Consider the following 144179-nt stretch of genomic DNA (forward strand, 5'->3'; position numbering starts at 1 on the left):
ATGTTTTAATGATTTGTGTGTTCTAAATGAATGAACGTGTGTTAAAAAAAAACAAAACAAAACTAGTAGGGGCATTAAACTAATGACAAAAAATCTTGTTTATACTGTACTTAGATTTACAGATATTTAGATATGACTGAGATGTACTGTACATGGCTGCCAAGTTCGCCGCCGCCCTCTGGTTATTATTTTTCTCTGTTTGTTTGTTTGTTTGTTTGTTTTTTAATCATTAAGTTATACGTTTATAACACATCTGTAATTTAACTTTTTGTAAGTGCCTTCTGTATTTAATGGTGTCCTTTAAAATGAAACACAGTGGCAAAAAATAAAGTGTATATTAATGTGGAAAAAAAGAACTGAGTAGCTTTTTATGAGCATTTAGTTTCTGAATTGAATTTTAAACTCGTCTGTCAGTTTATTGATATGCAGCGCCCTCTGGTGGATAGAGATGGAAATTACACCTAAATATGGTGCATAAAGTTGAAAAGTTCAATTACTTGGAAGTTGAGTAATATGAGCGGGCGGCAAGAAGGTTCTGGGTTTGAGCCCCGTGGCCGGCGAGGGCCTTTCTGTGTGGAGTTTGCATGTTCTCCCCGTGTCGGCGTGGGTTTCCTCCGGGTGCTCCGGTTTCCCCCACAGTCCAAAGACATGCAGGTTAGGTTAACTGGTGACTCTAAATTGACCGTGAATGTGAGTGTGAATGGTTGTCTGTGTCTATGTGTCAGCCCTGTGATGACCTGGCGACTTGTCCAGGGTGTACCCCGCCTTTCGCCCATAGTCAGCTGGGATAGGCTCCAGCTTGCCTGCGACCCTGTACAGGATAATTGGCTACAGATAATGGATGGATGGATTGAGTTATCTGACACCTGAAGCCATCAAAAGGTGGTCTGTTTATCGACTACTTTACTACTTAATCGACTTGATATTACCAGGTTTGCAAAAAAAAAAAAATTATGATGATGATGATTATTATTATTATTGATTTTCTCAGCTCTTTAGCTGGTATTTGTATTGGTATTCGGTTAGAGCCTCTAACCTGAGATATCCAATACTCTCCTCAGTATTCTTGCCGATCCTATAGTAAGGTAGAGAATTGTACTCTACTTCTTCTCGATGTCCAACTTTGTCAACTCTTCCTCCAGTTTTGCCACAGCACTTAGCGCTCCCACTACAGCCAGTATCACGTTCACTGAAGTGTTCCACAATCTTTGAATCTCTCTTGCCAAATCCACTTCTCCACTTTCTCCTTTTCCTTCCCTTCTACTCTTCCATCTCCAGGTATTGATATGTCTATGACCCAGGTGTGATTTAGATATTTGTCTTTCACTACGATGTCTGGTCTTTGTATATAACATGATCTGTTTGTATCGAGAAATCCAGGAGTATCTTTGCTTTACTATTTTCTGTCACTTTCTCTGCTGCATGGTCATCGCATCTCATCTCATTATCTCTAGCCGCTTTATCCTTCTACAGGGTCGCAGGCAAGCTGGAGCCTATCCCAGCTGACTATGGGCGAAAGGCGGGGTACACCCTGGACAAGTCGCCAGGTCATCACAGGGCTGACACATAGACACAGACAACCATTCACACTCACATTCACACCTACGGTCAATTTAGAGTCACCAGTTAACCTAACCTGCATGTCTTTGGACTGTGGGGGAAACCGGAGCACCCGGAGGAAACCCACACGGACACGGGGAGAACATGCAAACTCCACACAGAAAGGCCCTTGCCAGCCCCGGGTCTCGAACCCAGGACCTTCTTGCTGTGAGGCGACAGCGCTAACCACTACACCACCGTGCCGCCCCTGCATGGTCATACTATTATTATTATTATTATTATTATTCATTTCTCAATATTTTTGCTTGCAGCATTTCTCAATTTTGGAATATTAAGATCGAAAGCCGAAACAGTAAATAAAATGTTTAAGCCAAAAAAAGTTTGGGGTTTTTTTGTAATGATTCTGAACACCACTTTTGCATTTTTGTGAAGTATTTTTTAAATGCAGTCTTTGACAAACAAATTCTGTAATTTTAATTAAAAAAATATTTAAAAAATGTTCATCAAAAACATTTAAAATTTTATGATCCAAAACATTTTTTTTTATTTGTTTTAATGGCACAGTGGTAAATATTAAGTATAAAGATAAGAACGATATTATGCTCTTGTCTTAAGTACATAATATTTAATAATAAAATAATAAAACATTACTCTTTACACTGTGTAACTTAAATGACAAATAATAACAAGTGGAAATTATTTCCTCAGTAATTGCTTGAACAATAATGATGATTTAGTAATAAACTAAATAATATCAGGATGTAGATTCATCACTTGTTTATTTGGTCTGTTTCTGTTTTTCAAATATAGTATCTAATTAAATTTTTAATTTCGTTCACATATACGAGTAGATTTTTTTCCAGACATGTGTAAGAGAGAATCAGATTTGTTGCCGCAGCCTGTTTTTGTGGTGAAGATCAACTCGTTGTTGTTTGTGCTTTGTTTTTCCAACCCTGAATTGAAAAAGTTAGGACGGTATGTTGAAATTGAAATTAAAACTGAAAACAATGATTTGGAAACAATCTTTGAGCTGTATTGCACTCAAAACTATACAACAGCACATTATTTGATGTTTTACTTCATGAATTTTATTGCTTTTTTCAAAATAAACATCTCAATTTTGATTCTTGCAACACATTTCAAAAAAAGTTGGGACTGTCAAGGATTTACCACTTTATAATGTTTCCGTTCCTTCTCACAACACTGAGAAGATATTTCGAGACTGAAGACACTAAGTGATGAAGTGTTTCAGGTGTTATTTTGTCCCATCTCAGATGCCTCCGAGCCCAGAGAAGTTGCTGGAGCTTCTGGACACAGTTAATATCAGGCTTCCTTTTTGCACAGTAAAGTTTTAACTGGAATTTGTGGATGTCACTTTGTACTGTCATATTTGACAAAGGTTTGCCAAAGTAATCTGGAGCCCATGTGGTTCTATCAGCTATAGATGAATGACGGTTCTTGATGCAGTGCCGTCTAAGGGATCAGAGATCACGGGTGTTCAGCTTAGGCTTGAGCCCTTTCCCTTTATGCACCAAAATTCCTCCAGATTCCTTGAATCGTTTAATGATATTATGGACTATAGAGGGTGAAATATACAAATCCCTTCCTACCTTTCTTTGAGAAACATTGTTTTTAAACATTTCCATTATTTTATCATGCATTTGTTGACAAACTGGAGACCCTCAGCCCATCTTTAATCCTCAAAGACTCGGCCTTTCCTGGATCCTGATTTGTACCAAATCATGATTACAGTCACATGTTGACATCACCTGTTTCAAATCATGTCATTATTTAATTATTTTACCTCATTACTCGTTTTAAATTGCCCCTCTCCCAAATTTTTTGGAATGTGTTGCAGGTCTGAAACACCGGAATGGATGTATATTAACAAATGACATGAAGTTGACCAACAAAACATGAAATATCTTGGGTTCATACTGTCTGAAATGAAATACAAGTTAAAGTCAATTTAGAAATCACTGCTTGCTTTTTTTTTGCATTTTCCATACCATCACAAATGTTTCTGATTTGGGGTTGTAATGTTTCATCATCATAACTGAGTTTGAGGTTTATTTCTCACAGGCTCAGAAAGATAGAGGTCTCATACAGCACACTCAAATCTGACCTTTCATCTAAACATAGCTGCAGCTGAAAACATGCTTTTGCCAGAACAGAAGTTTCTTCGAGCACGAACCGATATGTCATTTTGTGAGTTGACAAAATCAAGTGGCGTCTTCCAGATCTCTGGTCTGGAAGCAGAGAGACATCAGTGAACATTCCCACGATCCACTGGTGTCCAGTGTGAAGCTTCTTCTATTTATAGCCTCCGTAACATGTGAACCTTCTTCTTCTGGATCCATGCAATGCAGCTAGTAATCATTCTGTCATTACAGAATAATGTCTAGTTAGAGATGACTTAAACGTAACTAAACTTAAGGTGCATTAGTTGATTTTTTTTTATTTCTTACTCACCAAAAACATGTAGAACATAATAACAAAAATAAATAAATAAATAAATAAATAAATAAAATATAAAAAAAATTAAAGTTTAAGCCATGGCTCCAGCTCAAGTATATTACTTGGTGGTGGGGAAAACCTGCTTGGAAAACTGTGTTATGGTCATTTTATAGACACGCCTCTTCACTCCACCCACATCTCAGCTTGAATTCGGCAAACACTCTGCACAGCCAAATAATTGTACTGTGAGTAAAAAAAAAATCATGCTGTTCTTTAAAAAAATGAACAAAAAAGACAGTAAAAGCAGTATAAACACTGGCAATGCTGTTCCATGATAATTTAGGGATGCAGAATTCACACTAATATTCCTTAACACAATCTGTATAAACTCTGAACTGTTTAAATCACCAATTTTCCATAACTAATCAAGTAGATACGCTTTTTTCCCTCATTAAAAAGAAAAAAGGACAGCAACTGCACTTGTGAGCATTCTCATAAATCAATATAAGCATGGTTATTGTGTTATGACTTGGCTTTCAAACAGCACAATGGTCTACTGTGTAGCATAAAATGCTGATGATGCTCATGCTGGACTATAAACTCATTACAAAGAAAAAAGGGACTGTAAACTCATGAACGTTGAATATTTATAGCATTATAGTTTGGCTTTCTAGCAACTGAATAGCTGAGTGGGTTCTGGGGGTGGATCTTTGTGTACATGGGTGGGAAAAGGAAGGCCTAATCTTGACAAATGCCTCACACATATCCATATTTCTGATGTATATAGAAAAGAAAGAAAAGCACAACTTTATTCATCACACACTTGTGAAATTCCTCCCTGCATTTAACCCATCTGAAGCAGTGAACACACACATGCGAGCAATGAGCACACACACATACCCAGAGCAGTGGGCAGCCATGCTAACAGTGCCCGGGGAGCAGTTGGGAGTTAGGTGCCTCGCTCAAGGGCACCTCAGCCCAAGCCCATCCCATATTAACCTAACCTGCATGTCTTTGGACTGTGGGGGAAAACGGAGCACCCAGAGGAAACCCACGCAGACACAGGGAGAACATGCAAATTCCACACAGAAAGGCCCCTGCCAGCCAGTGGGCTCGAACCCAGAACCTTCTTGCTGTGAGGTGACCGTGCTAACCACTTACACCAACGTGTCGCTGATTTTAAAGACAGACTTTTATTTTGTAACTTTGTTCTGAGTAAATTTGTGTGAAAGTCTTGAGTGCTTGGCACCCGTGACTTGCTTCTGTCTCCTGAAATCCTGGCTTACAACCAACTACACCACAACTCTGGAGCTACAACTCTAGTCTAAAATCAAGACAGGAGCCAGAATGTTTAAAGAACTCAGGAAAGCCTGTTGGTCTATTTTCACGTTCCTACATTAACCACACCATGAGTTGGCCGAGTGGTTAGCGTGTCCGCCTCTTGACCATGAGTTCTACTCATGGCAGGGGCAAACCAGGGGCCATCATATAAATGGCACCTTCTGGCGAGTCAAACCCTTGTGGTTATCACAGGACCAGCCCCCCCAATGTAACGTTAGCTATGTAATATAGAAATGAAGATTGGCAATGCCCAATGTGCCTTAAGGGCCTGGTTAGTATTTGGAAGTATGGGGTGGGAAGACCAGGGATGGGTTTCCCAAAAGCCTCTTAACCCTAAGAGCATCTTGACTAGGAGAGAGAGTGTTCATTGTGCTGCTTGCTCTACCATTTAAAGGTTATCTTTGTGCTATGATGATTTTGGGAAACTTGGCACAGGTCTTGGCATGGGAAGGACTTTGACATTAGCCACAGTGCTGTGTTTCATAGTGGTGATCTTGCCCAAAAGAGAATGATGCAGCAGCGCTTTAGTCCTTCATTCTGGCTACATCGCTCACGGCCTCATCTGCTAATATCACTGTCAATGCCATCGCGCTCATCAACTTCCATCCATCCATCCATCCATCCATCCATCCATCCATCCATCCATCCATCCATTATCTGTAGCCGCTTATCCTGTCCTACAGGGTCGCAGACAAACTGGAGCCTATCCCAGCTGACTATGGGTGAGAGGTGGGGTACACCCTGGACAAGTTGTCAGGTCATAGCAGGGCTGCACATAGAGACAAACAATCATTCACACTCACATTCACACCTACGGTCAATTTAGAGCTACCAATTAGCCTAACCTGCATGTCTTTGGAGTGTGGGGGAAACCAGAGCACCCAGAGGAAACCCACACAGACACGAGGAGAACATGCAAACTCCACACAGAAAGGCCCTCGCCGGCCACTGGGCTCGAACCCAGGACCTTCTTGCTGTGAGGCAACAGTGCTAACCACTACACCACCGTGCATCATCTTGTACATCACTAATCAACTGACCAAACTCTCTGTAACTCAGTGTTGTATGAGAGTACTTCAAAAAGTTCTCAGCCTCACTCAGAATACATCACAGGAGAAGGATTGTTCTTGCATTTTTTCCTTACATAGTCTCCTTTAACTTCAATGTACTTAGTCCTCTGATGTGTAAGCTTCAATATCCGTTCACGGAAGGTCATATCTTGAGCCTCCAGATTCTCCTCAACAGCATGGATGACTTCATTATCACTCTGAAAACGGCGACCACGCAAATGGGATTTCAGTTTAGGAAACAGAAGCCAGACGGTGCCAGGTCGGGTGAGCAAGGAGCATGGGGCAACAGTTCAAAGCCAAATTTGGCTGCTTCTGCCACTGCCACCTGTGCCGTGTGGACGGGTGCATTGTCCTGGAGCAACAGCATGCCAGCTCAAAGCTTTCCTCTTCTTCTTTCTTTGATTGCTTCATTCAGTTGAGTTTTTATGGACAGTGATATCAGGCTTTATAGTGTACAGTTATGCCTCAAAATTGGTATTATGCCCCTTGTTTCTGGGTGAGGCTGAGAACTTTTTGAAGTACCCTCATATTTCTGTGTTGCATTCTGGGTCTTTGTGTCCAATGTTTACACAAAATCTCCACTCCACTACTTCTATGTTATCCCTTATGTTTGAGATTGTAGTTTTCTTTCTTACTAAACATCATCACAATAACAATGACACAACCATTCACCTCTCATGGAAATAACAAAAATACAGCAGCAGCCAAGGAATTATCACCAGAATTGTGCTAAACAGTTCACTATAAATATCTTTAATGTGTTTCAGGATGGAGGATTGATTCACATCTGTACAGATGAAAATGGACCAAATCACAAATGTGAGCTCATTAATGTAACGGAGATAAACACAAACAAGTGTTTTCTTTTTCTGTCATGGAGGAATGAGTTCCCATGGACTGCATCACTTGTTTTCCTGGATAACTGGATGCTCAGAAGAACAACGTCAAAGGCAGTGACACGACTCTGATGTCTCTGCAGCTCCAGTCAGTCTGGCTTCTCTTCTCATTTTTTTTTTAGTGGAGAGATTTTACAATCTGGATGCAAATATTAACAGAAATGACTTTTTCTCCTGGCATCTACTGGTGTTTTTACTTTTTATTCCTTGGCATGAAGAGTAAGTGATCTTTTTTTTCCTGTTGGTGATTACCGATGAGAATGAGCTCTGTAATTTTTATTACATACTGGATACAAAACCTGTGCAGTGCACTTTGTTTATGTTTTAGCATAATCTGAGAAATAATCTTTGTCAAGGTTGTTGTTATATCTTTTTAGTGTATTTATTCAGGCTACATAGATCATTTTGACATCCATTGTCAATGCTACAGCTAATAATAAGCTATAAATGAATGAAAAAGGGGTTTAAATGATGGAAAGGAGGCTGAGCAGAGGGTTGAGGTGGTAGTCATGTATGGAGGGGTACAACAACATGAACTCAAGATTAACAAGTTAATTATCCAACTTACTAATGTAATATAGACCAATGACACACACACACAAACTCTTCCTTGCAAAATGGCGTGTAAATCTCAATCATGGATGTATTTGAACTCCCAATAATATTCATATCACTTTTTTAAGTGCGAAGAAAAAAAAATTTCAGTTTTACAATGAGAATAGAACTTGTTATTGAATTTCACATTTTAATTGAACTGGTTACAGGTTAAATAATGATACAATACAAAATACAATCCTACTGAAATAGACAGATTCATAATATTTCTTAAACATATGCATAGACAGGATTAGTGACTTCATGGATTTCTTGCAGCCTGAAACTCCCAAACTGAAATATGTTCCATTATTTCTGCCACGGAGTGTTTTCGGCGCACTTTGTTTGTCTGACTGTAAGCAGGATTGCTCAAAACCAACAAACCTGATTTCTGTGAAACTTGGTGGAATGGTGTAGCATGGGCCAAGGAAAAACCCGTTCAGTTTTGGAGTAGATCTCCATAGGGCAGATCCACACATTTATATTATATTGCAAAATTAAAATCCAGTATAAGGCAGAAAAGTTCAGGCATGAAAAAAAAAAACAACCCATAGCCAGTGTAGAAATACAATGTCCACACATCACAATCCACATCCATTGGCACCAGTCATCCTCTGAGATGCACATGTAGACACATAATTCTAATAGTTTTAGAAATGTATCCAGATATATAAAGTGGTTGTGGTTGCAGATTTTCATATCATAGAAGAGTCGAGTATTATCCATGGTCTGCATTCACTGTGCACTCTTCGAGTTTTTATTTCTATTTCTGTTTTCCATCCATGTGATCATTCTGAACACCACTACAACACACCATACCATTTCTTCATGCCTCAAACTTGACTTGACTCCCAAATTTGCTAGCTTGGTCCTGTCGAAGGATTCAAACATAAACTGTTCAAAGGTCATGAAATTTGGAACAATACACAAATTTTGACAAGTTATGAGTGTTTGGCAAATGACAATTTTCCTGTGTTGTGTTTAAGATCACGTTAAGGCCGTCCTGTCTGTCCTGCTGCTGCTGTTGGTGATGGTGCCAGTGTGTCTGAGCACCAGGTTCACCCTCCTCTTGGCCATGCCCAACATCTCTGTACCTTTCAGCGTGGGTCGAATCGGTGCTGCGGCTCTCATCGCCATCGATGCAGTGAACAACAGCACAGACATCCTTCCAGGTCAGGTCTGGGAGATTCGCACCCAAAACAGATTATACTAATGATTGTATTTGGACTTTAAGCTTCTGTCTAGTCTGAGAGTTAACTGACTGACATCTTTAGATCACCAGCTCGATTTTCAGTATGTGGATGATGAATGTGATGATCTGGTTGGTCCTGGGAAGATCGTCGCGATGCAGCACCAACACAATTTCAGCGCATTCATTGGCCCCTGCTGCTCAAATGTACACGATACTTAAGTATGCTAGAAATTAGCATTTTGACACACGGTCATGTAAGGCACAGGAAATAGATCTCAATATTGCTTTGGTCTTTCCCTTTAATATGTGCCGTTTCAGGTGTGCACAGTCACGGCTAAGCTAGCAGCTTACTGGAACATTGCTATGGTCAGTCCTGTTTGCGCAGATGAAAAGTTTATCGATAAAAAGGTAAATCTTTTACACATACAATATAAAAGCTACAGGACATAATTTTCATGCTTAGAAATGATTTATGAGATCTATCATTTGTAGTATTTAAAGCATTAATCTCATGCTAATTTGTCATTTTGTGCTTCCTTTACTCTTGTGTGTGACTGAGCGTAGAAGTTTCCCACCCTGACACGAGTGTTTGGACCTTTCACCAAGTTGGGAACCTTCTTTGTAGAGATCTGTAAGCAGTTTGGATGGCGGCGTATTAGCATTGTTTATAACAGTGAACCCATGTGGAAAACTCCGGCAGAGGGGATTCGGTAAGTGGAGTCAAGCTTTAAGCTCTTATTGAAGTAAAAATGAAAAAATGTAGCGGAGTTAATAATTTAATAAAACGAAAACAAAAATCATGTTCTGATTAAATAAAGTCAGAATTAAAATGACAAATGTGGTCAGTGCAAAAAAACTAAAATTAAAATAAAACTTTGACATATTTACAAGATTCTCTTGTTCAGTCTGGGAACTCAGTAGGGGTTGAAAAATATGATCAACATATTCAACTAAACCAAAACAATTAAAAAGACGCATGTTAACATTTGTGAGATTCACTTTTTTATTTAAAAATGAATGAAAAATATAATTTTATTTTAAATAAACACAATATTAATGTGTGTATAAATTCATGAGTTATTTCATTTTTATTCATATCCATTATTATCCATTTTATCTTGCAACAGAATGTTCACTTTTTTATTTTTATTCTTTTATCTAGAAATATAAAGAAAGCTTTTAAGAGAACACAAAAAATATATTTATAACTAAAACTGAAGCTGAAACATACATAAAAGGAAAACAAAATAACTTCATAATAATAACTAACCAAAACAATAGTAATGTTTTTTTTAATTAAAAATTATTTCGTATCTAAAACAATTACACATACAGTATACACACAACAATATATCAACAAACCTGTCAGTCTGTCCCGAAAATTTATTTTAATTGCACTAAAATTAATAAAATCTAACCCAACACTAATACTAAATACTGAGTTTGAACTGAAATTGAAAATAAGGTAATATTATGTATTAGGATAACATGGTCCAAAATGGGCCTCATTAACTAATGAGATCAAACTGCTAGCAAGTTTGAGGTTTTTAGCTTTCTCCTGAAATGTTTTATTTTATTTTGTCTTCCTCAGGGTAGTAAAACTCGCTTTCGCTGTGAACACTGTCATTATCACTATCCATGCTGTAAAATTAATGCTATTCTCCTGAGAAATAATATATTTATTTTTTTCTTTACCAAATTCTAATAGAAAATGAGAGCGCCTGATAGGGAAAACCAAGCCAAGCCGCCATTCTGAATCCTCATTCACGGCTATAAATGGAAATTATTTCAAGTAACAAAACCAGAGTAATAAAAAACCAGCACTTAAAATAATTACATTTTAAAACAGCATTAAAAAAAAGAAAGAAAATTGTCACACAGTCTGTTTTCTAGAAATAAAAGATTAAGATTTCAAGATTGCTTTATTGTCATTGTGTTCTCAACCATTTCTGCTTCGAGGCCCACCTATTCATAGCTGTAATGAGTTGGGGGCCATTAAAAAAGATCCCCAACTATTTTGGCTCATCTATTTGAATCTAATAATCTATTGTAACGTGTATTAATGGGATGTGACGTCACTCCCTGTTACAGATGGGAGTCCAGGAATTAAATAAATATAATAAACACAAACTGTTTTGAATTGTAGTATTGTCTTTAAAACTGTATGGATGTGCCAGAAGCCAACATAAAACCCTGCACACAGGGCATTCTCCATCAAAAGGGATTAATGATCCAAAAGTGGAGTCTGGTCCATTAACACAAGAACTTATTGCCATGTTTGTGTTCAGCAAACAAGCAAGTTATTAAAACCAAGAAGTCCATTCAAAAGAAGTGGATATAGAAACCACTCAGTGGGATTAGATCCTGACATGCTAACAAAGAAGGATTTTTCCTATGAAAGAAAAATTTATGAGCTAAATTTGACATTAGTAGAATAAATTTTGATCCTATTGTAGCCGGAACTAAATACAAAGACAATAGTTATGCATGCTATTAATTAACTTAATGTGAAGATAATTAACAGATAATCAACATATTTTAAGTGTTTTTTTAAAAGATTGTGCATATTTTCAGTCTTTTGTATTTGTAATTATTTGTATCTGTACATGCACAACCCCACCAGCTCTGCTGATCAACTTATCGTGTTTAAATAAAGTTATTCATTCATTCATTATGAGTTGGAAAATTATCCATCCATTGAGTTCCCCGACATCTCAAACTACCTGGTGCTGCAGACATCGTTCTACACGAACAAACAGATGAAAACCTGGAAGAGCATGGAGGAGTACAACTTTTTATATGTGGCTGTGTTAAAGATCTGGGGATCAGGACACTACAAGATAAATCCTGTATCGTTTTTGCCTGGGGAAGGAAGAATTTCTGGGCTTTGTATGCATATTTGCGATGGTTGCTAGAATGCTACAAGTTTTAGTATTGGGTGTAAACAAACCACAGCCACTCGATTCTCAATCCTCCTGCTCTTCTCTTCCAGCAGATCCATATAATTTATCCACAAATGTATTTATTTATTCTGTTCGCTGCGCTTGCACACTGTGCATGGGTGTGTGTGTGTGCATGCGCGCAGGAAGGGGTTAAATGCAAAGGAGGGACGTGGCAATAATAAAGCCTTGTTCTTCTTAATTTACCCACAAATGTTTTTATTTGGCGGCACGGTGATGTAGTGGTTAGCGCTGTCGCCTCATAGCAAGAAGGTCCGGGTTCGAGTCCCGTGGCCGGCGAGAGCCTTTCTGTCCGGAGTTTGCATGTTCTCCCCGTGTCCGCGTGGGTTTCCTCCGGGTGCTCCGGTTTCCCCCACAGTCCAAAGACATGCAGGTTAGGTTAACTGGTGACTCTAAATTGACCGTAGGTGTGAATGTGAGTGTGAATGGTTGTCTGTGTCTATGTGTCAGCCCTGTGATGACCTGGAGACTTGTCCAGGGTGTACCCTGCCTTTCGCCCATAGTCAGCTGGGATAGGCTCCAGCTTGCCTGTGACCCTGTAGAACAGGATAAAGCGACTAGAGATAATGAAATGAGATGTTTTTATTCCACTTGAAAGGTTTACCTCAAAGCAGCTACTGGAGTTGGGACACTACGACATCCTGAACTAATTAGTATTTGTCTTCAAACTTGAAAAAAAATCATGGCCCACTAGATGATGCTTCGCAGCCCACTAATGGGCCACAGCCCAGTGGTTGACAAACACTGGTGTAAGATACACAACGAAATTCAGTGCACTGCCTTATGAAACTGACCTCAATACATACATAAAAGAGTGTAACATTCCCTACGTGTGGGTGGAGCACAGAGGACGGCAGGACAGAGATCAGGGGTCAATAAGAGCTTTATTGTCGCACTTTTCAGCCTGACAACTTTCAAGGACAGAGACACACACACTCTCTGTAGTGTTCTCATCTGGGAAAAAGCTCCCCTCCACTCTCACTCTCCCTCCTTAAATAGGGCGCGGTCACTGGGAAGACACATACAAACACAGGTTAATTGTCGTCAGGTGTAGTGATTCTGCCACTTACCTTCCCTGACTCCGCCCTCCTGTCACAGACCGGCGCTTGACCATGCCCCCGCTGCCACATACCCCCACCGCCCGACTCAGGCCGGGCGGCTGTCCGGCCTGCAGCCGACTCCCCCACCCCCCCTTGACGGGAGAGGAAGTCCGTCACAACTATCTGCACCCCCGGCCTGTGGACCACCTTAAAATTGAAGGGTTGGAGTGCCAGATACCAACGGGTGATCCGCGCGTTGGCATCCTTCATGCAGTGGAGCCACTGGAGGGGCGCATGGTCCGAACAGAGGGTGAAAGGGCGCCCCAGCAGGTAGTAGCGGAGAGCGAGGACCGCCCACTTGATCGCCAGACACTCTTTCTCGATAGTGCTGTAGCGCCCCTCACGCACTGACAGCTTCCTGCTAATGTACAGGATGGGGCGGTCCTCCCCCTCCACCTCCTGGGACAAAACCGCCCCCAGCCCTCTGTCCGACGCATCAGTCTGCAACATAAAAGGGAGAGAAAAGTCAGGGGAGTGTAATAGTGGCCCCCCACACAGTGCAGCCTTTACCTCAGAGAAAGCCCGCTGGCATTGCTCCGTCCACTGGACCGGATCTGGTGCCCCCTTTTTAGTGAGATCAGTCAGCGGGCTGGTGATGTCCGAATAATTAGGTATAAACCTACGATAGTAGCCAGCCAGCCCCAGGAACTGTCTCACCCCCTTTTTGGTCTTGGGCCTCGGGCAGGCCGCAATTGCTGCTGTCTTGTTAATTTGGGGACGCACCTGCCCATTGCCCAAGTGGAAGCCCAGATACCATACCGCCCAATCGCACACTTCTTTGGGTTGGCTGTGAGACCCGCTCGCCTCAGCGACTTAAGGACAGCCCTCAGGTGTTGTAAGTGCCACTGCCAGTCATTACTATAAATGATTATAACGTCGAGGTATGCGGCTGCATAGGTGGCGTGGGGGCGGAGGACCCTGTCCATCAGCCACTGAAACGTAGCAGGCGCCCCAAACAGCCCAAACAGAAGTGTGACGAATTGGTGCAAGCCGAACGGTGTGGAAAAGGCCGTTTTTTCCCGGGATAATGGAGTCAAGGGGATCTGCCAATAACCCTTTGTTAAATCCAGCGTCGAGTAAAAACGAGCCGTGCCTAGCCGATCGAGCAACTCATCAATACGAGGCATTGGGTACGCATCGAATTTAGACACCGCGTTGACTTTTCTATAGTCCACACAGAACCGGACCGACCCGTCGGCCTTGGGTACCAAGACCACCAGGCTGCTCCAGTCACTGTGGGACTCCTCGACGATGCCCATTTCGAGCATGGCCTCGAGTTCTTCCCGAACCACTTTTTTTTTGTGCTCGGGTAACCTGTAAGGGCGGCTACGCACTACTACCCCTGGGGGCGTCTCAATGTGGTGCTCTATGAGGTTGGTGCGGCCGGGCATGGGCGAGAACACATCCGAAAACTCGGTCTGAAACTGGGCAACCTCCGCGAGTTGGGTTGGGGAGAGGTGGTCTCCACAGGGGACCGGAGAGGTACGCAATGCCAATGTTCCCTTTTGACCCTCCGGCCCCAGCTCCGCCTTCTCCGGAACCACCGACACCAACACCACGGGGACCTCCTCATTCCAGAGTTTGAGTAGGTTGAGGTGGTAAATCTGTAGCGCCCCGCCCCTATCCGTTCGCCTCACCTCATAGTCAACGTCCCCGACTCGCCGTGTGACCTCAAAGGGCCCTTGCCACTTGGTGACTAATTTGGAGCTCGATGTGGGCAACAGTATGAGTACTTTCTCTCCCGGTGCGAATTCCCTAAGGCGCGTACCCTTGTCGTACAGGCGGGCTTGCCGTTCTTGGGCCTGCCACAAATTCTCCTGAGTTAAGTGCGTGAGCGTGTGGAGTTTTGCGCGCAGGTCAATAACGTATTGGATCTCGTTTTTACTTGGTGAAGGTCCCTCCTCCCAATTTTCCTGCAGCACATCCAGGATGCCGCGCGGCTTACGCCTGTATAACAATTCAAATGGGGAGAACCCCGTGGAGGCTTGGGGGACCTCTCGCACTGCAAAGAGCAAGGGTTCGAGCCATCTATCCCAATTACGTGCGTCCTCACTTACGAATTTTTTAATTACGTTCTTGAGGGTGCGGTTGAACCGTTCAACTAAACCGTCCGTTTGTGGGTTATACACGCTGGTGCGGATCGGCTTAATACCCAATAACCCATACAGTTCGTTCAGTGTACGTGACATAAACGAGGTGCCTTGGTCAGTCAGAATCTCTTTCGGGATTCCAACTCGGGAGATAACGCGGAAGAGTGCCTCCGCAATACTGCGTGCTGAGATATTGCGAAGAGGCACTGCTTCCGGGTATCGCATTGCATAGTCCACTAGAACTAATATAAAGTGGTACCCTCGTGTTGACCGATCTAATGGCCCGACGAGATCCATCCCAATTCTTTCGAACGGGGTCTCGATTAATGGCAGAGGGCGCAAAGGCGCTTTTGGAATGGCTGCTGGATTTACTAACTGGCATTCGTGGCACACCGTACACCACCTACAGACATCGCCGCAAATCCCTGGCCAATAGAATCGGTCCATTATTCAGGCTAGTGTTTTGTCCTGCCCTAAGTGTCCAGGCATGTGGATTAAAGTGAGCCGCCTGGAATAACAATTCCCGGCGGCTCTTCGGAATTAAAAGCTGCATGACTCGCTCTTTAGTTTGAGTGTCCTGCATCACTCGGTATAACCTATCCTTCATAATCGCGAAGTAAGGGAAGGACGGGGTGGCGTTTGGCTGGAGCGTTTGATCATCGATTACTCTCACTTGCTCAAACACATGTCGCAGAGTCTCATCTCGTGATTGTTCTAATGGGAAATCCGCGAGGGATTCCCCAATAGAGAGAGGAGGAGCCGGCGGCTCCTCACTCTCACGCGGAGATGACGTAGACGGCTCTGTGACAGCTGCTCCTGCCAAAGCGACCCCGGGACCTCCCCCTGTCAAATGGCAGGACCCACTCTTTACTAAGCGTGTCATTAACCCCCGAAATCCCGGCCAATCAGTCCCCAGAATCAAAGAGTGGGTAAGGCGAGGATTAACCGCCGCCTTCACTATAAATTTTTCCCCTCTGAAGAAAATGTGGACCGACACCAAAGAGTAGCTGTGAACATCCCCGTGCACACACAACACCTTCACCCCCTGTGCTCCCCCCAATGCCTCGTTTTGAACCAGGCTTTGGCAAATTGAGGTCTGATTACAACCAGAATCCACCAACGCCTGATATGTAGCCCCTTGGATACTCACCGGTATGCGATACGCTCCGGCCCGATCAAGGGCGGCCTCTGGCGCTTCAGGGATCCGAACCACCGCGCTCACTTCCATTGCCGTGCACTGCTGTTGAAGGTGGCCCGGCTCCCCGCAGCGCCAGCAAACCGGCCTGGGCTTTCCCTCTGCACCGGTGTTCTGGGGCTCACTCACCTGAGGCGGGGGGAGAGACAGACACAGAAGGGAGAAATGGGAGGGCACCACGGGTGCGGCGGGCCGGCTGGGGTGTAGCCGGCCCCTGTCTCCTCGGTGGGGGAATGGGGCGAGGATGGGACACAGAAGGAGGGGGAGAGAGAGAGAAGAGGAGAGAAGGGTCGACGTCGTCTGCTGTCCTGCAGCCGGAACAGCCATCAAATGATCCTCCGTCAGCTTGACTGCCTGATCCAGCGATGCCGGGTGGTGGCACTGGACCCACTCCGCGGTTCCTGCTGGTAAACGGGCGATGAATTGTTCCAGCACCACCTGGTCGATGATCCCCTCAGCGTCATGGTCGTTGGCCCTCAACCACCACCAGCAGGCGTCCCGGAGCTGCTGGCCGAACGCGAACGGCCGGCTGACTTCCTCCAATCACAGAGCGCAGAAGCGCTGGGACTGTTGCTCTGGCGTGCGCCCCACGCGCTGGAGGATGGCCCGGCGGAGGTCCGCGTAGGCCAGCCGGCAGTCGGCGGGGAGCTGTAGCGCGGCCAGCTGTGCCTCTCCCGTTAGGAGGGGGAGGAGGCGCGCCATGTCCTGCTCCATCGGCCACCCCGAGGCTTCTGCGACCTGTTCAAATAACGTGATGAACGCCTCGGGGTCGTCCTGTGGGCCCATCTTGGTGACAGTGAGGGGAGCCGGGCCCGCGGCCGGAGCGCTGGTGGACCCCGCCGACGCGAGGAGGTGCCGGAACGCCTCGCGGTCTTCCTGCTGGGCCAGCACCAGGGCTTCGAAGCGCCGCTCTTGTTCCTTCTGGAGTGTGACGAGCGCCTGGTGCTGGCTTTGCTGGGCCGTGGCGAGGGCGTGGACCAGGTCGGCAAACGGGGAGGATTCCATGGGGCTGCTTGGTTGGTGCTCCACCGTCCCGGGTTTTGGCACCACTGTAATGTTCCCTACGTGTGGGTGGAGCACAGAGGACGGCAGGACAGAGATCAGGGGTCAATAAGAGCTTTATTGTCGCACTTTTCAGCCTGACAACTTTCAAGGACAGAGACACACAAACTCTCTGTAGTGTTCTCGTCTGGGAAAAAGCTCCCCTCCGCTCTCACCCTCCCTCCTTAAATAGGGCGCGGTCACTGGGAAGACACACACAAACACAGGTTAATTGTCGTCAGGTGTAGTGATTCTGCCACTTACCTTCCCTGACTCCACCCTCCTGTCACAGACCGGTGCTTGACCACGCCCCTGCTGCCACAAAGAGATTTACATAAAAGATGCAAGATTTACAAATGAGAAGATGTATAGACATACGTAAGGGTTTACAAATTTACAAGGTATGGACAAAATTTACAAACAGGAAAGATATACAATCTACAGACATTCACATAACATCCACTGAGCATTTGGTCATCAGCATTGCACTGGTAATAGGAATTGTGGTAATAGATATTGCATAATGGAGTATAATGCACTTGATAATACATAGGTAAATAACCATAAGAATAAATATTGCACAAGATGTGGGTAGACTGACATTACTGATTGTGGTGTGTGTGTGACTTCAGAGCGGAGTTCAGTGTGATGATAGATTTGGGACAGAAACTGTTTTTGAATCTTGTGGTACATGCTTTGATTGTTCTGTAAATGTTTGCCTGAGGGCAGACATTCGAACAGATGATGGGTGAGGTGGGATGAGTCCTTTAGGATGCAGTGTGTTTTCTACAGGCAGTGGGATGTGTATATGCCTTCAAGAGCAGGCAGCTGCTTGTTGATTATTTTTTCTGCAGTCCTGCAGTAAAAATATAAAAATTTAAATTAATAATATCTAAACTAACTTAAATCAAAGTATATACAAAAATGTAAAAACATCTATATTATTATAAGTTAATAAGACATAATTATTTTTTTCACGGTCCGGTTTCCATCAAATCCTGCACTCTGATTGGTTGGTGAGTGGGTCCGTATCCTACGATACGGACCCCAGTTACGGGCCTCTGGCGACTCGCTCGATCACAACAACAACAACAAACATAGTAGCAATTTGTGTCAACATTTATCTTTTTTTATAAGATTTATTTATAAGATTATCAAAAATCTTATAAATTTTTGCCAGCATTTCTCAGGTGAATAGCATTAATTTTACAGCATGGATAGCGATAACGGCAGTGTTCACAGCAAAAGCAAGTTTTACTACCCTGAGGAAGAAGAAATAAAAGAAAACATTTAAGGAGAAAGCTAAAAACCTGTAACTGTTGCTAACGCCGAGCAAAAACATGGCTGAATCCTGAATGACTCAATTTTGTATAAATAGGGGACTACATAGGCGGCAAAATGTAGTTTTTTTTTCCTGCCATGGAAGTGCACTTGTATACCGAGGAGGAAGCCATTTGCATTACAGCTGTGAATGAGGATTCAAAATAGCATTAATTTTACAGCATGGATAGTGTTCGGTTTTCTGTGGTTTTGTCCCCACCGAAGAGGGCGCTAGAAGAGCGAGACTTGGGTATAACTCAGTGTCCAAAATGTTTTGTTTATTTTTCTCTCTTTACTTGTGACACGGCAGCAGGTTATAAACCTGTGAAAAACACCGAAGTTGTGCTATGCATTAGATGCCATAATTATATAAATAACAAATAGAAAGTCATTGTAATATAAATGAGCAATCCATATAAATACACACAAATACATCCTTAAAGCATCAGCAAATTACTGTATAAATATCTGCAGCTTGTATAAATAATTAAAGCATTACCAACAAGATCCATAAACATCAACATTAGAATGCACAACAGCTAATTTGTATAACAAACAACAGACATTACACTTAATCCATTTCGTTACATACACAACACCAGAGCCATTACTACAATTATCACGTTCAAAGTAGCAGAGACAAGAACCCATTTACAAAGCCGAGTAAGTGAACCACATCTCCCATCATGCACTACTGGAAATAACTACGACTACAGCCCCCAGAATGCAACGCGAATCAGGAAGCAAAGTGCAATAGCGCTTCCATTCAAAAGTTTGTCCCGTCATCTCAGACAAGTAAACTTAAGCATTAATCGGAGGATTAAAACAACGCACTAGCCAAGCGACCATAGTGACAAAGTCATTAACTTCTGACCAGTTGAAAAACAGCAGCTGACGATCAAGCAGTTAACAACAAACCAGCGAGAGAATATTAAACCCAGCACCTTACCGGTGATGTGCGTCGCTCTTCCAGCATGCAATTGGATTTTGTCTCTGTACGTGCTCGCTCCCGTTTATCAACACATTTCACGGAATATTACCAGCCAACGGCAAGCCAAAACACCAAACCAGGTGAGTGTCCCCACCCACCTAATCAGCTGAGCAACATTACTTGTGATCACCCATGTGTTGACGTTTTCTACCCTCCACCAAATGACAGTGCGCAAAACACCTCCCACTTGACTGAATGATCGCAAGATCCAATGAAGTCACAATTTCTACTAATTTCTCCCTTTCAGAGTCCTTTTTTTTTTTTTTTTCCAGTGCATGATGCAGATTTGCAGTTCTTCATAATGTGCATGAGTATGTACGTGCATGTATGCATGTGTGTGCATGTGCTGAACATAGTGGCAGCGTTCGGCATACACCACTATGTCAGATTAAGGCAGAGGACCTTGATCCTCCACCGGAAGAAGGACCACGAGCCTTCTTACATCCCTCTTTATCACAGTGGTAGACAAAGGAGAGCTGCTCTTCTTGCAGCTGCTCGACTGTGATGCGGGAATGCCAGTGCAAATTGTGATGTCGGCATCTCGGACGATCCCCTTGTTGTCAGGGAAGACGGAGAGAATTCTGCCCAGGCGGAACTGACCTCTCAGGGCATTTGGGTCAGCTACCCAGACAAGGTCGCCGACTCTAACGTTTCTCTCTGACTGATGCCATTTCTGCCGAACGAAGAGATTTGGGCCAGCAAGCTCCCTCCATTTTGCCCAGAAGCGATCCACCCCAATTTGGATAGCCCGCAACCGGCGCCAGGAATGGGTCTCCAGGTCAAGGCCAGTCGTGTCTCCAACCATCGTTGCCCGACCCAAGATGAGGGAGTTTGGTGTCAGGTACTCGATGGAGTTCTCCTGCTCTTGAGCCCTGGCATCGATTGGCCGTTCGTTGGTTAAGTTGGCAGCCTGGTAAAGGAGTGTCTGTAGCTCTCCCCATGTGAAGGACCCTGTGGTCCCACCGAGGTTCGTGAGAGCCCTTTTCAGAAGCTTCACAGCAGCCTCTGCAGCTCCATTCCTATGTGGTGCATCTGCCGGGTGAAACTCCCACTTCCACTCGGTTCCATGTCTTGCAGCCACATTTTCCATGGATAAGGTCTGCAGGCAATCCAGATGCTTGTAGAACTGCTGTAGAGCTGGTTTGGTGCCGATGAAGTTCGTCCCCCGGTCGGACCACAGTTTCTTTGGATGCCCCCTCAGGGCGACAAAACGGGTGTAAGCCAGGAGGAAGCTTTCTGCTGACTGGTCATCAGTGAGGTCCGCATGGACTGCTCTGGAGGCCATACAGCAGAATATGATCCCCCACACCTTCTTTGACGTCCTTTTTTTCACACTATCCTTGACCTCAAAGGGGCCAAAGAGGTCAAGGGTGGTGAATTCGAAAGGGCAAGCTCTTTGGGTGCGTTCAGGGGGCAGGTCGCTCATGACTTGCTGGCACATTTTTGCTCTACGCTTTGTGCAGGTGATGCATTTACTCTGCACCTTTTTGACGAGTCTTCGTCCCTGCACTATCCAAGCCTTTTTCCGTGCTCGCAGAAGAGTTGCAGCGATGCCCTCATGATTTTCTTCATGAGCTTCGTTGACCAGAAGAGCTGCGAGCCATGACTGGTATGGGATCAGTGGTACAGTCACTTTATCCTCATCCAACGACTGGACTCTTCCTCCACAGACAAGTAGACCCGTGGTGGGATGTTTTTGAACGACCAGGCGATCAAGTGTTGAGTCTTGGAACTTGACGTTGTGTTGGGCCTCGAGGGCCAAGAAGTTGAAGGCGGTAGCTCTTTCATCAGTTGAGAGGCATGTTTTTGCCTCCCACTTTAGGGCTCCTGAGGTCTGGGTGCGTTTGCTCAGCCAGATGTCAACTGCTCTCTTCAGCCAGCCAAGAGCTCCACACAGACGTGTCAGAGAGCTGAATCTTTTTGGTTCAACTAGTTTCACGAGAGCGATAATGTTTTGGGCGGGCCATTTCAAGGGCTGAGCTGTGGCGGACAAGACTGTTGCTGAAAATGCCTTCCTTTGAAGCGCTGAAACATCTCCAGTGACTGAGGAGATAACTTCTCCAGCTGTTTTCACAGGCCATTCTTCAAAGGGGAGTTTTAGGAATCCAGGGCCTTCCTGCCATGCAGATCCTTCTGCAAGGTCCTCAGGGGTTGCACCCCTTGTGATGAGGTCAGCAATATTTGCCTTCCCTTCAACCCATCTCCAGCTGTCGACGGGCCCGGCTTTTTGGATTTCCCCTACTCGATTTGCAAAGAAGGATTGATAGCCATAGCTATCCTTCTGGATGGCTCCAAGAATGGTCTGGCTATCGACTATGTGGACCCACTTGTCGACTTGGATGTAGCAGTGCTTTTCGAAGTAGGACCTCAGGCGAGTTGCGAAGACAGCCCCACACAGCTCTGCTTTGATGGCATCACCCTTTTGGTCTAGAGGAGTTAGTTTGGCCTTTGACTCGACTAACCTGACAATGATTCCATCAGCGGTCTCCCAGCGGAGGTATAGAACGGCTCCATATGAAGCTTCACTGCCGTCAGAGAAAGTGATGCCCATGGGGCGGCCCATGGCTCCAGGGGGAGTGAGGCTTCTAGTGAACCTCACCTTGCCGAGTCTTACGCACTGCTCGAAGAGGGTTATTGCAGCCTCCCTGAGATGCGGTGAGAGGGGTTCATCCCAGGTGTCTTTGACAGGACGGTCTTTCCCGGCCTCCTGAAAGGACTCCCTCACCAGCATCACACCCCTTTGCTTGATGGGTGAGGCTAAGCCAATAGGGTCGTAAAACCCAGCGACTTGGCTTAGCAGTACTCGGCGGGTGAGGGGGTCAGGGGTGTTAGCACGAACCTCTTCCTCTTGTAAGTCCAGCCCTGTTCTCATTTTTCCTCTTCGTTTTGAAAAATTTACAGAGGTGAGCAGGCGGAGCTTGTCGGAGTCTGGCTCGTAACCTAGACCGAGTGCCTTACTTTCCTCGTCTCGCATCTGATTGGGGAGTACCAGGGTCTTGGGCTCTGTTGCTCTGGGACAGTCAGGTTCTTCCCCCCTCCCACTTCGGCCAGTGAGGACCCACGGCTTGAGTGAGAAGCCACCCGCTTTGAGTATCTCCTCGACTCCCTCAGTCATCTTGGTAAGAGCTTGGAGGTCATTATAAGACGTTAAGATATCATCAACGTAGCAGTCCTCTGTCAGGATGCGGCGCTCTGGGATCATGGATTCAAACTGGGGCAGGTTGGCGGTCTCTCTCATGGCTACCTGGGCGATACAACCAGCAGGTTTGTCACCAATATTAACTCTTACCACTGCAAAATCGCCAATCTCTTCCTTGGGGTCATCTCTCCAGAGGAATCGGTGGAGGTGTACCTCCTGATCTTTCAGCCACACCGAGTTGTACATTTTTCTGACGTCGCCGAGGGCTGCGTAGAGACCACTCCTAAATCTCAACAGGACTCCTCGGATGGGATTAAGAACATCAGGGCCTTTATGGAGTAGGTTGTTCAAACTCATCCCTTTGAACTCCTGGCTGCTGTTCCAGACTATCCTCACTGGCGTGGAGCTGGAGTGGGGATTGGGCGCGACCAGGTGGCTGATGTACCACACTGGCCCGTTCCAAGCTTTGATCTGTTCCGTGGTGAGTTTGACAGCGGCTCCTCTTGCCACCATGTCATTGATTTGGTCTCCATATGCAGCTTTCCACAGTGGTTCTTTAGCTAGCCGGGCCTCAGCGTTTCTGAACGTTGCTTCCACAGCTTGGCGGTTATTTGGCAGACTTGCAGGGTTGACCTTCCACGGGTAAGCTGCGTCCCAGTGAGGAGTATCACTGTGCTTATCAGTCAATACATACGAGAGACAGCCTTTGATCTTCTCAAGTTCCCTTTCTTCTCCAAGGGTCATTTCTTGGCCACCCGGAGAGCACTTGCCGCACTTGCAGCTCCCGCACTTTGGGCTGCATGCTGCCCCGATGCTGTCCCACTTGAACCATTCGAACACTTTTGTTCGTGGCAGCGGTGTTGCTGAAAGCAGTCGGTGGAAGCTCTTCGGCTGGGACAAGAATCTCTTGGTAAAGCCTTGACGAGGTCCTCATTGTTCGTGCGAAGTGGGTCTCGGACTGATGGAGTGTTAAGTCCACGGACTCGAAAAGGTCGGGGTGAGTGCCACCAACTGTTTTGCCGAGTGGCCCATCCCAAAGGACAAGATCACCCTCCCTCTTTAACGGTTGAGGAACCAGACGACCCTCCCTGTGGCTGATTAGGAGGTCAATGGTCTCAGGCCGAGCAAGATCTGCCGCAGCAACACCAGGGAAGATTTTCTGGAGTTGTGCTGGGGTGACTGGGTGGCTAACCTCGGCAATGCTCTCTAGCCCATAACAGAGTAGCCTGTGTTCAGCTACTGTGCCTTTAGCAGTCTTCACTCGCAGCCGAAGGGAATATCTGCTGGTTTTGACCGTTTTGGTCATGCCTCCGACACCATGCACTATTAGGCGAATGCTCTCACCACTCAACCCAAGCCTTTGGGCGGCACAATGAGTGATATAGTTGGTGTCGGAGGCAAGATCTAGCAATGCCCCGATAAGCTGACCGGAGTTGGTCGTGACTTCCAGGAGCATCATCACCACTGGATGCTCTAAAGGCGCTTTCCCAGCAGAGCAGGTTATGGCAGAGGTAGTCTTATTTGAGAAGGCCTTCCGGAATTCCTCCCTGAGCTCAGGGGTAACTTTTGCCAATAGCTCCTCCTGGTGGCTGGTCAGGCCAAGGCCTTTGCCATTTGATTTTTTCCTGGCACTTTCCAGGGGCACTGATCTGGAGCACAACAGATAATGGTGGGGCTCTTCAGCTCTGCAGTCTGCCTTTGTGCAGACAAATTTTTTGTTGCCGCAGACAGGTTGAGAGTGGGGTCCAAGACACTGAGAGCACAGCTTGTTTGCATTAAGATGGCTTTTCTTGCTCGGCAGATCCATTTCTCGGAACGCGGTGCATGCAAAGAGCCTACCTGCGTGGGATGAATCAGAGCAGGCCGTGCACGCTTGCGGCTGGTACCCCTTCTGGCCAGAGGTGGCTTTGGAGAAAGCCTTTTTGGCAGATTTGTCCACATATGATTTTGCCGGGGGGGTTCCTTCTCTCAGGCTCTCATCAAGCTGGTCGAGCTCCTCCAGTACCGCCTCCTGTTTCTGGAGGTACAGCAGCAGACAGTCAAAGTGAGTTTGGGGGGTGAATCCATGCAAGGGCTCCGCCTTATACTCGATCCACTTTTCTTTGAGTGAGCTGGGTAGCTTCCGTTCCAGTGACTGCGCGACAAGCCTGTTCTTCAAGATGTCCTCCTCTCCAAGTATGACCAGGTTGCTCAAGGCCCTCTCCACGGCCTGGATCAGTTCAATCGCCTTCCGGGGATCATTTCCCTTCACGGGGGGTAGGCTTTCAATATCCTCAGCAATTTTAAGGACAATTCTTGCCTTATTTCCGAAACGATTGTCAAGGCGCTTGAACATCTCTTCAGGGCTTGAACAGCTGGACAGAACCAAGTCCTTTTTGACTCTTTCACTCAGACTTGCCAGCAGGTGGAACCGTGTTACTCCAGCCGTTCTCATTGGATTTCCTAGCTGTTCCAGCTCTGCCCACTCGGCCTTCCAACGATAATAATCCGTCATATCTCCTGAGAAGACAGGCAGCCGGGTTCGTTCGAGGCTGATTTGTGGCTTGGAGATGGTCGGCATGCTAGGCGATGGCGGGGGCTCTGATTTGGGCTTGCGGCTAAGTTTTTTCCAATTCAGCTCCCACTCCCGTGCTCTGCTTTTGAGTTTGAAGATTGTCTGCTTGTGGGGAGTCACTTTGTCAGAGACGAGCCGTTCCCAGGTTAGGACTTTCTGCTCCAATTCATGGATTCCTTCGAGAAGGCCATCACGCAGGGCGTCAAATTCATGCTCTAGCATCTCTGCAATATTAGCATGTTCCACTTCTTTGCATGTCTCCTCGGTTCCTTCTATGTGGAGTTGAATTTCGGACTTTGCAAACTTGTCGTACAAGATATCCCTGGCCAGCTGCATTGAGTCACCATAGACAGAGACACACTGCTCAACTTTTGTTTTTGTCCTCCTCGCCTCCTCTTCACTGCCCTCCACATCTTCCACGGCCTCCAAGAAAGCTAGTGCAGTGTCGTGCATCCTGTTGAAATCAGCACTGAGTGCACGCATCTCATCAATAATTGCTCCCTTTTCCATGATGGTCGCAGTGAGAGAAAGCTTATTAGCGCGTCTGGTGAATGCTGCTTGAGCAGAGGATCGTTTCCCTTTTAGTTCTGTTATTTCAGCGGAATCCATTTTCCTTTTGTTTGATGATTTTAATGTTTGTTGAGGTGAAGTTTATTTAGAGGGATATTTGACTTTTTGTCTTCCTCTTCTTTCTTTACGGCACCTCGGTTTATAACTGTTCGGTTTTCTGTGGTTTTGTCCCCACCGAAGAGGGCGCTAGAAGAGCGAGACTTGGGTATAACTCAGTGTCCAAAATGTTTTGTTTATTTTTCTCTCTTTACTTGTGACACGGCAGCAGGTTATAAACCTGTGAAAAACACCGAAGTTGTGCTATGCATTAGATGCCATAATTATATAAATAACAAATAGAAAGTCATTGTAATATAAATGAGCAATCCATATAAATACACACAAATACATCCTTAAAGCATCAGCAAATTACTGTATAAATATCTGCAGCTTGTATAAATAATTAATCTTTAAAGCATTACCAACAAGATCCATAAACATCAACATTAGAATGCACAACAGCTAATTTGTATAACAAACAACAGACATTACACTTAATCCATTTCGTTACATACACAACACCAGAGCCATTACTACAATTATCACGTTCAAAGTAGCAGAGACAAGAACCCATTTACAAAGCCGAGTAAGTGAACCACATCTCCCATCATGCACTACTGGAAATAACTACGACTACAGCCCCCAGAATGCAACGCGAATCAGGAAGCAAAGTGCAATAGCGCTTCCATTCAAAAGTTTGTCCCGTCATCTCAGACAAGTAAACTTAAGCATTAATCGGAGGATTAAAACAACGCACTAGCCAAGCGACCATAGTGACAAAGTCATTAACTTCTGACCAGTTGAAAAACAGCAGCTGACGATCAAGCAGTTAACAACAAACCAGCGAGAGAATATTAAACCCAGCACCTTACCGGTGATGTGCGTCGCTCTTCCAGCATGCAATTGGATTTTGTCTCTGTACGTGCTCGCTCCCGTTTATCAACACATTTCACGGAATATTACCAGCCAACGGCAAGCCAAAACACCAAACCAGGTGAGTGTCCCCACCCACCTAATCAGCTGAGCAACATTACTTGTGATCACCCATGTGTTGACGTTTTCTACCCTCCACCAAATGACAGTGCGCAAAACAGATAGCGATAATGACAGTGTTCACAGCGAAAGCGAGTTTTACTACCCTAAGGAAGACAAAATAAAAAAAAACATTTCAGGAGAAAGCTAAAAACCTCTAACTGCTGCCAATGTCAAGCAAAAACATGGCTGGATCCTGATTGACTCAATTTTGTATAAATAGGGGACTACATAGGCGGCAAAATGTAGTTTTTTTTTTCCTGCCATGGAAGTGCACTTGTATACCGAGGAGGAAGCCATTTGCATACAGCCGTGAATGAGGATTCAAAATGGCGGCTTGGCTTGGTTTTCCCTTTCGGGCGCTCTCGTTTTCTGTTAGAATTTGGTAAAAAAAAAAAAAATTATATATATATATATATATATATATATATATATATATATATATATATATATATAATTTACCAGCTTAAGGTCGGTCCATATGGTGAAATACCGTGACCTCGGCCTTGAATACTGACCTCGGCCCAGAGGGCCTCGCTCAGTACTTTCAAGACCTCGGTCATGGTATTTCACGATACAGACCTCCCAGCTGGTAAATAACACATATTATTAACATTCATTTCAAAAATAATAAAAAGATAAGAAAAACAATAAATAAATTAATATTCATTATATACATTTATAAATATGAATCATTTTTAATGCTTGACTTGAGGTCTTTCATTCTGACTCTGCTTTTATTCTTTTTATTATTGATTTTTGTAAAGATACCAAGCAGAGAAGGATCAGATCACAGTGGTGAAGTATCTAGAAATCGACAGTCCTCCTACCCATAATTCCACTGTGCTTCACTTGAGCATTCTGAATGAGATCTCCAGCTCGTCTCGCAGTAAGTGAAGCACTGTGGGTTTTTTTTTAATGAATGACAAAAATGAATATAGATTTAAGTTTATTGATTTAAGTTTCAACTCAATGCTGTTTGCAATTATTCTGAAGATTAGTTTTGTGTCTGTAACATGAAACTTGTAGCTGCTCACTTTTAGAGCCCAATTTAAGAAGAACCTCAGAGATATGAACTTTCAAAGCCCCAATTTAAGGAGAAATCTGTAGCCATTAACTTTAAGAGCCATACTGTAAGAAAGAAATCAAACTATGAACTTTTAGAGGCACAACTTAAGAAGAAACTCAGAACTATGACATTTGAGAGCCACAATTTAACAAGAAACTTGTAGCTATGAACCTTTAAACTGATGGTTTTAAAGAAGAAACTCCAACCTATGAACTTTTTGAGCCACAATTTTCAAAAGAAACTCACAACAATAAACCTATAAACCTTTAGAGTCATAATTTAAGAATATACTCATTGCTATGAACTTTGAGATTTAAGAAGAAACCTGTAACTTTGAGTCTTAATGTAGGAAGAAACTCATAGCTAAGAACTTTTAGAATCACAATTTAAAAAGAAATTGGAGCTATGAACTTTTAGACTGATGGTTTAAGAAGAACCTAAGACCTAGGAAATTTTAGAGGCACAATTTAAGAATAAAGTTGTAGCTATGAACTTTTAGAGCCCAGATTTAAGAAGAAACCTGCAACTTTGAGTCATAATATATGAAGAAACTCATAGCTAAGAACTTTCAGAATCAGAATTTGAGAAGAAACTTGTAGCTATGAACTTTGAGACTGATTGTGTCAGAAGAAACCCATAGCTACAATCCTTTTGAGCCAGAATTGAAGAAACTCAGAGCTATTAACTTTTAGACCAACAATTTAAGAAGAAATTGGAGCTATGAACTTTTAGACTGATGGTTTAAGAAGAACCTAACAGCTATGGAATTTTAGAGGCACAATTTAAGAATAAACTTTTAGCTATGAACTTTTAGACTGATGGTTTAAGAAGAAACTCATAGCTATGAACCTATAGAAAAACAATTTAAGAAGAAACTTGTCACCATGAACTTTAAGAGCTCAGATTTAAGAACATACCTGTAACTTTGAGTCACAATATTAGAACAGTCTCACAGCTATGAACTTTTAGAGTAATGGTTTAAGAAGAAACTCATAGTTATGAACTCTGAGTCACTTTTTGTGGTAGAATAAGTTTTTTTTAGTGTTTGTGGATTTAAGTTTCACCTTGCTGCCTTTTAATGTTTCTTTTGTGGTGTAGTTGTCGTGATCTCAGCTCATGGTGAGGTGGTGCGCAGTTTAATGATCTCAGCTCATGGTCAAGGTCTGACCCATGGAGAATTTGTTTTCTTCTGTTTCATGCCCTTCAATCAGGATGAAATGTTTGGGAGTTTCGAATGGGAACAAGGTGCCTTACTCAAACATTAATATTAATCTCGCTTGATGAAAAAGTACCAAGTTGTTTAACATTGAGGATTTTTTTATATTTAGGAGATAAGTATGACTCGGTGACAAAGCAGGCCTATCAGGCACTTTTTATCGTGTCTATGTACAAGCCTGACGATGAGCGTTACAGAGGTTTCGCTGAAGACGTCATTGAGAGGTCAAAGCAGGATTTTGGATACACATATGAACCTCATGAGAAGGTTAGTTCAGTGGTGAAATATTCTGTACAATGATATAATCTAGTAGAACAGACCAGTCCTGGGCCTATTTCAAACAAACAAAACAAACAAACAAACAAACAAACAAACAAACATGTAGTTAACACCACAACATATGTGATTTTTTAAAAACTATTTTTAAATTAAATAAAGTTGTTTAATAAAATATTAGATGCATTTATTTGTTTTTATTATAAAATTTCTTGACTGTCACAAGCTATAAATAACATAAATATACGATATTGTCATTATATCGTCATATACAATAAACTAAACCATAAACCTTCATCTTGATTTTTGAAATAAATGTTTTTAGTTTTATTACTTAAAGCTTCAGGGCTCTTTAAAAGGAAGCGAGTGATTTAAATACAAATTGAGCTGAACCTGATTATCTTCATCCTTGCAGGAGAAACTAAAGCACTCACCGAGATAACTCATGTCTCAGAATAACTATATTTTTTTTTGCGGTCCGGTTTCCATCAAATCCTGCGCTCTGACTGGCTGGTGAGTGGGTCCGTATCCTATGGTACAGACCATAGTTACGGACCTCTGGTGACTCGCTCGTTCACAAAAACAACAAAAATAGTAGCATTTTTGTCAACATTTATCTTTTTTTTATAAGATTTATTTATAAGATTATCAAAAATCTTATAAATTTTTGCCAGCATTTCTCAGGAGAATCGCATTAATTTTACAGCATGGATAGCGATAACGACAGTCTTCACAGCGAAAACAAGTTTGACTACCCTGAGGAAGAAGAAATAAAATAACACATTTCAGGAGAAAGCTAAAAATCTGTAATTTGCTAACACCGAGCAAAAACATGGCTGAATCCTGAATGACTCAATTTTGTATAAATAGGGGACTACGTAGGCGGCAAAATGTAGTTTTTTTTCCTGCCATGGAAGTGCACTTGAATACCGAGGAGGAAGCCATTTGCATTACAGCTGTGAATGAGGATTCAAAATGGCGGCTTGGCTCGGTTTTCCCTTTCGGGTGCTCTCGTTTTCTGTTAGAATTTGGTAAAGAAAAAAATAAATATATTATTTACCAGCTTAAGGTCAGTCCGTATGGTGAAATACCGTGACCTCAGCCTTGAATACTGACCTCGGCCCAGAGGGCCTCGCTCAATACTTTCAAGACCTCGGTCATGGTATTTCACGATACGGACCTCCCAGCTGGTAAATAACACACACACATATACATACATACATATATATATATATATATATATATATATATATATATATATATATATATATACACATATATATATATACACACATATATCATCCTTTTATCTTTAACTCTTTACTCCTTAAAGCAGTTGCTACAGCAACCCTTGTATATGTATATACTGTTCATCTTTAGAACATATTTACAAGAAAAAAAGTCTAAAGACAAGGTTTTGACAAGGTTTTAGACAAGGTGTCATATGTCGTCATTATGGGATATATACGGGGTCATCATATGTCATCATTAAGGGGTAAAGAGTTAAAGCAAAGTTTATAAAATAAATGCTTCACTAGTGCTCATTGGCATAAAAACTAAATGTTAATTAATGCAGTCTGTTTGAACACAACAACTGGGACTAATTGCAACTACATTAAACTATATTATTAAAATTAACTGTATGAAAAGTACAACCCCGATTCCAAAAAAGTTGGGACAAAGTACAAATTGTAAATAAAAATGGAATGCAATAATTTACAAATCTCAAAACCTGATATTGTATTCACAATAGAACATAGACAACATATCAAATTTCGAAAGTGAGACATTTTGAAATTTCATGCCAAATATTGGCTCATTTGAAATTTCATGACAGCAACACATCTCAAAAAAGTTGGGACAGGGGCAATAAGAGTCTGGAAAAGTTAAAGGTACAAAAAAGGAACAGCTGGAGGACCAAACTGCAACTCATTAGGTCAATTGGCAATAGGTCATTAACATGACTGGGTATAAAAAGAGCATCTTGGAGTGGCAGCGGCTCTCAGAAGTAAAGATGGGAAGAGGATCACCAATCCCCCTAATTCTGCGCCGACAAATAGTGGAGCAATATCAGAAAGGAGTTCGACAGTGTAAAATTGCAAAGAGTTTGAATATATCATCATCTACAGTGCATAATATCATCAAAAGATTCAGAGAATCTGGAAGAATCTCTGTGCGTAAGGGTCAAGGCCGGAAAACCATACTGGGTGCCCGTGATCTTCGGGCCCTTAGACGGCACTGCATCACATACAGGCATGCTTCTGTATTGGAAATCACAAAATAGGCTCAGGAATATTTCCAGAGAACATTATCTGTGAACACAATTCACCGTGCCATCCGCCGTTGCCAGCTAAAACTCTATAGTTCAAAGAAGAAGCCGTATCTAAACATGATCCAGAAGCGCAGACGTCTTCTCTGGGCCAAGGCTCATTTAAAATGGACTGTGGCAAAGTGGAAAACTGTTCTGTGGTCAGACGAATCAAAATTTGGAGTTCTTTATGGAAATCAGGGACGCCGTGTCATTCGGACTAAAGAGGAGAAGGACAACCCAAGTTGTTATCAGCGCTCAGTTCAGAAGCCTGCATCTCTGATGGTATGGGGTTGCATTAGTGTGTGTGGCATGGACAGCTTACACATCTGGAAAGACACCATCAATACTGAAAGGTATATCCAGGTTCTAGAGCAACATATGCTCCCATCCAGACGACGTCTCTTTCAGGGAAGACCTTGCATTTTTCAACATGACAATGCCAAACCACGTACTGCATCAATTACAGCATCATGGCTGCGTAGAAGAAGGGTCCGGGTACTGAACTGGCCAGCCTGCAGTCCAGATCTTTCACCCATAGAAGACATTTGGCGCATCATAAAACGGAAGATACGACAAAAAAGACCTAAGACAGTTGAGCAACTAGAATCCTACATTAGACAAGAATGGGTTAACATTCCTATCCCTAAACTTGAGCAACTTGTCTCCTCAGTCCCCAGATGTTTACAGACTGTTGTAAAGAGAAAAGGGGATGCCTCACAGTGGTAAACATGGCCTTGTCCCAACTTTTTTGAGATGTGTTGTTGTCATGAAATTTAAAATCACCTAATTTTTCTCTTTAAATGATACATTTTCTCTGTTTAGGCGGCACGGTGGTGTAGTGGTTAGCGCTGTCGCCTCACAGCAAGAAGGTCCTGGGTTCGAGCCCCGGGGTCGGCGAGGGCCTTTCTGTGTGGAGTTTGCATGTTCTCCCCGTGTCCGCGTGGGTTTCCTCCGGGTGCTCCGGTTTCCCCCACAGTCCAAAGACATGCAGGTTAGGTTAACTGGTCACTCTAAATTGACCGTAGGTGTGAATGTGAGTGTGAATGGTTGTCTGTGTCTATGTGTCAGCCCTGTGATGACCTGGCGACTTGTCCAGGGTGTACCCCGCCTTTCGCCCGTAGTCAGCTGGGATAGGCTCCAGCTTGCCTGCGACCCTGTAGAAGGATAAAGCGGCTAGAGATAATGAGATGAGATGAGATTTTCTCTGTTTAAACATTTGATATGTCATCTATGTTCTATTCTGAATAAAATATGGAATTTTGAAACTTCCACATCATTGCATTCCGTTTTTATTTACAATTTGTACTTTGTTCCAAATTTTTTGGAATCGGGGTTGTATAAAAGTAGTAGCATTTAGTTTTTTTTTTTGCATAAATAGACATTAAATAAATAAATAGAATTTTAGGACCACAATATGCACTGAGATCTCATTGATGACTATTGTTCTCTCATTATGTCTTTCCTGATGTCCTCTCACAGGTATCAGTTTTGGCAGCGATTGCTCATGACAGCGTCTGGATTTATGCTCAGGCTTTGCATGAAACATTGATTGAGAACTCTGACCCGTTTAACGGTTCTGAGGTCACACAGCGGATGTGGAACAGAACCATCATGGGTTAATCAAAACATCTGACATGTCTAATCTGAATTTTTGTGCCATAAAGTGATTTATTTTTCCAGAGAGGACTGACTTTAAAGTAGTAGATATATTTCAGTTCAGAGAATATTATTATGGGATGTTTTTTTGTGGCCTTTCCACCAGGTATCCAAGGAGACGTGATGATTGATGCTAGCGGGGACCGTGAGTCAGCTTATATGCTGAAACACATGCAGGGCAGTGACAGCCAGTGTCAGGTCTCTCTATCTCTCGCTGTCTCTCTCTCTCTCACACACACACACACACACACACACACACACACACACACACACACACACACTATCCATCAGGATTCAGTACTTGTGAACACACACAACATTATGCAAATCCTCTTCCTTGTTGTAGGTCATTGCTAACTACTTTGGGACCCGTAAAGTGTATGAAGCAGTGGAAGGAATTCACATCAGCTGGCCTGGAGGAAGGCAGAGTCCCCCTAAAGATTCCCCTCCATGTGGATTTAAAGGAGAACTCTGCACCAGCACAGGTACCGGTTCTGTTCAGTGTCACCATAAACAGATAGTACAGGGTCCAATGTGACAGCAATAAAAAGTTATTGAAACTCATGTTTAACAAATTACTATAGCATGTGAGGAACTACAGGACATGCTAAACATCAGGTGGAGACAGTAACACCGGATCATCACACCACTCCATCGTTGAATATTTTCCGAAAACAGCAAAACAGTGTTTTATTATTTAATAAATGAAATTGTGAACACTAGCAACAAATATTTACCACAACACTCAGGGCAATTAATTTATACCTACAGTATCAGTCAAAAGTTTGTACACCCCTACTTTACTCATTCATACAGTAGTTTTTTTCGTGTATTTTGTATTTTTTACCTTGTAGAACAAAACTGAAGACATCCACACTATAAAATAACATCTGGAACATATGGAATTATGTGGTAAACAAAAGTGTTAAAAAACAAAATGTTTGATATTTTCGATTCTTCAAAGTAGCCAGCGTTTACCTTGATGACACTTTGTACACTATTGGGATTCTCTTAACCAGCTTCATGAGGTCGTCACCTGGAATGCTTTTCAATTAACAGGTGTGCCTTGTCAAAAAAAAAACCCGACATCTTTATCTGTGTGTGTGTGTGTAATTTATATTTTACACTTTACAAGTCTTCAACACAAAGTAACATCGTTATAAATAAAAACATCTACATCTCATCTGATTTCACACACTAAGACAATTTTTCTAATTGTTTTCCCTTTTCCTGTAAAAAAAAAAAGTCTGATTTTACACTCAAATATAAAAGAACAATTAGCAAATGTATTAAGTTTTGGGCGGGAAAAAAATCCCAAATTGATGTTTTTTTCTCCTTTCTACAAGTAATTAGGAAGTATCTGACTAAAGACCTAACTCTTTTTTGAGTGCTTAAATTCACAATTTGATAGATAGATAGACAGACAGACAGACAGACAGACAGACAGACAGACAGACAGACAGACAGATAGATAGATAGATAGATAGATAGATAGATAGATAGATAGATAGATAGATTCTTGTGTCATCTCTGTGTTTTTATTCTATCTCACCTCTCTGTAGAATTTTTAGATTGATAGTACTCCAGTCCGTGGCCTTGTGAACATCCGGTGCAAGGATATATTTATTAATAGAGACCTAAAAGCACTTCTGTAAGTCTCTCTGGATCAGAGCATCTGCCAAATTCCATAAATATGAATGCAAACATAAATCTGTCCTGCTCTGGAGTTGTTGCAGTTGAACATTTCAGATCAACAGGGGGCACTAGTGATCCAGATTTGGCCCGTACCCTGAGCTTTGGGGTCAGATCATGCGCTTGAACTTCTTTCCACTTCACCAAATGAGAGCTTCATGACCTCTGCTCTTCTGATTTGATTAAAAATGATGAAGAATGGTGAGAAAAATATAGAAATTGTCCTGAATTATTCACTCCTGCCTTCCAGATCTGAAACTCCATCTTATTGGAATATAGATCTGACTTTCTTTTTAAATTATTATATTATATAGCATATTTTTTGAAGCAATGTACTGCCTTCTGTCCAGCCTTCAGCAGATAGTTGGAAGTAATAAGTGTGACAATGCTTATGCAACAAGGGTTTCTCCAGGCGAGCCTTCAATTTCTAGTTGAAGTTTTTGAAAGATGAAAGATGCCCATTGTATGTCTCTGTTTTGTGTGTTTCAGAGAGCAGATTTTCAATTGCGGTGGGTCTTATTGTGGGATTGATTGTTGCAGGAACTGTTTCAGTCGGTATTCTATACAGGTAATGTCTGCTTGAATACAACCCCGATTCCAAAAAAGTTGGGACAAAGTACAAATTGTAAATAAAAACAGAATGCTATAATTTACAAATCTCAAAAACTGATATTGTATTCACAATAGAACATAGACAACATATCAAATGTCGAAAGTGAGACATTTTGAAATTTCATGCCAAATATTGGCTCATTTGAAATTTCATGACAGCAACACATCTCAAAAAAGTTGGGACAGGGGCAATAAGAGTCTGGAAAAGTTAAAGGTACAAGAAAGGAACAGCTGGAGGACCAAATTGCAACTCATTAGGTCAATTGGCAATAGGTCATAGCAATATACTCTCCCAGCCACATGCATACACACACACACACACACACACAAGTCATCTGGTGCGGGAGAGAGCTCACTTCCTCTGCTCTCTCTCTCCTTATATAGGGCGTGGTTGCTGGGAAGACACACAAACACAGGTTAATTGCTCTCAGGTGAAGTGATTCTGCCACTTACCTTCCCTGACTCCGCCCTCCTGTCACAGACCGGCGCTTGACCACGCCCCCGCTGCCACAGTCATTAACATGACTGGGTATAAAAAGAGCATCTTGGAGTGGCAGCGGCTCTCAGAAGTAAAGATGGGAAGAGGATCACCAATCCCCCTAATTCTGCACCGACAAATAGTGGAGCAATATCAGAAAGGAGTTCGACAGTGTAAAATTGCAAAGAGTTTGAACATATCATCATCTACAGTGCATAATATCATCAAAAGATTCAGAGAATCTGGAAGAATCTCTGTGCATAAGGGTCAAGGCCAGAAAACCATACTGGGTGCCCGTGATCTTCGGGCCCTTAGACGGCACTGCATCACATACAGGCATGCTTCTGTATTGGAAATCACAAAATGGGCTCAGAAATATTTCCAGAGAACGTTATCTTTGAACACAATTTACCGTGCCATCCGCCGTTGCCAGCTAAAACTCTATAGTTCAAAGAAGAAGCCGTATCTAAACATGATCCAGAAGCGCAGGCGTCTTCTCTGGGCCAAGGCTCATTTAAAATGAACTGTGGCAAAGTGGAAAACTGTTCTGTGGTCAGACGAATCAAAATTTTAAGTTCTTTATGGAAATCAGGGACGCCGTGTCATTTGGACTAAAGAGGAGAAGGACGACCCAAGTTGTTATCAGCGCTCAGTTCAGAAGCCTGCATCTCTGATGGTATGGGGTTGCATTAGTGCGTGTGGCATGGGCAGCTTACACATTTGGAAAGACACCATCAATGCTGAAAGGTATATCCAGGTTCTAGAGCAGCATATGCTTCCATCCAGACGACGTCTCTTTCAGGGAAGACCTTGCATTTTCCAACATGACAATGCCAAACCACATACTGCATCAATTACAGCATCATGGCTGCGTAGAAGAAGGGTCCGGGTACTGAACTGGCCAGCCTGCAGTTCAGATCTTTCACCCATAGAAACATTTGGCACATCATAAAACGGAAGATACGACAAAAAAGACCTAAGACAGTTGAGCAACTAGAATCCTACATTAGACAAGAATGGGTTAACATTCCTATCCCTAAACTTGAGCAACTTGTCTCCTCAGTCCCCAGACGTTTACAGACTGTTGTAAAGAGAAAAGGGGATGTCTCACAGTAGTAAACATGGACTTGTCCCAACTTTTTTGAGATGTGGTGTTGTCATGAAATTTAAAATCACCTAATTTTTCTCTTTAAATGATACATTTTCTCAGTTTAAACATCTGATATGTCATCTATGTTCTAATCTGAATAAAATATGGAATTTTGAAACTTCCACATCATTGCATTCCATTTTTATTTACAATTTGTACTTTGTCCCAACTTTTTTGGAATCGGGGTTGTAAATATATGTCTATTAACCCTTTAAGGCACAAGTTTGGTGTTGAATTTTTTTTCTTTTCTAAAAATCACTTATTAGAAAAAAAGTAACCAAAGTTATCATGCATAAAATAAATCTAAAAAGAAATCTCTCTCTCTCACACACACACACACACACACACACACACACACCCTTCAAGATACAAAATGATAGAACAGATATTTATATCTATATCATTAAAAAAAAAATTCACATTGCAAAACATCTGAATATAGTCAGATTGATTATTTCCTCATAAAAGATTCCAATAACCCAAATATACATATATGATTATTACTAAACCTTTCTAGACATTTCTATTCATTTTCTCAATGTGTCTAATATCAACGATCCTATATGTATTTGGAACTGGAAAATATTTCAGGCATGTTCAGATCCCAAATCTACCCTCTGACTAATTCAAGTTTGTTTCCAATATTTAGCTGGGCATGGATATAAGCAGTGATGGAAAAGATTAATGCACCTTAACCCGCTTACGTAAGAGTAAACGAGGCATAAAGCTATTTTTAGATTATGTTTTTCGTTTCAGAGACTGAATATTAGTAAATGAAGCTTCGGCTGGAATGTAAACATGACTTGGCGTGACTAGTAATGAACTTACATAAGAATAAACGAAGCAATAAAAGTGCTTTCAGATGTGGAGACAGTGTGGTGATCGTGGATTTATGGAACACTCTGTAGGCTGCATCCTGCTCCATCTTCAAGGGAAAAACTTTTAGTGCTGGATTTCAATCAATCAATCAATCAATCAATCAATCAATCAATCAATCAATCAATCAATCAATTGTGTAAACATAACTTTTTCTTACATTTTGTTAGATTCATGATTTAGGAACCTGCTCATTCATTCAATTATCCAATTGACCAATCATGTGTCAGAAGTTCAATGCATAACCTCTTGTAGATGCAAGTGAGGAGCTTCAGTTGTTCAGATCAAACTTCAGAATGGGGAAAAGTGTGATCTCAGGCTACCGTGGGAACAATTTCACCTCAACTGGATGGTTGAATATTGGAAAAGCATCACTTGGTCTTTATCCAGTCCTCAACTGTCCAGTTTTGGTGTCCACTGAAGCCTCAGATTGAAGTTCCTGGCTGACAGGAGTGTTACCCCATGTGGTCTTCTGTGGTTGTAGCCTATCTTCCTCAAGGCTCAATATGTTGTACATTCTGGCATGCTCTTCTGCTCACCATGTTTATCAAGTGTGGTTATTTCAGTTACTGTAGTCTTCCTGCTGTCTCAAACCAGTCTGGGCTTTTTCTCCTCTGTTCTCAATCAAATCAGATGTTTGATGAGAACTGAAGCCCTTGACCTGTATCTGCTTGATTCTCCTCTGGAGATTCTCCACTATGCATTGTGGATAACTGCATGAATAAGCCAGGGTATAGGTGAACCGAGAGTCTAGCTTGCACCTTCTCTTAGATGGTTGAAGAACCATCAAAGAAAGCTTGGAAGAAGAACTGAGAATTGTGAATCTTGTTAACAGGAAGTACAAACTGCAGCAGAAGGCCTCCATGATGTTGTGGAAGATCGATGCCAATGATGTCATTATGATGGAGTCTCGCTGCTCTGCAGTTGCAGACAAGGTGAGAGGTTGATAAACAGAGATTGTGGATAATCTTACACACTAAGCTGATATCTTCTTCAGATCCTTGTGGCTTTTGGCAACCATTTTAATCATTGTTAAAGGACTTTTTTTTTGTGTGTAGAAAGTCCAGTATCATCTGAAGCAGCTGCAAAACACAGGTTTACATGAACATTAGTGAGCAGAGGAACTTGTTTTACGGATATTCAACATCATTACATTCGACTATAAATGGGTTAAAAAGTATGATGTGTTCTATCATAAACTTTTAAAAATGATAGTGTTGAATATTTGCTGTGGTATAATCACCACATGACAACATGACACTGAGCGTCTTATTCCATTGAAATTTTAAACACTTAATAACTGCATGATAAATTGCTCTGTGTTGCACTGCATGTCGTTCTCTTTATGTCATTAATTGTGGTTTTACATCTGGTCATAATGATAGGCCTTTCACTACACTTATTCCATGCTCATGCGGTTGCATCAGTGCCATTCAGCAAGCTGACATTTTGCACGCACTCTAAATAAGTAATTTTGGTAGCTCACTTTTAAGGTAGTTAGATTTTCCATTTACACTGTCTCTTGCTCCAACCAGACCCAGCTACTGGGATGCAAATCCATACAGGCCTCACTCGAGTCCATCATATGCAGCATGCAGGACAAACCCTCAGCCCAGCGAACCGCTGTTTATAATGTGAGTATGCGAGGCCTTGACTTTTCTTGATCCCTGCAGAGGGGTAATCATGTTTGTGCATCAGTTAACCTTCGAGCATTTGGACATGTTGACCTCGTGTATAATTAACCTCAGAAATGATTTTATCAAACCACTCAAAAAGCCATGTAGTTAAATGTTGCACAAGTCTAGCGTGTCCCAATTCTGTTCTGCTCTCTCACTGTGCTTGGTGTAAAGGGGACTGTTTGCTGTGTTCGCTTCCTGAGTGTGAGAAGTGTGCATCTGAGCAATGACCTGCTGACCGAGCTAAAACGGGTGAGAATTTAAAGGAATATTGCTGAAAAAATCCCTGACATTTTAGGATGCCATTTGTCATATTATGTATTATTCTGTGGCAAACTTTTTAATCCCATATGTGATTTTTATGAGTAACGAGTTGTTTGTTTGATTTGAAGTCAAATCCTGAGTCTCAATCATTAACACAAGGAGAGTCCAGAGTCATACCAGAAGCCCCCTTTTCCACAGCCTGTTCAAGGCGGGAATCTTACGCCTTTATTAAACTTCACATTCTGTGTAACGACTTCCTCTGAGGCAGAATGATTGACAGTAACAGAAGCGGGATTGATGTCTGTGTAAAAGGGACAGCCGGAATGGCGGAACAGGGGTGTGCTATTTTTAACACTGACATTCTTCTTTCCAAGACCAGTGTGATTTTAAACGTCTCTGGCTACGGCATCTAAGCTCTGCAGGCCTTTCTGCCTCAAATCATTTTCTCCTCCAACATATTTCTGGTCATACAGCAACTCTGCTGGCATTTGAAGAGTGGTGCAAATGTGCACAGCTAACAAAAGCATCTCAACACCCAGTTCACCCACCGTTATTGTTTTGAAAGCAACGTCGGTATACTCGGGTATTTGTATTTTTGAATCATAGTATGTGTATATGTAGCAATTCCGGATGTGGGTGGAGCACAGAAGCATGGCAGGTGAGAGTTGTTGGTCACACACAAACACTTTATTTTTCTTATTTCAGCTTTTCAGCATTCACTCACTCACTCAAGACGCACACATGCATTGTGGTCGGAAGGGAGCCCCTTTTCTCTGCTCTCTGAGGCTTTTATGCTCCATCCCTGTAACAAACACACACACACACACACACACACTAATTGACAGCAGGTGGAATGACTTAGCCACTTACCTTCCCCGACCCCGCCCTCCATTCACAGACTGCTGCTTGGCCACGCCCCCGCTGCCACAGTATATTATACATCACACTAGTTGCTGAAGCTCTGTTGTGTCACACATCAAGCTTCTGGTTCCAGAACACTGGCACGCTATGTAAAAATACACACGGGTGCAGTTTTATGCCAGCTTTATTTGGTTCACTGTAAACAACCAGAGCTGGAATATTGAGGAATCTTCTTTTACAGCAATATTGCAGGATCTCTGTGTAAAAAGGGTTATAGAGTCCAGGATAAGTGCAAACATCCTAGCTCTAGATTTAGAGTTGAGTCAAGGGTCAATGTTGCATCTGAGAGCACCAAGTTGTGGATTCCAGAGGCCTAAGTTGTAGAGTCCAGGTCGACTCCTAAGGCTGAAGCTGTAGAGTCCAGGTCAAATCTCAAGTCCCAATCTGTACAGTCCAGAGTCAAAAGCTGTACAGACCAGGTCGAGTCCAGAGTTTGAAGTTGTAGAGTCCAAGTCAACTCCAAAGTCCCAAGCTGTGGAGTCCAGGTCAAGTTCAGAGTCCCAATCTGTAGAGTCAAGCATTCCAAGTTGTACAGACCAAGTCGAGTCCAGAGTCTGAAGTTGTAGAGTCCAGATCAAGTCCAGAATTCCAAGCTGAAGAGTTCATATCAAGTCCAGGTCAAGCCCAGAGTCCCAAGCCTCAGTGTCCAGGTTGATTCCAGAGTTCCAAGCTGTCAAGTCCAGGTCAAGTCCAGAGTCCGCAGCAATAAAATACGGGTCAAGTCCAGAGCTGCAATCCATGGAGTCCATGTCAGGTCCATAGTCCCAAGAATTAGAATTCATTTTGAGTCCAGCGTCCCAACTTATAGAGTCCATCTGGGACTGTAATCTCATTTCTGTTGTGTTGTACTGCATCTCTTGACCTTAGCATTTTGACTTCTCATCTCATCTCATTATCTCTAGCCGCTTTATCCTTCTACAGGGTTGCAGGCAAGCTGGAGCCTATCCCAGCTGACTACGGGCGAAAGGCAGGGTACACCCTGGACAAGTCGCCAGGTCATCACAGGGCTGACACATAGACACAGACAACCATTCACACTCACATTCACACCTACGGTCAATTTAGAGTCACCAGTTAACCTAACCTGCATGTCTTTGGACTGTGGGGGAAACCGGAGCACCCGGAGGAAACCCACGCGGACACGGGGAGAACATGCAAACTCCACACAGAAAGGCCCTCGCCGGCCCCGGGGCTCGAACCCAGGACCTTCTTGCTGTGAGGCGACAGCGCTAACCACTACACCACCGTGCCGCCGCATTTTGCCTTAATTCACAGTTTTGGATAGTTATTGTGTAGCCTTTATGAAACCACTGGGAATTCCCAAACAACACTGACCACTTCTATCTTGAAGACATACAGGCTAAGACCTGTGTCAGTGCTGCTCGCTTTAGTAGCTTCAGTCAAAATAGTCATGATATCACAAAATATCCACCCCAGATTTGTCCAAATCCTAATAAATATTATTCCATCTTTAAAATGTATCATTAGAAAAGGATTTTCCATGATTTTACTGGATGTCTTGCTCTAGACTACAACACAAGTGTATTTAGCATTTTCATTAAATGGTTAGATTTCTGATTTTGTTTACAGTGTCAATTTTAGTGGTGAAATATTTGATAATCATGAAAATAATCAAGAACCACTGTATCTCATTTCCTTATCTTTATACCAGTGCAGAGATATGAGCCACCAGAACATCTGTAAGTTTGTTGGAGCTTGCCTGGACTCACGGCAACCAGTTATTCTGACTGAATACTGCCCTAAAGGAAGTCTCCAGGTTTTCACACACCATTGACTAATTTTTGCAAAGACTAACCAGCACCAACAGTACCAGTCAAAAGTTTGTACACCCCTACTCTACTCATTCATAGGTATTTCTGTATTTAGACTTTTCTAAATTGTAGAACAAAACTGAAGACATCAGAACTATGAAATAACATCTGGAAAATATAAATATATGTTATTTACCAGCTGGGAGGTCCGTATCATGAAGTACCATGACCGAGGTCTTGAAAGTACTGAGCGAGGTCCTCTGGGCCGAGGTCACGGTATTTCACCATATGGACCGACCTTAAGCTGGTAAATAATATATTTATTTTTTTCTTTACCAAATTCTAACAGAAAACGAGAGCACCCGAAAGGGAAAACCGAGCCGAGCCACCATTTTGAATCCTCATTCACAGCTGTAATGCAAATTGCTTCCTCCTTTGTATACAAGTGCACTTCCATGGCAGGAAAAAAAAACTACATTTTACCACCTATGTAGTCCCCTATTTATACAAATAGGAGTCATTCAGGATTCAGCCATGTTTTTGCTCAGTGTTTTTGCTCGACCAAATTTATACATTATTATGACCTTGATATTGCATAAATAAAGCCATTTGTTGAAACTTTGAAGAGATTGTACTGGTTTAAAGTTTTTACCTAACATAATATTATGTATTAGGATAACATGGTCCAAAATGGGCCTCAGTAATTAATGAAATCAAACTGTTAGCAAGTTACAGGTTTTTAGCTTTCTCCTGAAATGTTTTATTTTATTTTGTCTTCCTCAGGGTAGTAAAACTCGCTTTTGCTGTGAACACTGTCGTTATCACTATCCATGATGTAACATTAATGCTATTCTCCTGAGAAATAATATATTTATTTTTTTCTTTACCAAATTCTAACAGAAAACGAGAGCGCCCGAAAGGGAAAACCGAGCCGAGCCGCCATTTTGAATCCTCATTCACAGCTGTAATGCAAATTGCTTTCTCCTCAGTATACAAGTGCACTTCCATGGCAGGAAAAATACTACATTTTGCTGCCTATGTAGTCCCCTATTTATACAAATAGGAGTCATTCAGGATTCAGCCATGTTTGTGCTCGGTGTTAGCAAATTACAGGTTTTTAGCTTTCTCCTGAAATGTTTTCTTTTATTTCTTCTTCCTCAGGGTAGTAAAACTCGCTTTCGCTGTGAAGACTGTCATTATCGCTATCCATGATGTAAAATTAATGCTATTCTCCTGAGCAATGCGGGCAAAAATTTATAAGATTTTTGATAATCTTATAAATAAATCTTATAAAAAAAGATAAATGTTGACAAAAAATCTACTATGTTTGTTGTTGGTGTGAACGAGCGAGTCGCCAGAGGTCCATAACCGGGGTCCGTATCGTAGGATACGGACCCGCTCGCCAGCCAATCAGAGCGCAGGATTTGGACCGCGAAAAAAATAAATGGAATTATGTGGTAAACAAAACTTTTTAAAACAAAATATGTTTGATATTTTCAATTCCTCAAAGTAGCCAACATTTACCTTGATGACACTTTGCACACTATTGGTATTATCTTAACCAACTTCATGAGGTAGTCACCTGGAATGCGTTTCAATTAACAGGTGCCTTGTCAAAAGTTAATTAGTGAATGAGTTTCTTGCCTTCTTAATGTGTTAGAGATCAAATAGTAAATAGTAAACAATAAAAATACAGTAAATAGCCCTATTCCACACCACAACTGTAGTAATCCATACATGTTATGTCAAGAACTGAACAACTAAGTAAAGAGAAATGACATCCATCATTACTTTAAGACATGAAGTGACTTCATTTAAAAAAATAAAGAAAAGCTATTGAATTTGAAGGGGTGTCCAAACTTTTGACTGGTACTCTGTATAGTTCCCACACTTTAAGGGTAACACATTTCCAGAACAACTGGGTACAGCCTGCATAATACACTTTCCTCATGTACATATTGACATAACTTTTGAACACAGGTCACTGACTTTAAATATTGCACTTATGTAATATCACCTGTACGATATTCTGGCGATTTTGACTAAAGATAACAAAGCAGGGGTTTTTGAGTTGTGGTTTAATGATGAAGTGCAGTTCTGTGAAAATGTGTGTTATAAAACTATCTGTAAAATAAGTATAAAATGTCTAGCATGTGACGTAACACATTGTCTTTAAATTGTCAGGACATTTTAAAGAATGACTCCATTAAGCTGGATTGGAGCTTCAAATGTTCCCTCATGCTGGATATTGTTAAGGTACATCACTAATAGTGCAGTGTGTGTGTGTGTGTGTGTGTGTGAGATTAATCTCCAATGACCCATTCTCCGTGGAACTGAAATTTCCCAGTGACTATCAAATAGCCTTCGAGGAATGCACATGCTTGACACTAAGGAAAATTCTGACCTCGTTCTCAGAAAATAAAAGCTTAAGGTTGAAATTTATTTTTATATTAATTTTTAATTTAGAAATTTATGTTTAAAGAATACGGTATATGCAAAGCTGGGGTCAGAGCTAATTAAATTTCCTGAAAGAAAAAAAAATAACCAATTAAGCTCCTTAAAGAGGAGTATGTGAATTACAGTTGCAATCAATAAAACTGTGGATGTCTCATGAGCTAATTTTTACAGAAAAGATGCAAGGATGTGCAGCCATTCACCAAGGTGGTGGAGCTCATTTCCAGGCCAGAAAAATGCAAACAGACGCTTTAACTGTTTAGAATAACCAGATCATATAAGCATTAAAATGAAAAGACTAGATTTTGACTTGCAGAAGCATGCCAACCTCTGGATAAATGTTTGTATTGGATATATAATGGATGTTTTGTCCACTACCTCACTAATAAACAGTAAGGGAAGACATGTGACCCCTGGTTTAGGGCATGGACTACCTTCACTGCAGCCCTCTACATTCCCACGGCCGCTTGTCCTCCTCCAACTGTGTGGTGGACAGTCGCTTCGTCCTCAAGGTCACTGACTTCGGCCTGAGTGAGCTGAGACACGCCGGCACAGTGGACCACTGGAGCTGTGAGTGAATGTCTGGGGATTAAAAAAAAACAAACACATATTTGAATTTTTCAAACAATTATTAAAGGAACAGTATGCGATTTTACAGCCCTTGGCTGCCGGAGAGGTGAATTGCCCTCTGAGGGCAGAGCTAATTTCCAGGCCAGAAAAATGCAAATGGTGGTTTAATTGTTTAAACTCCCTTGAGAATATTATTATTCCAGTTTCAACTACATGTCGAGAAACATCTTTCTGATCATTTACATTTATTTGTGAGTAAACTTCAAACTTATATTCAACTCTTGAGACAGAGTTTGAAGAAGTGTGTTTCAATGTGTGTTCATCTTCTCAGCGCTGTTGTGGAGAGCTCCTGAGATCCTGAGGCAGAACGTGACTGCTAATGGCACTCAGAAAGGAGACGTGTACAGTTTTGGCATCATCGCTCAGGAAGTGGTGTACCGCAGAGGACCTTTCTACATCCCTAACAGCTCCCTGAAGGCCAGAGGTGCGTCTGAGCCTCCGCATTCAACTGCTTTTAAATGCATTAGGCTTTTACAGAGAATCCTTCTGAGTTGCCATGGAGATGATGCGGAGCTGTTCTCAGGAGGTTTCGACAAACTTGAAAGTTTGGACACTGTATTTTTCATTCTTTTAAAGGCATTTATTTCAAAGACAAATTTAAATAGTGATTTTTGTTAGTATAAATTTATTTTGGAAATAAATGTATTTTTTAATAAGTACTTTTTCTGTGTGTCAGATCAGCATTGGTGTTGGTCATGATCTCCACATGTCATAGAGATCGCCACAGCTTCACAAAATTGTCAGGATGCAAGCACTTATGGATGTATGTGCAGGGGAGAATGGAGAACGCAGACTGGCAAACAAATCCAAAACGCTAGACGAAATCGAAGTCGAGGGACAGACAGGGGTCGATCGATCGGCAGACAAAGTAATAAGGGCTAGACTAAAGAGTAACAACAAAGAGACAATAACGAGGGTCGAGAACACAATAAGGCAGGCAAAATAAAAAGGCTTGATATGCCAGGTAAGACACTGAACAATACTTCACATCGAGTGAGTGTGGGAGAGATGTTTATATAGCGTGGGCTGATTAACCAGGAAATGAGTGACAGGTGTAATTAATAGACAGGCGATAGAGGGCGATGTGGTTCTTGGGTGTTGTAGTTCAGATCGGCCATGTTTGTAGTCTGGCTGGAAATGGTGCTCTCGATTACGTTACTGACAAAAAGGACCAAAATTATATTACAAATCTCAAAATGTTCATAATTCATGGATTTATTTTAGATTTTATACTGAAAATGACAAAAAATGTGCAATAACATGGTCTTTTCAGGAGAAATGAATAATGCTTCAACAACATACTTAATAAATCCAATAAAACAAAACATTCTTAACAGTCTTGAATGTCAGTAGATGGGATTTAGATGATCCTATGAATTAAGGTATTCACAGCATCATCCAAAGAATTGATTTTTGTTTTTTATTAAGTATGCAAATGTGTGCATACTTAATTTGATGAAGTCTCATTCGCATACAAAAAAACAAATTCTTTGAAAACTTCCCAAAAAAAAGTATATGTGTACTTGCAAGAAAAAACAAATATGCAAAGGTCAATTGTGATATGAATTGTTAAAAAAATACTCCTTTATTTATTTATTCATAATTTATAACAATGATTATATGTATTCATTTACATAGAATGTAATATTAATTTCACCAGTTTTTTTTCCCCCTCCAATGTTTTTCTTTTTCTCTCCCTCAGAGATAGTGGAGCTGGTGAAGGAGGGCGGTTGCAGGCCATTGCGGCCGCATGTGGACCCCTCGGAGTGCGAGGATGGTGTGGAAGCTCTTTTACTAAGCTGTTGGAGAGAAAGAGCATCAGAGAGGCCGGATTTCTCCTGGCTCAGAACCACCGTCAAGAAAATGTGCCCCAGTGGGTCAGTACTGACGCAACATTTTAAATTTGGCATAAAAGTACAGGTATATAAAATAATGTTATGTTATCTATCACAGATATTATGTAGAGATAATTAATAAGTGATATTAATGATCTTGATCTATAATGGAGATCAGTGAACTTTTCCCCAGAACAGGATGTTTTCTCAAGTAAATGTTCTTGGACTTTTGTTTCAAATTGCATATCATGGGTAAATTCAGGAGCAAGATCAATGTAATTCTCCTATTTTATATTAAACTTTGGTCAAATATCTGTAACATTCTGCATTCTCTGCAATTTTTTTTACCTTGCGCAACACCAGAAAAATTCAGTTGAATTCAAACCATTTGAGGCGAGTTGGTCCACCTCTGAAAAAACTTGGCATTTGGATTTCCCGGCAAACATTGATTTTCATGACATTGCATGCGGGACGCCTCCCTCTGAATCTTACGTCAGCATTGGCTTGTTTATGAGAAAACAACCTGGTGGTTTTCTGCAAATTTCTTCAACGTTATCACGTAATTATTAAAATGCTTAACAGATGTATTGTAGGAGGGTGTAGCAACACCAATCTTGATGGGATTAGTACTCATCGTTTTCCAAAAGACTGGACAAGGAGAGAGAAATGGGAGCGCTTCGTCTACACAGGCTGTGCACTGAAACTGTGCAAAGCTCGTGCAGCCTGCTGGCGCTTCCGCAGGTAACGACATGAATCTGACTCCAGACTCCCTTGGGATTTTTCCAGACACGCTTTATTTTATTTTTTTCTGCTGTAGACAGATGGCCTTGTGCAAAATTACCCTTCTGGAGTGTGTAAAGGGACATACTTTCATATAAAAAAATACGAAATTGGTCCAGAATATGCACTTTAAAGTGTTGCCCCACTTGTGTGGTCATAGTGATGTCATTAAATAAGACATTTCGGGCTGGGTAAAATTCAGTGCTCTTGTGTATATGAATAATTCTTCACTTTCAGATGTCAAGTTGCTGAGGGTATGGCCTGTCCAGTGCTCCAATATGAAACTGTAGTGTATATAAAATCCACAAAGATGGCGCCGCGGACGGTTGCCTTGGTACTTCGCTCTCTCGTACTTTCTACGTTTTTGTGTATTTGTTGTGTTTCTTGTGCTTCTTCTCTGGTCACATACTCCAGAGAAGAACTCATAAACATTGGAATAACCACCAGTAAAGTTTTTCATTGGTTTTCATCGATCCGGAAAGTTTTCCAGAGTTACTTGTTGGAGGAGCAGCAGCTCTCTATGGTCTCTGCCGAGAACGCCGGAGACACCGGGGGAAGCGAGCCAGCGTGCTCGTCAGGCTGAGGCAGCGGGGGGTTTCACACTGCGCTCCCATCTATTCACCTAGCTAACGTCCGCTCTCTGGCCAACAAGATGGACAAACTGCTGCTCCTCAACACAATCAACATGGATTTTAACAGATCTGCTGCCTTGTGATTCACCGAAACCTGGCTCGGTGAGCACATCCCGGACACTTCTCTCCACCTGCCTGGATTTCACCTGCACCGAGCGGACCGCGAAACGGAGCTCACGGGGAAAACGAGGGGAGGTGGAGTCTGCTTTTACATTAACGAAGGTTGATGTACTGATGTCATGGTTCTAAACAAATAATGCAGTCCTCATCTGGAGACATTATTCATAAACTGCAAACTGTTTTATGCTCCGCGAGAGTTTTCCTCATTTATTCTGGTTGGAGTCTACATCCCTCCTCAGGCTTGTGTTACTGAGGCGTTACAACACCTGGCTGACCAGATAAACAACATGGAGAAAAAAACCACCCAGACTCTTTGCTCATTGTTTTGGGGGACTTTAACAGAGCAAACCTCAGCCACGAACTGCCAAGATATAAACAGCACATTAAGTGTACCACCAGGGACACTAACACTATGGACCATTGTTACACTGTTTTAAAGGACTCATACCACTCAGTCCCCCATGCAGCCTTGGGACTATCTGATCACTATATTGTGCATCTTATCCCGACCTACAGGCAGAAGCTGAAATCTGCTAAGCCTGTAGTCAAGATGGTGAGGAGTTGGTCTGATGAGGCCAAAGTGGAACTACAAGCCTGCTTTGACTGCACTGATTGGAGTGTTTTTGAGGCTGCAGCTTCAGACCTGCATGAACTGACTGATACCGTGACATCTTACATCAGTTTTTGTGAGGATATGTGTGTGCCCAACAAGACCTTCCACACATACAACAACAAAAACCCTGGTTCACCGCAAAACTCAGGCAGCTTCGCCAGGCCAAGGAGGAGGCCTACAGAAGTGGGGACAGAGTCTTGTACAAACAGGCCAGAAACACGGAGAGGCCTGAAGAATATCACCAGCTACAGGAGACCATCCCCCAACACTGCAATGAACCATCAACTGGCTGACGAGTTGAATGTGTTCTACTGCAGATTTGACACATTCACACCTCTCCCCCCCTCAGACATTAAAGACCCATTTACACCCCCTGCTATTCTGCCTCCTCTCGCCTCTGACCCCACACCAGCACTCAAGATCTGTGAAGAGGAAGAGGATGTTTGTCAGCTTTGTCGCAGACAGAAGATCAGGAAGGCACCTGGCCCAGACGGTGTGTCACCTTCCTGTCTGAAGGTCTGTGCTGATCAACTGGCCCCCATCTTCACCCAGATCTTCAATAGATCCCTGGAGCTGTGTGACGTCCCCTCATGCTTCAAACGCTCCACAATAATCCCGGTTCCCAAGAAAACCACCATCACAGGACTGAATGACTACAGGCCTGTAGCCTTCACAGCTGTAGTCATGAAGTCCTTCGAGAGACTGGTGTTGTCACACCTGAAGGACATCACAGACCCCCTGCTGGACCCCTTGCAGTTTGCCTACCGGGCAAACAGGTCAGCGGATGATGCAATCAATATGGGACTGGACTACATTCTGCAACACCTTGACTCTGCAGGGACGTATGCCAGGATTCTGTTCGTGGACTCCAGTTCGGCGTTCAACACCATCGTTCCAGACATCCTCCACACCAAGCTCACCTAGCTCACTGTGCCCTCCTCCACCTGTCAGTGGATTATAAACTTCCTGACTGACAGGAAGCAGCAGGTGAGGCTGGGGAGCATCACTTCCAGCACCCGGACTATCAGCACTGGCGCCCCCCAGGGGTGTGTGCTCTCCCCACTGCTATTTTCCCTTTACACCAGTGACTGCACCTCAAGAGACCCATCTGCTAAACTCCTGAAATTTGCAGACGACACAATGGTCATCGGCCTCATCCGAGACGGTGACGAGTCTGCATACAGACGGGAGGTTGAACAGCTGGTCTGTTGGTGCGGTCAGAACAATCTGGAGCTGAACATGCTCAAAACTGTGGAGATGACAGTGGACTTTAGGAGGAGCCCCCCCCCACCCTGCCACCCATCACCATCAACACTGTGACTGCTGTTGAAACCTTCAGGTTTCTGGGCTCCACAATCTCCCGGGACCTGAAGTGGGAGACCAACATAGTCACCATTATCAAAAAGGCCCAGTAGAGGTTGTACTTTCTGCGCCAGCTCAGGAAGCTCAACCTGTCTAAGGAGCTGCTGACACAATTCTACACTGCCATCATTCAGTCTGTTCTCTGCTCTTCCATCACTATTTGGTTTGGATCGGTCACCAAGCAGGACAAGAACAGACTGCAACGGACAATAAGGTCTGCAGAGAAAATTATTGGTGTCAGCCTGCCCTCCATCCAAGACCTGTACCTGTCCAGAGTCAGGAAACGAGCAGGTAACATCTCTGCAGACCAATCACACCCTGGTCACAAATTGTTTAAACTTCTCCCCTCTGGGAGACGCTACAGAACATCTCATCTCATCTCATCTCATCTCATCTCATTATCTCTAGCCGCTTTATCCTGTTCTACAGGGTCACAGGCAAGCTGGAGCCTATCCCAGCTGACTACGGGCGAAAGGCGGGGTACACCCTGGACAAGTCGCCAGGTCATCACAGGGCTGACACATAGACACAGACAACCATTCACACTCACATTCACACCTACGGTCAATTTAGAGTCACCAGTTAACCTAACCTGCATGTCTTTGGACTGTGGGGGAAACCAGAGCACCCGGAGGAAACCCACGCGGACACGGGGAGAACATGCAAACTCCGCACAGAAAGGCCCTCGCCGGCCACGGGGCTCGAACCCAGACCTTCTTGCTGTGAGGCGACAGCGCTAACCACTACACCACCGTGCCGCCCCGCTACAGAACACTGTACGCAAAAACAATCAGACACAAGAACAGTTTTTTCCCTCAGGCTGTCTCTGTGATGAACAGCTAAAACCGGACTCAAATATCAGTAACATCACCTGTGAAATATCTGCACACTCATACCGTCATTCTGTGCACAATGTATATTTATATTTACTAAGTCATCGTTGCACTATGCACCATTTTGCACCAAAAGATTCTATATGTACATAGCTTTTTGTTTTGTTTTTTTGTCTATGCTTTTTTTTATCTGTTTGTACTAAGAGAGCTAAGTGAAACCGGAGTCAAATTCCTCATGTGTGTTCACATACCTGGCAATAAAAGTCTCATCTCATCTCATTATCTCTAGCTGCTTTATCCTGTTCTACAGGGTCGCAGGCAAGCTGGAGCCTACGCCCTGGACAAGTCGCCAGGTCATCACAGGGCTAACACAGAGACAGACAACCATTCACACTCACATTCACACCTACGGTCAATTTAGAGTCACCAATTAACCTAACCTGCATGTCTTTGGACTGTGGGGGAAACCGGAGCACCCGGAGGAAACCCACGCGGACACGGGGAGAACATGCAAACTCCGGACAGAAAGGCCCTCGCCGGCCACGGGGCTCGAACCTGGACCTTCTTGCTGTGAGGTGACAGTGCTAACCACTATATATATATATATATATATATATATTCTAAAACTAACTTAACACAACTGAAATAAATAACACTAATCAGTGAGAAAATTATTTGTTTGATTTACGTTACAAACTCATTTGCAGATTAGCAAAGTAAGCCAACTCAACTAGCTCCATACATTAAAGTTGTGAGTGGGGAACTTCAGAAACGTTGTATGATTGGTCTGAGGAATCATTCGTATCATTCGAGCCACTTCGAGACTTTTGTCTTTTAAATTTTTTTTGTCTTTATATTTCAGTTCATTTGTTGAAATGCATACCAGGAATTTATATTTTTCTATAAAGCTGCTTTATGATTTTGTCTGTGATTAAAATCACGAAACATATCAAACTGAATTGATAACACTGTGATAACATTGATAACACAAACTAACAAGGTCAAAGAGCTCAGTTTCGTTTTCTATTTGCGATACACTCTTAGGTCCTGTAGATCCTTTTACCATTCCGTCTTTATGTAACTCGTGTTCGTGTTTGATTTCGTGTCATGTCTGTTTTTCCCAGTTTACTGAGTCAAGATGCGAGATTTTCTCAGAAAAAGCAAGAGGGCAAGAAGCAGGGGCACTTTCTTATGAGTCATGTATTGATGTGCACTGAGTCAGTGCTTTGCCACTGGGTCTTGACTAAAAACTACGTATCGAAAACACTACGCGGCAGTCCTGATCCGTGCAGTAATAAATGGATCCATGTGATGCTGAACCTCCCTGTTCTTGACCTCTGAGATCCTCGTAGAGACGGAGGGGTTCTTCCAGGGATGAGAACAAGCAGTTAGTGCAAGAGCACCGAATATTTTACACAGAGCTGGCTTGTAGCTTATACACTTAAATCACTCACTCACTTATGTTTAGCAGGATGTGTATCCTATGCAAGGGGTGCCATTACTTATGAGCACCATAAATGTTCATAAGGAGGAAATGAACGTATTTGATGTGAACGTATTCAACATGTATATTTTCACTCATGTATATGATGTTTAAGTAACACACACACACACACACACACACACACACACACTATGTACGGAATAAAAAAACACTCCATGTTGTGCTGTTAGAGATAATCAATCAACAATAGGGTGGTGTGATGATGCGAAGTTAGCTGAGAGCTGTTTGTCAAATAAAGGCGGAAAAAGGCTTTGGACTAAAATATAAACAATTCTCTTCAGTCTCTCTCTGTCTCTCTCCTCTTTTCTTTCCTCCCCAGTGGTTACAGGAAGTTTCTTCTTTTCGTTCTGCTTGTCCTCAGGATGTGTAAGTGAGAATCGTTGTGCTGTGGATTTCACTGTTAATAAAAAGGAGCAGAAGCGAGACACAGATGATCATTAATAACACTTTGTGCTGACGGCACTTAATGAGCTACACAAACACACGGCATGATGGGACGCCTCTGGGGACCAATGACATGCAACGAGGAAGACACGACGTCCCCCAGGAACAAAGCTGTCACTGTGCAGCATGCAAAGTGTTCTTCCTGCTCTCAGAGATAAAGGAGGGTGGGAAAGAGAGAAAGAGTCAGAGAAGTGAGAGACAGACTGAAAGAGAGATAGACAGAAAAACTGATAGAGAAACAGATAGAGAAAGACATAAGAGAGATAGGAGAGATAGAAAAACTGGGAGGTAGAGAGAAACTGGTAGAGAGAGAGAGAGAAACAGAGAGAGTCAGAGAAGTGAGAGATAAACCAAAAGAGAGATAAACAGAAAGACTGATAGAGAACCAGACAGACAGATAGAGAAAGACATAAGATAGATAGATAGATAGATAGATAGATAGATAGATAGATAGATAGATAGATAGATAGATAGATAGATAGAAAAACTGGGAGAGAGAAAATGGTTTATATACAAATACAAGAAATGGACAGACTAACAGATAAGATAGACAGATAAAGTAGAGAGAGACCCACAGGGAGACAGATAGATAAAGAACATAGTAGCAAGACAGAGAGAGACAGAAACAGAAAATGGTAGAGAGACAAACATTTGGCATTGTTTCAGTAAAAAAAAAAACACATGGAGGTGAAAAGTTTTGCACTCAACTGTAATCCAGATTAAATGTTGTTGTTATGATGTTCTCTGTTTCAAAGATGCATCTAAAAATACACAGTTTTTCTCTTTCTAATATTATATTTGTTTCAGTTCTAATAATGTGTATTTGATTTGAACTGCCCTTTATCTCAGACAGCACTGCTCCATCTGATAGCCACGACACAACCTAAATGCTGTTTATCGCTCGCTAAGTGTCTCTCTCCAGGGTGTGTGAGTCATAACGTCCTGGCTCATTGACGAGTACATAAATCCTCAGAATTTTATCAATATGCACTAATGGTGCATTAAAAGATGCCCTTGGGATTCATGGATTAGTTGTGGAATCAGTTTTAGAGTGTGTAAAATTCATCCAAATCTAAGTGTGTGTGTGTTTGTGTGTGTGTGCGTGTGTGTGTGGCAGTGGTAGTGAGAAGATCCTGGACAATCTGTTGTCACGTCTGGAGCAGTATGCGTGTTATCTAGAGGAAGTGGTAAGCGACCGAACGGCTCAACTGCAGGAGGAGAAGAAGAAAGCCGAGGCTCTCCTGACACAGATGTTGCCACGGTAACCTCTTCACTTCCCATCAGTGACACATATACACTCTTGGGAATATTTGAAGATGAGATGCTCCTGCTGGTTCTCATTACTTAAGCCTGAAGCACAACAGCCACCTTTATGTCTAGATATCTCATCTATTTTAGCAGATATAGTGATATCATAAATTTGCCAAATCCACATTCGCACCTGTCCTGACACCTGACCTGAGAACCTCATGACACTGTTAAAGAACCTCTTCAAATCCACTTGACTTGCCTGTGTATTTTTAGATCTGTAGCCGCACAGCTCATAGCCGGGAGGACGGTACGAGCTGAGACCTACGACTGCGTCACTGTGTATTTCAGTGACATTGAAGGCTTTACGGCGATATCCGCCTCCCTCACACCGATGCAGGTGATGGCTCTGACACAGGACATAGAAGGGTTTTGGGAATAACAAGCATTGAAGATGAAACAGAAAATAAAATGCACCCTGGCCTAGAATGAAATGGTTTCATTAGTTTGGCATTTGAGTGTATCTGGACCCCAAAATTAAAAAAAATATATATTCAAGGGAAACTGTTGTGAACAGTGATTGGACAATCAAAATAATAACTCAGGGCCTCAGATTGGTCAGAACTGAAGGTTTGAGCTAAGATAGTCAGGTAAGCTAGCAAAGGCGATGATGCTAACCGAGTGAGAATAGCTAATAGAGACTATAAAATTTGTGCTGTGCAATCAGTGTCCTCAGTTATGCAGTTAAGATTGCATTTCTTCCATGACCCTGTTGTGTTTTATTCCTTACTTACATCTCCACATCATGGATCTCATGTAACTGTGGTGACTGAAGAGCATCACTATTTCATCAGGACAGAATCATTGTCATTTCTTTGACATGTGTGAAAGCATGTGAGCTTGTGTGCACAGCCTAAAGCTATAACAAAAGCAGTTGTTTTCTTTTTCTGAAAGGTGGTGAACATGCTCAATGACTTGTACACGCATTTTGACAACATCATTGACAACCATGACGTGTATAAGGTTGGTGTATCATATGAAAGCATGACGAGTGTCATTAATCAATAAAAAACAAAACTGATGAAAAAGTTTTTCACAGGTTTGCAAATCTGGTTCCTCTTGTTTCCTCAGGTAGAAACAATCGGCGATGCCTACATGGTGGTGTCAGGCCTTCCAATAAGAAATGGAGATGAGCATGCCAGAGAGGTAGCTAGAATGTCCTTAGCCACAGTGCAGGGCATGGAACACTTCCAGAGCGAACACGTTCCTCAACAGCGACTGAAGGTCCGCATTGGAATTCATTCAGGTTAGACCAAGAGACTCAGTAGAACATTCATAAACATGAAGGTACTCTGGGGGATCAGACTAGGGGATCTGGGAATCTTTCGAGAATCAGGATGTAGGATCTAGACATGGTTTCAGTTGAAGACCTGATTACTTGTTGTTTCAGCTTGGTAGCCAAAAGAGAGTTCGGGTTCTGGGTACCAGCAAATGAGAGCATGTTTGATACGGATAAACCAAATTCTAAATGGCTCCCAAAACTTCCAAATCCTCACTCCTAGATGTGACACCAACTAAGGGAAAATCTGTGGAGAATCTGGAAGTCAGACATTCCAGAATCTTTCCTGTGGTGCTTCCATGATGTCCTGAAACACCACAAACATTGTTATTATTGGTTGTATGTTGTGGTGATTCATGGAGCATATGTCTTATCTGGAGATGAATAAAGAGTCTGACTTGAGAGATAAGGCAATATAATATCAGTATCACAATATATCTCCTTTTGTTGTCAAACCTTGTTCAAGGCTGTCAAGGGTTCTTCCATTGGGTTCAATCTTTCTCAATGGGTGCATGGTTCTTCTAAGGGATCTAGTTTTCCAAGTGGGTTTGTTAAGGGTGTTTCATGCCAGTTTGAGCTTTCCGAAGATGTTCATCAGTGTTTCTTTGCAAGGGATTCCATGAGGGTTCTTTGGATAGAAAACACTTACAGTAGATAGTTTTTGAAGAGCTTGCTTGTTTGTTAAGGGTTCTTTGCATGGCTACCAGCTCAATAAAGGGATTCCATGAGGGTTCTTTGGATATTTCTACCTTTCAAAGCTTGTTTGTTTGTTTGTTTGTTTGTTAATGATGGGTTGTAGCTGATGTTCTTCAGAAAGGTCTACCTTTGAAAGAGGTTCACCAATGGAGTCTAGTGTTCCAAAGATGTTCAGTTATGGTTCCAGGTTCCTTAAGGGTTGTTAGGAAGGGTTTTAGCTTTCTGAAGGCCTTTTCAGATGGGTTGTCGCAAGGGTTCTTTGGCTATGGCTTTTGAAAGAAAGAGCTAGACCGAGTCTTCTTTGAATGTTTAATGATTCTCGAGATGGTTAAAAGAGGATTATACCTGGAACTGTTTATGAACAGGAAAACCCCTTGTACCAAGGGTTTCTTAAGAATCCTCATCTCTCATCTCATTATCTCTAGCCGCTTTATCCTGTTCTACAGGGTCGCAGGCAAGCTGGAGCCTATCCCAGCTGACTACAGGCGAAAGGTGGGGTACACCCTGGACAAGTCGCCAGGTCATCACAGGGCTTCTTAAGAATCCTTAATGGGTTAAAGGTTCTAGATTTGAGCTTTTTTTTTAGCAGAATGTACTCGCTAGCATTGTTGAAATCAGCTACTTGTACACAGTAACACTTTTTAAATGATGTGTAGGTAGGTTGGAGATGAAATTAGAATTAATTGATTGACAAATTCTGTAAATTCTGGTCAATAGTGTCACCCAATCTGGTGCTATGAACCTCATACCTCACATTCAGTATACTTGTAGCCAGGGTTTTTTCTAGAAAAATTTAGTATGAGGGCGCTCACCATGGCGAGGGAGCGGAGCGGGGGGGGGGGGGGGGATGGTGCCGGTTGTCCCCCCCCCTGCCGTGCAAAGCCTTTGAAAAATGCTCCAATGGGACATTCTGAGGCTATCTGAGAGGGAAATTGTAACAGATTGTCTGTCAACAATGAAAAAGAAAGAAGTAAGGCCCAAAAAAAAAAAAATAGTGTGTTTCCGGTAACATGAAATACTAAAATAAGGTCGGTAGGTAGGAAAGTTTTTTTTTTTTCTTAATTTTTTTTTATTTTGTTCGAAAAAATTAACACAAGTAAACATCTTACAGAATAGCATTTTGGCACAGAATCCTTTATACCACACATCATAATAAAATAAGTGTTTTAAATCTTTAAACGAATAAAAAAAATATCGCGAGAGTTCGAGTTATGATCTACGGAAGCGATATTTCATGATATTTTCATGTAATAACGTGAAAACACCTTATCAAGAAATAACGTGAAAATAACGTCCTAGGCTAGGCTACTTCCATTAAAAGCAGACGGCCTAGCCTACTGTAGAACTTGGGTCGAGCAAAAACATGGCTGAATCCTGAATGACTCCTATTTGTATAAATAGGGGACTACATAGGCGGCAAAATGTAGTGTTTTTCCCTGCCATGGAAGTGCACTTGTATACTGAAAAGGAAGCAATTTGCATTACAGCCTTGAATGAGGATTCAAAATGGCGGCTCGGCTCAGTTTATGCAGGAGGGCTGATAGCAGTGGCAAACATTTTACATTTTTATCGTTTCTTTCACAACTTGAATGCGTTGAAACAAAAAATTATGACAAACTAACGCCGCTTACACTAAAATATCGAGGGAAATTTGTAATAAAAACTTTACGGTCGGCAATTTCGACACGGAAATTCTCGATCGGTCGGGTTACCGGAAACACACTATTTTTTTAATTTGGCCTAATCTTCTTCTGCCCCGGACAGTCTTTGGCTTTCTTCCGCTTCGTGCCGCGGGATGACATCTTTAAATGCCCAAGTGTCAACAAAAACAACTCGCGAACTACTTCTGTCAAAAGCTCCCGCGCCGGTGGGTGAAAGGTCATTCAGTCTCGAGAAATCTTGCGCTACAAGTCAGCTGACCTTGTATGTAACCCATGTCAAATCTCGCGAGAGCAGCCGCGACAAGTAAACAACTAAACAACATGGCGGCTCAGTCTGGAAAACGCCAATTCGGATTGTTTTTGCACCATCTGGCGGTGTATCTACTATGATTGGAATATTTTTGGAGCAATTATAACGTATTTGATGATCAGACACATTGTCACGTAGTGTTGCTGGGATGTTTTCACGGAGTCGGTAAGGGGGCGCACGCCGAGAGTAAGAGGGCGCAGCGCCCCTGTTCCCCCGTTTAGACGAAAGCCTGCTTGTAGCCATATGAGTGGTCTATTTATTGAAGAAAAACAGGTAATTTTTTTTTTTGCCTCTTACTGCTGCTTACTAGAGCAACAGCTACAATTATTGACACCTTAAAGGAGATACGCAGAACCGTGGCCTCACTTTCGTTTATAAATGCCTTGAGACCTCAAGAATAGCACAGGAATACAACCCCGATTCCAAAAAAGTTGGGACAAAGTACAAATTGTAAATAAAAACGGAATGCAATTATGTGGAAGTTTCAAAATTCCATATTTTATTCAGAATAGAACATAGATGACATATCAAATGTTTAAACTGAGAAAATGTATCATTTAAAGAGAAAAATTAGATGATTTTAAATTTCATGACAACAACACATCTCAAAAAAGTTGGGACAAGGCCATGTTTACCACTGTGAGACATCCCCTTTTCTCTTTACAACAGTCTGTAAACATCTGGGGACTGAGGAGACAAGTTCATCTCATCTCATTATCTCTAGCCGCTTTATCCTTCTACAGGGTCGCAGGCAAGCTGGAGCCTATCCCAGCTGACTACGGGTGAAAGGCGGGGTACACCCTGGACAAGTCGCCAGGTCATCGCAGGGCTGACACAGAGACACAGACAACCATTCACACTCACATTCACACCTACGGTCAATTTAGAGTCACCGGTTGACCTAACCTGCATGTCTTTGGACTGTGGGGGAAACCGGAGCACCCGGAGGAAACCCACGCGGACACGGGGAGAACATGCAAACTCCACACAGAAAGGCCCTCGCCGGCCCCGGGGCTCGAACCCAGGACCTTCTTGCTGTGAGGCGACAGCGCTAACCACTACACCACCGTGCCGCCCAGGAGACAAGTTGCTCAAGTTAAGGGATAGGAATGTTTACCCATTCTTGTCTAATGTAGGATTCTAGTTGCTCAACTGTCTTAGGTCTTTTTTGTCGTATCTTCCGTTTTATGATGCGCCAAATGTTTTCTATGGGTGAAAGATCTGGACTGCAGGCTCACCAGTTCAGTACCCGGACCCTTCTTCTATGCAGCCATGATGCTGTAATTGATGCAGTATGTGGTTTGGCATTGTCATGTTGGAAAATGCAAGGTCTTCCCTGAAAGAGATGTCATCTGGATGGGAGCATATGTTGCTCTAGAACCTGGATATACCTTTCAGCATTGATGGTGTCTTTCCAGATGTGTAAGCTGCCCATGCCACATGCACTAATGCAACCCCATACCATCAGAGATGCAGGCTTCTGAACTGAGCGCTGACAACAACTTGGGTCGTCCTTCTCCTCTTTAGTCCGAATGACACGGCGTCCCTGATTTCCATAAAGAACTTCAAATTTTGATTCGTCTGACCACAGAACAGTTTTCCACTTTGCCACAGTCCATTTTAAATGAGCCTTGGCCCAGAGAAGACGTCTGCGCTTCTGGATCATGTTTAGATACGGCTTCTTCTTTGAACTATAGAGTTTTAGCTGGCAATGGCGGATGGCACGGTAAATTGTGTTCACAGATAATGTTCTCTGGAAATATTCCTGAGCCCATTTTGTGATTTCCAATACAGAAGCATGCCTGTATGTGATGCAGTGCCGTCTAAGGGCCCGAAGATCACGGGCAGCCAGTATGGTTTTCCGGCGTTGACCCTTATGCACAGAGATTCTTCCAGATTCTCTGAATCTTTTGATGATATTATGCACTGTAGATAATGATATGTTCAAACTCTTTTCAGTTTTACACTGTCGAACTCCTTTCTGATATTGCTCCACTATTTATCGGCACAGAATTAAGGGGATTGGTGATCCTCTTCCCATCTTTACTTCTGAGAGCCACTGCCACTCCAAGATGCTCTTTTTATACCCAGTCATGTTAATGACCTATTGCCAATTGACCTAATGAGTTACAATTTGGTCCTCCAGCTGTTCCTTTTTTGTACCTTTAACTTTTCCAGCCTCTTATTGCCCCTGTCCCAACTTTTTTGAGATGTGTTGCTGTCATGAAATTTCAAATGAGCCAATATTTGGCATGAAATTTCAAAATGTCTCACTTTCGACATTTGATATGTTGTCTATGTTCTATTGTGAATACAATATCAGTTTTTGAGATTTGTAAATTATTGCATTCTGTTTTTATTTACAATTTGTACTTTGTCCCAACTTTTTTGGAATCGGGGTTGTAGTTTTAAGTGTTAACAATAAATCTAATATCGTAATTTTTATGTTTTAAAGTGATTCATATAGGTAGTGGTCTGAGTGAATGACCTTGGCATCTGTGACATCACAGCAGGAAGTCTATCGGTCTCGTCGCCATTTCTGCTATACTAAAACACAGAGCTGACTGCAACTCCGATCATCCATTTTGAGCTAATTTATCGCCATGCCACGTAAATGTGTTGCTGGCGGGTGCAGCAACATGACAGAAGGTGGATTTATGTTGCATTCATGGCCCAAAAATGTTCAAACTGCAAAGATTTGGACGTGTTTTGCGAGAAAGTCACGGATTGGGCGCCTATGAAGTGGTCTCTCCTCCGCTCTGCACATTTTATTGATGACTTATATGAAACCTCTGATCTGTTGAGGAGCGTTGGCTATAAGCCCGTATTGAAAGAGCGTGCAGTACCAACAATTAAACGAAAAGAAAACTACAAGAAAAGGAAAGTAAGTTTAGTTGCACCAGTTCTCCCGGAGTGTGAGACGAGCAGTAATGACGGAGTACTCAGTATGGAGAAAATGGAGAATGAATGGAGCAGTTGTCAGATATCGCCACTGGATATACTTTTTTTCCCCCCTGCTGGATATGCTTGCCTCAGCAGCAATATCTCGCCCTTACGTGGAAGAAGAGAATGAACGAAGAACTGAAAGTCAGATTGTTTCAAAACAATCGGCCACAAGATCGGCCTTCAAGAAGTGAGAACGCAGATGGGTAAGATGCGACTCTCATTTGGTTACGTAACCAAAAAACAACAACACTCATTGTTTAACTGCATTTAGATTAATACATGTAACTTGTATTGTGTGTTTAATTTACCGGTATAAGATTATTTAATTTGCTTCAGAATGTGATTGTCTCAGTTCATCTGATTATTTAATTAGCCTTTTACGTTTTATCAGTGAAAATGCATGCATGTACATGGATGTTGCATAAGTTATAACACCTATCCTGTTTTAATGACAGTCACATGAGACTGTCAGTTCAATTCCATCCAATTCTCTAGACGGCTTTGTTCTCTGGCTTTATTTCGTAAGGTGGGGGCCTCCATGGCCGACGTGTTACTATCGGATTCACTTTCCGATGGTTCAAACTGATATGGTTCTACGTGTATAGCAGTAGCATGTACACACACTCCAATTTCAGGACTATCACAGTCAGATGTATTACTGTCTGAGGAATCCAAAGAATCTCCAATAAATCCGAACAAAGAGGCCATTGCAACCACTCTTGCCTGCCGAGTCTGGCTTTGGTCTATAGCACCGGTTCCCACTGAGACGTCACGCACTCAGGGCTGGCTGGCTCAGCGGGGCAGCTCGAATGCCAACTTTGTGGTTGATTTTAACTCTTAAAAATATATATATTTTTTATTCCCAATTATGCAGAATACAAGAGTCAAGGATGGAGATACTATACACTCAGAAATGTATTTAAAAATAAAGATTCTGCGTATTTCCTTTAACGATCTTTTGGCCATTGCAAAAGTAGAAAAGACTTTCAATACATAAATTGTGCATGAATAATTACTCAAACTTTCACTGGGGAAAAAAAAAAACAGTTGATTCCCGATTACTTAGCATATCAGATCACGTGACACTGTTCCACAAGTATTGTCACCTTTGTCCACAGTTATTGACACCATTCCACAATTATCGACATCCAGATTATTTATAAAAAAAACCATCTGATATCGCAAGCCTGCAAGATGTGAGTGGCATTGGGCAGGAGACAGTAGAGAATTACTCCATTTGCAGCGCAAAATTCTGCTGTCGCAAGGGAGATGTGGGTTGAATGTCCATCAACAAAGAGAATGACAGGAAACTAAATGTGTTTCTCCTTCACAAACTTGACAAAATGCTTCAGAAATTCAAAGAACAAATCACTGTCCATCCAACCATTGTCAGTATGATCATAAATGGCTTCTAGGAAATCCAACAAATCTATATTCCTGAATCTCCAGCCAGGGAAGACAATTAAAGGAGGCAAGTCATCCCCTAAGGTGTTGAAGCATGCCATAACTGTGATTTGACAATTTGTGTAGGAAACAACTTAGTACACATGTTGTGAGGATACAGATGTTAATTACAGTAACACCCAATTACTTGTAACACAAAGGAGAAATCCACTCTCATCTGCGTTGAAAATGCACCTGGGATTGTTAATAAGATTCTGAAAATCTGGTACCTCCTTCTCCAAAAATGAATTAAGGCCCTTCTACCAACCCTGAAGCATTTCAAAACTGATAGAGGCTCGTTCTCTCCCAAGAAGTTGCAGAACCCATTCTGTTATCTCTGGAAGCCTCTTATGAAATAGGTAAAATCATCCTTTGCCTGGCAGATTGTTGGTGAATGGCGTTTTCCTCCCATTGATACATAACAGTTGTAAAGGTCTCTTAATTCCACAGGGTGTTGATAATGGTGGACACCGGTGAAAGTGATCACTATTATTGACACTTCACGTGACTTCTCAAACGCACATTTAGATACAAAATGGTGACTGTCAAATGAAAGAGTAAGAAACAAAGTAGGTTTCAACAGGGATATCATGAAATATCGGTGAATTTGATAAGTAAAACATGTCCATGATCTTTCCACCATGCTTACCTGTGATGGTAACATCTGGGTTTTCCTCAAATTGCTGATCGTGCTAAAAAAAATTCCATCTAAGGTAATGAGCTGTGTCATCAGACGACAAGATCAAAGGGCGGGGGGTCTTCCGGTTGATTAATTAACCAATAATAACTGTTGTAACTGAAACTCACCTTTGTAAAATTGTTTTTTATTGGTAAATCTGAAAAGGTGTCGATAATTATGGACTGTTGATAATTGTAGCCACCGCTCTAGTTCTATTTACACATACTGTTATTCCTATATTTCATAGTTTGAGTCAATATTTATGAAATGGATGCTGGGTTTGTTCCAGGGCCATGCGTTGCTGGTGTTGTGGGGCTAAAAATGCCGCGCTACTGTTTATTTGGAGACACTATCAACACTGCATCGAGGATGGAGTCATATGGTTTACGTAAGATAATCCTGAGAATGTTATGACAACAGTTTGATAAGGACAAACTTGAGTGTTTGTAAAGACTGTATACATTTAAGATAGCCATGGAATTAGACACATTTTATCTGCTAAACTTTAGACACAAGGTTTTGTTTGGAGTGTTTGTAAGTATAAACAATATCTTTCTGCTTCTTCAGCATTGAAGATCCATGTGAGCAGTTCTACTAAATCTCTACTAGACACTTTTATGACATTCCAGTGCGAGCTGAGAGGAGACATATACATTAAGGTACAACACACAAGTGTCAACTTCGGCATGCAATCACATCATTCAACTCCACAGGCTCCATTTGTTCCTGTTATGACATGTTGCTCATTGGGTTGGGAGTAAGCGTTTTCCTGTTCTTGCCGAGTTGCTATTTTGATTGTGGGACCTGAGAGTTGCAGGTAGAGTGGCATTTTACAAACCCACACTCTTACTCTATGAAGGAGGTTCATTCAGGACGATTCAGATAAGTTCTAGCTTCCTAAAGAGATTTGTTCAAATAGTCATAGCTTCTTAAAGGAGTTTATCAAACATTCTTCTAATTGGCTGAACCTTCTAAACAGGTTCATTAATGGGTTTTTGGATGCTAAAGGAGTTCATCAAGAGTTATTTGGATGAGTTCTCGCATGGGTACAAACTTCTTCAAAAGGTCTGTCTAGGGTTCCTCCTCTCTAAAGGAATTAATTAAACTTGATTAAAATGGATTTTAGCTTTCATAATTGATTTGTTAAGGGCATGCTGGATTGGTTCTAGCTTTCTAATGGGTATGTCTAGGGTTCCAGCTTTTGAAAGGAGCTTGTTAAGGGTGATTCATATGGTTACAGCTTTCTAAATATAGTATGCTTGACAAGCATTCTTAGGCCCTGTCCACACGGCAACAGATTCAGGTGACTCCGATACAATTGCTTATCGTTTAGGCCCGGCGTCCACACGGCACCGGCGTTTTGGGTGCCCAAAACGCAATCTTTTTGAGAACGGGTTCCAGAGTGGAAAGATCTGGCAACGTTGCCGTTGTGAAGTCGTCTGGATGAGTAGAACGGATTTGTTTACGATGACGTCACAACCACATGACTGTGAGTGCTTCACGCCGGGTAGAAGTGTAACGAATATCACCAGGAAAAAGCCTTACAGAGCACTAGTGAGAGTGAAACACGAGCTTGGATATTATTATTATTATTATTATTATTATTATTATTATTATTATTATTATTATGTTCAGTGTTAGTTCACAGTAGTAATGCAAGAAGCAGAATAGTGACAGTAATAGTGAAGCAAAAACATGCAATTGTACAAACACTGCAGCTCTACAGCAAAATATTCATTTATGAAATGGTCTGATTCTTAACACCAGTAGTGCCAATGATCTTCTCATTGCGATGCGAGTTGTCAACAAATCCTATAACTTGGTTCATGAAACGCGCTTACAAAATATTTTCACTGTGAATATTTATTGTGTAATGGTGTAATCCCGCCAGCAAAAATAGGGGAAAAAAGGAGCGATCTCACCTCTTCAGATGTTGATTTAAGTCCGACAATACATTCCTCAAAAAGGGCGTAGAGGAGCAAATTAATCCAATTTATTCTGGACCATTAAAGACGCCGCCTTCCACATAGAATCATACGTCATCCTCGCCACCATATTGGAGAGGTCAAAGCGGAGAATAAAGATTAGCTGCGTTTAACTGTACCAACAGGTTTACCGTCCAAACGAGATCATATGGGATTACCTTTCACAGGTGAGAAGCAACAAATTAATTCCATCAACGTGTATCATTCACTTTATTCCGGACCATTGAAGACGCCGCCTTCCGCATAGAATCATACGTCATCCTCGCCGCCATTTTGGAAAGGTCAAAGCGGAGAATAAAGATTAGCTGCGTTTAACTGTACCAACAGGTTTTCTGTCCAAACGAGATCACATGGGATTACCTTTCACAGGTGAGACTGGAAAAATACTTTTCATTGTATTTGGTCATTATAATGTAATTTTACAAACAGATTTTCCTGACTTTGTGGCTAATATGAAGTCTTGCGCATAATAGTTTATGCGCATGCGTTGTTACTTCTTCTATTGTTCTGGTGTCTCCGAAGGGACCGTCTTACAGCGCCCCTAGAGGTGTGGCATGTGTATTGCATCGTTTTCAGCAAGCGTTGCGTTGCCATATGGACCTGATATTTTACTGATTGTTGCCCATTTGGACGCGATATATTTTTAAATAACATCTCGTTGCCGTTGTCGTGTGGATGTAGCCGAATGACTTCTAATTAGCATTGCTTGAATACTCATAATTTACTAAAGGGGTTTATCAAGAGTTTCTCAAATAGCCACGACCCTCTCAACAGCTTTATTAAGGGCTTTTGGATGGATTTTAGCATTTAAAGGAGTTCATCAGGAGTTATTTGGATGGGTTTTAGCATGGTTTCAAACTTCCTAAATGGGTTGGTCTATGGTTGTTGCACTCGAAAGGACTCGATTAAGGTTAAATCGAATGGCTTTGATAAGGGCAAGTTAGATAGCTTCGTGCTTCCTAAAGAGGCATGTCTAGCTCTCAAAAGGAGTTTAGACTGGGTTCTAATTAGGGTTGTTTGGATACGTTTAGCTGATTCAATGGGTTTGTCAAATGGGCTCAAACCTCTTCTAAAAAGATTTGACCAACATTCTAACTTTCTAAACTTTTATGGCTGGGATTTATCTCTCTAAAAGGATCTGTTAAAGGTTCTAACTTGAATGTGTTCTAATTAGGCTTATTTAGCGATAGTTATAGCTTTTGTCAGGGGTTCTCAAATGCGCTTTTGCTTCTAAAAACCTTTATCTCGGGTTCTAGGTATCTAAAGTTCTTTGAAGGTTTAGATTGGGTTTTTAATTTTCTAATGGTGTTCAGCAAGGATTTTTGGGTGGGTTCTAGCTTCCTGAAGGGCTTTGTTAAGGAGTTCTTGGAATGGGTTCTGATTAATGGGTTGTTCAAATAGATAGAGCTTTTTAAAGAGGATTGTCAAGGGTTCTTCATATACACAGTAAAATCGCAAGAGTTAAAATGGCAGTGTCAAGTGTTATTTACTCTAATAGAGTTAAATCAACTACAGCTGGAGTAACAGTTACTCCTGTGCCTTTGTTAAATTACAGAGTTAAAATCATGAGAGTTAAATTAGTCCCACCCCCTTTTCTCGACAGTTGGGGTTCATTTTAGAAAATATCTCTGGAAAAACATATAACTTAGCTCTTATTTACACACTGCGGCCCATACTGTTTCCTTCAGGGAATAATCATTTTGCTCAAAATAATTTTAACTCTATATGGTGTTAAAGTTACTCTGAAAATTTTACTCTGGTCGCAGAGTTAAAGTGACACCCTGTGGAGTGGGACCATATGTTATCCAGACAGAGTTAAAAATTAACTCTATAACAGTTAATCCAACTCTGCCAAATTTACTGTGTATTCTTTAAGTTTTTTTTTTTTGGATGAGTTTTATCTTTCTAAAGAAGTTTAGTGAGGGTTTTTGGCATTTGTTTTTCGCATGCTAAAGGGTCTTGTATTGCACATTATCTCATTTTTGCACAGATGCACAACAAGAAACAGATTAAAAATGAATTGTACATTATTACAAAAATATCAGTGGACTAAACCTACAGAAACAAATGGAACTATTTGTTGGGCTATCACAGCAGTACATCAAACCACACTTCTGAGAATGAATTCAATCTAACCCCATGCCTTTTTACAATTACACCCCTTGTTGTGATAAAAATATGAAGAATATTCGCCTTATTTTAGCATTTGTATCAATGATAAAAACCAGAGAGGATCCCATTTTCTTCTCTATTATATCTTCAATTTAGAACACAGTCCTCCACATCATTCCTTTAGTTCTCCAGATGCATGTTAAGCTCCTGTTATCATCTTTCATTATGTAGACAAATAACACATTCATAAATCCAAACTCTGAAAATTCATCAGAGTTTACGTTCTTGTTTAGAGCCACTATGACACTATGATATCTCTGCGTTTTCTTACCCTGTGTAATCTTTTACAGGGAAAAGGTTTGGTAAGAACATACTGGCTTCTGGGAGAACAGTGCTAAACACAGTGGACTATTTCTCTCTTAACTTGTTTTGTGACCTGGAAAAGAAGGGTTACATGGTTTATAAGTTTTCTGTTTTGTAATATCACAGTTCATTGAGCAACTTTCCCATTAAATTGGTCTACACGTTGTATAATTTTCCCACAGCTCTGCTTTGACCTACTCCATTGAAAATGACATTTTAGATCTGTTCTTGATTAAGTGCTAATTTCACCCACTGTGTCCCAACAAGCATACGCGGAACGCAGGACCTCATTATGTTGTACACAAACAGAAGACATGAGAAGGAACACGAATGTTTGTTAATAACCATTTAGGGGAGAAACTGAGCAAAGGTTTCAAATGTAATTTAATGCAAAGACTCCAGTAAATATTTTAAGTCCAGAAAAAAAAAAAATCCTGTGCATTTGTCAGATAAAAGGTACAGGGAACATTTTTGTTCCTTAATGTACTATAATATTCCTTAAGAATAAAATAATATGAATAAAACAATAATAATGTTTCTCTGTCATGATGCAAAATATGTACCTTTGATGTGTCACTCTATACTGTAAAAATTTTGGTTATAAAGTGTTTTTACTGTCACAAATTTCACCACAGTTTAATAAAACCTTAAATTATGACCTGAGTGTTTTCTCTTCAATCTTCTCATCAGCTCTTTTCTCCATGGTAACATTTAAAATAAAATTGCAAAAAACAAACAAACAAACAAAAAAAACAACAACCCTGAAACTGGTACGTACTCACCGGCCACTTTATTAGGAACACCCCCACATCCAGCTGCTGTTTTCTGCAGTTCTCTAATCAGCCAATCCCTTGACAGCAGCACAATGCATAAAATCATGCAGAAACAAATCAAGAGCTTCAGTTAATGTTCACTTCAAACATCAGAATAGGAAAAATTGTGATCTCAAAGTGTGACTTTCTTTCACTGTGGTATGGGTGTTGGTTTGAGCCAGATGGACTGGTTTGAGTATTTCAGAAACTGCTGATCTCCTGGAGTTTTCACACACAACAGTCTCTAGAGTTTACACAGAATGGTGCAAAAAACAAACAAACATTGAGTGAGTGACAGTTCTGTGAGCGGATACAAACACCTTGTTGATAAGAGAGCTCAGAGGAAAATGGTCAGATTGGTTTGAGCTTTTTTGTCAGGAAGGATATAGTAACTCATATAATCACTCTTTACAACTGTGGTGAGCAGAAAAGTATCTCAGCATGCAACAGCAGAAGAACACATTGGGTTCCACTCCTGCAGCCAAGAACAGGGATCTTAGAATCAACAACAAGTTCCTGTTAAAGTGGCCGGTGAGTGTGTGTAAACTGGTACATATAAGTGCATATTTAGAGGCATGTAGTAATTTGTAGCATTTATTCTTACTTACTTTACTCTTAGTAAAACTTTATCTTGTTATGCTGGGCTACATTTTGGTTCTTTATTCATTCAGTGGATGCTCAGTAAATATTTTCTAAGTCACAATAAGGGTCAAAGTTTAAAAGCTTTCACAGGTTTACATGGACATAGCCTGTGCAAAGGATTTGTCATTGACGGTGGTGATGAGGGTGTACAGTCTTCGTCTGCACCGCTTCGCTCCACACCGGGGATCCAGGTGGCAAGCAAGGGAGCAGGACGACCAGGGCTGACAGGGGGCTGCGCCTCCAATGATGGTTGCTGGGAGGATGGGGGTACGTGTCTGCATTGGCCACAAGAATCGCCAGAGTATTTGGACCATCTGGCTTTCAGCTTGTGTTCACCCTTCCACCAGTGATTCCAGGAATCGCCCCCTTGCGGGCATTGAGGTCACAGGACTCCGAATTCAGAAGGTAAAATTCGTTCCCATAAAGCCCTATTCAGACAGGATTGACTTTTCATAGCAGACTGGAGCGATTACATCATTTTGCATCCAGCTTTTAACTCTTTTTGATCAACTACGGTACATAGTTATCTGATTGTTTTAATCTTATCCAGCTTGATATATTGATTTTATTATTCCACAAAGAAAATTACGGACCAAATTACTTTCTGATTTTCATGCAGCATTAGGAAAAAAAGTTTTTGACCTCTTTGTCACATTGCATGCATATCCATTTCCTGAATCATGAAGTAATGAATGGTTTGGAGAACAGCTATCATTTCATCTCAGGAGAAAGAAAATAAAATCAGAATAACAATCTTCCATGCTGATTAAGGTGCTGATTGTAACAGTTGCCTCAGACTGAAATGAGGGTTGGTGTTGTGAAAATATTTCTTGCATTAATCTTTTTCTTAGCTGTAGCGTAAATGTATAACCATATCTGTTATTTTGTCCTACCTTGAGAGAATGAATATCCTCCCAGCAAAAAATATATGTCTAACGCCAGCAAACCAGCCTTCAATTCATTCGATGGCAGCATTATTTACGGGTTGAAATAGTGAATGATCCGTTGTGTGCTTGTTAACTGGGGTCAAACATTTTCATAGGAAGGAAGAAATTGTAAAACACTAGTGTCTATTCACTTGTCCAGCGCCTGGTGTTTCATCTTCTGGACTCTGTTGCAAATGCAATAACCATGTTTGGAAAAAAATGGCCAATTTGTAGATGTAAAAAACTTGCAGAAACTCATCTCTCCTGTGTAAATTTAACTGCCATCCAGATTTGAGAGTTTTATCACAGAAGAGTTGTGTAAAAAAAAAAAAAAGTTGTTAAGGTTGCCTTGCCTTGCAGTGAAACTGATCCCATCCGAATAAGGCTAATGATGGAGTTCATTACATTCAGATTAAAATTCATGATTGAAATCAGTAAGTATAAGGAAGAAGAAAAACAGAGGTGATGTCTTTGTACCCTAAAAATGCAAACATGAGCTCTCAATCATTTATGATAATGCTAATCACTAATATTAGCTAGCAAATCAGAAAGGACTATTAACATTGTTAATGCGTATTGCTGTTCAAAAAGAAATATATTAATTTTTTATATTCATCATCATTGCATGTCTAAAGATACAGATCTCATCCGGTGTCAGGAATAATGTCTTCTTTTTTTTAAAAAAACTGTTCGGCAACTCAATCCACCTCTGTCCATGTTCCTTTAAATATAATTCATAATTAAACTAAATTCAATGTATTGCATTGTTTAAGTTTATTGTCCTTAGGAGATTCTTCTCTTCTATTCTCTCTATTAGATGAGGACTTCAGGCCATCTTGTGTCTTCATCTTCAGTTCTTCCGTTGTCTCAAAAGGACATCTTTCATATCACTAATAGCTTTTTTGCTGCATTTGTGAGCCCAAAGGAAAAGACACCAAATCAATCTTTGCTTTAAACCGTCTTATCTCACTGCTTTGTCAAGGCATCTGGGTTTGATAGAAAACTAAGATCTGTCTTATCACACTTTGCCAGAGCTCATCCCAATAGCAAATACTGTCTCAGTTTTAGTCCTCAGAGATCTATGCCTATTCGTGCATCTATAAAATGTTCTAGGTTAAAGGTTCTGAAAACCTTTGGGATTATATTGGTACAAAAACAAAGCAAAAGCACAGAACAAGAACTCAAAATGGTTGGATATTGTAGGGATGGATTGCCATGCCCATAGCCATAGTAACCATTTATGAACCATCTTCTCCTTTTCACTGTACAGCATTGAACACACCAGTCCCTGTACTCAACGCCATGTTCTATCTCTGCCCATTCTTCTGACTCCCTGTAATGGTATTGGACACAGAAATGATACTGGATACCAAATACAGTGATGTCACGACTGTGCTTAAAACCCGCAGCGAAATCAAAATTCTTTCTCTCTGGCGATGGATTCCATGCTGACGAGCTGTAAAAGTGAAAGGAACAAAACTGTCTTCTCCCTGGACCTGCGCTCCATGCTGTTTTCAGATAACAGAAGGCTCACTTTCAAGCAAGAGCGATCTCAAGTAAGGCTGGCATCTGGGCAATTGTTAGTCTTAGTTGTGGCTAGTTAATGTGAAGAGTGTTGTTTATTTGAATTCATTCATGGTTTAAATGTATGCATTTTGATTCACATGAAAGTCGGTCTTAGACCGCGTGTTATTTGATTTACTTTGTTTACTATCTGTATTTAGTTAGATCGTGCATGCATTCTCTCTCTCTCTCTCTCTCTCTCTCTTTTAACTCCCTCCATCATACTCCACTCCTCAACATTGGGATTTCAGGAGTAGCTAAGGGTTAAGCAGAAGCTGGGTTTAAGGCCTAGCCGAGACTAGTTTAAACTACAGATTCCTTTGTTTCTTCTTTTTCACGTGCTCTCCCTGTGTTGACCATCCCCCTCTGGATGCGGCCTGGCACAAGGCTTGTGTATTCCATTCGCATTCCATACACACACTCTCACACACACACTCTTACACACACCCACATACACATAAACACGTGTTTTCCCTATCACATTTTAACATCCACTCGCCCCTACACTGTAACACTGGTATATAACTTATTACTTCTGATCACCATTAGTGCCTTATTTATCATATACACTACTGATTCTTATTTGTATACATTGTATCACCATTTATATTGAAGTATTCCTTGGCTGCTATTGTTGCTATATCTGATCAGTATTAGTTTGCTAATTCATGTCAGCTATTTCAATAAATGGTATCTTTGGAATAAACTGTGTCCTGTCTATTGCTATAACACCCACTGAATGCCAACCTCTGCCAAACAAGTATTCTAATTGCCTTCACCCATTTGGTTGTTATATGAATGTTATAGATCTAGAGTAAACATATTACATTAGAGCGACAATACTCAATAAACTATAGCGACATCACCACCAAGTTATTCCAGTGATTTTTAATAGTTTAGCTATAAACTATTAGACACTTGAATTAATGATTAATGAACTTATGAGACTGATCCCTTTTTACATGAGACTGATTTGCTAAGCCTATTGCACCTACAATATGGTACTAAAATATTGCCTTGTTCTCAAACATTTTCTATTAAAACATCAGCAAATCAAATCCGTTTACCCAAAATACTCTTGCAGTACTTGAATATGGAAATACACTGAATCATATTTAATTAATCCATTTGCCTTGCTTGAATATTCCTCAAAAATATTTTTCCTCATTGTCCGGGAACTTATAATGGCTTAATTAAATGCAAATGAAATGGAAAATGGATGCAAAAGAACCTCTCCACGTCCATTTAGATTGAAACATTTCATATGGTTATTTTAAAAATATTATTAAAGCAACATGATGAGGACTTGATTCAACTGTAAATCAGTTTTTCATGGAGGAAGATGAAGCAAAAAGAAGTGGCTATTATATCGGAGGAGTTTCTGCTGTGGATTTATTTTTTTTTACCTTATTAAACTTAGCATTCATTCTGGATTTAATTATAAAAAAACAAAAAAAATGTATGTCCAAATACTTCTGAAGCAAATTCTTTAAAAAAAAGTATATATACTAGTGCATCTCAAAAAATTAGAATACCATGAAAAAGTTCCTTTTTTCATAATTTAATTCAAAAAGGTAAACTTTCATATATTCTATATTCATTACATGTAAAGTGAAATATTTAAAGCCTTTTTTGTTTTAATTTTGATGATTATGGCTTATAGCTCATGAAAATCAGAAATCCAGTATCTCAAATTATTAGAATATTCCCTAAGATCAATCAAAAAAGGATTTACAATACAGAAATGTCCAACTTCTGAAAAGTACACAGCAAATTCCTCAGTGCTGAATTAACACCCAGAGTGTTTATATAGGTCCAATTGGACCTATATAAACACTCTGGGTGTTAATTCAACACTGATGAATTTGCTGTATATATTCATTTAAACACTCAATACTTGGTTGGGGCTCCTTTACCATGAATTACTGTATCAATGCGGTGTGGCATGGAGGTGATCAGTCTGTGGCACTGCTGAGGTGTTATTTGAAGCCCAGGTTGCTTTGATAGTGGCCTTCAGCGTATCTGTATTTTTGGGTCAGGTGTTTCTCATCTTCCTCTTGACAATACTCCATAGATTCTCTATGGGGTTCAGGTCAGGCAAGTTGGCTGGCCAATCAAACACAGTAATATCATGGTCAGCAAACCATTTGGTAGTAGTTTTGGCACTGTGGGTAGGTGCTAAGTCCTGCTGGAAAAGGAAATCAGCAACACCAGCAGATGACATGGCACCCCAAATCATCACAGACTGTGGAAACTTCACACTGGGCTTCAAACACCTTGGATTCTGTGCCTCTCCACTCTTCCTCCAGACTCTAGAACCATGATTTCCAAATTAAATGCAAAATGTACTTTCATCTCAAAAGAGGACTTTGGACCACTGACCAACAGTCCATTTCTTTCTCTCCTTAGCCCAGATAAGACACTTCTGACATTGTCTCTGGCTCAGGAGTAGCTTGATATTAGGAATGCGAAAGTTGTATCCCCTTTCTTGAAGATGTCTGTTCGTGATGGGTCTTGATACACTGACACCAGCCTCAGTCCACTCCTTGTGAAGCTCTCCCAAGTTCTTGAATCAACTTTTCTTGACAATCCTCTCAAGACTGCGGCCATCCCTGTTGCTTGTGCATCTTTTCCAGCCACCCTTTTCAGCAATGACCTTTTGTGGCTTACCCTCCTTGTGGAGGCCATCAGTGATCATCTTCTGGACAACAGTCAAGTCAGCAGTCTTCCCCATGATTGTGGTTGTGCGTACTGAACTAGACTGAGAGATGCACTGTGTTCATACTGTTTTACTCAAACTCGAAATGAAATATTCTAATATTTTGAGATGGGTTTTTTAATGTTTTTGTACTGTATGCCATACTAACTAAAATTAAAATAGAAAAATGCTTGAAACATTTTAGTTTATGTGTAATGAGTCTATAATATATAACATTTTCACTTTCTTAAATAACTGATGGAAAATATTGAACTTTTTCACAATATTCTAATTTTTTGAGATGCACTAGTGTGTGTGTATATATATATATATATATATATATATATATATATATATATATATATATATATTTCCCAAGTTTGCTGCACTAGACAGATTTTTCCCCTCCAAAGTTTCCTTTGGGTCATATTTACAATAGTAAGCTAATGACCTCCTGTGTGCTTGCTTTCAGAGCTTTGCTGGAAAAGCAAACTCATGGTACGCATAGACGTTCATTAGATCAAATCAGAAAGGGAAACAACAGCTGAACAGGAGCATGAGTCGGATATGACCCAGATTAAGGTCTCCTGCCGGTCTTCATTAAACTCTGAGTCTCCCCAGACTGGTAGCTGTAACCCATGCACATGGCTTTAACAGGCTGTTTTTCCTCTCAGGTCGGTCAGTAGGTCCTCGAGGGCGTTTCCCCTCACATGCTAAATCATGGGTATGTCATTGTTCTGCCAGGCCAAAGTGAATAGAGTGATAAGAGAATTTGCGGGTCAGGCAGCATTGCTTTTATGTGATGCGGGTCCTGATTCCTTTCCTTCAAGAGCCCAACATACACTAACCATAACCTTCACAAATTTAGTTGTTTTTTTGTTTATTGCTGTAGAAATAATTAATGTTTTCAGAAACAGCATCATCCATCTTTCACCATGAAACACCAGGGCCCTGTACTACAAAGCGGGTTTTCTGGCTTACCAGGGTAACTTCGAGAGTGACTTGATCACGTGCAGCGTAACTTCCCGATTAACCCATACTACGAAAGTTGGCTATGTTCAAACCGAGGTATGCTGCCATGGCAACTTACGCTGCATCTCAAACCTGCTCATCTCAGGTTATGTTCTTGGTTAACCCGAGGTTTCCGATTAACCACACCCTTTTTAAACACCACCTCTCCACCGACATTTCCTCTAGAGACAATGCCAGCGTACCTGGATGACCTGTGCGATATCGGAGCGCAGATTAGAGATGGGATTTATGGCTCTTTGATGGGATCCACATCTTTGTGATCCATTCTTTGAAAAGAGCCATTCAAAAGACTGGCTCATTTGGCTGTTTTTAAATATTTATTCAGTTTTAAGAAGCCAGCGTCTAAAGAAGCCAGATCCCTCTGCTTAGACAGTGACATCAATATTTCTGGACATACCTTTTATATAAAGCAACCTAGACTTACATTATTGTAACCCCTAAACGCTCATAAATAACCATTAAAAAACAATGAGGGCTTCAATGAATGTCCATGCAGAACGGCTTTTCTGTTTAAAAAACAAAAAAACACCCACTCAAGAACATAGTTATCAAGAACACAAAAATATTTTATAGAAAAACACTTGTTTTACAAAAATATTTAAGTCTGAGATACAAAATAGATACAACTACAATAAATATAACACAAGAACATTTTAATAGAAAAAAACTTATATTAAAAATATTGAAATTGTAACAAAAATAGATACAACTAAACAGTCAGATAAATAGATAAAGTTATAACAAGAACACAAGGTTATTTTAATAGGAAAAAAACAAACTATTAATGCAAAAAATATATTATTAGAAAAATAGATACAACTAGACAAACAGATAAATAAATAAAATACACAAAAATAGAACAAACAAAATTACGATAGAATAAATTAAATGAACGTCCGTGCAAAGTAGTTTTCCCACAATATTATCATTAATATCACACAACAACATTATAAACTATATACAAAACAATTTGAACTATTAGGCAAACAGATAAAACTTGAATAAATAAAAGGCAAATGCTGTTTAGCCTACTTCTTGTCCTTGGGCAAAAGCTTTTTCATCTGAAACAGTACAGAAAAAGAACGACACACACCATTATGAATGATGTTTTTATATTTCATTTTCACCTGTTGCCAGGTGCGTTTGGCACTGCTGTTGCCTCTGAAATGTTCACAGGACATACACCAACTTAGTCAAAGGGACTGAACAGTCAGTCATCCTAATTCATGTGACTCTGTGCACATATCAGCTTAAGTAGGCTACTCCATGAATTTACCATACCAAATTTTATTCAGGATTTTTCGGACATTAAACAAGCTATATATGACTGGGGCCACGTCGAAGGACCATTTTCTGTGACTTGTGATTGATCATGAAGCTTTCTCTCATCCTATACTTCTGTTCTGGAACATGTAGAAGGGAGAATGTACTTGCACATTTACCCGATCAGCAATTCGTTGCCAACATGCTTGCCGCTCCTTATTGGCAGCCGCTGTGTTAGATTTTGCTCTTAATGTTGTTTTGAACTCCTCATAGCTTTGCATTATGACAGCGCATTCTTCCTGCGTGAAGTACGGCGACCGTGCCATTGTGAACAGTGGGGATTTGCGCTGATAACCTCCCCTTTAACGTGAACGCGCATTAACCCTGATTAGGTTAAACCAGGTTCAACAAATCAACTTCATAACTGGTGTCGTAGTACCGTTTAACCCCAAACAAGATAACCAGGTTTTGTCAACCCTGGTTTAGCGGGGGAACCCTGGGTTACTTCTGGGTAGGTTAACCTCCGTTCGTAGTACAGGGCCCTGGAATAATAAATTTACAAACAACAACAATAACAATAATAATAATAATAATAATAAACATTTCTAGGAACTATAATAATAACAGCTAAGAATATTGTGAAAACCATAAGTCATAAAAAATGAAAATAAAATACTCAACAAAATGAATAGCAATAACATTCACTGTAACAACAACAACATAAATCGAGCAAAGGACAGCAACATAAATGATAACATCCATAGTAGCAATAACAATACTATGACTATGACTCCTGTAAACAACAATACTCCGAATGTTGACTGTAAACAACAACAACAACCATTCATGTCACAACTGTAAACAACAATACTCCTCCTGTGACTACTGTAAACAACAACACTTCTCCTGTGATGACTGAAAATAACAACAATACTTCTCCTGTGACTACTACAATAAAAATTTCAAACAGATGAAGTTTACGTGAGCACCAGTTCAAAAAGATGAGTTTCAACAATGGTTTGAAATTGTATTACAGAGTCCAGTTGACAGATATGAGGGGGCAGAGAATTCCAGAGTCTGGATACAGTGTGGGAAAAAGCTTGAGCACCCAGTTTAATGTCCGGGACAGAAAGTAACCCTGCTGATGAGGAACAGAGGGCGCGAGAAGGAGTGTAGTTCTGCAAAAGATCAAAGAGCTAAGATGGGAGAAATTATGCAGGGCTTGAAATGTTAACAGTAGATTTTGTAGTGTATTCTGGAAGTCACAGAGAGCTCATGGAGTTGAATCAGAAGAGGTGTAACATAGCCAGTGTATTTAAAACAGGTCATTATTCTGGATGAGTTTATTAGAGATACCAGAGAGCATGGACTTGCAATATGCAGGCTGTTACCAATGTATTGACCAAGATTTCAGCCCTGTGTTTTGTGAGTGCAGGATGAAGTCTGGAAATGTTTTGAATATGGACAAAAGCAGTACAGGAAATGTTTATATGGGGGGAAGTGGTGGAGGTACTGTTCAAGATGACACCAAGACTCTTTACCTACATGGAGATGGATGGAGTGGTGTTTTTATTTGTATCACACCTTTATTCATTCTAAACACTCTGCAAATGCTTGAACTGGCAGAGAATTATAGAAATGTTAACAGTGAAATGTGTTAACATGAAGGACAAACAAATGCAATAAAGAAAGGATCCATCCATCCATTATCTGTAGCTGCTTATCCTGTCCTACAGGGTCGCAGGCAAGCTAGAGCCTATCCCAACTGACTATGGGTGAAAGGCGGGGTACACCCTGGACAAGTCGCCAGGTCATCGCAGGGCTAACACATAGACATAGACAACCATTTACGCTCACATTCACACCTACAATCAATTTAGAGCCACCAATTAGCCTAAACTGCATGCCTTTGGACTGTGGGGGAAACCAGAGCACCCAGAGGAAACCCACGCAGACATGGGGAGAACATGCAAACTCCACACAGAAAGGCCCGTCTGTGTGGAGCCAGCCGCTGGGCTCGAACCCAGAACTTTCTTGCTGCAAGGCGACAGTGCTAACCACTACACCACCCTGCCACCCCAAAGAAAGGATCCAGTTTATCAAATTCATAATTACCACAGCCAAGTCATTCTCTCAGCATAAACATACTGTTGGCTGCTTCTCTTTAGCTTGCTGTTCAAAAGCACTGCTTCTCCTTACATATGAATGACTGGTCTGTAATAACAATGGCCTGTGAGTGGGTGAGTCTTTTATGTGCCTTTTAAAACCAGGGACAGTTCAATAAAGCAGATGTGATGACACTGGAGGGATGGTGGTTGTGGCACTCAGGTCGTCATGTACTTTTGGATTTAGGTATGTAAACTGGAGTTACTTTCAGCAAGGCAGGCACTAGAACTTGAAAATACCCACAAAATCATGTGCACTGATTTGTGAAGTGTAGAAATTTTAGCTGAATTCTTCTAATGTCGAGTTTTCACTGGCATCCCTCAAGGTTCAGTACTCGGTCCAGTTTTGTTTTCTGTTCTTAGTTTCTCTGCTCTCTTAGTAATCTATTTTGGTATGCAGATGACACCTAACTCATGCTGTCCTTGACACCATCAGGAGATCCATGCTGTTACTCAGAACTCATGATGGATGACATCTTGTCCTGGGCAAATGTACTCCCCCCCCGCTTTTAAGCCCTTTAATCCTACACTAGTGTAACTTTACGCACTTAAAACCACGCATAATTTTTACATGGCCAGTCTGTTTTTGTTATTGTGTCTTTAAGACTGATATAAATAAGCACATTTATGACTGGCTAGTTGCCTTACAAGTGAATTGAAGTGCACCACACCTCCACCTGTGACACATGTAGAACTGTATAGGAAGATAAATAAAATTTCAGAGACAAAACAATTAGCAAATAATTTCTGTTATTGACATAATGACTAATTATAGACAGATTAGCAAAGCAGAAACTAGCTAGCAGAACACCAGCATTGGAACAGATAGCTTGTAACAGATTGCATGAAGAGTAGCCCCGTATGCCTGATGTAGACCAGGGGTCATCAACTGAGCAATAAGCCATCATTTACGTAAAATATTTTAGCTGAAGGAAGGCAGGCTATTAAACCAGGGACTAGATACAGGGCTGGAGACATTAGTTCAAAAAGGGACAAACATTTACAGCTTTACATTGTATGTACACCCTCTGCCCTGATTTTACAGGTGAACTGTCAACATGGCTTGGTTTTTGTTTTTAGACAATGAAAACAGAATATGTTTGTTCTCCTTGTAGATGAGGAATTCCAAGTAGATGTTTCATCTGCAGTGCTGGTCAAAATTGGTAATGTGACAAATTATGAAACTGTCAGATATGGAGGTGACAAACAGATGTAAAAGCTGAAAGAGAGTTTGTTCAGGCAAACTAGCAGACAAATCCAAATTATAAGGCAGGAGGCAAAAATCAACTAGAAAGGCACTCAGTAGAGTGTATACCTCCAGCAAGCCACATGTTATCAATATCAAAATCAAATCACTTGAACCTGGGATAATACGAAAGCTGTCCACCAAATTTCATCCAAACCTATTCAGTACTTTTTGAGCTACGTTGATGAAAGTCAAACAAACAGAGCCAAAAACATAACCTCGTCCAACACAGATGACAAACGTAACCAGGAAAACTAAGCAATAGACAAAAAGGCTTGGTGAAGTCCAACACAGAGAACTATATGTCTACTTCACAAAGAACTGTGAGTACTGAAGTCCTTAAATACTGTTACTGTGTGACTGAGACATGATTGAGTTCAGGTGTGTGTGATTAGAACTCTGGAGCCTGAAAATGGTGAGGTGCAGGATGGTTATTGTAGTCCATGTTGGCTATATTTGTTGGCTGCTGTGAATTCTGGGAAGTGGAGTCTTGAGTGCGAGCAGGCACAGATGTGACAGAAACAAAACGTAATCACTTCCAATTTTCTTCCTTCTAGCCATGGAAGAATCACTTGTTTATATGTTTATTTTCCCTGCATCATACAACCCCGATTCCAAAAAAGTTGGGACAAAGTACAAATTGTAAATAAAAACGGAATGCAATAATTTACAAATCTCAAAAACTGATATTGTATTCACAATAGAACATAGATAACATATCAAATGTCAAAAGTGAGACATTTTTAAATGTCATACCAAATATTGGCTCATTTGAAATTTCATGACAGCAACACATCTTAAAAAAGTTGGGACAGGGGCAATAAGAGGCTGGAAAAGTTAAAGGTACAAAAAAGGAACAGCTGGAGGACCAAACTGCAACTCATTAGGTCAATTGGCAATAGGTCATTAACATGACTGGGTATAAAAAGAGCATCTTGGAGTGGCAGCGGCTCTCAGAAGTAAAGATGGGAAGAGGATCACCAATCCCCCTAATTCTGCACCGACAAATAGTGGAGCAATATCAGAAAGGAGTTTGACAATGTAAAATTGCAAAGAGTTTGAACATATCATCATCTACAGTGCACAATATCATCAAAAGATTCAGAGAATCTGGAAGAATCTCTGTGTGTAAATGTCAAGGCCGGAAATCCATACTGGGTGCCAATGATCTTCGGGCCCTTAGACGGCACTGCATCACATACAGGCATGCTTCTGTATTGGTAATCACAAAATGGACTCAGGAATATTTCCAGAGAACATTATCTGTAAACACAATTTACCGTGCCATCCGCCGTTGCCAGCTAAAACTCTATAGTTCAAAGAAGAAGCCATATCTAAACATGATCCAGAAGCGCAGACGTCTTCTCTGGGCCAAGGCTCATTTAAAATGAACTGTGGCAAAGTGGAAAACTGTTCTGTGGTCAGACGAATCAAAATTTGAAGTTCTTTATGGAAATCAGGGATGCTGTGTCATTCGGACTAAAGAGGAGAAGGACGACCCAAGTTGTTATCAGCGCTCAGTTCAGAAGCCTGCATCTCTGATGGCATGGGGTTGCATTAGTGCGTGTGGCATGGGCAGCTTACACATCTGGAAAGACACCATCAATGCTGAAAGGTATATCCAAGTTCTAGAGCAACATATGCTCCCATCCAGACGACATCTTTTTCAGGGAAGACCTTGCATTTTCCAACATGACAATGCCAAACCACATACTGCATCAATTACAGCATCATGGCTGCATAGAAGAAGGGTCCGGGTACTGAACTGGCCAGCCTGCAGTCCAGATCTTTCACCCATAGAAGACATTTGGCGCATCATAAAACGGAAGATACGACAAAAAAGACCTAAGACAGTTGAGCAACTAGAATCCTACATTAGACAAGAATGGGTTAACATTCCTATCCCTAAACTTGAGTAACTTGTCTCCTCAGTCCCCAGACGTTTACAGACTGTTGTAAAGAGAAAAGGGGATGTCTCACAGTGGTAAACATGGCCTTGTCCCAACTTTTTTGAGATGTGTTGTTGTCATGAAATTTAAAATCACCTAATTTTTCTCTTTAACTCTTTACCCCTTAATGACGACATATGACGACCCCGTGTATATCCCTTAATGATGACATATGATGACCCCATGTATATCCCATAATGACGACATATGATGCCTTGTCTAAAACCTTGCCAAAACCTTGTCTTTAGACTTTTTTTCTTGTAAATATGTTCTAAGGGTGAACAGTATATACATATACAAGGGTGGCTGTAGCAATCGCTTTAAGGGGTAAAGAGTTAAATGATACATTTTCTCAGTTTAAACATTTGATATGTCATCTATGTTCTATTCTGAATAAAATATGGAAGTTTGAAACTTCCACATCATTGCATTCCGTTTTTATTTACAATTTGTACTTCGTCCCAACTTTTTTGGAATCGGGGTTGTATATCAAGACCTTCCTAAGTAACAAATTTAATGCAACTGGATGTTTAGAAATTTTACGAGAACACCACTGATATATCCATTTCAGTAACGTTCCTCAAGGCTCAGTACTTGGTCCAGTTTGTTTAATTGAATTTTTCTATTCTCTGTCATATTTCCCACATTCTCTTTGTCATATCTTCATATGGCTTCTTCTGCCACTTCGGTATGCACATGACCCCTAACTCATGCTCTCCTTGACAGTATTAGAGACCCAAGCTGTTACTCAGAACACATTACAGCTGGCATATCATTGCAGAAACCCAAATCCCAGCAGAACACAGGTGATCTATTCCAGGAAATGCATTCTCTCCTTGAATTTGCTCAGTCTTGCATTTGATCTCACTGCTTCTGAAAAAATGCAAGACCTTGGTGTAGCATTGGTGGATGTGTTATTATGACTTTTGGGTTTGTATTTCAAATAAAAAAATGTGAATTTCACATTTTTGTGAGAAATGTAAGCTCATTTAAACATCACAAACATGTCATCATGTTCAGTTCAACTGCTTTTTGAAGATTTGCATGAAACAGAAATAATAGTGAATATTTTGGGCATGAAAAGCAAAAAATCTCATTAGCATCACAATGGATGGCTCTGAATACTGTGCTGCCCCTTACGCCTGCCCACATTCAAACCGAGCTCTGCTTTTGCTGTAATTAATGTAGCACATTCAAATTAGCATGCTCGCACTCACACACACATTGGCAAAAAAACGTGTGCACGCACCCAGATGCATCTTACCTCCCTGCATCAGAGAGCGAGAGTGTGTGAGATCACCAACGTCCTCATCATCAGATCATTGTCAGACCTGTCATCGGCGCTTCAATCCATCAAGAATGGGCCAAAGGAGGGCAAGCAGGAAATGTACGATCAGCTGAAAACGGAAAAACAAGTATTTTCTCGCTTGGGAAGTGAGTATCCAGTACTTCCCTTTGAATTTTTGGTGTTGGAGAAATAACAAGGACCAAATTGTTTAAATGACAAATCATTATAACTTAATTATTATCATTATGATTGATATTAATCATGGTATTTGGAATATTCCAATTAATATCAGGAAGTTTCTTGATCAGGTTATTGATTTGGTTAAAACAAAAGGATGCTTGAATTCTTCACTAGAAAATTATAATTTTAGTCAGGGATCTAGTGGGGAACAAAAAAAAACAAAAATGTGTTAAAACTCAAAGCTTGTGTGATATTATTTCTTGCCATCATTTTATCTGAATTTACAGTGATATTATTTCATGCATTATGAACAGCACATTGTGTCATATCAATGGGATATGACCTTCAGTCATTTTCACACATAGTTGATCTTCAAATATGACTAAAAATTACACATACTGATATTAATCTTGAATAGTTCTCTTTCACTCTTAAAGCTTTCATTAATTTGGATTTATTCATGTAAAGAGAGTGGCATGAGCATGATGAAGCAGTGGGTCTCATCTCAAGCATGTCCCAAAGTGATTTCTTCTAATTTTATCACATGAATTTGCCACCAATTACATTATTTTTATTCATTATAGAATAACACAACTTACGATTGACATGTTTAAATGTGATGTGGAACATCAATGAAACAAGTGTTCTTGTTCTTACTTTTCTCCTCAGCTGATCTTTTCTCCTCAGTCTCTTTCTCTTTCTTAATCTCAACAAGACTTTAGTCTTATTTTAAAAAAAGCCAAACAACAACAACAACATCAATATCATATTACTGAGAAACCACGAAGTGTAAACTCATCAGTCAGAAAACTTAAAGTGACATCTTTAGCTCTGAGTGTTAGTGGTGACTCCTTCTGTTAATGTTTAAAAAAGGTGTCCTTAAAGAAAACTTCACCATATCAAAGATTATATTATATAACTAATAATGAGAAACAATAACGTATTAGAACAAGAGCATTAATAAAAACCTGTGACTTGTAGCTGCAAATAATGTTGAAAAACATCCTCATGCAAAGATTTATACACACACACACACACACACACACACACACACACACACACATTATATATATATATATATATATATATATATATATATATATATATATATATATATATATATATATATATATATATATAATCCCAGAATAAAAAAACCTGATTGAAAATAAAGCCATAAACTTTTAAGCCTGATGCATGAACCATTAAATATGTACCTTCTAGCTTTATATTAGTGATATATTAGTAATTAGCTTTCCCAGGTTAATATTTGTAATCTTATTCATAGATGATTTAAAAAATATATATTTTGTTGATTCTACAATGAATTGATGTAGACGTTATGCTTCAAATTTAAAATATTAATTTCCTGAATGATTGGATTTTACTACAACACATTCTTACATTTTTTATGTCTCGTAATTTTCACCATTGTTGAAAGTGTATAAATGCATGTAAACTATTGTTTATATGTGGATATATAGTACTGTGCAAAAGTCTTAGGCACATGTAAAGAAATGCTGTAGGCCAAAAATGGCTTAAAAATAATGAAATGAAATGTTTCAACATTTAAAAAAATACTATAAACAGCAGTAAGCCATAATAAATGAAACGAAGTCAATATTTGGTGTGAGACGACCCTTTGCTTTAAAAAAAAAAATAGTAGTCTCAGATATAATGAGTGCAGTTTGATGGGGAAATGAGCTGTAGGTTTTACTGAGCATCTTACAGAACCAGCCAAAGTTCTTCTGGACACTTTGACTGTCAAACTCGCTTCTTCATTTTGCACCAAAACCCAGCAGCCTTCATTATGGTTTCTTTTTTAATAGGAAAAGTGCTCTCTTATGTAATATACTACTCAGATACAAACTTTTATTTTCCTTTAACATTTAATTTTGTGCTGGAAAACGAATGTTTGGACTCTAAAGTATTTTTCCACTGACTCGATAATGTGGAAGTCATAAAATAGAAATCTATAACAAAGTTTGTATGGGAAAAAAAGCAAAAAACAAACAAACAAACAAACAAACAAACAAACAAACAAACAAACAAAAAACAGGGTGCTGAAGACTTTGGCACAGTGCTGTATACATATGAAAAAAACAGTATTCCTATTTAAAAAGATGCCCTTGTCCTGTACAACAGTTCAGATTTTATTCCAGGATTTATTCCTGCAGCAGTGAATCTGATAAGCAACATTTTTTGGACAGAGCAGATGCTGGACTTGTTCAAAAATAACAAGTGTTGCAAATGAGCGAGTGAGTGTTCTTTAAGCATTACGGACGATTTACTTTGCTCTCCATAGCAAGTGTTTACCACAAGAAGGGATTTAAATAAATAAAAAGCACTTTGTAGGCCATGAAACTTGATACAGATGTACTTTTGGACTGGGTTTACACTTTAAAATCAGTTGCACTAGGGGAAAAGTAGTACAGTAGTAGTAGCATGTTTAACCATGCACTCAAAATGATCCTCTATTTATATCTTTTCCTATGAGGGATTTAATTGCCTGGGTAAGAGATAGGAAAAGACCACACACACTCTCGCATGCTCACACACACACACACACACACACACACACACACACACACACACACACACACACACACACACACACACACATTACCTCTTCGCAGGATGTCCACACAGGCTGTTCTTAATGAGCAGCCACTTGTGTGTGAGTGGTCAGATGGACGGAGGGGTTTTGTCTGTAGGGGTTCTATTTGTATAGATGTGCTGGGACATTGAGCAGAGCTGGCTTTGCTGAACTCTAGTAATATAACCCCAAATGAAAAAAGGGCAAACTGAAGCCTCTGTTGAGTTAAACGACATGAGTTACAGTATGTGAAGGCAGGCAGCCAGAGACAGCAAGAATGTATGGAAGAACGGCTGGGTTGAAATGTTTCTGAACATTTTTGTGAAATGGGTTCAGGTTAAATCCTCAAGAAAGCCAATCTGGATCACTCTAATCAGGCACTTATTCTCGTGCACAAGATATTATAGCACAACAATGTACGTGCTTAAGATTAGATGGGAAGCGAAAATTTAATAAGTATCAATAAATGATACTGAAATGATTACTGTTTCAGTGACGGCATGATAAAAATGATGAGGAACAAACTATTAGACATGCACACTACACTTAAAGCTACATCGGCAGCTGAATTTTTTCAAGTGCTCTCCAGCCTTTATGCCATGTTTCCTCTGAATATCCAACCAAACAGAGAAGTCATTCATTCAAACTCATAAAACACTTACAGTTCTGTCATGCGCTACATTTATTTACTTTTACTTTCTCCTCCAAAGGCATTTTGGAGGAAAAAAAGAATGATAGAGATCAAATCTAGATCTATGAAGTGTTTCACTCTGCCTAATTACCTGAGAATACATATGACATTAAACTCAAAGATTTAGAGATTTGATGGAACCCAATCTATGTCAACATGACGTCAAAACCAGAGCGATTACATGAACTGCTTTTGAAAGTAATCCCACTGTACTGACCCCTTAAAAACTGAAGTACCATCCAAACTAATGTTATTCTATTACAACAATTGAGACTTTTATATATATATATATATATATATATATATATATATATATATATATATATATAAAACAACTTTCTTCATTTATCTGGCGTCATCTTAGCCTGTAGCTATGTAATATAACACATTTCTGGACACACTAACGAGCCATGATAATATTCTGTATAATCGCCTTAGAAAACACCACACCAGTCATTTCTCCCAGTGGTGGTCATTAAATTTTGATTCTTAGTGAACTAAAACCATTTGCATGCCCCTCCTTTCCCCATCCTTCCCTCCCACCTATTTTACTTCTCTGCCAGACCCAGACATTCCCAGATGTTGTTTACAGGTTTCCGTCACGGGCTGAGAATCTGACAAGCCTTGTGGATTTGTCTAAATTCCCCAAAGACTTGAATTTGCAAAAAAATAAACATGAAGCAGTCAATCATAACATAGCAATAGCTATGTTATGATTTGCTGTTTCATTGAAAGCTTTAGGGATGAGAGTCAAGTTAATTTCCCAAGCTGATTTTTAAAAACTTTATTTAGTTCTAATGAATCAACCAGTCCAGCGATAGATTGGCGATCTGTCTAGGGTGTAAACTGCCTTTCAAATGGAGTCAGCTGGGATTGGCTCCAGCCCCCCCCAATGACCATCACTGGATAACAGCGGTATAGACAATGGATGCATGAATGGATGGATGGATGAATGAATGGATGGATGGATAAATCGGCTAGTAAACTGGACTGATAAACTATAGCCTGAACTCACTTGTGCAGTAGGCTGTAGACTTGTTTAAGGTATTTTGTTTTCCAAGGGATCTAAACACCATTTAGTCCAGATCTGTCCTTAACAAGGTTTCAAACAAATTGAAGCTATCCTAGCACCTTTACAGAAAATACCATGAGTTGGCCTAGTGGTTAGCATGTCTGCCTCTTGACTGGGAGGTTGCGAGTTCTACTTGTGGTTGGGTCATACCAAAGATCATGATAAAAATGGTACCTACTCCCATCTGGCAAGGCATATAGCAATACAACTGTGCAGAGGGATTAAAATTCTTGTGGTTACCAGAGGACCAGCCCCCCACTGTAACCCTAGCTATATGAGAGGCTGAGGGCTATAGAAATGGAGATTGGCGCCTCAAAGAGCTGGGCAGTACTGGGATGGGAGACTGCCTGGGAAGACCAGATTCTGGCATGGGAAGGACTTTGATTTGACTTTCCAGCAAATGCTTGCATTAGTACCCAAACGTCATGTTGGTTTGTTGTACCGTATCTCATCTTGAGTTCCTGTTTTTAGATCAATTTTTAAATCAAAATTATTGACAGAACCAGTTAACCCAAGGAGATAATAAATTCCATTCCACCCATTGAGCCCAACAATGGAATCATAACGGATCCTGGAATCTACTTATTCACTTTTCTAATTTTCAATTCTGTTCATCAACTACCGTATGGCTGACAACAATCACGTTTGGTTCACTGAGCAACTTAATTATGTTATTATCGGCTCATTCATTCATTCATTGATCTTCAGTCAGCACTTTATCCTGGTCAGTGTTGCTGTTCATCTGGAGTCTATTCTGGGAAGGGAACACTGATGCAACCCTTTATTGGCTCATTTTGATTTCTCTAGTCAGGGCTCAGTGCATGGTGACCCGAAGCAAACTGCTGAAAAACAACCTTCATCTGACCACTCACCAGTTCCAAAAACACCAGGGAAGCTGATCAAACTCAAAAAGACCATCTTTCCCAGCTGGTAAGTGGTGCTAGAATGAAAACACTTTCTGAATTCATACATGTAATGCTAATGCTACATCAAAGCCAAATAGAAAAATATAAAACCATTTGTTGAACATTTTAATCAAGTAAGAAGAAAGCTGGGAAATCACTCAGTACCTGGCAAAAACATGGTCTACCAGTTTGACTGGCACAGCCTGAGGTTTGGCAACTGGTAGCCGGTCAGAAAAAGCAGGATTTTTCAACAAAGGCGAGCAAGTTGGCCATCACTTCATTCAGGCAGAAAATGTACGCCACTGGTAGCTGGTCAGACTAAGGTGATTTTTTTTTTTTTAAAACAGGGATTCCAGTTTGCTTAATGTCTACATGCACTGAGCCATGATGAGTAAAATCAAAATTAGCTGAAATGAAAACCAGAGACTGGACATACTTGTGTGAAGTGGTTTTTTTTTTCAATTAGAAAAGTTGGTACACAAATAGGAATCTGATTGACTTAACATTACACTCTACTGCTACTGTTCTGTTATATACCATCAAGATTTTTACACTATTTTCAGGTCTTTGATATAGATATTTTGAGGTGTAGTTGGTCCGAGACCTGGCAACCCTGTTCATCAGGAACTAGTCCTGAGGACTGTTTGTTCTCACTGATGATGTAATTTTGTTAGCTTTCTGCTATCACTCATTCACTGGGACAAATTAGCATAGAGTTGAGTCAGATATAATGTTACACTTGTCGATGATTTCCCCTTTGGAATAATCCAGATTCACTTGGGCCATTTACAAGAACTTCATTCAGTCCTTGAAAGAGACTAAATTAAGTTTTGTTTCTGTTGTTCTTGGCACACCACCAGCATGAAAGGCATTTTACTGCAAGAATGCCAGAGTGGCTGAGTGACATTTATTTGGTTGTTTTGAACCTTTGATAATCAGATATTACACAGATCCCTCATTTTTTAGAGGCTTGTGTCACCCTATGTAAACTTCCAAATGCCTGCTTTCTTTCACAGAATAGATTATTGTCAAGATTAGTTGCAAAGCAATCAAGAATCAGGAATGGCATAGCCTAAAATGAGCTGATCATACTAGAAGAAAATGCAGCCAAGCATGGTTAAAGGGGGCACTCAACAAGTATTGGTGACCTCACGATGAGGTCTGTATTTTAGTCAAAATGATGCTAACTCATGCTGATGTGTATTGTTTATTTTTTCCCCCACTAGACTTCACCTAAAGACATGGCAAACAGCTCAGAGTGGATGGATGGCAGTAATGAGTCATTTGTTGGTGATTTGGAAACTTGCGCCAAAGCAAGGAGCCCAAGTCTCCGAATAGTTCTGTACAGCTTCATAATAGTTGGAATCTTCTGCACAGTGGTTGGAAACTTTCTAGTGGTGCTAGCTATTGCTTATTTTAAACAGCTCCGGTCTCACACAAACTCCTTTGTCATGTCACTAGCAGTGGCTGACTTTCTGGTGGGCTTAGTGGTCATGCCTTACAGCATGGTACGAACCGTCGAAGGTTGCTGGAACTTTGGCAAAACATTCTGTCAACTGCATTCCAGCCTGGATGTTATGCTCTGCACAGCTTCCATTTTCCACCTGAGTTGCATTGCATTTGACCGATACTACGCCGTCTGTAACCCACTGGTCTATTCCTTCAAGATGTCCCGTAGTCGTGTGGCTCTGCTAATTGTCATATGCTGGACTGTTCCCCTGCTCATCTCCTTTGGTCCCATCCTCCTGGGGCTGCACAAGCTTGGTGTGGATGTACCCTTGCCTGAGAATGTGTGTATCCTTCTGGTAAACCGTGTCTATGCCATCATTGCTTCACTAGTGGCATTTTACCTTCCCATGGCCACAATGCTAGTTGCTTACTGGAAGATTTACAAAGCTGCCAAGCGACAAGCCATGCAGATAAGTGCTTTGGAAACTCAGATGGCAACTGCTGTGGGCAAGAGCTCAAGCAAGAAACAGAAGCACCGGAACTACTTGAGGAGGGAGAGGAAGGCAGCAAAAACACTTGGTATCATCATGGGTGTCTTCCTCCTCTTCTGGTTGCCCTTCTTCACTGTGAACATTGTGGATCCTTTTATTGAGTACAGAACAACAGGTGCGATATGGGATGTGTTCCTCTGGTTAGGTTACGTGAACTCCTCCCTCAATCCATTCCTCTATGGTTTCTTTAACAGATCCTTCCGTAGGGCTTTCCTAATGATCTTAGGCTGCAGGATATGTCTGCCTGGATCAGCCCCAAGCATGGACCTCTCTCACTCCAAAAAGGATACAAATGAGCACTTAGAGAAGCAGTAGGGCATGTGGTTCCACCTGCAATTCTGTATTTATGTCTGTTTGTTTGGTGGACACTGAGCTGTGTTATATTTTGCTCAAGGACCTAACAGTGGCAGTTTGATGGTCCTGGCTACTGAACTCACAACCTCACCACTGAGCTGCAATTCTTCAGATAAAATTTGATTTCTTTTGCTTGACTGGTGTAGACCACTTTGTGGACCAGTGAAGCTTGGAGTGGTCTCAAAGAAAGAATCATGCTTATGTTAAAGTATTCATGCATTCAAAAATGTGATGGATTATTTTGATTATGTATAGATTGGTGGTTGGGCCAGAATTTTGTGTGAAGAATTTATGATGCAAATCAAGAGTTATTGCTTTATTACTGTGTGAAAATTTCAAGCTAGTTTACTGACAGTTACCCAACTATGTGCTAAGGATTCCTACAGTACAGGACACACAAGTGTATAAATGAACTTAATGATGTGAAACATCAACTATTCCTCAGTGCTGATGAACAGATGTCTCTTCTTTTCAGATTCCGAGTCACAGAGCAGCTTATTAGTGCAGCAGTAATTGGCTAGTGTGCCATAGCTAACAGGGTATTGGAACCAAGTATGTAGGGGGAGATTTTTTAAATGTATTTTGATTTAATATGTAGTAAAAATTCATTATGTCTGATAATTATAACTATTCTTTTAAGTTCGTTTCTTAAGAGTAACATCAGCTGATAAGGCACGTCACCACTCGACATCTGGTGACTGTTTTGAAGAAGGCGGAAGTGTTCGCCGAAACTGTCAACAAGCGAGGTAACATACTTAAAAATACGTGTCTTAAGAAACGAACTTAAAAGAATATTTTGATTTAATTTATTATTCAACATCTCATCTCATCTCATTATCTCTAGCCGCTTTATCCTGTTCTACAGGGTCGCAGGCAAGCTGGAGCCTATCCCAGCTGACTACGGGCGAAAGGCGGGGTACACCCTGGACAAGTCGCCAGGTCATCACAGGGCTGACACATAGACACAGACAACCATTCACACTCACATTCACACCTACGGTCAATTTAGAGTCACCAATTAACCTAACCTGCATGTCTTTGGACTGTGGGGGAAACCAGAGCACCCGGAGGAAACCCACGCAGACACGGGGAGAACATGCAAACTCCGCACAGAAAGGCCCTCGTCGGCCACAGGACTCGAACCCGGACCTTCTTGCTGTGAGGCGACAGCGCTAACCACTACACCACTGTGCCGCCCAATTTGTATTTGTAATTATTCAAAATTATATGCTGATAGAAGAAAATATTCTATATTTTTCTTTTATATATTACAGTTGTATATTATATTATCTCATCTTATTATCTCTAGCTGCTTTATTATATTATATTATATTATATTATATTATATTATATTATATTATATTATATTATATTATATTATATTATATAAACATGAGTGTTTTACTGAGAAATACACCACTCGTATTTTTCATATGAGCTACATCTGGGACATGGAGAACCAAAACCATGACATAAATCTCTAGATGTCACTCATGAGGAAATCGATAAATTGTTTTGATAAATTTGGGTACTTTTTGTTTGTGAATGTGTCTATATAATAAAAAGAAAATCACACGTTGGCTTGAAGATATGAAGTTTATCTTCTTGTGTTGAAAAACTCACATTTTTCTTTTGAAATACGGATCTGAGACATATTTACATGATATTGGCTGACGTTGAGTGGTATATCAGATACATTCCTTTCAGCTAGCATGACACTGAATGAGTCAAAGACGAGTAGCTGAAAGGAATATAATATACAATGAAAAAAGACCAGCCAATATTATTATTATTATTATTATTATTATTATTATTATTTGATGGAACAAACCTGATGGCCATGTTTGTTTACAAATTGTCACAGTCGCTTGCTAGTGCAGAAGTTTTATGTGTAATATGCATCTCATGGCATTTTCAATTCACTGTGACATTTTACTGCAGGCACCGCTGGCAAACAAAGACATGCTTCTGCGCATGCGCAGCAGAAAACTTTCTCATTGAATATTCTCTTCAGCTCCGATGTGTGATGTCATGTTGTCTTGACAACCATGCAATATCTTAAACCATATTCAGTGCTCATTCTCCATTGGGTAGAGTGACGTAATACACGTAGGATAAGCAATATGCTAACAATATTGCATTCTATCACACCAAATGAATGAAACCCACTAGAAGGGAATAGAACACATGTTTTTCTTCCATGGAAAAAGTGTCCTGTATGTATAATAATTCCCGATATTTTACTGCAGTGATGTCACTCCCAGTGTTTTCCTGCTGTCAAAATGGCGAACCGGTTCAAAATTAAAATTCTTTTGATTAACTTGCATATTTTTGGTGTGTGGATGTTCGCTTTGCTCACATGTGAATATGTTCACCACTTAAAGATAAACTTCATATCTTCACGCAACCGTGTAATATCCTCATATATATGAGAGATTTTTCTTGAACCCCACCAACCATCCGCATGTTTTCTTATTATCTCTTTCCTGAGTGCATCACTTTAATGAATAATTTGTTTTTTAATTGTAAAATTATTACAGATAAGGCACAACAGAACAACAACAATAATAGAAAACTTTCTTTACAGATAGAAACTACGGCAGTTGAAGAACTGTATGCAAATGTTGGCGTGAGGCTCCGTATTTCCTGTGTACATGTCAGACCTTTTCCCACTCATTGTTTGTGTTTGCTGTGAAAATAAATGAGTCTAATCTGCTTTTTTTTATTTCTCATAAATTAATTTCTCATAAGTTTTCATTTTTCATAAATGCAGTGTTTCCTTAGAACAACAACAACAACAACAAAAAGCAACCCTCATTTATGTATGTATGTATGTATGTATGTATGTATGTATGTATGTATGTATGTATGTATGTATGTATGTATTTATTTACTTATTTGATGACATATTTTTGGTGTTGATGCTGAGTTAACTTTGACATAAACTGTGCCCCTCCTGCACATTATTTAAGATGTTGACACCATGTTTCATGAACTCTATGTGCTACATAAATAAGTAAGTAAAGTAAATAAATAAATAAATAAATAACAATCCATGTGGAATTACAATTAATAAAGAATTACTGATTCATCTGTTTCTGATTTCAGGATAAACCTTCTGAACATGATTCTCTCTTGTACGCAGCTACATGCAATTGAATCATCTCGCACATCCATCTGCTGTCATTGCTTGATGATGAATAAGTGATTACATACTGTCAGTGTCTCACACAGCCTCTAAAAAATGGTCACAAAAGCAAAACAATGTGGTGCAAAAATAGAAATGTGGGATATGGTCGTGTTTGCATGATATAATTAGTCTGGAGCGAGACGTACTGGACAGAGGACTGGCACCAGTGAGTCTACATTGAGAAAGAGAGAGAGAGAGAGAGAGAGAGAGAGAGAGAGAGAGAGATGGTTACCGTCCACAACAGGAAGTCCTTGTGATGACTTGTACCATCAGGCGTGCCATTCCTTTTCTCCTAGCTTGAGCTATTTCGCAGAACTCTCATGCTAGGACATAAGGTGATGACATTTCACTTAACTTGAGGGCCCAGTTTGTGTGATTATTTGTTTCCATCAGTATTGTCCTTGGCTTCTAGTCAACGCGTCGACCTGATCCCAGGTCAGCCTCAGACTCAACAGGCTCACATACATCATCATTAAACTGAACAGTCAGCATTTCATGTTGTTGTTTTAAACATGAGATGTTTGTTCACAAGATTCTTGTGGTTGCTTTTTTTAGGTAACACTTTACTTAAAAGCTACGGGACATGACACCCACTTCAGCTGATATAAATCGACATAAGGCTCCGATTAGATTACAACACCATGACGGCTCACTTTCAAGCTCGGCGTATATCTGGGATGTCACATGGCGCTGCTTGGCATAGATCGGTGGCTCCTGATCCCAGACCTGGATTTAACTTCCTGCAATATGTTGTTTTTTTTCCTCCCTTTTTCCTAAAGCCTGCTGTGCAGAGGCGCCAGAACTCTGAAATGGGAAAACACTGACAGAGAATACGACACAATCAAACCAGATAGACAAAATGTACAGGTTTATTTCTATCCGATTTTTTTTTTGTGTGTGTTACATCACACATGGATGGATGGATGGATGGATGTCACATGTGCAAATACAAATGAATTCAGAGCATGTTTCAAGAAGTAAAATGAAAAGTTCTTGTGCTGTGGTCATTGCATGGTTTCAAAGAGAACTTCCATTTCAAACCAGATCAACATAGAGTCAAAATCCGTGTAGAGAAATAATGTGTGTTCCACTTAAATAATAATAATAATAATAATAATAATAATAATATGTTTCGGTTAAACCATAAGCACTCTACATATGTAAACACCACAGTACATCTTGGTAAGTCAGTACATAAACAGCAAGCGGTATCACATGTGGGTTTCCCGGTTCCTCGGATGTCTCACAGTTATACGTAGCTTCCTGTATTTAGGTCTTTTGTTTCAGAGGGTAGAGCTGAGCTCTGATATTCAGACCGAGTTCTTTAGTGGTGTTCTGATTGTGACAGTCTTTTAAAGTCACCCTAAACCTGAAAAAAAAAGTCCAAATGTTAAATTCAATTTTCTGTTTAAAATGTAAGCAGGTTACTGGAGGGCGGCACGGTGGTGTAGTGGTTAGCGCTGTCGCCTCACAGCAAGAAGGTCCGGGTTCGATCCCTGTGGCCGGCGAGGGCCTTTCTGTGCGGAGTTTGCATGTTCTCCCCGTGTCCGCGTGGGTTTCCTCCGGGTGCTCCGGTTTCCCCCACAGTCCAAAGACATGCAGGTTAGGTTAACTGGTGACTCTAAATTGACTGTAGGTGTGAATGTGAGTGTGAATGGTTGTCTGTGTCTATGTGTCAGCCCTGTGATGACCTGGCGACTTGTGCAGGGTGTACCCTGCCTTTCGCCCGTAGTCAGCTGGGATAGGCTCCAGCTTGCCTGCGACCCTGTAGAAGGATAAAGCGGCTAGAGATAATGAGATGAGATTAGATTTATGGAAGGAGTCTCCAGTGTCAGTGCTTTGTAACTTTAAATCTCGACTGTGACGTAAATTGTTGTTGTATATGAGGAGAACTAGAATAAAACACTTCAGGACGCTCTTTAATAGAAAAACAAATTATTTTAGGTTAATGTGATGAACCATAACTCCAATTCATCATATCACCTCATCATAGATGGCAGAGTATTTTAAATATACTGTATACACTCACCAGCCACTTTATTAGAAACACCCTAAGGAACACCCTGCTGTTGGATGCAGTTCTCTAATCAGCACAATGCATCAAATCATGCAGATACAAATCAAGAGCATCAGAATGGGAAAAATTGTGATCTTAAAGTGTGACTTTCTTCCACTGTGGCATGGGTGTTGGTTTGAGCCAGACGGACTGGTTTGAGTATTTCAGAAACTGCTGATCTTGTGGGGTTTTCACACACAACAGTCTCTAGAGTTTACACAGAATGGCGCAAAAAACAAAAAACACTGAGTGAGTGGGCGACAGTTCTGTGAATGGAAACAAATGCCTTGTTGATAAGAGAGCTCAGAGGAAAATGGCCAGATTGGTTTGACCTGCCAGGAAGGATATAGTAGCTCATAGCAACTCTTTACAACCGTGGTGAGCAGAAAAGCATCTCAGCATGCAACAGCAGAAGAACACATTGGGTTCCACTCCTGCAGCCAAGAACAGGAATCTTAGAATCAAGAACACGTTTCTATTAAAGTGCACGTTGAGTGTATATAATCTTGTGTTTTGATCAGGATTCTTGATATTATCTTGACTTCTTTATTGTTGTATGATGGTGAAAGTCCAGATGCCATTAAACCTTTTTTTTTTTTTTTTTTTGTGGGGTAATAACAACAAGAAGGCTAGGATATCAGCAGTATGTCCTAAGGATTTTTTTTTTAAATAATTCAGTATTGACAAAGTTTTGGGTGACTTTAAAGGATGATATTGAAAGGCCACACTGATTTACAGAATGCACACACTCAAAAAAACAACAACATGGGTGTCTGTTACATGAACCTAAGTCTAACATGTAACGGTTGACATTTAGGTCACTCAACAAAATTGTTTCTGGCTAAGTTAACGCATTTTACTTGGGTGGAAATACTTTCCATACTTTTATTACGTTCACTGAGCAAGTTATTTTTTGAGTGCAGTCTGTTTATATGCCACCTGATGGCACTTGTGTCTGGAGTCGACCAGCAGTTTTACTTTACAGAGAAAAGAACACCCTTGTTGATCCTTCTGCCTACACTTCTGAAAGTCAAATGCTTAAATTACCCCTGTGGAAGTAAAATGTCTGTCCTCTGTCCTTCTCTTACACAAAAACAAAAGCATTTCCTTGTCTTGATCTTGAACTGTATGTTTTAAAAGAGTGTGCTTTTGTTGCATTGTTTAGTTTGTGTCTGTCTCTGAGCAACCGGTCACTAAACAATAGCAAAATGAGAATGTCTCTCTTTAGATATCTGTCTCCTTCAAGCTGTAACATTCCGTCAGATCGTATATCTGAAACCCACTTGGATCACTGCACTCGCTGTAGATCCCCATGGCCACCGTATCAATCTCAGTCCTGTCCAGCGAGGGCATTGAATTCTTTCCTGCCCCGCTCTTGATCTTGTTAGACAAGTTGTTCATCTTCTCCTTCAGATGGAAGGAGGACTTCTGCAAGGGAGGGAAGAAGCTCCAGCTTTTCAGGTTCAGGGAGTGGCTTTTGCTCCGACATGAGAAAATCGAACTGCTGCAGGAATCATGGAAGGAGAAACCGGGCTGATAGTCACCCCGCGAGTCTTTGGCCCGGCCCCTGAGGGCTGTACGCCAGCGGTGGTCGTAGAAGCGGCGTAAGCTGCGTCGTCGATGATGGCACTGGCAGTGAAGAAGGCGGGTGAAGGCGCGTTGGAATTCTTTACTCGAGCAGGGATAGATAACCGGGTTGATACAGCTGTTGAAGTAACCCAGCCAGAAGATAACTTTAAACACCACGTCTGAAGGTTTCAGAGCAGGGAAGAAAGATCCTGGAGTTAGAAAGAGAAAAGAGAGAGGGAGAGACATTGCTGAATATATATATATATATATATATGTTTTTTTTTTTTACCAAATCAGAGTTTGTTCTCAGTTCAACGATACATTCATTGTCATTCCTCAACCAGAAACCAGTTGAAGAGAAACCAAAGACTTAAGTAAAAGTACTTATTATTTTTTAAATGCCTGAAGACACTACATTTCAGAACAACGGTGATAATGAGACCAAAAGCATTCAGTGTACCATCACATTTTCAACATTATTACCATCATACAACCCCGATTCCAAAAAAGTTGGGACAAAGTACAAATTGTAAATAAAAACCGAATGCAATGATGTGGAAGTTTCAAAATTCCATATTTTATTCAGAATAGAACATATATGACATATCAAATGTTTAAACTGAGAAAATGTATCATTTAAAGAGAAAAATTAGGTGATTTTAAATTTCATGACAACAACACATCTCAAAAAAGTTGGGACAAGGCCATGTTTACCACTGTGAGACATCCCCTTTTCTCTTTACAACAGTCTGTAAACGTCTGGGGACTGAGGAGACAAGTTACTCAAGTTTAGGGATAGGAATGTTAACCCATTCTTGTCTAATGTAGGATTCTAGTTGCTCAACTGTCTTAAGTCTTTTTTGTCGTATCTTCCGTTTTATGATGCACCAAATGTTTTCTCTGGGTGAAAGATCTGGACTGCAGGCTGGCCAGTTCAGTACCCGGACCCTTCTTCTACGCAGCCATGATGCTGTAATTGATGCAGTATGTGGTTTGGCATTGTCATGTTGGAAAATGCAAGGTCTTCCCTGAAAGAGACGTCGTCTGGATGGGAGCATATGTTGCTCTAGAACCTGGATATACCTTTCAGCATCGATGGTGTCTTTCCAGATGTGTAAGCTGCCCATGCCACATGCACTAATGCAACCCCATACCATCAGAGATGCAGGCTTCTGAACTGAGCGCTGATAACAACTTGGGTCGTCCTTCTCCTCTTTAGTCCGAATGACACAGCATCCCTGAGTTCCATAAAGAACTTCAAATTTTGATTTGTCTGACCACAGAACAGTTTTCCACTTTGCCACAGTTCATTTTAAATGAGCCTTGGCCCAGAGAAGACGTCTGCGCTTCTGGATCATGTTTAGATACGGCTTCTTCTTTGAACTATAGAGTTTTAGCTGGCAACGGCAGATGGCACGGTGAATTGTGTTCACAGATAATGTTGTCTGGAAATATTCCTGAGTCCATTTTGTGATTTCCAATACAGAAGCATGCCTGTATGTGATGCAGTGCCATCTAAGGGCCAGAAGATCACGGGCACCCAGTATGGTTTTCCGGCCTTGACCCTTATGCACAGAGATTCTTCCAGATTCTCTGAATCTTTTGATGATATTATGCACTGTAGATGATGATATCTTCAAACTCTTTGCAATTTTACACTGTCGAACTCCTTTCTGATATTGCTCCACTATTTGTCGGGCAGAATTAGGGGGATTGGTGATCCTCTTCCCATCTTTACTTCTGAGAGCCGCTGCCACTCCAAGATGCTCTTTTTATACCCAGTCATGTTAATGACCTATTGCCAATTGACCTAATGAGTTGGAATTTAGTCCTCCAGCTGTTCCTTTTTCGTACCTTTAACTTTTCCAGACTCTTATTGCCCCTGTCCCAACTTTTTTTGAGATGTGTTGCTGTCATGAAATTTCAAATGAGCCAATATTTGGCATGAAATTTCAAAATGTCTCACTTTCGACATTTGATATGTTGTCTATGTTCTATTGTGAATACAATATCAGTTTTTGAGATTTGTAAATTACTGCATTCCGTTTTTATTTACAATTTGTACTTTGTCCCAACTTTTTTGGAATCAGGGTTGTACAAAAGCCACATGATTAGCATCATCATGCACAACCACTGGTTGTGTTACTGCAACACTTTTCACAACTGTGACATGCTCATTTAAATTAAAATATCTTCATATTTGTGACTGATTTATTGTGTTCAAATGATACAGTAGCATGCAAATGCTGCATCAACGCACTAGCAAATTAAAGCCTGCCAATGGCCACTGTGGCCACCAGAGGGCCCCCAAGAGAGCTTGAAATGTTTTTTTGGCTCAGCCTTTGGCTGAAACCTATAGATGCACCTGTCTGTATGTGTATGTTTAACTGAGTTTGAGCATGTTCTATCCATCCATCCATTATCTGTAGCCGTTTATCCTGTTCTACAGGGTCGCAGGCAAGCTGGAGCCTATCCCAGCTGACTATGGGTGAGAGGCGGGGTACACCCTGGACAAGTCGCCAGATCATCGCAAAGCTGACACAGAAACAAACAACCATTCACACTCACACCTATGGTCAATTGAGAGCCACCAATTAGCCTAACCTGCATGTCTTTGGACTGTGGGGGAAACCGGAGCACCCAGAGGAAACCTATGCAGACATGGGGAAAACATGCAAACTCCACACAAAAAGGCCCTGGGCAGCCACTAGGCTCGAACCCAGGACCTTCTTGCTGTGAGGCGAAAGTGCTAACCACTACACCAACGTGCCGCCAGTTTGAGCATGTTTAAGAATATAACTGGCATGCCAGCCTCAGGTAGCAATTCCGCAGTCACGGTGTGGCGCCACTGTGTGCTGACTATGTAAGTGCCATGTTACATAACCTCAGCGTGCAATGTAATCCTTCCAGACTGTGGGGACTATAGTGCTGAACAGATTTTGCAACTTTGGTTCGAATCCTGGCATTGATATATTTCTGAGTGGGCTATTTTTTTCTATTTATGTACTGTAGCTTCTATCTCCCAAGCAGACAAAGGCTAAGCTCAGACCTGCATAGGTCTCTAGTTTGTGATATGCCAATGGTAATCATGTCAACAAAACACAATACTGTGTGAATGGGCTGGCTAGCTGATACTACTAGTTTAATCAAGAGCTGGTGTCATGTTCATGTGCATGCACAATGTAACAGATATTAAGTGCATTTTGATGCAAACACACTCACTCATACCTCCCTATCTTTTCCTGTTAAAACTGAAATTTCTCGAGCCAGGTAGTTAGAAATTAGTTGCTGCTGGAGATCTAGTTCTGTCATGAAAATAAACTTCTTGTTGCTGACAACAGCCTAACATTATCTATATTATCATTTTGGGGTCTTTGCTACGTTCAGTGACATAGAATTAGTGTGTGTGGGGAGACAAGCAAACACACATGGCTCTGTAGTAAAAGAGTTTGGGTGCTAAACTGGCTTGCCCATAGTCCATACCTGTCTCCCATTTAAAACATTTGACATATTATGAAGTGCAAAATATGACAAAGGAGATCCCGAACTGTTGAGCAACTGAAATTGTATATCAGGCAAGAGTAGGGCAACATTTCTCTTTCAAAACTACAGCAATTGGTTTCCTCAGTTCCCAAATATTTACAGAGTGTTGTTAAAAGTAGAAGTGGTGCAACACAGTGGTGAACATGCCCCTGTCCCAACTTTTTGGAAATGTGTTGATGACATCAAATTCAAAATGAGCATATATTTCTCAAAAACAATAAAATTTCTCAGTTTCAACATAAAAAAGGAAAAAAAAAGAAAGAATTAGCAGTGATGAGGCAGTAGGGGTCCCCCAAATCAAATTCTACTTACATAAAACCCTGGGATGGTCCTGTTTAACCTACATGTTGTCAAACAGAATGAAAATGGACTATTTACCCAAGGGGAATGGTAAAATGGATAGTTACATGACTGGTTGATAATAGAAGCTAACAGGATGGATTGACAAATTGGGGCTTGTCAGTTGGCTGAATATCTCTGGCTTGATGGAAGCCGAACTGAGTCTCTTTCTCAGAGATCTGAGTCTGTGATTCTTGGGTGAGAGATGCCTGATTTTAGACTTAGAGTTAGAGTTAATACTCCATGTCTGATAAATATATTTTCCATTCAATACAGTATGGACAAAGTAAGTATTCCTTTAATTTGCTACCCGTGTTTCACTTTAATTCTGAAATGACTGTGTTGGTCTAATACACTAATCAGATTTGTCAGACAGTCATAGAGAGAGAAAAAATATACGATGATAGGATGCTCATTTAAGAGGAATGGAATTCTCCAAAGTTGGATCTGCATCAAGTTTGTAGATGCATGCATTCTCATCTTTCACTTGGACCCCTGCTGTTCATGCCTCATCTCCATTCAAGTCTTGCTTTCACACACACACACACACACACACACACACACACACACATATATATATATATATATATATATATATATATATATATATAGAAAATCAAAGTGAGCATTTCAGTTTGCTACACTTTGGCTAGCTTCCTTATCACCACCTGACTTTGTGCCCTTTGCATAGGGAGTAAAGGAGCTGCCGTGTCACAGTATCACATAAAACTGTTGTCAGATCTGCCAGCCTGTGGACACTATGCAGCCATTCTGAGTTTTACAAGAGGTCAGGGTCACTAGCTATCAGTGCCCGGGTTTATAAATGCCCCAGCATGGCTGTTAAAATCACACTGTAGTGCTGCTTCCATGTCTTTGATCAGGGGGCAACAAATGGCCTGGATTCTTTGAGGTTCTTCCTTCAAAGGTTTCTTTTTCCCCCCAATTTGTGCACTTGGCTCATCTCAAAATGATGATCTGAAGGTGACAGAGCTGCACAATATTTCTGAAAGGAAAGTTTTCTACTGGACAAATGACCAAACTTTTGGCACCTTATATATATATATATATATATATATAGGGTGGCATGGTGGTGTAGTGGTTAGCACTATTACCTCACAGCAAGAAGGTTCTGGGTTCGAGCCCAGTGGCCGGCGAGGGTCTTTCTGTGCGGAGTTTGCATGTTCTCCCCGTGTCTGTGTGGGTTTCCTCCGGGTGCTCCGGTTTCCCCCACAGTCCAAAGACATGTAAGTTAGGTTAATTGGTGGCTCTAAATTGACTGTAGGTGTGAGTGTGAATGGTTGTTTGTCTCTATGGCCAAGTTTACATTAGACCGTATCTGTCTCATTTTCTTCGCGGATGCACTGTCCGTTTACATTAAACCGCCTGGAAACTCCGGGAAACGGGAATCCGCCAGGGTCCACGTATTCAATCCAGATCGTGTCAGCTCCGGTGCTGTGTAAACATTGAGAATACATGGATACGCAGATACGCTGTGCTGAGCTCTAGCTGGCGTCGTCATTGGACAACGTCACTGTGACATCCACCTTCCTGATTCGCTGGCGTTGGTCATGTGACGCGACTGCTGAAAAACGGCGCGGACTTCCGCCTTGTATCACCTTTCATTAAAGAGTATAAAAGTATGAAAATACTGCAAATACTGATGCAAATACTGCCCATTGTGTAGTTATGATTGTCTTTAGGCTCGCCATCCTTCCACTTGCAAGTGGTAAGTGATATGCGCTGGGATCACACACACAGCGGCTCAGTCCCGAATCACAGCTTGTTCACTTCACTCATGTGCTCTGTGAGCTGCGCAAGGCCGGAGTGCGCACCCTGCAGAGGGCACTCGCTGTTCAGGGCGGAGTGATTTGGAGCGCAGGATGCCTGCGGAGCCGAGCGTATCCGTGTATTGGTGTTGCTGTGTGCACGCAAGTCGTGTATTGGTGTTGCTGTGTGCACACTAATCGTTTTAAAAACGTTAATCTGATGATCCGCTGATACGGTCTAATGTAAACATGGGCTATGTGTCAGCCCTGTGATGACCTGGCGACTTGTCCAGGGTGTACCCCGCCTCTGACCCTGTAGAACAGGATTAGCGGCTACAGATAACGGATGGATATATACAATATTTGGCTGCTATACAAACACAGAACATAGAGTTCTCCAGGACCAGGGTTTGGGATTAGTGTTGGAGAACACCAGTACCAACAGGCACTAATGGTACTTAAAGATGGTCGAGCAGCACAACCTGATGTTGAAGCATGTAACAGCACGTGTTAGAACACCACATGCACAAATAATAATTTTAAAAACAGATTAAAAAGAAGTAAAGGAATATTTTAGTTTTCAACCTGCACAATGGTTTCATTTGATTTGCTCAAAAATGTGATCAAGTAATTATTTTATGGCACAAACACTCTGCAAAACCATTGAAAATGCTCTGAATTACTGAATACAATGTACATTATTAGCTGCTCAACCAATCAGAGAAAAGAACGACATATATTGTACCAGTCAAAACTTTGTACACCCCAGTCATTCATACAGTAGGTTTTGCTGTATTTAGACAATTTTCTACATTGCAGAACAAAACTGAAGACATCCAAATTATATTTAAAAAAATATATAAATAAAAACCTGCAACATATCTGGAATTTATGTGGTAAACAAAAATGTTCGATATTTTAGATTCTTCAAAGTATCCAGTGTTTACTTTGATGATTCTTTGCCCACTATTGGCATTATCTTAACCAGCTTCATGAGGTAGTCACCTGGAATGCTTTTCAATTAACAGGTGCCTCGTCAAAAGTTAATTAGTGGACGAGTTTCTTGCCTTCTTAATGTGTTTGAGATCAAACAGTAAATAGTAAATAATAAACATACTAACAATAAAATAGCCCTATTCCACACCACAACTGTAGCAATTCATACAGCATTATGTCAAGAACTGAACAACTAAGTAAAGAGAAACGACATCTATCATTAGTTTAAGACATGAAGTGACTTTTAATGAATAAAAATAAAGAATTAGAAGGTGTGTTCAAACGTTTGACTGGTGCTGTATGTGAAAGCTTCATCCATGTTGGATATGGAAGTGTCATTATTGCTCAGTGTAATGATGCTTTTGCTTTTTCCCTCTTAAGCTCTTTTTTTTTTTTGCACACAGATGATGACCTCATCTCGTTTCCCATTAATCAACATCTGTCATCTGACCAGACACATGAACAAAAGGCTCTGTTTTCTTATTAGGCATGTGTTCACACAATGACATTTCTCAACACTCATTTTCATCCCACTGTTCTCAGTCTACACTCACAAGCTGCAAGTGATTTAAGATTCTATCAAATCACACATCAGCAGGATACGATAAGGTGCTTCAACAAGATGGAAAAATGATCCATGAAACATGTAACTTATAAACATTACAATATTAAACCATGACAACACTGCGCATTTCAAACGACTTGAGTGAGGGATTGTCGGAATACTCAGACCTTCTCTACACCTTTATGGATGCATCTAAGCTTGAAACTTTTAGTTTTCTGTTTTAGTCTACATTCAAAGAATATTTTCAACTCAAAAAAAAAAAAAAAGACTCAGATTGCACACACCAATTCCTGAAAATTATGTCCAAGTGCCAATGTGTGGAAAATTTTTTATATGGCTCACTAGAAGAATTAACAGCTTTAAGATCTTCTTAAAGTATCCTAAAATGTATGAAATGCAAAATTTCAGTGTATTTACTGATAACTTTAAGGATACTTAAAGTATAACTTTAAGTGACTTTCCATGACTTCATAAAGATAAAGAAATGCTGTTAAAAAGAATGTTTAAGATGTCACTTAAAGTTACTAAATTTAACATTTAAATGTACTTAAAGTCACTACTACTTTGAAGAATACCAATAAAGGGACTTAAAGGTACGAGTATATTTACTCAATCTAAAAAGTTCAGTAAAAGCAACTTAAATGCACTACTAAATTTAAGGTTCCTTTAAGGTTTACGTTAAATGCAGTTAAATTCACATTTTCACCTCGTGGATGGAAATTTAAAAAAAAAAAAAATCCAAAGGAAAAGGGGAATAAAATCTCAGGTGAAAGGATTTTTTTAATGGAAAAAACCCACAATTGTGAACAGGAATACTTTGTAAAATGATGTAAAAACATTAATTTGAATGAAAAAAAGTGTGTGTGTGTGTGTGTGTGGGGGGGGGGGGGGGGGGGGGCATAGATGGAAAACTTTTCCAAAAAGCAAAATGAACTTTTGAAAAGGACTTTGACTTGGCCATTCCAAAACATTAACTTTATTCTTCTTTAACCATTCTTTGGTAGAACGACTTGTGTGCTTTGGGTCGTTGTCTTGCTGCATGACCCACCTTCTCTTGAGATTCAGTTCATGGACAGATGTTCTGACATTTTCCTTTAGAATTCACTGGTATAATTCAGAATTCATTGTTCCATCAATGATGGCAAGCCGTCCTGGCCCAGATGCAGCAAAATAGGCTCAAACCATTATACTACCACCACCATGTTTCACAGATGGGAAAAGGTTCTTATGCTGGAATGCAAAGTTTTCCTTTCTCCAAACATAACGCTTCTCATTTAAACCAAAAAGTTATATTTTGATCTCATCCATCCACAAAACATTTTTCCAATAGCCTTCTGGCTTGTCCACGTGATCTTTAGCAAGCTGCAGAAAAGCAGCAATGTTCTTTTTGAAGAGCAGTGGCTTTCTCCTTGCAACCCTGCCATGCACACCATTGTAGTTTAGTGTTCTCCTGATGGTGGACTCACGAACATTAATATTAGCCAGTGTGAGAGAGGCCTTCAGTTGCTTAGAAGTTACCCTGGGGTCCTTTGTGACCTCATCGACCATTACATGCCTTGCTCTTGGAGTGATCTTTGTTGGTCGACCACTCCTAGGGAGGGTAACAATGGTCTTGAATTTCCTCCATTTGTACACAATCTGTCTGACTGTGGATTGGTGGAGTCCAAACTCTTTAGAGATGGTTTTGTAACCTTTTCCAGCCTGATGAGCATCAACAACGCTTTTTCTGAAGTCCTCAGAAATCTCCTTTGTTCGTTCCATGATACACTTCCACAAGAGTGTTGTGAAGATCAGACTTTGATAGATCCCTGTTCTTTAAATAAAACAGGGTGCCCACTCACAGATATGTAATATTGGATCATTTTCCTCAATAAATAAATGACCAAGTATAATATTTTTGTCTCATTTGTTTAACTGGGTTCTCTTTATCTACTTTTAGGACTTGTGCAAAAATCTGGTGATGTTTTAGGTCATATTTATGCAGAAATATAGAGAATTCTAAAGGATTCACAAACTTTCAAGCACCACTGTACATACAGTACTGTGCAAAAGTCTTAGGCACACTTTTTTTCATCCAAACTTTGTTATAGATTTCTATTTTATGACGTCTACATTAAGGCGGCACGGTGGTGTAGTGGTTAGCGCTGTCGCCTCACAGCAAGAAGGTCCGGGTTCGAGCTGGGCCTTTCTGTGTGGAGTTTGCATGTTCTTCCCATGTCTGCGTGGGTTTCCTCTGGGTGCTCCGGTTTCCCCCACAGTCCAAAGACATGCAGGTTAGGTTAAGTGGTGGCTCTAAATTGACCATAGGTGTGAATGTGAGTGTGAATGGTCGTCTGTGTCTTATGTGTCAGCCTTGTGATGACCTGGCGACTTGTCCAGGGTGTACCCCACCTTTCTCCCGTAGTCAGCTGGGATAGGCTCCAGCTTGCCTGTGACCCTGTAGAACAGGATAAACGGCTACAGATAATGAGATGAGATGAGACTTCTACATTATCGAGTCAGTACAAAAACATTTTAGAGTCCAAACATTCATTTTCCAGCACAAAATTAAATGTTACAGAAAAAAACCTGTTTGTATCTGAGCAGCATATTATTTAAGAGAGCACTTTTCAGATGAAAAAAGAAAACATAATGAAGGCTGCTGGGTTTTGGTGGAAAATTAAGAAGTGAGTGTGACAGTCAAAGTGTCCAGAAGAACTGTGGCTGGTTCTGTAAGATGCTCAGTAAAACCTACAGCTCATTTTCTTATAAAACTGCACTCATTGTACCTGAGACTACGATTTTTTTTTAAAAGCAAAGGGTCGTCTCACACCAAATATTGACTTTGTTTAATTTATTATGGCTTACTGCTGTTTATAGTATTTTTTTTTATGTGGAAACATTTACAACCCCGATTCCAAAAAAGTTGGGACAAAGTACAAATTGGAAATAAAAACGGAATGCAATAATTTACAAATCTCAAAAACTGATATTGTATTCACAATAGAACATAGACAACATATCAAATGTCGAAAGTGAGACATTTTGAAATTTCATGCCAAATATTGACTCATTTGAAATTTCATGATAGCATAACATCTCAAAAAAGTTGGGACAGGGGCAATAAGAGGCTGGAAAAGTTAAAGGTACAAAAAAGGAACAGCTGGAGGACCAAATTGCAACTCATTAGGTCAATTGGCAATAGGTCATTAATATGACTGGGTATAAAAAGAGCATCTTGGAGTGGCAGCATCTCTCAGAAGTAAAGATGGGAAGAGGATCACCAATCCCCCTAATTCTGTGCCAACAAATACTGGATCAATATCAGAAAGGAGTTCGACAGTGTAAAATTGCAAAGAGTTTGAACATATCATCATCTACAGTGCATAATATCATCAAAAGATTCAAATAATCTGGAAGAATCTCTGTGCGTAAGGGTCAAGGCCGGAAAACCATACTGGGTGCCCGTGATCTTCGGGCCCTTAGATGGCACTGCATCACATACAGGCATGCTTCTGTATTGGAAATCACAAAATGGGCTTAGGAATATTTCCAGAGAACATTATCTGTGATCACAATTCACTGTGCCATCTGCCGTTGCCAGCTAAAACTCTATAGTTCAAAGAAGAAGCCATATCTAAACGTGATCCAGAAATGCAGATGTCTTCTCTGGGCCAAGGCTCATTTAAAATGGACTGTGGCAAAGTGGAAAACTGTTCTGTGGTCAGACGAATCAAAATTTGAAGTTCTTTATGGAAATCAGGGACGCCATGTCATTCAGACTAAAGAGGAGAAAGACGACCCAAGTTGTTATCAGCGCTCAGTTCAGAAGCCTGCATCTCTGATGGTATGGGGTTGCATTAGTGCGTGTGGCATGAGCAGCTTACACATCTGGAAAGACACCATCAATGCTGAAAGGTATATCCAGGTTCTAGAGCAACATATGCTCCCATCCAGACGACGTCTCTTTCAGGGAAGACCCTGCATTTTCCAACATGACAATGCCAAACCACATACTGCATCAATTACAGCATCATGGCTGCGTAGAAGAAGGGTCCGGGTACTGAACTGGCCAGCCTGCAGTCCAGATCTTTCACCCGTAGAAAACATTTGGCACATCATAAAACGGAAGATACGACAAAAAAGACCTAAGACAGTTGAGCAACTAGAATCCTACATTAGACAAGAATGAGTTAACATTCCTATCCCTAAACTTGAGCAACTTGTCTCCTCAGTCCCCAGACGTTTACAGACTGTTGTAAAGAGAAAAGGGGATGTCTCACAGTGGGAAACATGGCCTTGTCCCAACTTTTTTGAGATGTGTTGTTGTCATGAAATTTAAAATCACCTAATTTTTCTCTTTAAATTATACATTTTCTCAGTCTAAACATTTGATATGTCATCTATGTTCTATTCTGAATAAAATATGGAATTTTGAAACTTCCACATCATTGCATTCGGTTTTTATTTACAATTTGTACTTTGTCCCAACTTTTTTGGAATCAGGGTTGTAATTTCATTATTTTTTAAGCCATGGCATGGGGGTGGCATGGTGGTGTAGTGGTTAGCACTGTTGTCTCACAGCAAGAAGGTTCTGGGTTCAAGCCCAATGGCCAACGGGAGCCTTTCTGTGTAGAGTTTGCATGTTCTCCCTGTGTCTGCGTGGGTTTCCTCTGGGTGCTCCGGTTTCCCCTGCAGTCCAAAGATATGCAGGTTAGGCTAATTGGTAACTCTAAATTGACCCTAGGTGTGAATGTGAGTGTGAATGGGTGTTTGTCTTTGGCCAAGTTTACATTAGACCGTATCTGTCTTGTTTTCTTCGCGGATGCACTGTCCATTTACATTAAAACGCCTGGAAACGCCGGGAAACGGGAATCCGCCAGGGTCCACGTATTCAATCCAGATCGTGTCAGCTCCGGTGCTGTGTAAACATTGAGAATACATGGATACGCAGATACGCTGTGCTGAGCTCTAGCTGGCGTCGTCATTGGACAACGTCACTGTGGCATCCACCTTCCTGATTCGCTGGCGTTGGTCATGTGACGCGACTGCTGAAAAACGGCGTGGACTTCCGCCTTGTATCACCTTTCATTAAAGAGTATAAAAGTATGAAAATACTGTAAATACTGATGCAAATACTGCCCATTGTGTAGTTATGATTGTCTTTAGGCTTGCCATCCTTCCACTTGCAAGTGGTAAGTGACTTGCGCACAGCGGCTCAGTCCCGAATCACTGCTCGTGCACTTCACTTGCACGCTCTGTGAGCTGCGCAGGGCCGGAGTGCGCACCCTCCAGAGGGCACTCGCTGTTCAGGGCGGAGTGATTTGGAGCGCAGCCGCTGAGGAGGAAGCGATGAGCCGCACCGACACATTTCAACTTACGTGCCGAATTAGTCATGTGATTAGCGTATCCGTGTATTGGCGTTGCTGTGTGCACGCGAATCGTGTATTGGCGTTGCTGTGTGCACGCTAATCGTTTTTAAAAACGTTAATCTGATGATCCACTGATATGGTCTAATGTAAACCCCACCTTTATGTGTCAGCTCTATGATGATCTGATGCCTTGTCCAGGGTGTACCCCACCTCTCACCCATAGTCAGCTGGGATAGGCTCCAGCTTGCCTGCGACCCTGTAGAACAGGATAAAGCGGCTAGAGATAATGAGATGAGATGAGACACTGCAGGAAGTGATAATAAGCTTATCTGCAATTTCTTGTCTAATTTCTTAATTTAGCATTATAACAAATTTTAGATAATTAAGTCTAATTAGCCATTTTTAGAAGTTTCAAGCTGGAAAATGTTTTCCTTGCAGATATTTTTGCTCAGTACAGATTGGGAATCCATAAAATATCTATCAATGTACTTAATTATCTTATATTCATTGAACAGTAATCTTATATTAAGAAACATGAGACACATTTGCTGATGATATTTTCCCTTGCAAAGATATTTTTTTAGCTTTGAAGTATACAGTGGTGCTTGAAAGTTTGTGAACCCTTTAGAATTTTCTATATTTCTGCATAAATATGACCTAAAACATCATCAGATTTTCACACAAGTTCTAAAAGTAGATAAAGAAAACCCAGTTAAACAAATGAGACAAAAATATTTTACTTGGTCATTAATTTATTGAGGAAAACGATCCAAAATTACATATTTATGATTGGCAAAAGTATGTGAACCTCTAGGATTAGCAGTTAATTTGAAGGTGAAATTAGAGTCAGGTGTTTTCAATCAATGGGATGACAATCAGATTGTGAGTGGGCACCCTGTTTTATTTAAAGAACAGGGATCTGTCAAAGTCTGATCTTCACAACACATGTTTGTGGAAGTGTATCATGGCACAAACAAAGGATATTTCTGAAGACCTCAGAAAAAGTGTTGTTGATGCTCATCAGGCTGGAAAAGGTTACAAAACCATCTCTAAAGAGTTTGGACTTCACCAATCCACAGTCAGACAGATTGTGTACAAATGGAGGAAATTCAAGACCATTGTTACTCTCCGTAGGAGTGCTCGACCAACAAAGATCACTCCAAGAACAAGGCGTGTAATAGTCGGCGAGGTCACAAAGGACCCCAGGGTAACTTCTAAGCAACTGAAGACCTCTCTGACATTGGCTAATGTTAATGTTCATGAGTCCACCATCTGGAGAACACTGAACAACAATGGTGTGCATGGCAAAGTTGCAAGGAGAAAACCACTGCTTTCCAAAAAGAATATTGCTGTTCATCTGAAGTTTGCTAAAGATCATGTGGACAAGCCAGAAGGCTATTGGAAAAATGTTTTGTGGATGGATGAGACCAAAATAGAATTTTTTGGTTTAAATGAGAAGCGTTATGTTTGGAGAAAGGAAAACACTGCATTCCAGCATAAGAACCTTATCCCATCTGTGAAACATGGTGGTGGTAGTATCATGGTTTGGGGCTGTTTTGCTGCATCTGGGTCAGGGTGGCTTGCCATCATTGATGGAACAATAAATTCTGAATTATACCAGCGAAGTCTAAAGGAAAATGTCAGGACATCTGTCCATGAACTGAATCTCAAGAGAAGGTGGGTCATGCAGCAAGAAAATGACCCTAAGCACACAAGTCGTTCTACCAAAGAATGGTTAAAGAAGAATAAAGTTAATGTTTTGGAATGGCCAAGTCAAAGTCCTGACCTTAAGCCAATAGAAATGTTGTGGAAGGACCTGAAGCGAGCAGTTCATGTGAGGAAACCCACCAACATCCCAGAGTTGAAGCTGTTCTGTATGGAGGAATGGGCTAAAATTCCTCCAGGCCGGTGTGCAGGACTGATCAACAGTTACCAGAAACGTTTAGTTGCAGTTATTGCTGCACAAGGGGGTCACACCAGATACTGAAAGCAAAGGTTCATATACTTTTGCCACTCATAGACATGTAATATTGGATCATTTCCCTCAATAAATAAATTACCAAGTATAATATTTTTGTCTCATTTGTTTAACTGGGTTCTCTTGATCTACTTTTAGGACTTGTGTGAAAATCTGATGATGTTTTAGGTCATATTTATGCAGAAATATAGAAAATTCTAAAGGGTTCCCAAACTTTCAAGCACCACTGTATACTACATTAAAAACATAAACTTTATTTTGTTGGATATGGACAAGTAAATATGAAACAATACTCCTGTTAAAGCTCTGGTGCTTGTTGCTTGTTCGATGACAGAAATATGGCCACATTACATTTTACATGCATTTTTAGAATCTTCATAAAATGTGGACAAATAGCCTTCAGTTAAGTTTGGCCTTGGCCTGATTTAATTATTTCCCTTGGCATGATATTTTTATAAATTCTTCACAGCGGGGTGTTCTCAGTGGTATGGGAAAAATAAAAACACATTACTCACAAAATGCAGTTATGAACCTTAATAAAATATCAGCATGGCATCCCAGGCCCTCTGATTTAGCCTGGAGCAGCTTGTTTCTTCGACTTGTTAAATACAGATGCGAATATTAACACGGCTTAAACAGAACATTAACCGATGATTCAGGACAAACACAGTCAGGCATGAACAGTCAAAAGAAGACAAGGAAGAAAATGAATGAATATGTTGTTTTTGTTTTTGGTTCCAGTCAGCCATAAGTATGTGACTGCTGTCTAATCAGGTTAATGTTGCTTTTACAATCTGCGGTCCAAAGTATACACATGACTTGGCCACTTTCCAATGTCTACATGTCGGTCACTGAATTTCTGTTCCTTTAATGTAAAGTGGGCGGAGCTATTCTTGGATCAAGCATTCATAAGATCCACCAGCACACTGTTTATCAAAATGATGCATCCCAATGATTACATAGCAAATGAAAGCAAATTAGCGTAAATTAGCTGGCGAAGTGGATGAAACGAATCTGGCAAGTAAACGGAAACTAGTGACCTCAAGCTAACCTAACGAAAGAAGATTCGAGAAACAAACTTAGGGTGAATTCAAAATGAGAGACTGCTGCCTTGTTGCTATGGTGCCGTAACAGACAGGTGTCTCATAAGGCAGAACTTTTGAATGAAGGCATCTTTTAAGAACGTTTGCTTCAAATTTTCTTTTTGGATAGTGTTTGCAGTGACATGTGACATCAGCATGCCATGCGTGACGTCAGCACACCAGAACTAAACTTGTTAGTTTCGAGTGAGCTTGCAAATGTTAGCTAGTTGGCAAACAGATGCCTAACAAATCATGTGGTCAGGCCTTGGTCATGCTCCAGCTCATGATGGGTTTAATTTGCAAATACTTGGTGATGAAAAATTGGTCTCATCACCACCAACTGTGCAATACACGGAGAATGTTTTCCGAGTTCCGCGAGTTGTTTTTTGGTGTGTCTCCACTTCATGAGTGGCCAAAAATGTGAACAATTTCAGTGCATGCATTGAAATTTGGTGGGGATGTTTTCGTCAGCAAACTAAGTGGCAAACACTTGCAGGTGGGTTTAGGAATACTTCCAGAAGCTCAGGAAAGCATTACCACCAAAATAGCTTTTCATTGATAATCAATCACAAAGCATCGTGAGCTGTAGTGTGATTGTAGCCTTACATTCACAGGGTTCAAGATAGTACAATGCTTATTTCTTGGTAACTTTTCCAAAATCTAAGCAAAACAAACACCCTCAAAATTCCATTTGTATATGAATTCACTTTTTCTGTGAAGCTTCATCAACCATTATTTAATTCTGTTACTTTAGAGAGCCGCCACACAGATTTATGGGTAATAGGCAACATCGAGGCTACACTGATGAAGCCTTTAACTGGAGGTAGTTTGAAGGCATTTTCAAAGACAGGAAATGACAGATCGGTCAGTTTCAACTGGTCCTTTAGACTTTGCTGTCATGTTCAACACCCCCTTGAGACAGCATTTCTGCCATTTTGAACGTACCCATAATGAGCAACAAATAACTGTAAGCTGGTCTCGCTAATTAACATCTAATGTCATACATGAACACTAACCTAACCAGTAAAAGAAGACGATTGCTACAGAAAACTAAAATAATGAGGAAAATTAGCCTACCCTAGCAGGCTAAATTAAATGAAAGCTAGCCTGCAAAGCAAAAGATGACTTCTGGAGCGAAAGTTAAACTCCTCTTCAGCTGCTTGAGTCATGTCTCCGATTGTGGCTGTACTTCAAGAATGCTCATTGGAATATTAGGCCACAGCTACTTATATAAAATATTTCATGGATATTAAATGTATTTATCGAGTCCCATAGAAATATTTACATTTTTCATAGTTATTTTTAAAGGGCTTTTATAGAGATAAAAATTATCCTAAAGTTGAAATATTTCTTTGCAATTATAACCATTTGAAACTGGTTATAAATGTGTTCTGCTGCAGATTCAGAAGAACCTCAGTAGCTGATTTATTTTGGTTGTGTCTATCATCTTTTACTACTTTTCAATTCTATTCACTTGAATAACTATGCAATGCAATATCCACGTTTTCTGTCCCAGAGGAGCAAAACTACTACACAACACTTTGAGGGGGAAAAAGGTTCTTCAAGGGTTCTTCACTTCCTGAAGGGGATTTACTTCAAAACCTCAATGAAAAGAAAACACTCTTGAAGCTGAAGCACCCTGTAGGATTTTTGATTTAGTTTTACTTTCTATGAATGCAGCAACTTTATGCTTTACTCCAAATCTGTGAAATGTCTCACTAATTTCATGGGTAGTTTGCTTTGTCCTTCGGTAACTACATAAATATTTGAGGTCTCTTTAATTTTTGTGGATTTTGGGGAACGTTCAAGAATGGCAGGAGCTTCATTTTCAAAACACTGCTAGTGTGGTGAGTAGCTTCATGGAGCACCAAATAAATCACAACACTTTAGAAAATGTTCCAGGTAGCACCCTAAATCCTAAATGGGTCTTCAGAGTGCACCTATGGAGCAACCTTGAAAGGTTTTATGTAGAACCCTACAACAGCATGATACAAATGCATACCTTGGCCAACATGTATCTAAAGGTTAAATCTAAAACCCTTACAAGATCTTTATCTTTCTGTGTGAACCCTGAAGGGTCCTACTTAGAAATCAATCATTAAGTGTTTCCATATTCGAAAAAAAAAAAATCAAAGTAGGGCCATTTTATGAAGTTAACAACCCATAACCACAGTGGTATGCAAAAGTTTGGGCACCCCTGGTCAAAATTGCTGTTAGTGTGAACAGTTAAGCAAGTTGAAGATGAAATGATCTCCAAAAGGCATAAAGTTAAAGATGACTCATTCCCTTAATATTTTAAGCAAAAACAATTTTTTTTATTTTTATCTTTTACATTTTCAAAATGACAAAAAAGGAAAAGGGCCTGAAGCAAAAGTTTGGGCACCCTGCATGGTTAGTACCTAGTAACACCCCCTTTGGCAAGTATCACAGCTTGTAAACACTTTTTGTAGCCAGCTAATAATCTTTCAGTTCTTACCTGGGGGATTTTCGTGCATTTGTCCTTGCAAAAGGCTTCCAGTTCTACAAGTTTCTTGGGCTGCCTTGCATGCACTGCTCTTTTGAGATCTATCCACAGATTTTCAATGATGTTTAGGTCAGGGGACTGTGAGGGTCAGGGCAAAACCTTCAGCTTGTGCCTCTTGAGGTATTCCATTGGAGATTTTGAGGTGTGTTTTGGATCATCATCTTATTGTAGGACCCATCCTCTTTTTAACTTCAACTTTTTTTTACAGATGGTGTGATGTTTGCTTCCAGAATTTGCTGGTATTTATTTGAATCCATGCTTCCCTCGACCAATGAAATGTGCCCTGTGCCACTGGCTGCAACACAACCCCAAAGCATGATTGATCCACACCCATGCTTCAGAGTTGGAGAGGTGTTCTTTTCCTGGAATTTGGCACCCTTTTTTCTCCAAACATACCTTTGCACATTGTGGCCAAAAAGTTTGATTTTGATTTCATCAGTCCACAGGACTTGTTTCCAAAATGCATCAGGCTTATTTAGATGTTCATTTGCAAACTTCAGATGCTGAATTTTGTGGCTAAGACACAGGAAAGGTTTTCTTCTGATGACTCTTCCATGAAGGTCATATTTGTTCAGGTATCGCTGCATAGTAGAACAGTGCACCACCACTTCAGGGTCTGCTAAATCTTTCTGAAGGTCTTTTGCAGTCAAACAGGGGTTTTTATTTGCCTTTCTAGCAATCCAACGAGCAGTTCTTTCAGAAAGTTTTCTTCATCTTCCAGACCTCACCTTGATCTCCACTGTTTCTGTTAACTGCCATTTCTTAATAACATTACAATATGAGGAAACAGCTACCTGAAAACACTTTGCTACGTTCTTGTAGCCGTCTCCTGCTTTGTGAGCATCAATTATTTTATTATTCAGAATGCAAGGGAGGGGGGTGGTATGGTGGTGTAGTGGTTAGCGCTGTTGCCTCACAGCAAGAAGGTCCGGGTTCGAGCCCCATGGCCGGCGAGGGCCTTTCTGTGTGGAGTTTGCATGTTCTCCCCGTGTCCGTGTGGGTTTCCTCCGGGTGCTCCGGTTTCCCCCACAGTCCAAAGACATGCAGGTTAGGTTAACTGGTGACTCTAAATTGACCGTAGGTGTGAATGTGAGTGTGAATGGTTGTCTGTGTCTATGTGTCAGCCCTGTGATGACCTGGCGACTTGTCCAGGGTGTACCCCGCCTTTCGCCCGTAGTCAGCTGGGATAGGCTCCAGCTTGCCTGCGACCCTGTAGAACAGGTTAAAGCGGCTACAGATAATGAGATGAGATGAGAATGTGAGGGAGTTGCTTAGAGGAGCCCATGGCTGTTGATTTTAGGGACAAGTTTGAGGAGTCAGAGAATTTATACAGCTTTGAAATCTGCATCATCTGACCTTTCCTAACGAAGAATTTGAACAAGCCACAGCTCAATAAGCTAATTAAGGTCTGGAACCTTGGTAAAAGTTACCTGAGAACTCAAATGTATTGGGGTGCCCAAACTTTCGCATGGTGTTCCTTTTCTTTTTTCACTCTCCAATTGTACAAAACAAAAATAATACATAAATCTTGCAGAAAACTCTGAAAAGAAATGTGTCGCCTTTACCTTTATGCCTTTTGGTGATCAGTTTATCTTCTGCTCACTTAACTATTCACAGTAACAGACATTTTCAGTAAGGGTGCCCAAACTTTTACATGCCACTGTACCTGAAGAAACCTTGAAGAATCCTAGAAATTAAACATTTAATAACAGGATTGGCTTGGTTCCCAATGTACAAGCAACATGTGTGTACCCTCCTGAAGGAATTCTAACCAGTTCTACCTGCTCCAAAACACACTCTTTATCCACTCAGCACAAATACTTCTGGCCAATCCTGTTCACTCTCACAAGACTCTCTTGACCAGTCATGTCCACACCAAAAGACTCTCTTGACCAGTCCCACCCACTCCCATAGACATACTTAACCAGTCCTTCCAACATTCTTGATACTCTTGATCTCACTATTCACATAAATATAAAATATAAACAATGCCCCGTCCTTGACTTTTTCCTGGGTCCTTGGATTGGCATCCCAATCCCAACGTACACCTCTACCTCAAAGGGATTACTGTGGTCTTTGAGAGCATACTCGATTGCTTTTTACCACTCCCGAGAGTGACTGTCCCTCCTCCCCACTCCCCAGCTCACCTGCACTCACATTGCGCTTTATGTTCCAGTCCCAAGAGCACTTATGTCATCACAATGCAGCTTTACTCATCGACTACAATTCACTTTCATCAATAAGGACAGCACCAGACCAAAATATTCTCCAGTGAATTGAAAAGTGCATGCTATCATGTTCAAGTTCTGTATGGTTAGCGATTACACTGTGCATGAGCCCAACTAAACCGTGCCTGAGTGCATCTCTTCTAAGTGAGCCAAGTGAACTGCACTTGAGTGCAGTACACTGTGATCACACGAGTAAACGAACCAGACTTTGGAGGTCAAATGTGCTTGGGTGCGGCGTGTTGGTCCAATTACTTTATCTTCCACTTGTACTTAGTGGTGTCATGAAGAGACAGATACCCCTTTTCCACCAAATCAGTTCCAGGGCTGGTTTGGGGCCAGTGCTGGTGCTGGTTCACAACTCGTTCAACTTGCAAGCCAGCTGAGAACCAGTTTGCTTTTCCATAGCTTGCGGTGCTAAGTGGAGCCACATCATTACGTCGCTGTATACGTCAGTTACGTCGTTGTATATGTCATTACGTCGCTGTAGACGTCAGTTACGTCGCTACGTTTGCATAAACCTTGGCGTGAATATCGAAGCAAAAACAACACGGAAGAAGCAGCAGCAGCAACAACAACAACAATAATAATAATGGATGACTTCGCGTTTGTACAGCTGCTGCTTCTCGTCACTTAAAAATGGCGATCTTTCGTGGTCTTGTTATTGTTGTTGGTCTTAACAACTCCGCCCCCCCGCTGACGTAAGCGGTTCTTTCCTCTGGCCCAGCAGAGAGTTGGTGCTAGCCTGGAACCGGTTTTTCTGGCCCCAGAGCCAGTTCTTTGCCAGTGGAAACAGAAAACCCGGTTCCAAACTAAGCACTGGCCCCAAACCAACCCTGGAACTGCTTTGGTGGAAAAGGGGCAAGAGATGCCTGTCAAAGGCTTGGTGTGTGGCTTCGGTAGTAGACAGGTGATTGATACTGAGGGTCTCTCTCATGCCATCAGTCCAGTGTTTACGAAGGCATCCTCAGGCTCAGGTCTCTGGGCTTCTCATATAATAGTCTCTGAATGCTGTATGGTGGATCGACAGTCTGTTGAGATGACCAAACCACTTGATTCTTTGTCACTGGATGTGAGTGAGGACTGGTGTTGCGCCCACCATTTTCTTATCTCTTCGTTCCTTATTTTGTCTTGCTGGGTCTTAGTTGCTGCTTTTCGAAGACATCTCATTTTACAATCCAATTATGAACCCTAAACAAAGGTTCTACTGAAGGAATCTTGAATCAGAAGGTATAGAAATAATCCTTTTTTTTCTGCAAAATTCTCAGACAAAAATAAGTGACCTAATTCTGCTTATTTTGGCCTCCACACTTTTTTCTTTGCCTGAAGCTCTTTGCGTGTGTGTGTGTGTGTGTGTGTGTGTGTGTGTGTGTGTGTGTGTGTGTGTGTGTGTGTGTGTGTTTGGTTTTGTCTTGACTGCCCTCTTCAACTCAGTATGATTACGGCAAAATACAAAGCAGGTCAGAGGGGAATAGTTGGGGATATTTATTGGCAAATCTCAGACTAATATCCATCGGCAACATGCTAACCTCTGGCAATGGAAAAGATTTTGCTATCACGGTCTCCGGTCTGCATTATTGTGGAATTTCTACCACACTGTTTGCTCAAACCTCACCCTGAGATGCTATCAGGTTGGGCTTGCAAGGAACGTGAGCAAAATACTAAAAGGCATGGGTATAATTATGAGTCATGCATGTGTGTGCATGTGGGAAATGCACCACTGGCCAAAGAAGACCAACATAATTCAGTTAAAATTGATCCAGAGTAATTCAAGAATTTTGCTAATCTTGTTAGAACTTTGCTAAACTCTGAAATTTGACAATATTATATAATCACTGTTAATCACGACTATTTCCTTCGGACTTTTGAGAAATATCTTTAACATATTTAATTTTAAGCCTGGTTTTATTGTATTCATTCTGGGCAGAGTTTAATTATCGCGCTCATGGCTAATTGGATATGTTGTGTGAATGGCATCTTGGCTTTTGTGCCTTCATCCTTTAGATTATTTCCACTTTCAATGCATAAAATCCTTTAACCCTGATTAATTAATGGTGTCTCCAAGTAAAAATCACTCATGGATGCAATAAGGGCTAGAAGGTTAAGTCATGGCCAGGCGTACATTACTGTAATTAACACTGAACGTGATGCTGTTTGTTATGCAATGTCGAGAAAGCTTTGGCCCATAAAAGCCTTCTTCATGCCCTTCATAAATCAGAGAATTTACAGATAGGTTCTCCAGGTTCCTGTCAACTGTTTCCGCTCGGCTAGGCATTTTTATTTTGGTATGCATGATAAAGCTGTCAATCCATTATGAAAACACATGGGAGTACAAAATGCAAAGCTGTCACAAAATAATTGCACAGAGGATACACTGTTACACTCAGAACCCGGTTATATGTTTCACTAACACACACACACACACACACAAAAAAAAAAAAAAAAAAGTTCTTTCAGCATTCAGGTCCATCAAGCAATTAACTTTCATCAAGGTTTTTTTTTTTGATAGTTAATGATTTATATCTTTCTGAAAGACTTCTCCATGAAAAACTTTCTGATAAGAACCCTGTTATACAGTTCTACATAAAACACTGAAAGATTCCCTCATTGTGACAAGCCATTTCATCAATGAACCACAGAAGAACATTTTAACTCCATGGATCCTGGTCCACAGCTTAATGCAAGACTTGCCAGAAGATCTCAAGGGTTCTTTAGATAGTTCATGGTTCTTAGATTGCTAAAAGAGTTGTATTTGTAATTGTTTCTAAAAGGGAAACTCTACTGTAGGGTTCTACAGAAAAAGTAAGATTTCTACCTGGACACATAGCAGGCATTCAGGTCTACAGCTTCACAGATCTATGGAGTTAAAGATCCATGGAGTTAAAAGGTTTTTCTGTGGTTCATTGAAGACATGGCTTGTCACAATGAGGGAATCTTTCAATAGAGATTTAACAGTTACTTAAACATGTTCCTCAAGGGTTCCTTGGATAGTTAAGGGTCCTTTGCTTCTAAAGAGAACACTTTTTAGAAAATGAGAACCCTTTGGGTATGTGTGCAGTACAAAATCCAAATTATTGATACTTTTCATACCAAGAATCCTAATACCTAGAACCTGCCTTTAAAATTTAGCGAAACTATCATGGTTCTTGGTACACGCAAAAAGATTCTTATAGGTTCATTTGATCATTAAGCACCCAAACACAGGTTCTACTGGCAAGTGAAGAACTATCCTCCTAAGCGAGCCAATGTGGAATTTGTTTCAATAGGGAACCACTGTTTCACAGTTGTACTTGGAACCTTGAAGGGTTCCTTGAGCAGGATAACCATACTTAGAACCAGTGTTGTAGTCGAATCACTAAACTTCGAGTCTGAGCCCACTCTTGAGTCCCTAGTGTTCATGTCCAAGACAAGTCCAAGTCATTAAAGAAAATTTTGAGTTGAATCCGAGTCGAGTCTACTATTGATCCGAGTCGAGTCCAAGAACAAGACTCCAACCGTCCCATTTGACGACGGCTGTTGCTGCCTTTATGTGAAAGCATCTCTGCTGCTGTGTTGGACTAACGTTTCTGCTTGACTGCCCCATTTTAGTGAATAGGCTACAGATAAAAAGCTTGTTCATTGCTCAACAAGCCCCGCCCACTATCAACAGGGCAAATAACATGAAAGAGGGTTAACACTAGCTAGTTCATCGGTCAGCAAGCCCTGCTATCAACAGAGCAATGAACATAGCATGTCCCTGACTTCTCTGGGTGGAGTCTTGCCAAATGATGATTGAAGTTCGAGGTTGTCCCCGTCCTCTCCTCGATAGTTCTTCTACATATGGAACAAACAGCAGTGCATTTTTTCCCACTGCACGAGAAGTCTGTATAAACAAAGTGGACAATCCTAGGGGTTTCTCTCCAAACATTTTAGCGCCATTCACGTTAGCTTGTTCCTGAACATCACGTATGAACAGGTGAATGTGCATTCTCTTGCATAAATTTAGTATAAAAAATTATGTAGATATAAATATCTTATGCCAAATTATTATGGCATGTCACAAAAAATAAAGAAAAAAATCGGAGTCCTCGTCTCCAATTTATGAGTCCAAATGCAGTTAATGCACGAGTCCGAGTCCAAATCTGAGTCATTAATGCTCAAGTCCAAGTCAAGTGACAAGTCCTTAAAATTAAGGCACGAGTCGGACTCGAGTACTACAAGCTTGCTTAGAGCACTTAAAAGTTCCTAATATAGTCAAAGAGGAAAATGTAAACGCATGAAAAGTCCATGTGTGAAAAAAGTGAAGAATTATCTGATTATTTACATGTGAAGTTCATGTTCTGGAGGCTACCAGCGATGAAACCCAACCCCACTCTCTGTTATTTATTTAAATCTGTCAGGAACACAGGAACATTCTGTTCCCTGAGGAACAGCAGTGTGGAAGCTCAGTGGTGTATCAGCAGTTCTTAAGGTCTAATTAAGTTCCTAAAGTGATGTTCATGAACATTGAGCCTTCCAAAGTATCATGAGTTCATGAAGAAAGAGCTTATTTTGTTTCTGCTTGTTTATGTACATGCAGTTATGTATTTAGAGGTATTTATATCAGTATGCATGTGTGCAAAGTTCTGCATGTGCATGAATTCAGTATCTCTGTAGGTATGTGTGTGCATAGCATAATGCTTCAACATAATTGCTTTTCTATCCGTGTTGGAGTACAGGAGGATTACACACAGCTGCACTCGCCTCAGTCTAATGCTCATACAGTAGCAAATCCACAATGTTTAATTAATGCTTATGAGGCTCAAATGGACTGCAATGACCGGATTACACTCTGTAGTTGTTAATTTGTTTATTCCACACTGGAGAGTTTGCTCAGTCTGAGTTTCAGAGTTTCAAATGCAAAAAGAAGATGCAGAAAAAAAAACAACAACCAAAAAAGCCTTGTGTGTTGCATGAATGTGCAGCTGATTATCTATTATTGCTTAAATAATAATAATAATAATAATAATAATAATAATAATAATAATAAATAAAGTGGCTAGAGGTAATGAGATGAGATAATAATAATAATAATAATAATAATAATAATAATAATAATAATAATAATAATAGTGCTAAATTTTCACAAAAGAAAAAATCTTCTGAAGCACGACTGTGCAAGTCATTATATACAGTGCGTGTTCAAAAGAGCAAAATATAGCTATAAACTTGAAAAATAATTAAAAAATCCGTGTTAAAGTGTAAAAAATATAAAAAACAAAAATCTTTCTGCTGATGCATGACTGTGCACTGAATTGTCTCTTCTCAAGAGAGCAAATAATAAATGAAAATAAGATATGAGATCCAACAAATGATCAATAGTTAAAAAAAAGTTGCAATCTTGAATCGAAATAGAACAAAACATAGAACTGATGGACATTTTTGAGAGCTAATTCAGTCCACAATTAGTGCTCGGTAATTCAGTACTGCTCCTTTACGCGCGGACACACACACACACACACACACACAGACATAAAACATCACCTACCTAAAGGCAAGACGAAGAAAAAAGGCAGCCAACACACAATGAACATCCCGACCACGATGGCCAGGGTTTTGGCTGCTTTCTTCTCTCTGGAGAACTTCATGAGGCGCACGGAGAGCGAGCTGCGCAGCGGATGGTTCTTGGTTTTGGAACCCGCGCCTGCGTCCTCCGGTGAGCTCCGGCAGTGGATCCGCAGCACCACCTCCATGGATTTGTTCCTTTCTCGCTTCACGCCTGCTTCCAGGCTCTTGGTGGTCCTCCGGGCCACGATATACACCCGAAAGTACATGACGAGGATGACCATGAGCGGGAGGTAGAAGGAGAACAGCGAGGAGAACAGCGCGTAACCGGGTTCCTCAGTGATGCTGCAGATGCTCTCATCCGACGGCGGAGGTTCCTTCCAGCCTAAAAGCGGCCCCACCGAGATGACCACCGAGGAGACCCAGACAAGCACCAGGATGACCCCGGCTTTGCGTTCGGTCATGATCGTGGGGTATTTGAGGCAGTACTTGACTCCTATGTATCGGTCTATGGAGATGACGCACAGGCTGAGGATGGACGCGGTGCAGCACAGCACGTCCACAGCAGCCCAGATGTTGCAAAAGACGCGTCCAAACACCCAGCATCCAAACACCTCCAGAGACGCGGAGAAGGGCAACACCACGACGCTCAGGAGCAAATCCGCGATGGCTAAATTGACTATAAAGAAGTTGGTCACTGTCTGCAAGTGTTTGTTGCACAGAACAGACAGGATGACCAAAATGTTCCCGACGATCGCAGCCAGGATGAAGACAGCCAGGAAGATTCCCACCGCCACGACCTGCGCGTCCAGCACGGTGCCGGCGCACGTGGCGTTTCCGCTGCTGTTGGAGATCTCGGAGAAGGACAGATTGAGCGCATCATCACTCTGGTTCAGATTAAACAATGTCATTTTGAAACTCCATAAAGAAAAGTTTGTACGTGTGTTCCTCAGGCAGCGAGTCTCATTTTAAAGCGCAGCAAGCACACTTTCCTTTTCCAAAGCTGAGACAGAAACGCGCATCCTTCCATCCTTCTATCCATCCTTCCATCCATTTCCTCCTTTTCGCTCAAGTGTCACTTCAGCGCTTTATCGTTTTGAAAAGCATCCCTGAATCTTCTCTCAGGTCCGAGTCTGCACCCTGTGCCTCATTCTGCGTGCTGAGGTAGAGCGCGGGTGGCAGGTTCGTCACTGCTGGAAGTGGCTCGCGCTCTCCACACTGGCTGCGCGTAACCCTGTGAACAGGTTCTCCTCCCAAATTAGTGACGCGCCACGCCAATCGTGCACTTCATAACACCACCAACAGAGGGACTGGAGCGCTCGAGGAGCACTGGAACAGGGCTGCAAAGTGCCTTCAAGGGAAAATAGCTAATGCATGCTCAAAAACTCATTCGAAGTCGCCAGATGACGTCATGCAATACACCATTTGCGTATTGATTCCATCATCATGTTCACTTGCATAGGAAAACGTGTCACATGGAGGAAGCTCTTCTGAGGACACTTTGAATAAAATATAATTTCCATACGCTATTTATTTGCATACAGAATTCTATCCAAAGTGGTCAGTGATTGGTTATTGGGAACAGTGGTGATCAGTGATTGGTCGTTGAGGACAGAGGCGGTCAGTGATTGGTTGTTAGTAAGAGTGGCGATAAGTTATGGGTTATTGGGAACAGTAGTGATCAGTTATTGGGAACAGTGATGATCAGTGATTGGTTATTGGGGATAATGGTGATACGTTATTGGTTGTTGGGGATAATGGTGATACGTTATTGGTTGTTGGGGATAGTGGTGATCAGGGATTGTTTATTGGGAAAATGGTGATCAGTGATTTGTTGTTGGGGATAGTGGTAATCAGTGATTGGTTGTTATGGATATTAGTGAAGAGTTATTGGTTGTTGGGGATGGTGGTGATCAGTGATTGTTTTTGGGAACAGTGGTGATCAGCGATTGGTTGTTGGGGATAGCGGTAATCAGTGACTGGTCATTGGGAAAAGTGGTGATCAGTGATTGGTTGTTGTGGATAATGGTGGTAAGTTATTAGTTGTTGGAGATCATGGTGATTAGTTATTGGTTGTTGGGGATGGTAGCGATCAGTGATTATTGGAAACAGTGGTGATCAGTGGTTATTGGGAACAGTGGTGATCAGTGATTTGTTGTTGGGCATAGCAGTGATCAGTGGTTGGTTGTTGGGGCTAATGGTGATGAATTATAATTTTTTGGGGATCATAGTGATTAGTTATTGGTTGTTGGGGAAAGTGGTAATGAGATATTGGTGGTCTGTGATAGTGGTCATGAGTTATTGGTTGTTCGGGACAGTGGTGATCAGTGATTGGTTGTTGGGGAACTGGTGATCAGTGATTTGTTGTTGGGGATAGTGGTGATCAGTGATTGGTTGTTGGAGAAAGTGGTGATGAGTTATTGGTTGTCGGTGATAGTGGCTATAAGCTATCAATTGTTGGGGAAAGTGGTGATCAGTGATTGGTTGTTGGGGCTGATGGTGATGAGTTGTTCATTTTGGGGATCATCATGATTAGTTATTGGTTGTTGGGGAAAGTGGTGATGAGTTATTGGTTGTTGGTGATAGTGTTTATGAGTTATTGGTTGTTGGGGACAGTGGTGATCAGTGATTATTTACTGGGGACAGTGGTGATCAGTGGTTATTTATTGGGAACAGTGGTAATCAGTGATTGGTCACTGGGAACACTGTCTCATAATTGCAGTTCAGTCAGATTTTGTAAACTTGCTGTATGTTTAGTAGTTGCAGGAAATATTGTAAACACATTTAAATAATCATGTGGGTTTCCTCTGGGTGCTCCGGTTTCCCCCCACAGTCCAAAGACATGCAGGTTAGGTTAACTGGTGACTCTAAATTGACCGTAGGTGTGAATGTGAGTGTGAATGGTTGTCTGTGTCTATGTGTCAGCCCTGCGATGACCTGGCGGCTTGTCCAGGGTGTACCCCGCCTTTCACCCGTAGTCAGCTGGGATAGGCTCCAGCTTGCCTGCGACCCTGTAGAACAGGATAAAGCGGCTACAGATAATGAAATGATGAGATGACTATCTAATTTTAAAACCCCTTCATTTATTTTTAAAATGTTGGTTATTTTATGACATGACATGAACACAAAGTGTTGTCTTTGTGACTCTTCAGTCACAAAGACTGAATTTATCCAGCCTTGTAATAACATGTAAAGTAACACAGTGATCTGTTTACAATGACGCAGTGCAGCTGCTGCCCCTGGGTTCAATACACAAAGCTAAAAACCTAAAGGGATGGTTCTTTATGATACCCCCGGGGGCTGAAGATGAGGGGCTAACAACTCCAGAGGGGACAGATCTGTAACAAAGTAATTACCAATCATTTGGTTTTAGGTGTTAGTTAATCCAGTAAATACAGATGTACGCTCATTGAAAAAAAAAAGGCTTCAGTAGATAACTATGGGCCTTGGCTTTCAAAGAAAGTTTCTACTTTGATGCTTTTTGATTGTTCTCCTTGGAATCCTCTCTGAAAGGAAATAGTTTGAGAGGAAAACAAGTCTACAGCAAAGGGTTTCCTTTTCAGGAAGTGTTAATAGTACCTTTATGTCAGCTAAATTTATCCTTAATGATCCAAAAATCTTTTGAAGAACCATCCAACAGTTCCACACATCGTGGTTAGCCAATAAGAATTCTGTAGGATCTTGAAAACGGTTTTGAGGTGCAGTGAAAATTTATATTGTATCTTCCAAAGGGTTCTTCCAGCAGAAATGGTTCTACCTAGTTCCACTGATGATTTAAAAACCCTTTTGGAAAACTCTGACAAAAATGGAAAATGTTTTTCTTATCAGAAAGCATTCAGAGTAGAATCTTTTATTGGAATCTAAGAACCATTACTTATCCAGTGAACCTTTACAGAGCCTTCAAGGAACCATTTTGCTAAGATTGCATGCATTACCTAAGTAAGTGTGGTATAAACTCCTAATGATTGTTCTTGGCCATTATTTTCTTCCTGTTTAACAGTAAGGTAACTCAAGGGATCCTTCAGAGGGAGAACTGAGGAACTCTTACTTCTTTCTTCTACCTCTTCTCTGAGGATTGAGTCTGTGCTGTCATCCTCACTACTGTGGCTCCTGGGAGCGTTCAGTACATGGGGATCCCCTTCTGTCTTGTTGTACAAGTCCAAACAGTATTCTGTCCATCTTCCTATTATCTGTTTCTCTTCTGTTAGGCATTTCCTGTTCTTGTCCTGTATAGTGGAAACTTTGCTTTGTCTAGGGCTTGTAAGGTCCTTTACAAGTTGGTATGCTTTTTTGCTATTGTTTTTTATTCAGACTGTCTTCAATGTCTTTGCACTGATCTTCTATCCATTCCTGTTTGGCTTTCCTCATTCCTTTCTTGATGCTGTTGTTCACTTCTCTGTACCGGTATTTACGTGCTCCCTCTGCAGTCCCTTTGTGGGTTTTTTTTCAGTTGCCTTCTTTCATCACACATATCCAGCAGTTCTGGCGTAATCCATGACTTTTTCCTTGGTCTGTTTTTCCCAACTATTTTGGTGGCTGTTTCCACAATGGTCTGGTAACAGTCTGCTCAATGTCAGTCTCGTCATTAAAAATTAGGAGTGGTGCAAATTTTCCCCCTATGGTTGCCGTGAAGGTCTCAGCTACCTGTGGGTCCTTAAGTTTTTCCAAGTTAAATCTGAAACGTGTGAATTGTGGTTTCCTGATGGTCTTCAGACAGAGATGAAAGGAGAGCATCAGTAAGTCATGATCACTTCCGATGTCTGCCCCAGGAAACGTTCACGTTCTACCAGTGTTAATGCTAGTGCAAAATTGTTTCTTTACCAGAATGTAGTCAATTTGATTGTGGTGCTCACCGCTTGGGCTGTGCCAAGTCCACATCCTGGATTACTTGTGACGGCCAAGCATATTTGCCAGGACCAGGTTATTGTGGGTAGCGAATTCCAGAAGTCGTAGTCCTCTGTCGTTTGATTCAGAGTTGCAGTGAGGCCCCTGTACACTACTCCAGTCACTGTATGTGTCCTTTCCTACTTTTGCATTCCAGTTCCCTTGTACAATGACAATGTCCTTCTTTGAAATCTCATTTAAAACTTCTTGGAGTTGGTCATAAAAATCTTCTACCTCATCATCATCATGACTTGTAGTTGGAGCATATACTTGGACTACAGTGATGTTGAAGGGTGAGGCCTTCAGATGGATAGTAACAATCCTACTAGAGACTGGGTGACAGCCCATCACTGCTATGTTAGTATCCTTATGTATTAAAAACCCAACACCATGTTCATGTTTATCCTCTCTACCACTATAGTATAGTTTATGCCCATCTTTACTAGATGTCTCACCGCAACCTTTCCATCTCAACTTGCTTATACCTAGTATATTCCAGTTGTACCTATCCATCTCGTGAGTAAGTTCCTCGAGTTTTCCTGTTGCTTTCAACGACCTTACATTCCACGTGCCACACACGATGTTGTCCCTTATTCGTATCTTCCCTGCAGGTTGTATTTATCACCTCTGTCCCAATGTCTAACAGAAGGCGTGGCCCTTGTTGACCCGGGCGGTGGCCGATCCGGTATGGATTTGGTTACGGTTTGCTTCATCATGGTGCCTCTTGGGCAGAAGAGTTTGTCAGGGCCCATTCCTCTCCAAACTGTTGACCACAGCCAAGACTCCTCCTTCTGAGGCATGCCTTGGTCCCGAACACTTGACCGTTGACCCTCAGGGTTCCTCCGCCCTAACCGGTGGCTTCACTAGGAAGTCCACCGCCTAGTGATGCAGTGTTGGCATCACCCCCTGAATGATGTTTGGCCGGCCAGCTGAGACCGTTGCCTGGGGTATGGCACGTGGACCCAGTTGTGAGAGTTTAGGAGATGGATGAGGACCAGAGCATCTGATATCCTGCATACTGTAGCAGGATCAGCTATCAGGCTGCCTAAGGTGCCACCTCTATCCAGAGCCCCCTATACCAAGATCTGATGAGAACCAAAAAGAAACAACCTCAAAATGGCCACTATATGCTTATGAAATGTGCTTATCCCCTGCAGTGCAACATGCATTAAATTAGCCCTGCAGCTAACTGGCATCTGCAAGCAAATGAGATGAAAATCAGCTGGAAATCAGAGCCACTTTCCTTTAACAAGCTTCTCTGTAGTCCTGCTCAGTAACATGGGAAACCTTACAATCTTAACTTTCCTTTTTCATCTGTTACACAATCTGGTTTGGCCATGATGATCCACACATCACTGTAGAGCAGCAGTTCCCAAACTTTTTTGGCCGCGCACTCCCTTCTATACTCCAACCAGGTTGACGCACCCCCAGTTTCAAAAAAACACATGCTTTCTTATAAGGGAAGCATCTTTAATTGTGCTAAATGATAACAAACATCGTTTGCCACACCTGCAGGAAACCACAAAAGTGAAAAAAAAAACAAAAAAACACCAAAGCTTTCTTACAAAGGCAGCACGTCATGCTCGAATGAGAACATGGAATCACATTAACATATTATGCGCTCTCGTATTTGAATTAAATAGAATTTGATTGAAATGTAACAGTTTTAAAACGTTGCAACAGGGTAAATGCGCAAATTCATTACAAAGGGAGATCACATCGAGGCATGTAGTCTACCAGCCAGATATGGGGAAAATATATGATTTTCATCCGTGTTTAAAACACTAGCAACACAACCCTGTCATTACAAGGTTATGAAAATGAATTGAGAATGAATTTAATTTGCAAAAAAGTTAACATATAATAACAGTAAAAATAGCAATGATAATTATGAACATATGCATTTTAAAGAGATACAACAATTAAGGAGCATATCAGGAACAGATAAAGAAGATCCATCTGATTGTGAAGTGCAGCGCTGGCGGCTCAGTCTTCAGCGAGAGACAGACAGACAGACAGACAGACAGACAGACAGACAGACAGACAGACAGACGGTGGGTGGGTCAGTAGGCTATATAGGTCCTATTTTCAGTAGCAGTATATATTTTTAGCAAGATCAATGCCATTTGGCCAAATACATACCAATATTAATGCGACGGATGGGCCTGCATCTTGGCACAGAGCTCTCCGATGTTTGGGGTAATTGAAGACAGTCTCAGCCTCAAATCTTTCTCAACATCTCCCAGTCTTTGCCGATGTTTAGTTGCCAATCGGCATTTAGTTTTGCCAATTTCAACCAGTTGAGCATCGCGAATGAATTAATGAAGCCACAAACTACTGCAGAACCGTTACGGCGTAGAAGAAGAGTTAAAAATCGCCATTACATTTTTTATCTTGCACACCCCCTAGTGGCAGCTCGCGCACCCCCGGGGGTGCGCGCACCACACTTTGGGAACCCCTGCTGTAGAGAATGTTTTTTAGATGCAGTTTATCCCACAGCACTGTTGACTTCTGGATTGTGATTGGTTGTATGCTACGAAACAAACCAGGAGGATAAAAACCTTTTTTTGGGGGGGGACCCTACTGGAAAACATCCTCCTCAACTGAATGCAGTGTATGAGCTCCAAGGGTTCGAGCTGCAATGCTGACATGTCAAACAGTTGTCTGGTTACAACTGTCCAATGAGCTCATGGACTAATAAAACTGTTTTAATGAGTTTTATATGAAACTATCATCAATATTTTCTGTAAAATGTGTTAATAAATAATCCCACACTATTTTTTCAAAAGCAAATTAAAATAAGTGCTGGATAAAGACCCATTTATCTTATGTAAATAAGGATACAAATTTTGTTATCTGGTGGTCAAGTGTTTATAAGGTACAGTACGTTGCCTTGCACTTACAATCAGGTTCCCTTGGCAGTACACGGATGTCGTTCGTATGTATGGTCATCGTACGGACACAAAAGCCATCAAAAATCAGGTTGACGCATTAACCTATTCTCTTAAGTATGGAGCTCTGCTCAAATACTTCAGGACATGCTGTTATAGGAAAATAATCAACTTTGCAGTAATAACAGCAACTCTGCTCCATCACTCTGTGCCATTATTGATTCATTTACTATAACAACTCAACACAAAGTGAGTTTTTTTTTCTATTAAACTCAGTATGGACCTGTATTTATCCAGTTATACAATAAATGTGACTTGTACGTGCAGTTTGAATCATTACTGTAGCAATAATCTGTCGGTTTGTGGTGTTTAAGGATAAAATGTAGATAAATGAACAAACAGCAGTTTAATGAAACACATCCTAATCGCTGCTTCCTGCATTCCTGGTGATGTCCTGAAGGTCTTGTGACACATTGTGAATTATAGCAGGGAGCTTTATGAGAGGAGCTTTAAACACACTGAATGTGTAACATGATGAGATAGAAGCTCAACTTCTGCTCTTAGTTCTCCTCATTCTGTCTTCCTTGAGCTTCCTGACACCCCCTGCGCGGGAAAAACATCCCTGGTATTTCCTTTGATGGCTTATTCTTGCTTTCAGAACTCCCGACTAAGGCTTGTCAGAATCCGTGCCTATCTGAAGATTTTTCATATGTTCCTGTACAGATTTGAGTCCATTGTTGTTTTAGAATTTTCAGTAGAGTGAATTGTTTCACACATCAGACCTAACTTTCAGGTGCGTGTTTTTAATTAAGCTTGGGGTCCGGTCCAGAAAGCAGGATTTGTGATTTAGCCTGAAAACCTTCATGAAAATGTAGACTTTTCCATTCCAGATACAAGGATTAGACGAAATCAGGATTAAATACTGTGGCAACCTATGCTCTGAAACGAACCTGGAGGTGGAGAACAGTTAATCCCGATGTCACCTGCAGAAGGAGAATCCGAGCATGTTTAATTTTAAAGTGCTGTGGTTTTTATTGAACTTCCTAAATACTACTGTGATTGATGTCAAAAAAGTAATAAAAATAATTCAACAAATGTTTTCAAATGTGGATTTTCACTTATGTGTCAATTGTCTCATCTCATCTCATTATCTCTAGCCGCTTTATCCTGTTCTACAGGGTCGCAGGCAAGCTGGAGCCTATACCAGCTGACTACAGGCGAAAGGCGGGGTACACCCCTGACAAGTCGCCAGGTCATCACAGGGCTGACACATACACACAGACAAACATTCACACCTACGGTCAATTTAGAGTCACCAGTTAACCTAACCTGCATGTCTTTGGACGGTGGGGGAAACCGGAGCACCCAGAGGAAACCCATGCAGACACGGGGAGAACATGCAAACTCTGCACAGAAAGACCCTCGCCGGCCACGGGGCTTGAACCCGGACCTTCTTGCTGTGAGGTGACAGCGCTAACCACTACACCACCATGCCACCAACATCACATTATTATTATTATTATTATTATTATTATTATCTGCCCTCTTCTGCATACATGATCTCACAGATGCCCATGATTGGCAAGTGTCTCTGTGATTGACAGGGGAGAGGGACATACAGTGGTGCTTGAAAGTTTGTGAACTCTTTAGAATTTTCTATATTTCTGCATAAATATGACCTAAAACATCAGATTTTCACACAAGTCCTAAAAGTTGATAAAGAGAACCCAGTTAAACAAATGAGACAAAAATATTATACTTGGTCATTTATTTATTGAGGAAAATTATCCAATGTTACATATCTGTTAGTGGCAAAAGTATGTGAACCTTTGCTTTCAGTATCTGGTGTGACCCCCTTGTGCAGCAATAACTGCAACTAAACGTTTCCGGTAACTGTTGATCAGTCCTGCAAACCAGCTTGGAGGAATTTTAGCCCATTCCTCCATACAGAACAGCTTCAACTCTGGGACGTTGGTGGGTTTCCTCACATGAACTGCTCGCTTCAGGTCCTTCCAAAACATTTCGATTGGATTAAGGCCAGGACTTTGACTTGGCCATTCCAAAACATTAACTTTATTCTTCTTTAACCATACTTTGGTAGAATGACTTGTCTGCTTAGGGTTGTTGTCTTGCTGCATGACCCACCTTCTCTTGAGATTCAGTTCACGAACAGATGTCCTGACACTATTCTTTAGAATTCGCTGGTATAATTCAGAATTCATTGTTCCATCAATGATGGCAAGCCATCCTGACCCAGATGCAGCAAAACAGGCCCAAATCACGATACTACCACCACCATGTTTCACAGATAGGATAAGGTTCTTATGCTGGAATGCAATGTTTTCCTTCCTCCAAACATAACGCTTCTCATTTAAACCAAAATGTTCTATTTTGGTCTCATCCATCCACAAAACATTTTTCCAATAGCCTTCTGGCTTGTCCACGTGATCTTTAGCAAATTGCAGATGAGCAGCAATGTTCTTTTTGGAGAGCAGTGGCTTTCTCCTTGCAACCCTGCCATGCACACCATTGTTGTTCAGTGTTCTCCTGATGGTGGACTCATGAACATTAACATTAGCCAATGTGAGAGAGGCCTTCAGTTGCTTAGAAGTTACCCTGGGGTCCTTTGTGACCTCGCCAACTATTACACACCTTGCTCTTGGAGTGATCTTTGTTGGTCGACCACTCCTGGGGAGGGTAACAATGGTCTTGAATTTCCTCCATTTGTACACAATCTGTCTGACTGTAGATTGGTAGAGTCCAAACTCTTTAGAGATGATTTTGTAACCTTTTCCAGCCTGATGAGCATCAACAACGCTTTTTCTGAGGTCCTCAGAAACCTCCTTTGTTCGTGCCAAGATACACTTCCACAAACATGTGTTGTGAAGATCAGACTTTGATAGATCCTTGTTCTTTAAATAAAACAGGGTGCCCACTCACACCTGATTGTCATCCCATTGATTGAAAACTCCTGACTCTAATTTCACCTTCAAATTAACTGCTAATCCTAGAGGTTCACATACTTTTGCCACTCACAGATATGTAATATTAGATCATTTTCCTCAATACATAAATGACCAAGTATAATATTTTTGTCTCATTTGTTTAACTGGTTCTCTTTATTTACAACCCCGATTCCAAAAAAGTTGGGACAAAGTACAAATTGTAAATAAAAACGGAATGCAATGATGTGGAAGTTTCAAAATTCCATATTTTATTCAGAATAGAACATAGATGACATATCAAATGTTTAAACTGAGAAAATGTATCATTTAAAGAGAAAAATTAGGTGATTTTAAATTTCATGACAACAACACATCTCAAAAAAGTTGGGACAAGGCCATGTTTACCACTGTGAGACATCCCCTTTTCTCTTTACAACAGTCTGTAAACGTCTGGGGACTGAGGAGACAAGTTGCTCAAGTTTAGGGATAGGAATGTTAACCCATTCTTGTCTAATGTAGGATTCTAGTTGCTCATCTGTCTTAGGTCTTTTTTGTCGTATCTTCCGTTTTATGATGCGCCAAATGTTTTCTATGGGTGAAAGATCTGGACTGCAGGCTGGCCAGTTCAGTACCCGGATCCTTCTTCTACGCAGCCATGATGCTGTAATTGACGCAGTATGTGGTTTGGCATTGTCATGTTGGAAAATGCAAGGTCTTCCCTGAAAGAGACGTCGTCTGGTTGGGAGCATATGTTGCTCTAGAACCTGGATATACCTTTCAGCATTGATGGTGTCTTTCCAGATGTGTAAGCTGCCCATGCCACACGCACTAATGCAACCCCATACCATCAGAGATGCAGGCTTCTGAACTGAGCGCTGATAACAACTTGGGTCGTCCTTCTCCTCTTTAGTCCGAATGACACGGCGTCCCTGATTTCCATAAAGAACTTCAAATTTTGATTCGTCTGACCACAGAACAGTTTTCCACTTTGCCACAGTCCATTTTAAATGAGCCTTGGCCCAGAGAAGACGTCTGCGCTTCTGGATCATGTTTAGATACGGCTTCTTCTTTGAACTATAGAGTTTTAGCTGGCAACGGCGGATGGCACGGTGAACTGTGTTCACAGATAATGTTCTCTGGAAATATTCCTGAGCCCATTTTGTGATTTCCAATACAGAAGCATGCCTGTATGTGATGCAGTGCCGTCTAAGGGCCCGAAGATCACGGGCACCCAGTATGGTTTTCCGGCCTTGACCCTTACGCACAGATATTCTTCCAGATTCTCTGAATCTTTTGATGATATTATGCACTGTAGATGATGATATGTTCAAACTCTTTGCAATTTTACACTGTCGAACTCCTTTCTGATATTGCTCCACTATTTGTCGGTGCAGAATTAGGGGGACTGGTGATCCTCTTCCCATCTTTACTTCTGAGAGCCGCTGCCACTCCAAGATGCTCTTTTTATACTCAGTCATGTTAATGACCTATTGCCAGTTGACCTAATGAGTTGCAATTTGGTCCTCCAACTGTTCCTTTTTTGTACCTTTAACTTTTCCAGCCTCTTATTGCCCCTGTCCCAACTTTTTTGAGATGTGTTGCTGTCATGAAATTTTAAATGAGCCAATATTTGGCATGAAATTTCAAAATGTCTCACTTTCGACATTTGATATGTTGTCTATGTTCTATTGTGAATACAATATCAGTTTTTGAGATTTGTAAATTATTGCATTCCATTTTTATTTACAATTTGTACTTTGTCCCAACTTTTTTGGAATCGGGGTTGTACTTTCAGGACTTGTGTGAAAATCTGATGATGTTTTAGATCATATTTATGCAGAAATATAGAAAATTCTAAAGGGTTCACAAACTTTCAAGCACCACTGTATATACCTCCCACCCTGAGAGCTCGACCAGTTTTGCTCTCTTTGACTCCCAGCTATAGATGCGTGTAACATCATCGGGATTTAAACTTGTGATCACTGAACTAAATAACAAAGTGGGCGGCATGATGGCGTCGTGGTTAGCACTGTCGCCTCACAGCAAGAAAGGCCGGGTTCGAGCCCCGTGGCCGGCGAGGGCCTTTGTGTGTGGAGTTTGCATGTTCTCCCCGTGTCCGCGTGGGTTTCCTCCGGGTGCTCCGGTTTCCCCCACAGTCCAAAGACATGCAGGTTAGGTTAACTGGTGACTCTAAATTGACCGTAGGTGTGAATGTGAGTGTGAATGGTTGTCTGTGTCTATGTGTCAGCCCTGTGATCACCTGGTGACTTGTCCATGGTGTACCCTGCCTTTCGCCCGTAGTCAGCTGGGATAGGCTCCAGCTTGCCTGCGACCCTGTAGAACAGGATAAAGTGGCTAGAGATAATGAGATGAATGAGATGAGATGAATGAGATATAACAAAGTCAATGAACATAAAATATCATAACTGATAAATCCTGGACTCTGATTGGTGAATCAGAAGGTGACAATAGTAGCAACAGGCACAGCTGTAAATCACAGGTTTATATTCATGTACTTGTTCAAATACATTATCTTTTCTATAGTAACAGCTCATTCACAGGGACTTGTATGACAGATACTTATAATTTTATTTTAATGCGCTCATTCTAGTACGTTATCACCTCAGTGTATGGCTAAATGCCATCATGTTTTCTGCTCTGCATTCAAAAGCTATTCAGCAGCTCAGGATTAGAGCCATTACAATGCAGATGACTCCCCAGGAGCTGGAGCTGCACTGATAAGAGCCCTCATCATTGTCACACTGAGCCGACAGCCGACGCTCGATGCGTAATGATGGATTGACGTAAACCACCTTTGGAGGAGGAGGTTATTTCTGTTGGATTTTGATTTGTGAATCAATTTATACAGTGTTCTCCATGATTATTGGCACTCCTTATCAAGTTTTGGAAAAAAATAAGTGAAAAAAATCCACCTTTTGGTGAAGTTGCTTCATCTCACCCTAAAAAAACTGAGAAACATCCAACCTTGAATTGAAATAAATTTATTCAGAAAAAAAAAACAAATCCCTCATCAAGAAATAATTACTTTCCAACAAATACGTGCCACTATTATTGGCGCCCCTGTATTTAATTCTTTGTACACCGTCCCTTCGCCAGTAAAACAGCACTGAGTCTCTCCGATAACATTTTGTATGGTTGGAGGTACAGAGCAGGGAATCTGATACCATTCCTCTTTACACAATCTCTCCACATCATCCAGGGTCCTCAACCCTCTCTTGTACTCTCTCCTCTTCAGCTCACCCACAGCTTTTCAATGGTGTTCAGGTCAGGGGGCTGAAATGGCCATGGCATAAGCTTGATTATGTGATCAGTTAACCATTTTTATGTTGATTTGGACATGTGCTTCAGCTCATTTCCCTGCTGGAAGATCCAATGATGACCCAGTTTTAATTTCCTGGCAAAGATAGCCAGATTTTGATTTAAAATGTCTTGGTATTTCATGGAGTCCATGAAGCCATGTACCCTCACAAGGTTTCCAGGGTCTTTGGAGGAAAAACAGCCTCAAAAATCACAGATCCCCTACCATATTTTACAGTTGTGATTGGGTTCTTTTCATTATAGCCATCCTTCTTTTCACACCAAACCCTTCAGTGTTTATTGCCAAAAAGCTCCATCTCTGTTCCATCAGACCAGAGAACATGGTTCCAGTCAAAGTTTTTGTAGCATTTCGCAAACTTCAGGTGCTTACATTTGTGGTTAACTGATGGAAAAGGCTTTTTTTCTGGTACAATGATGACTGAAAGTTTGTGAACCCTTTAGAATTTTCTATATTTCTGCATAAATATGACCTAAAACATCATCAGATTTTCACACAAGTCCTAAAAGTAGATAAAGAGAACCCAGTTAAACAAATGAGACAAAATAATTATACTCGGTCATTTATTTGAGGAAAATGATCCAATATTACATATCTGTTAGTGGCAAAAGTATGTGAACCTTTGCTTTCAGTATCTGGTGTGACCCCCTTGTGCAACAATAACTGCAACTAAACATTTCCGGTAACTGTTGATCAGTCCTGCACACCGGCTTGGAGGAATTTTAGCCCATTCCTCTGTACAGAACAGCTTCAACTCTGGGATGTTGGTAGGTTTCCTCACATGAACTGCTCGCTTCAGGTCCTTCCACAACATTTCAATTGAATTAAGGTCAGGACTTTGACTTGGCCATTCCAAAACATTAACTTTATTCTTCTTTAACCATTCTTTGGTAGAATGACTTGTGTGCTTAGGGTCGTTGTCTTGCTGCATGACCCACCTTCTCTTGAGATTCAGTTCATGGACAGGGGTCCTGACATTTTCCTTCAGAATTCAATGGTATAATTCAGAATTCATTGTTCCATCAATGACAGCAAGCTGTCCTGGCCCAGATGCAGCAAAACAGGCCCAAACCATGATACTACCACCACCATGTTTCACAGATGGGATAAGGTTCTTATGCTGGAATGCAGTGTTTTCCTTTCCCCAGACATAACGCTTTTCATTTAAACCAAAAATTTCTATTTTGGTCTCATCTGTCCACAAAACATTTTTCCAATAGCCTTCTGGCTTGTCCATGTGATCTTTAGCAAACTGCAGATGAGCAGCAATGTTCTTTTTGGAGAGCAGTGGCTTTCTCCTTGCAACCCTGCCATGCACACCATTGTTGTTCAGTGGACTCATGAACATTAACATTAGCCAATGTGAGAGAGGCCTTCAGTTGCTTAGAAGTTACCCTGGGGTCCTTTGTGACCTTGCTGACTATTACACGCCTTGCTCTTGGAGTGATCTTTGTTGGTCGACCACTCCTGGGGAGGGTAACAATGGTCTTGAATTTCCTCCATTTGTACACAATCTGTCTGACTGTAGGTTGGTGGAGTCCAAACTTTTTAGAGATGGTTTTATAACCTTTTCCAGCCTGATGAGCATCAACAACGCTTTTTCTGAGGTCCTAAGAAATCTCCTTTGTTTGTGCCATGATACACTTCCACAAACATGTGTTGTGAAGATCAGACTTTGATAGATCCCTGTTCTTTAAATAAAACAGGGTGCCCACTCACACCTGATTGTCATCCCATTGATTGAAAACACCTGACTTTAATTTCACCTTCAAATTAACTGCTAATCCTAGAGGTTCACATACTTTTGCCACTCACAGATATGTAATATTGGATCATTTTCCCCAGTAAATAAATGACCAAGTATCATATTTTTGTCTCATTTGTTTAACTGAGTTCTCTTTATCTACTTTTAGGACTTGTGTGAAAATCTGATGATGTTTTCAGTCATATTTATGCAGAAAATATTGAAATTTCTAAAGGGTTCACAAACTTTCAAGCACCAATGTACCTTCCAAATAATCTGTTGTCATGGAGGTGGAGTCTGATGGAGGTTTTGGAGACTTGGAAACCACTATATATATTGGAATTCACCAACAGTGATGCTTGGGTGTTTTTTTGTTTGTTTGTTTTTTTTGCCTCTCTTACCATCCTCCTCACTGTAGCTGGGGTAAAATAAACTTGGATCCTCTATCAGGCAAGTTTGTAACAGTTCCAGTTGGTGTCCACTTTTTTTAATTATTGCCCTAACAGTAGAAATGGACATTTTCAGGTGAGTAGCTTTTTTTTTTTTATAACCATTCCCTGACTTAAGAACGTCAACACAATTCTCCCTCATTTGGTTTGTGTGTTCTCTTATCTTTCCCATGTTGATGTTGAGGGAATTTGGCTAGTGTGTTACCTCATATTTGTTCCCCAGTTAATCAGGAACTCATGGATTACAGCTTGAAAGTCCCTACACAATCCAGTCAACTCAAACATGTACAATTTACATCTACACAGGAAACATGCTTCAGTTACATTGTGTTCACTATCATTTCCAGGGGTGCCAATAATAGTGGCATATGTGTTTTTGTTGAAAATAATTATTTCTTGATGAGATATTTGTTTTTCTATGAATACATTTATTTTCATTAAAGGTTGGATTTTTCTCTTTTTTTTTCAGTGAGAGATGATGCGACTTCACCAAAAGTTGATTTTTTTCTAGCCCCTTTTTTAATGAATCATTACAAGGGGTGCCAATAATTCTGGAGGACACTGTGTATATATTAGATGATCACTTTTTTCCTGTCATTATATAAAGGACATACTTATGTCTCATCTCATCTCATTATCTCTAGCCACTTTATCCTTCTACAGGGTCGCAGGCAAGCTGGAGCCTATCCCAGCTGACTACGGGCGAAAGGCAGGGTACACCCTGGACAAGTCGCCAGGTCATCACAGGGCTGACACATAGACACAGACAACCATTCACACTCACATTCACACCTACAGTCAATTTAGAGTCACCAGTTAACCTAACCTGCATGTCTTTAGACTGTGGGGGAAACCGGAGCACCCGGAGGAAACCCACGCGGACACGGGGAGAACATGCAAACTCCACACAGAAAGGCCCTCGCCGGCCCCGGGGCTCGAACCCAGGACCTTCTTGCTGTGAGGCGACAGCGCTAACCACTACACCACCGTGCCGCCCCACATACTTATGTATTTTCACCTTTTAGTAATGAGGTTCCTCAGCGGTAAGAGAATTATATTCGAACATGTGAAATATATTCAACAAGTTGTAAGAAGGTTATCACTGTAACATTAAAAATAGTCTGCTTTAATGATGATTTGGCTCACAATGTCATTACAAGGTTCTTTGAAACATGAACAAGAAAAAGTGTTACTGATATTATAACTAAAATGTTTCTGTGTGAAAATGTATTTGATTTGCTCATGGAATCTTCTCTGAGAGGGAAGCACCATATGTCAGAATTTTACACATCAGATTATTGTAAAATTTAATTTGTAAATATATAATTGTTAAATTTCCTCAGGTTTTTACTCTTTCATCACTCAACAGGCTTCAGTGTGAATATGGCTTGCAGGAGGATGTCATGTGAACACCTTTAACGTTACCCTGTGTTCAATATGTGACTGTGTTTGTCATGTGATTATAAGAAAACAATCAACGAGGACATAAGCACAAAAGTGAAAACTCCGTCATCATGAAGATGTTAGAAAACTTAATGTGACATCCATCATGGACAAATCCCTCCAGGCCACCAGAGGGCAACGTTAAAGGTTTGTTTGTTTGTTTGTTTGTTTTTAGTTTTTGATTCTTTCCTTTCCTGTGTTTGTTTGTTACTTTTCCAGCTCTTGTATCCTTCAGATCTGTTACAGTTAAAGCTTCATCTCCGACTGTTACAAAGCACTGACACTGGAGACTCCTTCCATAAATGTTACATAAACATTTCTTTAAACATTTCACATCAACAGTTACACTTTTTACTCCATTTCTTTGGAGCATCCACCTCTGAATGAGCTGTTACTATAGAAACAGCGTATTAGGATGAGCGTTTTAATATAAGCCTGTTATTGGAAATTAATCAACAACTTCTTCAACAGTGCTATTTAATAATGAACACATTATGAACATTAACAATAGTTTTATCAGTTTATTAACTGTCATTTTTCATCTTAACTCATCCCTAACTAGCATGACTAACTTATAACAATTATATTTTGTAATTTATTCCTTTATGTGAGTAAACAAACACGATACAAACACTGATCTCAGAGCAGCTGAGATTAAACAGCGTTCTGTGACTTTGTGCTCAGGGATTCATGATGATCTCAGTAAGCTGTTCCTCAGAGCTCACAGCTGGGTCTCAGGGGGGCGGTGGGGTGGAAAGGGGCAGCACGGGGGGGCAGCATGGGGCAGGAGGGGAACGCTGCGGTCCATGGGGTCACTCTTTTCACAGATCTCTCCTAGCAGGGGGACATCCGCATCGCACAGAGTGTAAACCTTTCTGTCTGTCACACACACAACACAAAAACACACACATGTCTGGCTCCTGGTCCCAGGCCTGACCCTGGACCTGAGACGAAAACATCACACCTCAATACTCAAAACATAACACAGGATTAAAGCAAGGAACATGTGCTTGTGTGTGTAAAAACCTTTCCATGTGATCCATGACTTAAAATAGTTTGTCCCAGTTCAGCAGGTCTGGTCCATTTGATGTGATTTGATTTGATTTTTTCAGCGTTTGAGCATTTCTCCATCTATCTGCATTCTTTTTTTAAACAGAGAAGCAAGAAAAATAACCCCACTCCCATTTCATTCACAGACATGCAAATGACTGAGAATATCACACACTTCCTGTCTTCCTGTTAATGCTAATGTGCTGAGGAGGAGAGACACATCGCTCTGCTCCATATGCATGTTTGTG

General features: G+C 40.9%; 4 protein-coding genes across 4 annotated transcripts in view; 3 read left to right on the forward strand and 1 right to left on the reverse strand.

The window, feature by feature from the left end:
* The window catches only part of smox (spermine oxidase), a 17981-nt gene extending 17919 nt beyond the window's left edge, over positions 1 to 62 (forward strand). Inside the window, exon 7 of the mRNA XM_060917182.1 lies at positions 1 to 62. This exon is cut by the window's left edge and continues 204 nt beyond it. The gene's annotated coding sequence lies outside the window, so the exon portion shown is untranslated.
* A 7397-nt stretch (positions 63 to 7459) lies between these two features.
* Positions 7460 to 69145, forward strand: si:dkey-37g12.1 (atrial natriuretic peptide receptor 1). The gene is made up of 27 exons (XM_060917187.1): positions 7460 to 7543; positions 8905 to 9090; positions 9193 to 9314; positions 9429 to 9518; positions 9675 to 9820; positions 27909 to 28030; positions 29309 to 29455; positions 29539 to 29693; positions 33493 to 33628; positions 33776 to 33867; positions 34016 to 34154; positions 35851 to 35929; positions 39313 to 39412; positions 40019 to 40111; positions 40328 to 40405; positions 43011 to 43115; positions 45295 to 45366; positions 45987 to 46134; positions 46466 to 46618; positions 47897 to 48075; positions 55445 to 55578; positions 55842 to 55965; positions 56520 to 56588; positions 56697 to 56871; positions 64929 to 65027; positions 65207 to 65298; positions 69087 to 69145. Exons 1-27 carry the CDS (start codon positions 7468 to 7470, stop codon positions 69132 to 69134), a joined length of 3159 nt encoding a protein of 1052 aa, XP_060773170.1. The 5' UTR covers positions 7460 to 7467; the 3' UTR covers positions 69135 to 69145.
* Positions 69146 to 91368: 22223 nt separating this feature from the next.
* LOC132882861 (5-hydroxytryptamine receptor 4) lies at positions 91369 to 92442 on the forward strand. Its single transcript, XM_060915968.1, has one exon. The coding sequence runs from the start codon at positions 91369 to 91371 to the stop codon at positions 92440 to 92442; it is 1074 nt and encodes a 357-aa protein (XP_060771951.1).
* Positions 92443 to 96522: 4080 nt separating this feature from the next.
* Positions 96523 to 126396, reverse strand: adra1d (adrenoceptor alpha 1D). The gene is made up of 2 exons (XM_060917188.1): positions 125172 to 126396; positions 96523 to 99505 (listed from the first exon to the last, which is right to left on the reverse strand). Exons 1-2 carry the CDS (start codon positions 126097 to 126099, stop codon positions 98952 to 98954), a joined length of 1482 nt encoding a protein of 493 aa, XP_060773171.1. The 5' UTR covers positions 126100 to 126396; the 3' UTR covers positions 96523 to 98951.
* Between the last annotated feature and the right edge of the window lie 17783 nt (positions 126397 to 144179).

This window comes from Neoarius graeffei, chromosome 3 (genome assembly GCF_027579695.1).
Source record: "Neoarius graeffei isolate fNeoGra1 chromosome 3, fNeoGra1.pri, whole genome shotgun sequence".
NCBI classification, from domain to species: Eukaryota; Metazoa; Chordata; class Actinopteri; order Siluriformes; family Ariidae; genus Neoarius; species Neoarius graeffei.

Coding starts and splice junctions, on each gene's coding strand:
- LOC132882861 (XM_060915968.1), top strand. CDS start 91,369: ATGGCAAACAGCTCAGAGTGGATGGATGGCAGTAATGAGTCATTTGTT.
- adra1d (XM_060917188.1), bottom strand. CDS start 126,099: ATGACATTGTTTAATCTGAACCAGAGTGATGATGCGCTCAATCTGTCC. Junction 99,506..125,171: donor TTTCTTCGTCTTGCCTTTAG/GTAGGTGATGTT, acceptor TTCTAACTCCAG/GATCTTTCTTCCCTGCTCTG.
- si:dkey-37g12.1 (XM_060917187.1), top strand. CDS start 7,468: ATGCAAATATTAACAGAAATGACTTTTTCTCCTGGCATCTACTGGTGT. Junction 33,868..34,015: donor GCAGTGACAGCCAGTGTCAG/GTCTCTCTATCT, acceptor TCCTTGTTGTAG/GTCATTGCTAACTACTTTGG. Junction 46,135..46,465: donor CACAGTGGACCACTGGAGCT/GTGAGTGAATGT, acceptor TCATCTTCTCAG/CGCTGTTGTGGAGAGCTCCT.